The 144,179-nt window shown below is 33.5% G+C and overlaps 9 protein-coding genes across 22 annotated transcripts in view; 5 read left to right on the top strand and 4 right to left on the bottom strand.

Moving 5' to 3' along the window:
• Positions 1-1,954: 1,954 nt before the first annotated feature.
• Positions 1,955-16,050, top strand: LOC117909004 (uncharacterized protein ycf45). 3 transcript variants are annotated; one of them, XR_004650301.1, is made up of 10 exons: positions 1,955-2,416; positions 4,454-4,668; positions 6,041-6,191; positions 8,291-8,482; positions 12,292-12,454; positions 12,591-12,823; positions 13,956-14,132; positions 14,206-14,328; positions 15,311-15,675; positions 15,728-16,050. XR_004650301.1 is itself a non-coding variant. In XM_034822904.1 (9 exons), exons 1-9 carry the CDS (start codon positions 1,976-1,978, stop codon positions 15,617-15,619), a joined length of 2,004 nt encoding a protein of 667 aa, XP_034678795.1. In that variant the 5' UTR covers positions 1,955-1,975; the 3' UTR covers positions 15,620-16,050. The 3 variants fall into 3 exon arrangements, 2 of the variants coding, with proteins under 2 accessions (XP_034678795.1, XP_034678796.1); XM_034822904.1 differs by having other exon boundaries at positions 15,311-16,050; XM_034822905.1 differs by lacking the exons at positions 1,955-2,416; positions 6,041-6,191 and having other exon boundaries at positions 4,595-4,668; positions 15,311-16,050.
• A 33,878-nt stretch (positions 16,051-49,928) lies between these two features.
• LOC117909302 (transcription factor GTE4-like) lies at positions 49,929-56,832 on the top strand. Of its 2 annotated transcripts, none has more exons than XM_034823269.1 (5): positions 49,929-51,883; positions 51,979-52,024; positions 52,125-52,235; positions 52,332-52,434; positions 56,217-56,832. In XM_034823269.1, exons 1-4 carry the CDS (start codon positions 50,309-50,311, stop codon positions 52,427-52,429), a joined length of 1,830 nt encoding a protein of 609 aa, XP_034679160.1. In that variant the 5' UTR covers positions 49,929-50,308; the 3' UTR covers positions 52,430-52,434; positions 56,217-56,832. The 2 variants fall into 2 exon arrangements, with proteins under 2 accessions (XP_034679160.1, XP_034679161.1); XM_034823270.1 differs by having other exon boundaries at positions 49,930-51,883; positions 52,358-52,434.
• A 1,354-nt stretch (positions 56,833-58,186) lies between these two features.
• Positions 58,187-63,803, bottom strand: LOC117909644 (malate dehydrogenase, mitochondrial-like). The gene is made up of 7 exons (XM_034823736.1): positions 63,465-63,803; positions 63,107-63,280; positions 62,831-62,999; positions 61,465-61,526; positions 61,238-61,362; positions 60,150-60,267; positions 58,187-58,551 (listed from the first exon to the last, which is right to left on the bottom strand). Exons 1-7 carry the CDS (start codon positions 63,729-63,731, stop codon positions 58,411-58,413), a joined length of 1,056 nt encoding a protein of 351 aa, XP_034679627.1. The 5' UTR covers positions 63,732-63,803; the 3' UTR covers positions 58,187-58,410.
• A 1,401-nt stretch (positions 63,804-65,204) lies between these two features.
• LOC117909417 (tRNA dimethylallyltransferase 9) lies at positions 65,205-85,223 on the bottom strand. Its single transcript, XM_034823464.1, has 11 exons — positions 84,977-85,223; positions 82,653-82,706; positions 81,958-82,000; positions 78,475-78,583; positions 76,935-77,133; positions 76,367-76,586; positions 69,194-69,288; positions 66,975-67,069; positions 66,534-66,609; positions 65,870-66,009; positions 65,205-65,780 (listed from the first exon to the last, which is right to left on the bottom strand). Exons 1-11 carry the CDS (start codon positions 85,178-85,180, stop codon positions 65,717-65,719), a joined length of 1,299 nt encoding a protein of 432 aa, XP_034679355.1. The 5' UTR covers positions 85,181-85,223; the 3' UTR covers positions 65,205-65,716.
• A 7,367-nt stretch (positions 85,224-92,590) lies between these two features.
• On the top strand, positions 92,591-101,475 carry LOC117909051 (putative calcium-transporting ATPase 13, plasma membrane-type). The gene is made up of 3 exons (XM_034822955.1): positions 92,591-93,304; positions 93,365-93,405; positions 98,565-101,475. The coding sequence occupies exons 1-3, from the start codon at positions 92,591-92,593 to the stop codon at positions 101,473-101,475; spliced, it is 3,666 nt and encodes a 1,221-aa protein (XP_034678846.1).
• A 3,708-nt stretch (positions 101,476-105,183) lies between these two features.
• LOC117908977 (protein trichome birefringence-like 31) lies at positions 105,184-107,369 on the top strand. The gene is made up of 5 exons (XM_034822854.1): positions 105,184-105,604; positions 106,066-106,237; positions 106,331-106,530; positions 106,619-106,765; positions 106,856-107,369. Exons 1-5 carry the CDS (start codon positions 105,225-105,227, stop codon positions 107,217-107,219), a joined length of 1,263 nt encoding a protein of 420 aa, XP_034678745.1. The 5' UTR covers positions 105,184-105,224; the 3' UTR covers positions 107,220-107,369.
• Positions 107,370-107,472: 103 nt separating this feature from the next.
• On the bottom strand, positions 107,473-116,016 carry LOC117908976. Of its 4 annotated transcripts, XM_034822853.1 has the most exons (9): positions 115,910-116,016; positions 114,546-114,634; positions 113,609-113,804; positions 113,157-113,334; positions 112,795-112,994; positions 110,267-112,631; positions 110,070-110,183; positions 108,269-108,420; positions 107,473-107,920 (listed from the first exon to the last, which is right to left on the bottom strand). In XM_034822853.1, exons 3-9 carry the CDS (start codon positions 113,708-113,710, stop codon positions 107,723-107,725), a joined length of 3,309 nt encoding a protein of 1,102 aa, XP_034678744.1. In that variant the 5' UTR covers positions 113,711-113,804; positions 114,546-114,634; positions 115,910-116,016; the 3' UTR covers positions 107,473-107,722. The 4 variants fall into 4 exon arrangements, with proteins under 4 accessions (XP_034678744.1, XP_034678741.1, XP_034678742.1 ...); XM_034822850.1 differs by having other exon boundaries at positions 112,795-113,334; XM_034822851.1 differs by having other exon boundaries at positions 108,269-108,417; positions 112,795-113,334.
• An 8,473-nt stretch (positions 116,017-124,489) lies between these two features.
• On the bottom strand, positions 124,490-129,904 carry LOC117909373 (UBP1-associated protein 2C). 2 transcript variants are annotated; one of them, XM_034823392.1, is made up of 2 exons: positions 128,474-129,904; positions 124,490-124,814 (listed from the first exon to the last, which is right to left on the bottom strand). In XM_034823392.1, the coding sequence occupies exon 1, from the start codon at positions 129,822-129,824 to the stop codon at positions 128,475-128,477; it is 1,350 nt and encodes a 449-aa protein (XP_034679283.1). In that variant the 5' UTR covers positions 129,825-129,904; the 3' UTR covers positions 124,490-124,814; position 128,474. The 2 variants fall into 2 exon arrangements, with proteins under 2 accessions (XP_034679283.1, XP_034679284.1); XM_034823393.1 differs by having other exon boundaries at positions 124,490-124,803.
• A 13,586-nt stretch (positions 129,905-143,490) lies between these two features.
• The window catches only part of LOC117909640 (inner centromere protein), a 5,229-nt gene continuing 4,540 nt past the window's right edge, over positions 143,491-144,179 (top strand). For 4 of the 7 annotated variants that reach the window (XR_004650416.1, XM_034823729.1, XM_034823727.1 and 1 more), the window contains exon 1: positions 143,616-144,179. This exon is cut by the window's right edge and continues 47 nt beyond it. Coding sequence is in view for 5 of the 7 variants with exons in the window: in XM_034823729.1 (XP_034679620.1) it covers positions 144,087-144,179 (93 nt within the window). In the remaining 2 variants the exon portion in view is untranslated. The other 3 variants (XM_034823728.1, XM_034823730.1, XM_034823732.1) reach the window with 3 other exon arrangements.

Raw genomic sequence — 144,179 nt, 5'->3', positions numbered from 1 at the left:
TTACTGATTACCATTATTTAATCTCATTTAGATACGTGTAAAAAGGTTAAAGAAAATGTTATTAGGAGTATGAAAAATATGACCAAATTATAAAAAATTGATTAGGGTATTTACAAAAAATAAAATAAAAAAAACGAAAAGAAAAAGGCAATCAAGATATGGATCACTTTTGAACAATATCTTTTTGGTAGTATTTTCTTAAAGAAAATTAACACCTTATTTTTATTTTTATTTTTTTTTTCATTTTTCATTTTTCATAATATTAAGATATAATTTTTCTTTAACTTAAAAAAATAAAATAATAAATAAAATTAGATATTATAACAAACCCAAGTCAAACAAAAACCAATATTCAAAATCCCACATGGGAAATTTTATTAAAAATTCCAAACCTCTCAACCATGGAATAACTTACTTCAAAATCCTATCCATTGTCTTTGGAACCAATAAAAAACTAGCACCCCATATTCTCTCATCTCATTTTTAACAATTTCAGAGGTAGCTTGACTATTAAAAATGACTTGTGAAGACAAATCAACTATAGTAAAACCAAGAAAATCTTTCTTTACTTCATCTATGTTCACCTCTCTCGAATCAAGAACAATTTTATATGGGCACCCACATGCCATAAGCACACATGATTATAACGCTAAAAAACTATATAATTAATTAAGAATTTATATAGCATGCTTTCCTAAAAATTGGGAAGACTTTACCAATAATGTTTTCTTTTTGGAAACAATGAAAGAAAATTATATATATATATATATATATATATATTTTAAATTAAGAATATTTTTATATTTTTATATTTTTATATATGTAAATTCTCGCAATGGGAATTCATAACTTTGTTTTATCATTAGATGTCATGGGCCTAAAGTAACATTGGAAATCTAGAAGGGCCATCCTAGGCCCAACTTTGGGTTTGTTATTAGATGGAGGTCCAAGACCAAGCCCAAGCACATACCCTGGATATTTACAATGGGCCTAGTGCAGACCATTTTATAAGCCCACAACCCATTTTTGTGAGATAGGATACTATAAAATTATATTAAGTTACAAATTTGTCCAAAATTTTCAATATTGGCTAATAAACCAATGATATATATTAAGTTGACTTGAGTTAAAGTCTTAATTTTTTTTTTTAAATTTTGGAATTTACAAGTATTTTTGATGATTTATTTTTAATTTGATTAATAATTTACTTTTAAAATAATCATCATATTTTCTTGACCCAAATTTATATATTTTAAAATTTTATTTTAGAAGTTAAAAATAGTAATTTCTATATTTTTCTAAATTCTCCCAAAAAAAAAATTAAATTATTGTACTCATAGAGATGATTCAACAATTGGTGTAACTCTTCTTTCTTCAAATTTCAATCTATTCCAACAATTACTAATAATTTCCTATTTGATTTTCACTTATAAATTTGAGAACAAAAAGATACATATACCCATTTTCCATATTTCTCTTCTCCCTTCTTTATTTTTTATTACATAATTTTCACAAAGAAAATTCAATAAATTTTAATATCTATATAATTTACGTCTATAAAATTTGAAAATCAGTTATAAAATTTTAGTATATTATTTGATTTTCTTATAAAGTTTTGTACACTATCACCAATTTCATATCTTAATGACAATTTTCATATTTTTTTATTATTTTTTCGTATTTTAATTATATTTTTGAATTAAATTAGAACATTTGTCATTGATAAGAAATAATAGCTCTTTGAAAAATAATTTTGATTTGGTACGTAAATATGATTCACTATTAGTGATTTTTGATACTAATTATCTTGTCAAGAATTTTTTAGAATTTCATGAGTTTATTTTATTTTTTAATTTTAAAATTTTCAGAAATTTATTTATTTTTGTTTGAATTTCTAATTATATTTTTCTCCTTCAAGTTTATTTTTGAGGTGAAGAAAGAGTTGGAGGCTTGGAGCTCTCAGCCGCCAAAACACATGCTCATATTTCCTCTACTTCGCTTCTCTCCTCCTCCTCTGTGGTTGCAGCGGCTCCCATGTCAACCCCTAACCCCATTTTCAAAATTTTCCCCAAAACTCCCCTACCCAACTATCCACTCCTCGCCATTTTCATCTCCTCTTCGCATTCTCCCCGCAAAATTTTCTGGGTATCCCAGAAAATTTCCGAATTCTCTATTATCGAGTTATTTGGCTTCCGCTTCAGCCGGGGAGGATGAGTTCGAAGTTGAATTGGACCGCCTATTGGCTCTGTTGCCGGAGGAGATGCGTCGGAGAGTAAGCGAGCACGCGGAGCTCCACCAGTTGATTGAAGTTGTCATGGATTTGGGTCGGAAGCCGCTGGCCCGGTTTCCCTCCGGCGACTTTGTTTTGTCGGATTGTCCGATCACTGTTCAGGATATTGAGTTTGCTACTTCTCAGGTGAGCTTGTTTTTTTATTTTAGTTTATTTTTTTGCCTTCTACATGTTTGATTAAATGTTCTAGATTGTAATTTGGCAATTTAACAACCATGAGTAAACTTTTTGGTCAATTGGTAGCTTAAGAGAGGCTTTTAGAAACCATGAGAAATTTAGTGGCTGTGTGAATTTGAAAATGGAAGGGGAAAGTGATGGTTGCCATTATTATATGTGGTGGATTGTGTGTAATTGTGGTTCTTGGAAAGGAGTCATTTCTGTAAGAAACAGATTGTAGTCAGGTTTAAGATGACGTAGAATCTTGTTGAAATTCATGGTGGGGGAGTTTTATTTGATATTTGTATGGGTGAATTCAACTTGAAATTTAAATTGGGAGAGTTCAATTTGAAATTTGTCTAGGGTGAGTTTAACTTTGAAATTTGTTATAAGATTTGGATGCTGGACTTTCATCTTGGCAACAAGATCAGTTCATGGGAAAGTTTTCTTGGCTAAAGTGAGTCAAGTGCACATTTTTGGAAAAGTTAGCACTGATTCATCTTGAGGGTGTTTGGCAAATCGACTTAATGACTTAAAGTGACTTAATAACTTAATTAAAGTTATTAACTAGATTAAGCATGTTTAATAAAATAACTAAATATTACAACTTAAAGTTAAAAACGACTTTAAGTAATAAGTCAAAATAGTTGACTTATTTTTAATCTCAATTTTTTTTTATCTTATTTGCCCACATCTAATGAGAATATATTTAACAATCACGACTTTGCATTCATAGGTCATTTTTTATGGTAATTTATTGCTTAAAATTAGTAAAAATAAATATTAGTTAAATTTTTTAATAATAAGTATTAATTATAACTAATGAGGGTAAATATGTCAATTTAATGACTTAAAATATATTTGATCAAACAACCTTAATAGTTAAAGTAAAAAATAAGTAATAAATTTTAAATTACGACTGAAGAACAATTTAACTTAAAGTTAACTTAAATCATTAAGTAATAAGTATTAAGTTTTACGAAGCACCCACTTGGTCTAGATTCCCTTATAGTGTGACCCATACCACGCGATCTTGAAAATTTGCATTGACTGATTCAACTGTGCAGTAATGTGGTAATCCTAAGTCTTATTCTATGAAGTGCATATGAATCCCTTTGGCTGCATTTTGAAGGTATTTAAAAATATTGAGTGAAGGAAGTTATCAAAGGTTATTTTTGTGCAATAGTTACATGTTCTTATGAGTCCATCATTAGGAGTATATAAGGTCTTGGATATTGGTATGGGAGGTTGAGGTAAATGGAAGAAATGTTATAATTTGAGGCAATAAGTTATTCAATTGACTTCATCGCCTAGTTTGATCAGTTCACTAAACAACCCAACTTATTGAAGAACAAATGCAAAAATCTCCCACCCTGCCAAATCTGAAGCTTTCATTTGGTTGAGTGCTCATTACTGAGAATTGTGGACAGAGCTCTTCTCTTTATAACTGAAGTGCCAGTTGGCTTAGTTGCAACACAGAACGCAACTTGGAAGGTACCATCCCTCATGCCACTTTGTGCTGTCATTATCATGTTGGCTCACCTTTTGCTGTTAATGATAGGCATATTTGGCTCTACTGGAACAATCATGTGTCTCATTGTATAAAAATCTCTGATTTCTACCATCTCGGCCCTATTCCTAGGCCCTTACCACTTATATAGATGTTGAAAAAATTAAGATCACAGTCACCCCTTGGAAACCTTGGAAAGACCTCTATTAGAGGTTTTCAAATTGACAAGGAAAATGTCCATATGGTTTTGTATGGAAGTTGGGAGAAAGTGCAAGATTTATTGCTAAACTTTGGGATCTTCTTGAAGGTTTAGACCTTATCAGACAGAAAGGCCCAGTAGTCACTATTTACAACTTATTATTTGATAGTTTCCAATCCTTGTTATTATTATAGTTGAATTACTGTCATCTCAATTTTCTTGGAAATAAGTTATCCTTTTTGAAGAAAGTGGTGAAAGAGACCAAGTGCTTTCAACTTACTAGAACCTTGTATTACAGGTTGGTGACTTTGCCATTGATAACCGGGCAGGTATCAGCCGGACGTTACACCGCATAAGTGCTATAAGGAATCGGAAGGGTGCAATTATTGGTTTAACTTGTCGTGTTGGTCGGGCAATATCAGGAAGTGCCAACTTGTTGCAAGATTTGGTTAAAGATGGGGCTTCTTTGTTGCTCATTGGGCCTCCAGGAGTAGGAAAAACTACAATTATCAGGTTTGTTACTTTGATTTCTGATGGTTGCAATCTTGATGACAAGATTAACACTTGTTTTCCCCTTGTGTTTTAAGTAAAGTAAATTATCTATGTCCCCAATGATGATACTTTCTTCATTCCTACACAAATGTTAAAAAGGTCTATATTTCTATTTTGCTGTTCTAATTTCCTTTTTTTTTTTTCCCTCCTGAATTGTCAAGGTGCAGTTTCATTATTATTATATTTGTTTGATAGTAAAATTGCATTCATCATGATTTTACTAGGATGTTGAAAGGACTGGGTTAGATTTCTGTTGTCACATTCTATTTTCACTTTTCTTAATTTGCATTGTCAGAGTTCTATTGCTATAACATCTGCTTGATGATTGGGTCCTTGTTACAACTTTTTCTATTTTTGACCAATGCTTGCTACCATGGAGATGTTTTTGTGAAACTACATACAGTTTATTTGTTCTTTTTGTTCATTGGGGCTAAATCTTTTAACTGCAGACATATCTCTCCATAATCTCATGTAAAGAGTTTCTCTAATTTAAATTCTAGAATCTTATTTTACATTCATATTTTTCATTGATTACAAAAATTGATGCCATATGACATGGCTGAAGTGTCTTTGATTGACATTCTGATTCAGTTAATGCTCTTTCCATGTGACATCAACAGGATGAATGCTTCATGATGATGAAAATAGTATGGTCTATGTTGGCCAATGGATCCGTAGGACAAGGATCCTAGTGGTCTTTTGGGGAATAAATTATAGTTAATGCCTTTTTGTAAGTGGGTTAGCAAATAGAAGGAACCTTTGCTGCTTATGCAAACAGAAGAAAGAAATAACCAATCCCATCCTTATCATTATGAATGGACTAGTAGGTTGTGGTCTTTACTTTGCTCCCCTTTAGAAGTGAGTTGGGTCTGTCCTGGAATGGTCAAAGAGCTTTTGCTTGGTTGGCGTGGTAGCTCCCTGGGCAAGAAGCACAAAAAGATGTAGAGGGTGGCTCCTTTTATTCTAGTGTATATGGAAAGAGAGAATAGAAAGGAAGACCTTGAATATTCAAATTTGGCCCCTAAAGACCACTTCCTCAAAATATTTTTCTTTTGGTCTAGGGAAGTGTGTGAATATCACTCTTCTTTTCTAGACCTCATTGATTGCTTGGGAATGGGTTAGGCTCTATTTGGGCATTGTAATTTTTCTTGTTCCTTTTCTTGTTTTCTGTGCTGTGTTATTGCGTGCCCCCTTTTTTTATCAGGCATTTTTTAAATAACATTTCAAATTGCAAAAAAAAATAAAAAATAAAAAAATCATGTAACACTGGGTAGAGTATCATAGGTTGTACTTAGCTATTGTTTAAGATAACCTGCATTTCCCAACTTTGTAGGGAAATAGCTAGGATGCTTGCAAATGATTACAAGAAACGTGTGATGATTGTTGATACCTCAAATGAGATTGGTGGGGATGGTGATATACCTCATGCAGGAATAGGTAATGCTCGTCGGATGCAAGTTCCCAACTCTGATATGCAACATAAGGTATGAGCTGTGCTTTGCTAACAGTGTCCTTAATATGCTTAGGTTGAGATTCCTTGATAATGGCTTTGATTATCAACTGAATATTACCCTAGTGGATGATTATGTGCAATGCTTGTTGTCTCTGAAATACTATCCAAACAGATGAGGGTAAGTGACTATTATTGAAACCAAGTAATAAGAAATATTGGGAGTTTGCTATTGTGATTTTGGAAGTTGGATATGGCCTATACATATCCTATTAATATGAATAAGTATAGAATTCAGATAGTTATATCAGTGATTTAAATGGGACTGATATATAGAGTATTGGTATAGTATCTTTGTTTTTACTTGATTATTCAGCAGTAAATGAGCAAATGGTTAGATGAAGATGAATTTTCATGGTTTTTCCTTCTGATTATGTGGATTTTGTTATGACTAATGTTTGTAGATTATTGTATGTGTAAATACAAACTGCAAGCACCATTCAATTTATATGTTGTTCTATCCTAGCAATATCATAAATTCTACTAACAATATCATAAATTCAACACCTTTTCATTACACTTGATCGGAATGTGCCAACTATGTAGGAATTTTGAATATTAAAATGGTCTGAGATAGGGGATTTTCATTGTATTTAGTTCTGCATAGGATACATTATGTTTATATCCGATCATCTTTACTGATATTCTCTTATGATTGTTGCTTTTTCAACTAAAGGCAATGTGATCCATTGGACTTATTCTTATTTGTTTTGTTACATTTGATTTGAAACCTCTTACTTTTATTTCTTGCTAAGCATTTCTTGATTAGCCTCAAAAAATAAATCAATATCTTTGATTTCTTCTATAGAAAGTTTAACAATTCAGTCTTTTCTATAGAGACCAAAGCATCATGAATGTGGTCACTTTCCATAAGATTTTGCTCCTATCACCCAAAACCGAGCAAAACCAACCATCTGTGGGAATACCAAATAAGAAGATAATTCGAAGTTGGATAATGTTAAGAAGTCCCTTCTGGACTACATAAATTTGACACAATAACCAAAGCAACATTTTCTTTGGACACTCTGCTTTTGTATTTATTGCAGTGTGTTAGGAGCAAGATGAATCTGATAATTTCATTCTAACATTTTCTTCTTGTGAAACAAGTTCTGTTTTGATTTTTTTTCCCTAGTCTCCATGAGATGTCAAGGTTAATATTTCTTACTGTACTTCGTTCATGAGAATTCTTATCAGTGCTTATTATGTGGGTATTGAAGATGTACTGCATCTTTCTCTCATTTTCTAGAATAATTTATGTCTTCTATTTATGAGAATCCTATTAAATTCAGTTTTAATTGGTAACTCTTGGAAATTTGTCCTTCAACAGGGTAACATTATCTTTAAAAATTCTGAAGGCCTTGCTGGTTGGTGGCAAGTTAGACATAATAAGGCTCAGGGCTTTAACGTTGAACTATGAATTGTTGAAACCTAGTATTAAGAATCAACTTTGCAATTTGTTAATTTGTCTCTGATAAAAGGAAGGCTCATTAGAGGCTAAGTCCAATATTTTTAAAATTTCACTAGTGGTAAACATGGTATGATTATTTTAGAGGCTTTGATAAGCCTTTGGTTTTTATTTTTTGTTTTTCCCATTAATTTCCTCAATCATTCTTTTGTTTCTCCTTTACTTTTCATTTCCTTCCTCAAAAATGCTTTGCCATTTCCTAGCTAAAAGTTTAGGATCAATCCATCTAAATTGGTCAGGTGTTCAAATTGTACCCTATAATTTGTGTGTTGAGCAGACAAAGTTTGATTGTTAGAACCATTTCCCTACCTCATATTAGAGTTTTTTCATTGATAATTTCCTATGTATAGACACACTGACACATTTAATAGTTGAGGTAATAATTTGAATAGACCATGACTTTGTTACAGTAGTAGGTAACATAATACTTAATATCGTTTTGAATTTCCACTTGATTTTTAGTTTTATGCTACTTGGAACATGTGCATCTGTTGAAGAATGGTTGTTCTTGATAAAAATGTGAGAACTATGTTTCATTATATATATTTTGTACTCCATTGTCTACAAATTGGTATAGGATGCTCATGTTTTTAGTTCTACATTATCAGGTACTAATAGAAGCTGTTGAAAATCATATGCCTCAAGTGATTGTAATTGATGAAATTGGCACGAAGCTTGAAGCCATGGCTGCTAGCACAATTGCACAACGTGGGATTCAGCTGGTTGCCACTGCTCATGGAGTAACCATAGAGAATTTGATAATGAATCCTTCTTTAGAGATGCTTGTTGGAGGAATCCAGGTGAAATAGTATGGGATTTGAATTTTTTTGTTTTTTTTTATTTTTGCTTGTTTTGTTTTGTTTTTTTTTTTTCTTTCTGTTTGTTGAATCTAAAACATATGGGGAACCTGTTTTTCTTGTTATAATGTGGACATTGCCACAAGTATTGTTGTCTACTTACAAGCTTTTCACCATGCAACCTCAAAATAGTATTAATGGCCACTTGGGTGCTGTTGACAAAAAGGGTGAGTGATGCGCATGGATCATTGTGATAGACATGGGAAAAATTGCTATGCTAGGTTTTTTAAATACTAGAGGCATTGTTGTTGATTACTTGGTAGTTTCAGATAAGAATCACATTTTAACATGTTAGCAACCTCTTAGTTGTCTTACAAGTCAAACAACATAGATCTATTGATACAGGGATTATTGATACAGTATTTCAAGACTGTCTTCAGCAATGAGAAGACTTTCAGAGATCATTGAGGATTTGGAATTAAGGGATCTCCCTTTGCAGGGGGGGTCTTTCACGTGGAGGGGTGGGTTGAACAACCAGATTTAGTCAAGGTTGGATAGATTTATAGTTTCAGAGGATTGGGAGTGTTATTTCAGTGGGGCAATTCAAAGTCTTTTACCTAGAATTGTTTTTGACCACTGCCCAATTTTGTTGGACTGTAGAGAAACAAGGAAGGGGCCTTCTCCCTTCAAGTTTGAGAACATGTGGCTGAAGGAAGAAGGTTTTAAGGATTTGCTAAGGAATTGGTGGGTGGGCTTCCAATTTAGAGGTTCCTTCAGTTTCACGCTGTCTGAAAAGCTGAAAGCGCTTAAGGCCTGCTTGAAGATTTGGAATAGAGAAGTGTTTGGTAATGTGACTGCTAGAAAAGAATCAGCTTTAAAGCGGATGATGTTTTGGGATTCAATAGAAGGGGATAGGATAGGGTGTTGACTGCTGAAGAGCAAACTCTCAAAAAGCAGGCTTTGGAGGAGTATAAGAAGTGAGTGATAATGGAAGAGACATCATGGAGGCAAAAGTCTAGAGAGTTATGGCTGAGGGAGGGTTACAAAAACACTGGCTATTTTCATAAAATGGCCAATGCTCATAAGAGGGTCAACTCCCTGGTGAAGATCAAGATAAATGGGGCGTGGGTATTAGAAGAATGTGACATCAAGGAGGGTGTGGTTCAGGCTTTCCACTCTCTGTTGTCGGAAACAGATGAGTGGAGGCCCAGATGCAATGGGCTGCAGGTTGGGGTTTTGGAAGGGGAACTGCAGCTTTGTTAGAGGCTCTTTTTTCTGAGGAAGAGGTGTTTGGTGCTCTTTCGGATCTCAATGGGGATAAAGCTCCTGGTCCTGATGGTTTTTCAATGGCGTTTTGGCAATTTAGTTGGAGCTTTCTGAAGGAGGAAGTTATGGGGTTCTTCAAGGACTTTCATGATCAGGGCAAGTTCGTCAAGAGCATTAATGCCTCTTTTATGGTTTTAATTCCTAAGAAAGGAGGAGCTGAAGACCTCAAGGACTTTAGGCCTATAAGCTTGGTGGGAAGTCTTTATAAGTTGTTAGCGAAGGTGTTAGCTAATAAGCTTAAAAAGGTGATGGGTAAGTTAGTGTCCAAGTCCCAAAATGCATTTGTGGAGGGAAGACAAATCCTGGATGCCTTGTTGATTGCGAATGAGGCGATACATTCGATGCAGAAAAGTGGGGGAGGTGGCATCCTTTGTAAGCTGGATATTGAGAAGGCATATGACCATGTGAATTGGAGTTTTCTTCTTTGGTTGATGGAAATGATGGGTTTTGGAGCCAAGTGGATTAGCTGGATTCAGTGGTGTATTGGGACTGTCAGTTTCTTCGTCCTTATTAATGGAACTTCCTCAGGATTCTTTCCAAAGTTCTAGGGGTTTGAGACAGAGGGATCCCTTATCCTCCTATCTGTTCGTGATTGTCATGGAGGGGGGGGGGGGGGGGGTGGGGTTTGCCGGGATGATAGCTCAGTGGTAGAGGATGTGTGGGAGTGGAGATTGCTCATTTGCTGTTCGCGGATGACACTTTAGTTTTTTGTGAGCCTTCCATTGATCAGGTGTCCTACTTGAGTTGGCTTCTTATGTGGTTCAAAGCCATGTCAGGATTGAAGGTGAACTTGGACAAAAGTGAGATCATCGCGGTGGGAAGAGTGGAGAATGTAGAGGAAGTGGCCCTTGAGTTTGGTTGCAAGGTTAGCAAGCTCCCTTATTCTTATTTGGGTCTTCCTTTGGGGGCTCGTTTCAAGGAGGGGGCAACTTGGGACGGAGTAGAGGAAAGGTTGAGGAAGAGGCTTTCTCTTTGGAAAAGGCAGTATATCTCCAAGGGGGGCAGAATGACCTTGATTCGGAGCACTCTGTCCAGCATGTCTATCTACTGTTTGTCCCTATTTCAGATGCCAAGAAACGTGAGTTTGAGATTGGAGTGGATCCAAAGGGACTTTCTTTGGGGTGGTGGGGCCCTGGAAAGGAAGCCTCATTTAGTGGAATGGTCTATTGTTGCTTAGATAAACGAAAGGGTGGATTGGGTGTGAGGAACTTGGCGTTGTTAAATAAGGCTCTCCTATGTAAGTGGAGTTGGCGTTTTGTGGTGGAAGGGGAAGCTTTATGGAGGCAAGTTATAAGTGCAAAGTATGGGGAAGAAGAGGGTGGTTGGAGGTCCTGTGTTGTGAAAGGCAGTTATGGGGTTGGTTTGTGGAAAGCAATTAGGAGAAGTTGGGATGTGTTAGGTGACAATTTGGTTTATTTTGTGGGAAATGGTAGGAGGGTTAGATTTTGGAAGAATAAGTGGTGTGGAGATGATCCGTTGTGTACTTCTTTTCCTTCCTTATTTGCTATATCCTTGGATAAGGAGGCTTGGGTGGGGGATGTGTGGAGCCATTCTGGAGGGGGAGTGTGGGCTCCTAGGTGCTCTAGGCGGATTAATGATTGGGAAGTGATTGAGGTGGAGTGCCTTCTTTTAAGGTTGCAAGGGGGGAGGGTTTATAGTGATGTGGAAGATCAAGTAAATTGGACTAAGGCAAAAGACGGAAGATTTTTAGTTAAGTCTCTTTGCAAGGCGTTGGAACTGGAAAGACGTGAAGAATTTCCTGCACGCGTTATTTGGAATTCTTTGGTGCCTCCGAGGATGAGTTTTTTTGCTTGGGAGGCTACGTGGAAAAAGGCCTTAACCTTGGATCGTATTCAGAAAAGAGGGTTCTCCTTGGCTAATAGATGTTATTTGTGTATGGCAGAGGAAGAGTCTATTGATCACATTCTCCTGCATTGTGCGTTGGCCAGAAGTATATGGAGCTTACTTTTTTCCCTCTTTGGGGTTTCGTGGGTGCTCCCCTCTTCAATTAGAGAGGCGTTATTGGGGTGGTTAGGGCCTTGTGTGGGAAAGGAAATGAAGAAAGTGTGGCTTTCAGCTCCCTTGTGCCTTTTTTGGATTGTTTGGAAGGAAAGAAACAGTAGGGCGTTTGAAAATGAAGAGCAATCGATTCATGGGTGTAAATTGGTTTTACTTTGTAATCTGTGGGCGTGGACCAGAGGGTTTTCTAGTTCTGGTCCCCCCTCCATTGTAGATTTTGTTGATTGGTTAGGCCCTGGTTAAAGGTTTTTTCCCTCTCTTTTGTATACCTCCTGTATACACTGGGGTGTTTCCTTGAAGTGCCTCTTTTTTCTTAATATATTTCTCTTTATTCATAAAAAAAAAAGGGATTATTTTTACTTCATTCCAATTCTTTAAATTTTTAGAAACCCTTTGTCAACTGTGTTATGGGGAAGAATTTGTGCACGTTTATTCTGAATAATTGCACGAATGCCTGCATTTTTCAGAGTGTAACACTAGGGGATGAAGAGGCAAGCCGAAGGGGGGTACAGAAGACAGTGCTTGAGAGGAAAGGTCCCTCAACATTTAGTTGTGGTGTGGAGATAATTTCAAAAACTGAGTTGCAAGTTCATCCTAGCTTAGAAGCTACTGTGGATGCTATCCTTTCAGGTGTTTTCTTCTTGTTTAAGGGAAAAAGAAACACCAAAAAAAGAAAAATCCTTCCTATTTTGTTCATATTCCAAATCAAAAATTTGTTGAATCTGTCCTTATGGTTTGATTTGCTATTACTGTTCTGTTTTTACAGGTCGATTCCCACATTTTGAAGTGAGGAAGATAAACTCTCAGGGAGTAGAAAACAAAGTACAAAGTGAAGCTTTTGTTCACAATTCATCTGATGAGAAAAATGAGGTGGTTGAAGATGGTCTGGAGATGAATGAGGAAAGCAGTACCCTTGATGAACTCATTTCTGAACCTCCTCCAGACATGGGGGGGAGTTCAGCGCAAGATACGTCACCTGTCCGAGTATTTGCTTATGGGGTAAAATATTTTGATCTTGCAAGTCTGAAAAATTAATGCAATCTAGATTTTCATTATACTTCAAAGTTCATTTATCAGTTTCTGTGTTATCTGAAGGGGGAGCATGGAGATTACTGGTTCTGCTTCTCTCCCTAATTTTGCTTGACCTTCATAAATGTTAACCATTTGACCAAAAAGCTTAAACTGAATGGGCCAACTCTGCATATTAAATTGACTCAGGCTAAAGCCCTAACACCCTGCCTCACCAGCAACTTTCTTTGAATTTGCATACGGGCTCAGTAAATGGGAAAAAGTAAACATTGGTGAGGTTTGAACTCATCTTGTAAACCAAGACTGGTACCATGTTAAGCTACCAATTTGACCAAAGAACTTAAGATGTTATATAATGAGCTTCTTCTATACATATCAAACTAACTTGGGCTAAAGCTCTAACAGTACGACTCCTTCTGAGCCAAAGTCTTCTAGATAGTCCACCTATGCTCACTAATATCACTACTTGGAAAACTATATAGGATATTGGCCAAGAAAGACATAATGAAGTACACTTCAGTTTCCAGAACAGAAAATTTGAAATTGTTCCACTGTTCATGTTTGAAGTTGAGTGACAATGTTTATGCATGGATACAAAGATTTGCAAGGATGATCATATTGGGGCTAAGAGTAGGAAACCGTCTTTTTCTTGGACTAAAGATACATACATGAAGACAGGAGTCCTTCCTTCCAATTTCTTGTTAGTATGCTCGGTCTTACCTACATTAGATTGTTTTACTTTTCATAAAATGCTAGCTTTAATGAGATTTCAGTATTTGTGAAGCCGTTTCACCTACATGGCATGCATAGACCTTTATGTTTTTATCAACTTATGCAGTCGAGCTGAAATATGCTGACAGGAATGGAAATGTAAATGAACATTAACTGCTCCTGAATAATCCCTCTCTTTTGAATGCCTTTTCTGCTGATACTGTATTTGAAAATCTTTTCCTGCCAAAAGTTTAAATTTTGAATGTATTAAATCTAATCTTGTTTCAACTTCCTGGTTAAAATGAGTAAATCCTGAGTTTTAGAACTTAGTTGCTAATGCATAATAAGAAACTGTTGGATTTGGAACTTATAAGGTGAATAGTTTTTCTAGATCCTGGAGACAAGCGTGATTCAAGGGATTAAACAGTTGAAAATGAATGATAAAGTTGATTTAACTGATAATATCAGCGAAGCAGATGCTCTACTTGCCTTGCAGTCCAAACTCAAGAAGAATTCACGGATTCAAGCTGCTGCTAAGTCTCACGACATACCCATCTATGTGACAAAGGTAATTAATTGCTCTTTGCCTCAACAATCATTTTCACTTATTTTCATTGTGTAATTCCTTTCTTCTCTTGTAGACATGCTCATTAGTGCAGATAACAAAGGCTGTTAGAGCAATACTGAACGGTCATGCGGATGATTTAAAGGATTTTGGATCAGAAGACAAAATAAATTTGTCAGAGAGGATTGATGCCCTGGAGGTGAAAATGGATTTTCATTTTGGCTTGCATTTTTCTAGATTTTTTTTCTTTTTCCTAAATGGAATGCTTTTAGAAGGGTACAACTTGCATTTTCTTTTTCTTTAGACTTTTCTAACAGGAATATCTTTAGAAGGCTATTGACTCCTATCGCGTTTAATGCCTTGCCCTATATCCTCTAGGGCATCTAACAAGCCAAACATAGCAAACCTTTTCCAGGCTCTGCTAGGTACTCTTAACTCTAATTTTGAACAGGCTTGGGTTTGTTCTTGCTCTTCATGAGGCTCATTTTCAGCATGTTCATCAGTCATTTTGGGCTACGTTGGCCTTAGCCCAACTGTGTAGTCGAGTCAAAACTGGCCAATTACCTTAATGCCATGTGCTCAAACCTCCAACCAGAAAATAAGTTCACAGTTATAAAATATGGTTTCAGCAAAGAACAGAGACCTCCCAAGTTATGGTTTAGCCTGTTAAGCTAAACAAACTTGCACTGGAACTCTAGCCCCAGTCAGGAGCCTTAAAATTTAACTCTGGCATGCATTCTTTAGGGCCAGGGACCTGACTTGGCTTGTTCTCAACTCTAATCCTTCAAATTTTGTCTGGAAAGTCTAATGAGCACAGAATAGGTTTAGGAACATCAAATATGGCTCTCAGAATATGTTTAAAATCATAGATAGTGTCCATGCTAGAATATGTAAAATAGGACTAGATCACGAAAAAATTCTGAAGTAAAACCACTACTCAGGACAGGGAAGGGTGTTGATAACCAGGATATCTCCTATAGCAGCCATTTTCACTATGCCAGCTTAATCGTTTGTGAGGAAGAGATGAAATTATGCGTGTCTATAGCAGAGATGTAGTTCTCTCTATAAACCAGTAGCAAAATCAATTACCTTTTTTGTCTCCAAAGGGTTAGTGAACTTTAAAATATAGTTGTTCATTAAACTGGCATATGATTCAACTCTAGTTGTTCTCCATTTTACAGGAGGCTAGATTGGCAATTGAACAGGTAGTGATCCCCGAAGGGGAACCTGTGGAGCTACTCCCAAGGCCATCCCATATTATGCTTCTTCAGAGGGACCTTATCCGGAAATATAAGCTACAGTCAGAGAAAATTGGTACAGAGCCAGATGTGAGACTACGCATACTTCCATTTCAAACTAGGACGGATGAAGATAGACACACCAGTGAATCAGATGTCCTAGATAGCGGGCTTGATGACTTCATCTGCAGCAAAAATGGCACAATTGGTACACCCAATACTGTTGATAGATTACCTCTCCTACCTGAATAGTCATTAGAATTTGTCTCGGTACATTATCTTGCTTGTAGTTGACATACCTGTCTTACAAAGCTCTTGCTATGCCTGGTTTTGTGTACTGCTGGGGCATTAGACTCTTGTAAATAGGCTTTCTCAAATTCATGAAACATTCACAAGCCTGTAGGGGCTAAATTGGAAGACCCACCTACCAAATTGGTGTCGCATTTTACACTCTTTGTTGCAAAAGTTTTAAGCTCTACATCTGCTGTTGTTTGATTGGCAAGAGAGTGCCCTGCCAAGGATAAAACAGCCAGAGGGAGAAAACTTCACCAGGATACCCACTTTGTATTGTGTTTGTCTTGCCTTTTCAGTCTCTCATCAAAGGCTACCTTGTAAGATTGTGAAACTATCAAATTCTCCCAGTTGTTAAAGTTGTTAATGTTATCACTTGATCCATCTTCTATCGACTCATTTTGGTACCGCTTTAGCTGAAATTTTCCAAGCATGATATTGATATCATAAAAGTTTCATTCCATAATTTTTTGCATAAATTAAATTAAAGTTTCAATAAAAGGGAATATTTCCCTCAATTTTGTAATTGGTTTTTTTTTCTAACCTTTTTAGTAAAATTATCTTAGCAGGTATTGAAGCTCATATCGAACTAAAAAAAGAATCTTTGGTTTTAAACTAAATAGAGAAGTCAAGAGGTTTTTTTCTAATCTCAACTAGAACTTCTAAATTAGATAATTTTATTAGATGGTTTTTAGCTTGAAAAAAAATCTTAATATAGAAATTTAAAAATTGTTATTACTAGTAAAATCCTTAATCATTTCTTCTAAATTATAATTTTTAAATTCAACTTCTTATTAAAATAAATTATTTTAAGAAGTTCATATTAATGGCCTTTCATTTCATTTCATACTATAGTTTTAGATAAAGTCTAGTTTAATGTGCTTATGGTTAAGACATAACCACTTCCTAATTATAGGGTTTGCTTGTCAAGACATATGTCTTATTGAAGAGGCATGTTGTGTTGACTTTATTTTTTCTTTTTAAATATTTCTATCCTTGGTATTTTTAATTGTCCATTGAAATTTTTATAATTTCATTATTATTTTTATTTAATATTTTTTTTAAACGTTTGAAATCTTAAATTTTTTATTGATTAAATAATATTTTAAATTATATTTTATAAAATTGATATACATCCCAAACCATATTTCACTTTACTCATACGTTAGGTGCAACACAAAGTTGCATAGTGTTATTTCATATAAATTTGCTTTTGAAAAAGTAATAGAAATATTTTTGGGGATTTTTTGTAAATTTATTTTTGTAAATCGTAATAGATTAATTTAAAAATAAATTAATAAAGGATGCAATATCTTTTACTTTATTCTCAGTACAATTATCCTTCCTTTAATACTCAAAACACTATCCACCCAAAAAAAGTGCTTCTCAGTAATGCTTATTAAATATGGAAATCTAAGTACTCTAAAGCCAATATTCATATGAAAAAGCAAATTTCTATTAATTGGAGAAAAGTATAATTTCTTTAATCACAAATGTACATTTGACAGATAGATTATGGAGAATCCACTAAATGCTTCCCTTTCCAATTTTTTTCTCTTAATTAATTCAAAATGCCACCCTAAAAGCAAGATGCATATTGGATATGGTTTTTTAATACATATTGACCAACAATAGGAAATTGAATCGACCCATTTTTAATTTTATGATAATCATAAGATTAGTGGCTAAAAACCGTGTTTAATCACTAACAAATCAGGGGTGCTTAGAAATTAATTAATGAAAATCTTAAGATGTCCAAGTGCTTATCTTAAAAGCACTTCCTTAGAACTAAGATAAAAAATAATGAAGTCAAAACCTTAATATATATAGTAAGCATTCTGCTAACCCACACAGCTGAGTCACTGATGCACTCATGGTTGACCACACTTCATAGTTTCAAAGAGTATAAAAAAGAAATCATCATAATAATTTATCTTTAAAAAATTAATTAAAATCCAAAATAAGTAGGTGTTGGGACGTCATTTGTATTTTTGGCCCTGGTGCCTAGGCTAGAGCCTGCGCGGCGCCCAGAGTAGCCTCCTCAGGATTCGAACCTGTGACCTTAGGGTCCATGCGGTTGCCATCCTGGTACCATCCCTAAGGTCACAGGTTCGAATCCTGAGGAGGCTACTCTGGGCGCCGCGCAGGCTCTAGCCTAGGCACCAGGGCCAAAAAATACAAATGACGTCCAACAAAAACGTCGGCCTTTTGTGCTCTGGTGCCGGGGTTCACCACTAGGGTGGGCCGGACAGTGCAGAGTCTTATGGGGCCATTTGTTTATTTGGCCTTGGGGTGACGTCCCAGGATTCGAACCTGTGACCTTAGGGTCCATGCGGTTGCCATCCTGGTAGCCAAGATGGTACCAGGATGGCAACCGCATGGACCCTAAGGTCACAGGTTCGAATCCTGGGGAGGCTACTCTGGGCGCCGCGCAGACTCTAGCCTAGGCACCAGGGCCAAAAAATACAAATGACGTCCCAACAGTAGGTTTAGATATAGAAAAGAACATAATAGAAAATTATATTAATGAAATGAATTTATGTTATATGTATATATATATATATATATATATATATATATATATATATATATATATATATATATATATATGATGAGAAGTAATGCTTATCTAGTTGCACAACCATTAGTCTATAAAATATAATAGTTCTTGGTTTGGTTTATCCATTTTCTTGATGTCATGCTTCGCATAATTGAATCTTTGAAATAGGTCATGATATTGTTTTGTATCTAAAATTGATATTTTTCATTTAATCGTTATTTTTGTCCAACTTAATTGAAATCTTACTTGCAAATGAATAAAGTGTTAAATATGGTATCAAAACTTGATTTGATGGGAGGTTGTAGATTTGATGGGAGCTCATGGGTCTACTTATAATTTGCATGTTCGTTTCCCCATTTATGGCTCATCTCTCTCTAATTTGCAGTTTTTTGTTTAATTTAGTATAGTATCAAAACTTGATTTGGTAGGAAGTTGTGAGTTTGAACCATCTTTTTGTAATTTGCATGTTTATTTTCCGATTTAGTATCTTCTCTCAATTTACAATTTTATGACATCTCTCCATGGGAGATCCTATACATTATCCATTGACGCCTAGTATGGGACCACATGTCAAGAAAGGTGTTAGGGAGAGCATCATTGATGTATTGAACCTTAATCCTATAAGCTTAAATTTTTAGGAAAATACGTAGTTTAATATAAACCATCATTATCATTATCCATGTGGTACCATTTGTCTTTGTTTTATTAATAATTTTGTTGTGATTATCCTCAACTTTTTGGATAATGATGAAGATTAACAATAAGCATTGGTAATGCTTAGTTGGTTGAGGAAAAACTAATTGGATCCATGTGAAAAAAGTTATGGATGTCACTATTGTTCTACTTCCTACCTACAACCAATTAAAGGTCAAGAAAAGATAAACTAAAATCTGGTTGCACTTTGAGAATTGGGTGGTTTGGACGGTTAAAAAGATAACCGAAATCTAGTTAGACTTTGGGAATTTTTTCAATCTGTACTTCTTAAATAAGGCCCTAATTCCTTAGCACATTCATAGAGTGAAAAACAAATGAATTTAGATGGCTTTTAGAATTGGAGGGACGCCTCTAATTTTAAATCTTAAGTTACAATAGTGGTAATTATTCTTCTTTGAACACCCATGAAAAATGATAGAAAAATGAGGGGATAAGGTTTATGATTAAACTAATAGATTATCCTGCATTATTGACCTTCTATTATTTATTGATTTAAACTTTTGTATCAAATTATTAACTTAATATAGTATTAGAGGTTTGGCTTTTAGAATCATGTACAAACCTAAAGAAAGTTATTCGAAATGATTGGGTGTCAAAATTGTTGTAAGCTCATGACGACAGGGTAACTAAAGAACGGGAGTAGTTGAAAATGGAAGGAGAAGATCCTATTATAAATCAACACATATCTTGAAAATGGAAGGAGAAATTCCAATTATATTTATTGAAAATGATTTAAAAAAACGAATGAACTTTGTTGGAGGTATATGATTAGGCTAATAGATTATTAACTTGTGATACTAACCTACTATTATTGATTGATTTAGAATTTGTTTGATAATGCTTTTAGAAAATACTTCTAACTTAAAAAAAATTCTTTAAATAAAAGTAAAACATTTAACAAATTTTAAAAAGCATTTTTAAAAATTTGAAAAATCATCTATAGTGCTTCATAGGAAAGTACTCAATAAATGATTCTTTTAAAAGCACTTCTAAATAAAGTTCTTTCAACTAAAACATTTTTGATAAAAATATCATCAATCGACACTCTTAATTTTTTTTTAATTTAAACTGAATTTATTAATAGATTAACATGGTATTAGAGGCTTGATTTTCAGCACCATATGCAAACCGAAAGAAAATTACCCGAAGTGGCCGGTGCAAGGCCGAGTTAATTTAAATAAACTTATGCACTAACCCGGGGTCATGACTACACATGGTGGTTAGAGAAATTGGATTAGTTGGGAATGGAGGGAGAAGCTCCTATTACAAATCAACACATAGTATGACACAATGGTGGGAACATTATCTTGGTGAGAAAGCGAAAATGGCGGCGAAAAGAGCCACGGTTAGCATTAAGAAAAATATGGAAAAGGGCATTGGGACGCATGCGTCGACATTGAATCTTTTAGACAGTTTTTGTGGTCAGATTTGCATTACATAAAAGGTATGTCATTCCCATCTTGGCCCTACCATAATTCATCTTGTCAACCTCCAAAAATCCCCAAGGATCTTCATGGAATCTTCAACCTTTTTTTTTTTTTTTTTTCTTTGAAAGTTCAATTATCATTTTAGTTCACACTTAGAAGCAAAAACCCTAATGATATGTACAAAAAAAGTAGAGGAAAAAAGAGGAAGATGGCTATGAAATATTTCATGAGAAAAACATGGGGCAAAACTTGATCCTTGATCTTTGATCTTGAATGCATACATTCATGAACCAAAGTTGATTTATAATCTAAGTGCGGAACCTCCCACTACTATATAGGCCTGTCCCATATTGATCGACTCCATTTTTATATATTTGTTAAGACTATGCTCTCTCTCTCTCTATATATTACTATCCTTGGTTTGAATGTACACACTACACTCTCTGCACACTAAGTATGGCTAGTTCAAGATTCTTCTTCTTCTTCTTCTTCTTCATCATGGTGATCCTAGTTTTGTTTTGGCTTTCGAGTTCAGAGGCTCGGGTTTTAGGCGTAAACTCGAGCAAGATGAATATGAACACTAGCTTAAGTGAAAGTGCTAAAGAAGTATTCAAGGCGGGTATGCCAACCGGCCAGTGGCATTATGATCAGTCAAAGAGACTGAGCCCTGGGGGCCCTGACCCCCAACATCACTAGTTCATCAATGGGAGCTGTGAATGCATCTTCAGCGTTGAAGGTGGGCATTGATTGGGGCCATGGAGGAGAAATTGCAGAAGAAGTATAATCTGGCTCTGTTTTTGGATCCATGTATGCTTGTTTGTTTGTGGATCTTATGTAGTGTAAACCATTGATGAACAATGGATGATGTTTTAGCATGTTTTTTTTTATAGTTATGGAGCAAATTAAAAGAGTATTTTTTAGGAGAAAAGTGTTTAATTTTGTGTGGTAGGACTTAGAAGAGCTCATATATGCTTATGAGTATATCAATATAATGGCTTATCCTCCTAAGACTTTAAAGCAATCCCATCAACTTGAAGTGGGACTCCATGAGGACCCTGCATGTGTAGATAACTATAAAGATTAAAGAGAATAAGATATATATTTAAAATTGTTAACTTCAAGTTTAAAGCTGAAAAATAAAATGCCCTTTTGATTAATGAATCATGGAGATGCAGTAAGGTTTTTGGCAGAAAGAAAATTTAGTCAGCATGAGGAGCTCCATCCACACCATGTGGTGGCAACCACCATCATGGGAACTCCATCCAAAATTTTTCAAAATGGTAGGACATGGAGTTTCATGTCCAACCTTATCCTCATCTATTCTGTCACCAACTATAGCCTCTCTCTCTCTCTCTCTCTCTCTCTCTCTCTATATATATATATATATATATATATATATGAAACTCAAAAATTAACAATAATTAAAGTTAAACTCTTTTCACAATAGGATGGTAACAATTTTTTTGAAAATAATTAAAGATAAACCTATCAAATACATTTGAGTTAGAGGTATAGTATCTTGTATGCATATGTAGGGCTCTATAATAGTATGTATTTCACTTTAGATATCGTCCATTTTGTTGTTCTATCTTTCTTTCAAATCCTTGATATAGATAAAACATTTTTGTTTTGATTCATGGATAATTAAATTATGTATATTTTTTTCACTAGGGATTAGCTGTAATATCATATCTATGATGACCCATTTAAATATATATTGTCTGACCTAGTCTTTTTGTTTATTAATACTGTTAAAATATTGATGAACTTGGATAATATTTATATAAATTATCTAAATAAATTCTTTATTATTTTTTATATTGTTGAAAGTTAGTTATCACAACAAACCCCACTAGCAATGTCACAGTTTTGCCGTACCATTGTCTTTGAAGGAATCTAAGTATGAATTCTATTTTCAAATTAAATTTATTTACAATTGCACTTGGGATTAGTGGCTTGGTTAAATTGATTAATAAATTATAAAACCTCTCAATTAAAGAGGACTTTGGCTATTTCCAAGTGGCTTATTGGATTAATACAGGCCATTAGCAAAGCAAGGAAAGGGTCCTTTGCTAGTAACCATGACAGATATTCATAGGTATGGGCAAATTAGTTCATTTATAAGTCATCTCAAAGAGATCGGGAGTTCAACCAATCTAGTATTGGTAAATGCACAAGAATATATTAATATCTTAGAATCCAAAAATATAAGGTGTTAATTTATGGCGCTTTAAGTATATTAGTCAAGTTTTGCAACATTTGTTATCACACTCGAAATCTATATCCTAAATTTAAGACAAATATAGGATTATTAGGAGGAGAGTATGAGAGTAAATATTCTAAAAGGCCAAAAAAGGGATGCCTATGGCATCTAGGGTGAGTTTGATATATAGGAGTAGAGAATGAGAATTAAAAAAATTATTTTATTTTTTATTCATTATTATATTTCAATTACATATTACAAAGGGAATAAAATTAAAAAATCAATATAATGAAAATTAAAACCTGCCCATTTTTTTAGGGATTTTGATTCATATCTTTTATATGATGTTTTAATTCATCTTTATTTTTATTTTTATTATTTTTACCATTTGTACTATTTTAATGTACCAATGCACCCTCTAAGAGGTCTCTCTCATCCAATCACCCCATATAACCCCACATCATAATTGGGTGTCCTCTCTAAAGTTCTAAACCAGCTAGCATGATTGTTGGCTTTTGGATAAAAAAGATCAATGATGGGAAACAAGACACCTTGAAATCATCCTTTAAAAAGTCCAAAAGTAGATGTGCATGTCCAAAGTGAATATGCTGCACCCCCACATTTTCATTTGCAATTAACATGTCCTACGTGAATGAGACTTATGCTTAGTTCTTCGACAGCATCCAAGGCTGCGAATCACCTAATTAAGGCTAGGGTTAAGAGTTACGAGTATTTACATGCCCAAAATAAATGTGTAACACAATTTTCTCCTTTTTAAATCATCACCGAGTAGGTCCATGGTTAAGCTTGTCCCTCTTTCTCAATGGTGCTAGGTACAATGTATCATTCTGTTCCCATGACGCAAATGTTGGAGTGATGCACACATGCATGTTGTACGATAACTACTACAAACATGGTGGTGATGGCTCGTCCCCTACAACACCACACTAGGATGAATGATTATGGGCTCGATGGCTACGCCACCCTAGCTATCTTTTGGTACCAAAAAATAAAGCATGCTCGATTAACTTGCATCATGAGTGTTTTGTGTTAGCTTTGATCTCATTATTTTGTATCTTGATCCTATTGTTTGTAAATGATTTCATTATTTTTGTATCTTTGTTTTATTATTTCTACCTTCATTCAAATGCATAGATTGTTTTTAATGATTAAGATGTAAATTTTGATACCTATACAATCGATGCTTTAGTTTTTTCCTAGAATTATATATAAATAACTTTACATGGTAGGTGAATGATTACTATTATAGACGATAATGGTACAAATAGGTTTTGGGTCCCACTTAATGTTCCCATTATAGAATGAATTTCAAAAAAACCTAAACAGGTTTGCATTAGGGGCATAAATAACTTTAGATGGTAGGTGAATGATTACTATTGCGGATGACAATGGTACAAATAGGTTTTGGGTTTCCACTTCACGTTCCCATGATAGAATGAATTTAAAAAAAACCTTCACGAGTTTGCATTAGGAGTAGGTCCTTTTTTTTTTTTTTTTTTCCCTTTTTTCATTAAGTTTAATGAAAGTTTATATAACTATTTTATTCAAAGAGTATATGATTTAAAAAAATGCTTAATATGAAAGTCTAATTTAATAAAAATTTTATAATATTGATCTTGTGCTTTAAAAAGTGACTTTGATTTCAAGTTTAATTTTTAATTAAAGCTAAAAACAGGAAATTATTTCTAACAAGGTCTATATATATAATTAAATAAAACAATTTACTTACTTTTTTATATTTCTTTTTTAACACGATAAAAAATTAATTTTTCATACAAATAAATAATTTTTTTATAATATTTATTAATTAATAAATTATATTTATTTTGATATAATTTAAACTTAAAAAAAAAAAAAAACAAATATGGAAAATTCCTAACCTATCTTGACTTGTAAGGATGAGAATGAGTCATGTTTTGTCATATTGAGGTAACAAATAGTAAAATTTACTTAACTTGAACACAATTCATTTAATAATTGCATCAAAATGCCTTGATATAAGTACAATATGTTTATTATATAAATAACATGACATGATCTGTTTAACCTATTTAATAAATGAACTAAATTGAGTCATACATGAAATTGACAAATAACTCATTAAAGCAACTCTAATCCAAACTTGACTAAATAAACGATCATTTTGACATAACTAAGGAAATATGTTATTTTAGCATAAATGTGTAAACGAGTTATATGGGTTGAATAGTCAAACCTAAAAATGATTTGTTTATTAAACACATTATTTGAATTGATGTTATTATGATAAGAATACAATTTATATTTAACCTAAACTCCCTATCATTTTCGGGTCTTAAAATTGCTACCTCTATTAACTCATCTTGCCTCATTTAAGGTTTTTTTAGATGGGGATGAGATTAATGATCTAAACAATAAGATGGATTCAAGGAGTGTGACTCATCCCACCGCCATTCCTACCTATTATGATCTCTTGTCTTTTGAGATCAGCACTTATTGACATTCATGTTAGGAAGTTCCTAACTCTTAAAAAGAATAATTTGATATCTTTTATATATTTGTATAGAAACTTATATAGACAAGTTTTATGGTATTAAAGCTAATTTTAGTTAAAAAAAATATATAATTCAATCATTTATAAACTTAATGAATTGTGATGGATGAGGACATTATGTTTATCTATATGAAAGGATAATGTATTATGACTCATTTAATATATATAAACACATTCTAAAGACGTAAGAACAAACAAATTCAACACAAACAATATCTATATTTTAAAAACACATTTTTGATGCACATAGGTTGCATCTATTCATTTTAAACAAGGTTACTCTAAAAGAAAAGGAGGGTAAACCTAATTTTGGAGCCATTAAGTTTATATAGGGTGGCTTTTGCTTGTTTCGGATCAATATTTGACAACTATTATTCTAGGCCTATAGATATCATTGGTTCAAGCAACATCATGAGAACTATTAGTTGATGTCTACCAATGCTATTACTTCACATACGTTGCATTCTTGCAATCTTCGACGACACATCCTCCTTTAATTAGAAAAAGGAGATTGATAACCTATTAGATTCATTAAATGGCTCATGAAAGTAGTTTGCTTCTAGACAACCATTCCTTAGCACCCCCTAATGTTGTCATTGATGTTCAAAATATTTGAAATAATATGATACATATATAATATGGTCTCATTGTTTTGTATCTTGATATAATTTTTTTTATATGTTAATCTTATCATCGGTTTTATATACCTATATCATCATTATTATTTAACTACTTAAATTTTGTTTTACATTTTCAGTTATGGAGATTGTAAGTTCAATAATTACCTAAAATTTAATTGATTGATATAATGATAGCATGATACATGCATATCATTTAGACAAGACATCTTCTTTTAGGAGAAGACATGCAAAGCTTAAACTTAATTAGATGACTAGTATAAAGTACTGATGCTTGACAATTGGAATGTACAATGGCAGAGAAAGAAATTTATTTTAGTCATCAGGGCAAAAGATATAAGAAATATATTTAAAGATAAGAAATATTTTCATGGTCCGGACAGGTTATGTGGCTTGCCACTGACTACATGATGCCCTATCATTTAATTATGTTCCTGTTGCGGCACAAACTGCATTATATAATATTCCTTGAGAAAGGCTAGCCAATTGAGAAAAAAATTGAACTTGGAGAGACATGAACCTTAAGACTATGTTTGGTTCTCAGAAAATTTGAGGGAAAATGTAAGAGAAAAAAAATACAAAGGAAAAATAGAAAGAAATAAAAAATGAAGGAAAATAAAAAATGGATTAAAAGTTGATAAGTTATTTTTATTTTTTACTTCAAACTCATTTTATTTATTTTAATAGAAATATGTAATCACTACTGCTTAAGAATTTTCTTCTACCTAGCCCTAGTTTTGCTTTCATTTTCAAGCTTTGAAACCAATTTTTAGCCCAATTTTCAAGAACCACGTATATATTTAGTGATGGAGCTAGGTATTGAATAGCAATAATAAAGAGGAAGAGATTAATTTCAAGAGAGAAATATCGAACTAAAAAAAAACACTTTATCTTAATAATTGTCTTGTTTTACTATTAACTATAGGGCATCACGGTTGAGTCCCTTTATCTTTAATTGTTTTATTTCCATTCTTTAGGGCACATGCATGTATTTGTGATTATATTCATAGAATGTGAACCATTGATGAATAGTTAATGTTTTAAAATATTTCTTTACAAAATCATAGGGACAACAAAAGAGTACTTTTAAAGGAAAAGAGTGTTGAATTTTGTGTTTAATATGAGCCCATATGCGTATGAGAATTCAATATAGTAGCACCCATCATTTTTTAGAAACCCCATATCAGGAAGTGGTGCTCCATGCTACATGCATAGACAAAGCATAATAAAATATATTTTCCTGGTTTTTTCTCTTTTTATGAACCATGATGTACTAGTGAATCTGAAAAGGGGAAGAGAACATGGACTTAGCTATTGATTCATTGTTCCAATGCCAGACTATAGTCATGGTGTGATATTTTAAATTGATTAAGGGGAGAAGTTTCTATCATTAATATTATATATGTAATGAACTTTTTTTAATTAGATAGACGTGTTTTTAAATTATGAGGATCATTAAGTCGAAAATGTATAATATTTACATGAGTGAGAGTGGATTATTACAAAATATATAGTAATAATTATTGACCTTGACATGCATGTGACTCTATCTATCTAAGGGGTTTGCTTGTTCTACATCGGTTAGGGAAGAAGTTTGTGTTATTATATAAGTAATATATTTCTTTTAATTGGATAGATAATTTTTAAAATTGTGACTCATTGAGTTCAAAATGGATAATATTCATATGAAAGGGAACGGGTTTGTTACTATTGTAATTATTCCAAATTAACAAAGTAAAATTGATTTGACATATGTGACTTTTTATTTTCACTCCAAAAATGCTACCAAAAACAACTAAACTAACGTCATGGAATAGAAAAAGCCGCCTCAAATTACTAAATGCTACCCACTTGTCAATTAAAATAATGCATAAGAATATATCAATCCACAAAGGGTGGCACTGAAATTCCTCCACATGTCATATATAGCATATGCAGAAATGGATGATGCTGACTACGCATGAGCAATATTTACCAAATCCAGATCGACGTGGACACCAAATAATCGAAGTTCATAGAACATTCATATGGATAAGATATGACCATAAAGGATTAAGTCTCGAATCGTCCATATACAAATTCGAAAGAACTGGATGAAGTCATTTTTTATTATTCCTATCTAAATCTTGCAAATTTTCAACGCACAAGTGATGAGAGTTTGACCTCATCAATCTCTCCATGTCATTTGTATTTATCCTGTTCTAAATTTCTCTTTAATTCTATTGTCATTCCTCTCTTTATCACTATCTAAATTCACACAAATTTTCGATCATTTTAAACAGAAAGCCCCAAGCAACATCAAATTAATGAACAAGAAAAATAAGTTGGGTACATAAAATTTAGTATATAAGGATTTTTTTTTTCTTTTTTAACTAATATAAAAAGAGACTTCTCAAATTCCTATATTGACTAGGGATGATAATAAGATAGGACACCTCATCCCAACCCATTTCGTTTATTTATATTTATTTTCGTACCAATAAAATAAAATAAAATAAAATAAAATGGGATAGGATGGGTTAGGAAATTCTCATATGACTCACACTAACCTTATTAATTTTCTTTTACTTTTAAAATTTTAAATTGAATTAAAAATAAATATACTTTATAAATTAATAAATATTATAAATATTTATAATCTATTTTTAGGAAAAGTAATATGGTATAATCAAATAAAATAATTTTTATTTAATATTATATATAATTGGAACCCGATGAATTTCCCGAACTTATTTATATTTATTTTAAAATCATCCTATTAGAAACAAGATGAGACATATACTCGAAAAATTCATACTGTTACCATCCCTCGTGTTGGCTAAACTCTTTTGAGATATAATACTTTTATGTAGATTAAAGGGCCTATTTCGTCCTTACGTGTTCTTCTGATGATTTCATGTTGGAACGGAAACAAAAGGTGACTAGATAATGAACTAAAAACCGCCGCCCATCCAACTGATCTTGAGAGAAAGGGAGAAGCACCAAATTATGGTACAGACAATATGGACAGAAAGGGACAGAAAAATTATTGTATCTAAGGTAATGGAGATGACAAAAAAGGCGAAAAGCTCCAAATTAATTAGCTAGGGATAAGACAAGCATATGTTGCATCAAAGTTATCTGCTTATACGGTTTTCCAACATCGATCTATCTTTAGAATTGCACTAAAACCTTGTGAGACGACGCCCTTTTGTGGCCGTCCCACTGAAAGTATGAGTATATATAAGAGGGCTCTAGTTATACTCCAAGGTGCTCATACTTCAACTTGGTAAGCTTCTTATATATACATTCTATAATTGTTGTCATCTTTGGCCTTTTTCTCAACTATGGCTAGTGCATTTCGAGCATGTTTGTTCATTGTCGTTTTATCGATGTTGGGACCAAGTTTGGAGTCGCGTCTATACCATGTGCCTTCAATGGCGCAAAAAGGGATTGATAGTCACCTTATCTTACGTGAAATGGGGTTCGACACACCAAAGATGGAGTACTATAGGAAAAGGTCTTTACTCGATGCTGAAACAACAAGGCTCTCGCCCGGGGGACCTGATCCTGAACATCATCGTAAACCAACTGCATTGCCATAGATAGAAGCCAATCATACCATGCAGTACTTTGAGGGTATGCTTGGTAGCTGTTTCCAAGTTGTGAGAACTTTCGTTCAACTGTTTGTTTTGATCATTTTCTTTTTCTTGCTGAAAGGTTTGGGAAGGGCTATGTTGTAAGGAGGGAAACCTTGTTTATGGAAATGAATGGATCTCCCTTTTTAGCTGTCAGGTGGCTCTAGCTTGCTAGCTATCGATGTGGCGTAATTCAAATATAGTGGTATTGTGCATTAGTAATAATTTGGCAGACTCTGCTGCCTGAGGCAGATGGAGCCACTATAACCATCCATGTAATTTTGTAAGTAGTTTATTATAGAATTAATTAAATGCAACATTGAGCTTAAAAATGTTGTTGCGAGATGTGGCGAGTCATTATAGGATGGAACCTAGAAGATGGATTATAAGGTAGTGGAGGAATCATGATTCAAAGTATTGCTTGAGTTGTACTCATCTCAGTAATGGTTGTGACGAGTCTATATCTGAGTTGGTATAGTGCGATTCGATAATAACTCAATTTTAATTCAAATATGAATCACTTGACTCACTCAGGATACAACTCAAAATTATAATATAAAAAATTCATTTTTAAAATGATTACTTTTACTGATCACCTTTATCATTTTTATTTTTCTTTTTAAGATTATACCATTATTAAAAATTTTTTAAATAAATATGATAGTGTTTTAAATTTTATAATTAGTAACATTATGTAAACTAATTCTAAGACATGTTTTTACAATTATTTAGATCATGTTAAATGTTATAACTTTTTTAGTTCATCTAGTTATAATTATTTATCTAAAATTTTTATTACTCTTTTAGAAATTTTTTAATTAATATATTATGTGTATCATTCGATATTGATCCGATATACTGAGATTGATACAACTTGGGGTTCACCGAGAGAGCATGTGATATTGAGACTTTGAAACATGGTAGGAATAGAGGTTGAATGCAATTTACTTAAAAGACTCGGCTTTAACTTGGAGGTAGCTGCAGTTGGTGTTGAAATTGGTGGGCACGTCATGTAGAGGCAGCAACAAATATGCAAGGCTTAGATTTAGATTCTAATTTATACATGTGTGGTAATTGGTTTTAGCTATGGGTAGTAGAGGACACGTAGAGGTTTTGAGCTTTAGGTCGTTGGGAATCCATGAGAATAATTTCTTGAATGAGAATGAGGATAGGTAATATATGCGATGAGTTTGAATGAAAATTAACCTTTTATATGTGAATTTTTTTTGTTTACTTAATTATTATTATTACTATTATTTTTGTACTTATTTGTTTTATTTATTTTTTAAATTTAGATGTAGGGATAATAATGTAGTTATTTAAAATAGACACTTCTTCTCAAAGTATCATTTCTTATGTTATTATTGTAATAAACTTCTTTCATCTGGATAAAAATTGTCCATATAGAAATTGTTCACTTTAAGTTTTGGGCTTAAAGGGGTTCTCTCAATACAGACATAACGTCCTCATTGTATCCCACGAAATTGAAGGGTTAAATAGACAGACAATCCTCATGCATGAACGAAACAAATCCTTAAACCGAGGTTGGGTTTCAACTCTAATACTATTGGTAATGACCTGCTCTCAAGTCTTCATGGTTTTAACACTCATTTATAATGTTTAAAGAAAATTATACTTATATAACATTAAGAACTTTCTTTCATATATAATGTGAGATATCACAATTACAATTTTTATTTTTATCTTTTCAAATAAACACTTTACTTTTATTCATTTAAAAGAGAAATTGATTCCAATTAAAAGATAAAATTTTATTTTTATTCATTTAGCATTAGGAACTTACACTTTTATTTTTATTATTTATCTTTTCTCCCATATAATTTATCTATTCTATTTTTTATCTATTATCAAAAAGTATAAGATTGCACAAAGCTTAGTGAAGAATAAAGTTTGTCAACTTCTTTATACTTGATCCACGAGATAAAACTAAAGAAATGGGAGATAAGTTAATTATATAGTATTTTGCTTTAGAGTCTCTTCTTCTTACAATTATAAATCTTCCAAAATTCTATCTCATCTTGAGTTCTTCTATTGTTTTCATTTACTTTTCACTATTTATAAATTCTATATATATTGTTTTTGCAAATGGTGTGTTATTCGAACAATCTAAAGATAGAAAATTTGAGTTGATTGAAAATGATAGAAGTCACTAAAAACACCCATGAAAAGTTTGATGTAAAGCATTTTAAAAGATGACCATAGAAGATGTTATGTTACTTGCTAGCTCATCTTCTTAATGAGGACCCTTTTTTTCAAGATGGTGATAAAGCAAATAAAGACAGTTATGATAATAGAAGAATGGAAACATTTTATGACTTCTCGTGCCGTATTTATATTTCAATACATTGGAGAATTCTTTACGCAATGTTTACTTGTAAGTTTTCAATACTGTAAAAGGTTTATGGATTTGATTTAACAAAAAATACAAAACAAAGGATAGTCGCACAAAGAAATTTGTCATTGGTAAATTCCTTGACTTTAAATACCACACACAAAGTTCATTATAATGGTATATGATGATAAGTGAGTCTTTTCAAATTGTAGCTATTATTGAAAAATTGTCACCAAAGTGAAAAGACTTCAAGATCAAGTTATCTTGAACATAAATAAAAGGAGATAAATATGAAGGATTTTCTTATAAGAATGATAATTTGAGGAAGATAGTTTTCTCCATGGAATGTAGCAAATATTGTTGAGGAGAACAAGTCCAAATTCTATTGTACAATTGCCACAAATACAATTATGATGGGAGCAAATCTCATGGTCTGGGAAAATTATAAAGAGAGTCTAAGGAAAATTGAAACCTAGACATGATGCAAAGAATTGTTTTCATTGCAAAGGTCAAGATTCTTTAAAGTCCCACTACAATAAATCCAATCAAGATCATGTGACTTGAGTCTAAAAACCTTTTAGTAGTGATCTCAAAAGCAAACATGGTGAGTAATTCAAGTCAATAGTGGTTAGGTATACAAGTTCCACTAGGCACATTTGTACAAATCAAAATATGTCTACATCTTTCAACAAATTGCAGAATGAAGGAAGACCGTTCATGGGCAATTCATTTGCATCAACTATTGAAGGTCAATGAAGAGTACTTCTCAAATTCACTTCAACAAAGGAACTCACCTTGATTGATGTATAGAAATCTTGTATCCGGGTCACTCTTAAGTTAAAAAGGGTTCAAGTTAGTCTTGGGATTGAACAAATTTTGTTCTTATATATCAAAGGAGCACATACTCTTTGTTGGGAAAGGGTGTGTGATGTTCAAATTGAATATAATTGCTAACTCTATAGATTTGGAAATGTTAATATTATAGATCTTTACATAGAATCATCAATCCAGATTGTGGCCTTAGTAAAATTTTCTAGGAAATCATTTAATTTTATAAAAAAGAATCCAATAAATTTCTAGAATTAATTCACAATTTTGAACATCAACCTAATAAAAAGACAAAACTTTAAGAATAAAAGAGGAAAATACGAGTCAAATTCATCGAGCCAATTTTGTGAATCTAGTAGATAATTCACCTTACAAAAGTCATTCTTAGCAAATACTTAGTTTAGTAGTTTACAACATTTCTTAGAGTTTGTTTCTTAAAAAACTCAATCTTAATTTTACATTGCTTTTAGATATACTTAACTATGTATTAACACCAATACATTGCTTTTAGACTTAAGTACTTTAATAAACCAAATTTCTCTCATATGTTTAAGAACTTGTGTCATAACCTAATCAACAAAGTTTCACATACCCAACATCAGTAATCAAATTCCAAGATGCCCCAAATCCTTATTGGAAATTTTGTCAAACACTATACACACTTTTCATCAATGACCCCACTACAGCCATATCTGCATGATACATGCGAATCAATATTGGGTTGCCCACATGCATTATTCCATCAACTCCATTTTTAATAGTCTGCCCCATCACACTTCCATCCCATTCATAGCTTGTCAAAACCAACTTATTATATATGCTCAATACCTTATGGCTTATGGCTTATGACTGTACAGTACTGGACACAAATATATATATGCTTCTGAAGGACTTGGCATGCAAAGCATACTAGACATGGCCCTTTGCTCAGATTGGAGAGAGGCTTCCAATTTTAAATCTTGGTACATACCTTAAGGCATATGGTTGGAACATTAAGGAAATAAAGTGAAAACAGTGGCAAGAGAGAGAGCCACAACTATATATAGCACATTAAGGAAAAAAGTTGAGAAGACCTTTGTGACCCATATGTTGACATTGTATCTTTTGCACTATTAGTTTTTTTGGTCAGATTAGCATTACAATATTGTGGGTTAGTGATTCCATGTTGCCCCCACCAATTTAATTTGTCAACAAAGACAAAACAAAAAAAAAAAAATATCCCATAACTTTTCATACCAAAGGGAGAGGGAGAAAGAAAAAATGAAGTAAAATAGAAAATAAACTTAAATTCAATATATTATTTTAAACTCATTTTACCTATTTAAAATTTTAATATAAAAATTAAATAATTTTAAAATATATAATTTTTTTAATGTTAATTATATTTGACTTTCTTTTGTATTTTCTATAATATAATCAAATATAAGAAAATAATTTTTCTTAATTTTTTTATCCTTAATACTTTTTGAGACTAAACGTAATCTAAATAAATTCATTGTAAGGCGTTGTTTTCTTGAGAGATTTTTTTTTGGAAAAAAAAGAAAAGAAAAAAGGAAAATAAAAAAAATAAAAGTTTGAACAAATTTACAAAGAAATCCTGGTATATAACAAGACAAAAACAGAATTGAAAAGGAAGAGAACTAGTAAATATTTCAATCAAGTATGTTTCAGTGTACTTGAGGTTGAAGGCATACATGCACCATGTTGATCATAATCAAAGTGGCAGCTCGATCCCACTAATAGCTGTCCCATATTGACATTTTGCGTTTTAAATGGACTAGAAATAGTGGTAGCAATGGTGGTCTCAAGGCTATATATATCCAACCATCCATACTAAGAAAAACTACACTGTCCAGACTTAAACTTTTGAGTCCCGTGTATTAGAGCAGCAATATGGCTAGCTTCAGATCAGTTATATTGTTCTTCTTCCTAACCCTAGTTTTGCTTTCATTTTCAAGCTCAGAAGCTCGGTCTGTAGGCCTGCACTCAAGCAAGATGAAGCCTACATTGACTGATCAAAGAGCTCAAGAAGCACCCAAAGCAAATATCCAACAAGAAGACAAAACTGGGAGGCGTTATGAGCCCACCAGGCAAAGCCCTGGAGGCCCCAACCCTCAACATCACTAGGCCATTCATGAAAGCTCCGGTATCGATCCTTCCATCAATCGATCACCATTGATTCAGGCCAAGAAGAGATCAGTTTACTCTGTCGTAGTTGCTTATGTCTTGTCATCAATAAAATTAATGTCTGACATCATATGGAATGTAGACCATTGGTGAATGGTGGATGTTTACAGTTATGGGCCAACAAAAGAGTACTTCTAAAGAGAAAGGGTTTTATGTTTATGTGTGATATGGGCTCATTTGCTTATGAGAATTCAATATAAAATAGCTTATCCTAATTAACATTTTTAAGCAACCCATCAACCTGAAGTGGTGCTCCATGAACATACTGCACCATACTTATATTCATGAAGGATAAAATATAGCTTCTTTTCTCTTTTGTTCTTTATCTTTTGTCCTCAATCAGACATCACTGCAGCTAGTTTTATTGTTTAATTTTGATATATATGAAGATGCGGATGGAAGAGAAAGGACTTGGTAATTGGTTTCAATGTGAAACCCATAGACTTATATAGGCATTGTGGGACACTAGATGGCCACTAAATGAATAAAATTTGACTAGGAGAAGCACTCTGAATTCAACTTAATTATCTAGGTCAAAGGGCCATTTCCCCTATGCACAGGTCCATCCATATTATTTTTCTTGAGTTGTTCATTTACAATAATGGGGTCTTTTTATTTATTTAATCTTTAGTACTCCCATGATTTTTTTATAAATGAAATTGTTTTCCATTTTTCTGCAAAATGCCACAAAGATATAATTAAGTTGCAGGCAATTTATAGGTGAGCTACAAGCACTTGGTAGTAAAAGCCAACATATGTGGCATGAACCCATCTATTGAAATGCTGTTTTACATTCTGCTTTATACATGTTTTGTTTTAGAAGGCCCCTTTCCTATCAACCATCTTGGTAGAATCTTAATAAATTAATTGTCTTGATAAAATAATGTGTTTTGTCAATCCCAACAACTGGGTCAATATACTAAATTAATAATTTGAAAAATTTATAAAATAATTCATTATTAGGAAAATGTAGTTTCATACGGGACCTACGTACTACATAAATTAATAATTTCCTAATTTACATATATATGAATGTGTTTTGTTTTAGAAGACCCCATTCCTATCGGTCATCTAGGTAGAATCTCGATAAATTGATGGTCTTTATAAAATAATGTGTTTTGTAGTTTCATAGGGAACCTATTTACTACATAAATTAATAATTTCCTAATATATAACTAAATTTATATGATTTTCTATAAGACCTTTATGAAATATGTGTCTGATATTATTTATTTCTTCTTGAAATTAATGTTGACTTAGATTTCATCTTAACTTTTTATACTGTGGAAAGGTCTGGTGCAACATTTTCATATTATAACAAGAAATTATTCAATATCATTATTACTTTGAGTGTTTCTAGTTTTTAAGTGAGAGGAGCTCCATAGTAGAATTATTCAAAATGTTTAGTCAATAAAGAATACTTTGGTAAATTAATAATTTATAATTAATTAATTAATTATTAATTTATTGATTAATTAATATTCATTTAATTAATTGTTTTTTTTATCCCAAGATCATTATTTGTTGAGGCTTAATTGCACTTGGATTCTCATCACAACATCTTTAAGGAAAAAAGAGAGAGAGAGAGGTTCCAAGCCATTCAAGCCTAAAATAAACTATCAAAAGAAAGTAGGAATTGATAGAATAAAGATAAGAAAAAAAGTTATTTGAAATGATTACAGTGAACAATTCATTAGGAGCAAGGAGTGAAGATAAAAAAGGAGTTTCAATAACTCTTTATTATTTAATTTTCCTTCTTGTTGGAAAGAAAATTTAGAAATTTAGAATTAAAGGCTCCACTCATACATATTGAGTTGGCATCTTTCATAATGCACTCTATCCAAAATTCTCTAAATGGTAGGACAGAGTTTCCACATATTGACCTTATCCATATGTATTATATGGCCAACTAAAGCTTAGATATATTTATATATATAAATACTACCACAAATTAATTTTTTATTTTGTACAATTGACCAAATTCCTTCACTTTTTGGGTGTGGGGAATTTTAATTCCCAAAGCATCTTACATTATATCCCACTGGCACAGCCACTTTCAAAGGCAAGGAAATTAAAAAATTAACTTGAACTATTTTTCAGCAAAATTACAACATATAGCCGAAAAAATATTAAAGAACAAAGTAGTTGAACTTAAAATCATTTTTAACCTTTTCTTTTTTTTCTCCAAAACTTATATACTCAATTAACTAAGACTAATTTACAAGTAAACTAGATTTAGATTTGATAATTTGGTTCTAAATATTACTAGATTAACTCTACATATATACTTTATTGAGAATTTCTTGGTCATTGAAAAGTCAAGCTCATGAATTCATGGAGTAGTTGATATATAAGTAAACATCTAAAAGCAATATTTAGTAAGTTTAATGATAAGTCAAAAGGTATGAAGCCATGGGACATTTAATTTTGAAAAGTCTGATCAAAAGATTCAAAACAAGCTTAGCATGAGAATATGGCATAGAGCGCTCAAGTGTCTAGGACGCTCAGCACTTGAGGTGAATTTTGTTTTATTTGTTGTTTTTTAAATTTAAGAAAATTTGGGTATTTTGAAAAGCAGTGGTTTGACCAACCCCACTAAGGCCTTTATCTTATACGTATGCCTTCATGTGTTGAAATTTTGTATGTGCCTTAACATGTAATGGTCATTATTTTACCAAATATTCTCAAAACTTTCAAGAGCCGATTTAACATTCAAGGCAGATTGTGGTAGTTGATGGTAGGTAGGAGTTAAGGTATCCCCTAACGAGAGCAAAGTGCAGCTTTACAAACATTAAAGCAAATTATAGGTGTTAGCTAATATAAATCTATCACGAGAAGGCGGTTTGTGGATCCAATTAAGTAAAAAAGTGTTTTATTTTTATATTTTCAGCTTTTCTGTGAGCCTCTATAAGTGATTTTCCATGTATATCTTTTATTTTATAGTATGATCGAATTTATACTTATATTCATGGATACTTTGAAGTGATAAAGAAAATCACAAGTTGTATAAAAGTAAAACTTTGGGCTTTAGAATTAGGACAACCTATCTAATCCCCCACCCAATCTTAATAGTTTCATGAATCAAGTTAAAAAGACTTTCAATTAGTATTGAGGAGGCTAAATGTTAAAAAAAGGTAAAAAAATAAAATTATTCCCCCTATTTTTATTGATGCATAGAACTATAATTAGTGAGATTATCAATTTATAGCTCACGATACTTTGATGGAAATATTTATCTTCATTGGAAAGCCCATATGGAGTTTGTCTTAAAATGTAAAATCAGAAATTTGTTGGATTAGATGGGAACCTCCTTTAAAGTTATAGATGGGACTAGAAGATCAAATGGTAAACTTACACCCAAGGATGAGTGAAACAAACTTGATAGCCATAATAGTAAAGAGAATGCTAGCTAGAGCTGCTTATATCATGTTTTTAATGGTGTAAGTCTTAATAAATTTTAGAGGATGATAACTTGTAAATATGCTAAAGAAACCTAAGATATCTTATCTATTACAAGTGAGGACACTTCAATTATGAAGTTGTTCAAAATTCAAATCTTAACTGTTAAGTTTGAAAAAACATAAGAATACAAGAAAATGAAAACCTCTCTTATTTCTATTTATGCAAACTTGAGTGACATTGTTAACTTTGATTTCAATTTGGGTGAGAAATCCCCAAATCTAAGATGTTTAAAAAATAAATCCTTAAATCTCTTCATGGGGGAGTTTGACCTAAGGTAACCGCTATAAAAGGCAAAAACATTGATTTTATAAGAGTTAATGAACTTTTTAGGTCTTTACAAACCTATGAGATGTTCCTATCTAATTCAAGAAAGTTTAAGGAGTAACCTTAAAAGCTTTTACTAATAAAGATAATGAGTTTGAACTAAAAAAAATGATCAATATTGTTTGAAAAATTTTATAGGTTTTTTTATTTGCAAGAAAATTTAAGAAAATAATGAAAACTCATACAAAATTTCTTACAAAATTAGTCTGAAAGAAGGAAAAAAAAATCTTAAACCAAGGAAAGAGAAAAAGAATTAAGGGTCATCTAAACATAAGAAAATTGAATAGGATAAGACATACAATATTTGATTGCTCAAGTTCTAAAATTAGTTAGAAAGCAATAAAGGCAACTTGAAATAATACCAAGTCCAATGAATGTACATGAGTTAGATGACTCTTGTAAAATTAAAGATGATTTTAATCTAGCTGCTTTTGTTCCTTCTATCGCTAAATCTATCTATTAGACTTTGAATGAAATAAATCAAAACGATGAAAAAGAATTTGGCTTTCATAATATACATGTTGACTATATACGATGCCCTATATGAAGAAAGTTTACAAATTAATACTAAAAATTTTAAAATGAATACGAAAGCTTTGAAAATTAAATAACTTTATAATGCATTAAAAAGTAAAATGCTAACCTACTAAATGAAATTGACACCTCAAAATCTCAAAAAGAAAATTTGCTTAATAAGGTCAAATTCTTATAGAGTACGTAGAATGTGGCACTTGATAAGAATAATACTTTAAAACTTGAACTAGATGATATAACTAAGGACATAGATATGATTAAAGAAATGTTTCATAGGATCTAAAATCTTGAATGGCATAATTAGGTAATTAATTAGTTAAAAAAAAAATAGTTGATAACAAACATGGGCTTGCTTATATTGGTAAGGATGAGACCCTCACTAGTGGAAAATGACCGAAAATTCTCTATTATACCAAAATACTTAGCCTTTTTACGTAGTAACTCTGATCAAGAAAAACTAGAGAAAGAGTCACTACGGCTTTTGTAGTATTCCGGGTATCGTTCTCAAGGACTGGCTTATGAAAATTGTCAATACTAGAATAAATGAATTGTTTTTGTTTAAATCCTTAAGTGAAAAATAATATGTGAATAATGTGAAACCAAGTAAAAGAAATTCAATTAATAAGAGAAAATGAATATTGATTTTAAATTCAATTGATTCAAGTTTGGGGTTTTCCACAATCCAACCTAGGGTATAGAAATTATAGAAAACAAGGGTATTTTAAGTAATATGATCTTAGGGTTTTGGGATCCTTGGCCACTTGCGATCAAGTTGGGTTCTATAACTCAAAATTGCATCCGAAACCTAATTTTTCCTTTTTCAAACAGATTCCTAAAACCATCAAATGAATGAGATTGATTATCAATTTAAGATTTGGCTTTTTAACCCTTCCTACTCCTTATAACTTTGTTTAGGGGTAAATAACAGTAGGTAAGGCGAGGATAACTAGTGATCAAGAATTACCAAGAATCACTAGTATCAAGTAATAACCTACCGTATCATTCCCTAAACGAACTCACAAGGATAGGATAAAAAAATAATAATAAATTGTCACCCAACCGATAATTAATCTCATTGTTATAGTAATTTACCCATTGTCCCTATAGGTTTCCTAGCCCTTAGGTTTTCATACTTCAAGCCCCAAGTTGGCTCTTAGCCTCTCATGGGGGTGATGTCACATTCACAATCCATAATAGGGTAAAAATCCATAATTTGAATCAAAAGAAACTAAAAACAATATATTCAATAAAAAAAAAAAAAAAAAAAAAAAAAAACAAACCAAAGTTCTCGTCTTCTTCCACCTTCAATGTCAAACTCTTCAGAAAAAAAATCCAAGATCCATAAAACCTAGAATTGAGAGAGTTTATATAATATCATCAATTACCTAACATGTGGCACACTCTCATTGGCCACTTATTACAAAATAATTTCCTAAAAATGATTGAAAAATAATAAAATGGTGATTTCTAGTCATGTGGGCTCCACCTAGGGCGGATGGAGTGCTTTAGATGCAATTCCCGAGGTAGAGAATGCGGAACATCAAAGTGGCAGTGGGTGAATTCAAAATTGGTGTCATTTCGAAGTGGATTTCGAATTCATAAGTTGAATTTCGAAATCATAAGTTGAATTTCGAAATCATTTCGAAATGACCCTCCAGCTTGGTGCAGTTGTCTTCAAATGGCCATAACTTCTTCATTTCAGCTCCGATTTGCAAACCGTTTGAAGCGTTGGACTCCTGACTTCCCGAGCTTCGAAACGATATATAGTATGTATATAATGGACTCCAGAAAGTACTCCAAATTTGTCCTCAAAGTCAAAGTATATAATACCATCAGATTTTTGAGTTCTAAATTTCCATGCAGCTCAATCTTGCTTTATGCCTCATTTCCCATTCTTTCTTGCCTTCTTTCTTACTCCATAATGGTCATTTATCATCCTCCAACCTCATGATATCCTTGTTTTGCATTTCCTTACATTCAATGAGTCTTGACTCACTTATTTCCTCATTTAGCCCTTTCTTGATATTTCAAAATCTAAAGTCATTCAATTTACACAATTTTCTTCCCTTGAACCTGAGATAAATCTCCAAAGTATAGATTAAACTCATGGCTAGGGCCTTAGCATTGATTTAGGTCAAGTTGGGTGATTTGAATGTCCTTTGGTGCACAAATCATATCGAATATGTGCCATTAGAGCACATATTTTGGCTCCAATCAGAAAACAACTTTTGTAAAGGCCAAGAAGGCTGCTCCATCTATGGAAACATTCAATACTACTTCTTTTGCACTATTTTCAATAAGTCCATATATGAACAAAATAGATATTATATATAGCACCTTCTTCTAGATTTCAATCTCATGTAAATGAGCTAGTGAACGAGTTTAACTCTCTAAACAACTAAATTCTAAATATAAAGAGGAGTAAAAGATCTCTAAGAATGGGAAGAGTGAAGTAAGCATACCTTTGAAAGTTAAGCAAGTTTAGGTTAAGAAAAGGTGATATTAGTTGTAATGTAGTGTTCACTTTACTTAGGGGCTAGAATACTTGGTGGTTAGTACTTCAATAGTAGTTGTTCTAAGAATTGAGGATAAGCCATTTTTTACTACCTTCAAGGAGTTCAATGATGGTAATGTGATTTTTGGTGATGAAAGATTGCCTATATTAGAAGAGATTCTATTTACACACTAGGTTGTCCTAACCTTAACAAGATCCTTTATATTGAAAGATGGGAGGTGAATTTGATTAGTATTAGTTAAATATGCATGCGACAATAATTTCAATGTTAATTAGATTCCCAAAATAGATATGATGTTTTGGATGACAATGGGGAAGTATATTTACACTAGATATAGGATGGATTATTGCTATACAATTAATCGTAGTCCTAGATTTTATGTAGTATTTGGAAGTGTTAAAGTATACTCAATGGAGTTATGGCACAAGATTTTAGGATACATAAACTTTAGGGATATGGTCAAAATTGACAATAGAAATCAAGTTAGAGATGTACCTAAGTGGATGCCCCTAGCTAGCAACTTAATCTATGGTGGATGTTTAAAGGGAAAGCAATAAGAAGATCACATAATTGAGGACATTGGTACTTCTAGGTTACCTATTACACATGGATCTTATAGGTCTTACGCACATCCTTTGCATAGGTGGTAAAAAGAATGTCCTACTTATAGCCGATAACTTCTCTAAATACACCTTTGTTGTATTCCTTAGAGAAAAGTCAAAAGTTATAGAACACCTTAATGCTATTTCAATAGAGCATCAAATGAGATAAGGATACCCATTATAAGGATTAAGATTGGTAAGGGAAGAGAATTTGAGAATATTAAGTTTGAACATTATCCCAAGAATAAAGGTCTTAAACATGGATTTTCAACCCCTATTACATTTTAACAAAATAGGGTAGTTGAAAGAAAGAACCAAATCCCTTAAGAGATCGGTTGTGGTGTGCTTCATATCATGATTTTCCCACTCACTTCTAGGGATGAAGCTAATTAACACTATTTGTTGCAATACTAATACTTTTTTCTTTGGGACAATGATAGTGAAGTGGGTTCATGACTGTTTGAAAGTCAAACTCATGGTCATGGTGACTGCATGTGTGACACAGCTTAATCCAATGAAGAGTAAGACTTGACTAGGGAAAGCACTTTCAATTGAACTTATCTACATGAAATGGCACAGGTGTATCATTCCTTTTGCTCAGGCCATTTACTTGGATTCTGCTTGTCACCTCATCCCCAAAAGTGCGTCTCTAGTGAAGAGAACTTCAGAAAATAAACTTCCAAAAAAAGCTGTGAATTGAAAGACTAGATGGCACAAAAGAGTTAGCTAGCTTAAGTGACTGATTTATAAGCGAAGGAGATGAGGGTGGATTTTGTTAATTGACCCTAGAAAAGGCCAATTTCTCAAACTAGAACATTATATGTAAGAACAGATATTAATAAGCCACTGCTTTGCTATGGGGCATTTTAATTTAATTGTAGCTTTCTTCCATTAAATTCATTTATAGTTGTCTTAATTGTTGTTTATATATTGGCCTATATCATGATGTAATAATACAACTCTTAAGCATGGAGATGAATCATTTAAATAATGATTATTATAAAACAAATACGAGATTTGTGACATTGAAAGTTATAAAAAGCTTGAATTCATCTCATTGAATACCAATTAATTTTTACATAAGATGGTTAGAACCCAATCCAAAAATTAATATCAATGTCACTAAAATTAATGCCACTTTAATAGTCTTGGGAACATCTTAATTAGTCCAAGGTCATTATCATTGGACATAGGAACCCCTCCATGTACATTCATATTCACTTATGCACGTTTTAATGGAAGTAATTGGAAGTTGCAGTTAAGTTGCTTCAAGTTTGGCTCATTTGCTAGTGATTAATTCTATCATATGGGTGAATGTTACGGTTTTTGTCAAGTTCAGTTTGATGTGTTTCTAGTTTGGCTCATTTGTTAGTGATTCTATCATATGGGTAAACGTTACAACTTTCGCCAAATTCAATTGATTTGATATATTTTGAGTTTGGTTTATTTGTTAGTGATTTTATCATATGGGTGAATGTTACAATTCTCGACAAATTCAATTGGTTTGATGCATTTTGATAGTCCATCACTCAACAACTTAAACATTTTGAATCAAATTGATAGCTTAACATACATACATAGCATCAAAATCTCGATCTATGGAAGGTTAAAAGTATGAATTTCATTGACGTTTGTTTCCCTCGTTTATTGAACCCATGTGCCTGATTGTGAGAGAGTGTACATGCAAACCCTAATAAAAGAAAAGTCGACCGTGAGTAAGGTTTCACTTTCTAATTCATTTGGCTCCTACTGGAGCTACTATCATCTAGCTATCTCAAACAGACCATACCTACAATGGCTCCATCCATTCTAAAAGTTTACTTGGAAAAATTGTCATGGAAAGTCCAACTTCCACACTCTTTAGTCAGGGATGCTAATGCTAATGCTATCAACTTATAATGGAAAAAGTAATAATTCAGGTACCATGTTAAGCAATCTTGGTGACAACATATTGGCATTTTCCTAATCCCAATCCACGTGGATGCCAAATCCAAATTGACAGAAGAGTCATATATGGATAAGATATGTTCATGAAAGTATGATTAGACTCCAAATTTGACAAATATTTACAAATTGGCAACAACTAGACAAAGAAAATTCTGACTTGTACTCAGATATATGCTACATACTTTCTATGAAGAAGTGATGACATTTTGACCTCAATCCCCTCCCATTAATTTTCATCTGTCTTTATCCTCTTAATTTCTCTTCAATTCTATTGCCATTAATTTCCCTATAGAAGAAGTTGGACATATAGAAAAACCTGCCATCTCCCTATAGAAGAAGTTGGACATGTAGAAAAACCACTTAATTAAGGCTTCAATATATGTACAATTTTTTCTTGGATTCATGACATAGGACAATTCTCAAAATCCCCATGTGGGCTAAACCCTTTCTTTTGATATAAACCTTTCATGTAGAACAAAGGTTATCATGCCTTAATGCGATTTTCTCGGGTTAATCATGAGTTAGTTTAAGAGTGGATCCACTTGATTCTATTTAAAGTAATGGTGATGACTTAAAAATTAAGGCAGAAAACTCCAATCTAGAGAGAAGACAAACATCTGCTAGATACATCAAAGTTATCTGCTGATACGATTCTCCAATACCGATCTTTCCTATAGGGCCCTCCCACTGAAACTGCACGTATATATAAGAGGGCAGCTCTTGTTAATTGTTACAGTACTGCAAACTGCTTCTACTTCAATTTTGCTATAAGCTTCTTACATATAAAAATATCTACAATTTTTATCATTTTCAACCTTAGGACAATGGCTAGGGCATTTCGAATGAATTTTCCACTGCTGTTTGTAGTCATTTTACTGACAGTAATAGTGAGTTTGGAGGCGGGTCGAAACCATGGCCCTTCAATGGTGCAGAAGAGGGTTGAGAGTCAATTTATTTTACGCCAAATGGGGTTGGATGCAGCAAAGTTGGAGTATCACCGGAAAAGGTCGATGATGGATGCAGAAACAACTAGGGCTTCGCCTGGAGGACCTGATCCTCAACATCATTATGAACTAACTGCATTGCCCTAGATACCTTGTATGCCTTTTGAGGGTGGTCCAAACTCCCTTCTTGTCATTTTGATTTATTAGCAGGTTGTGATTTGTTACTGAAATCACATCCATGGTTGCAAAAAGCACTTGATTAGTACTTGTCCGAGTGTTTTGAGAACTTAAGTTCTACTGTTAGGATTTGATTTTCTCTTTCTTTTTTTTCCTTTTTTTCTTTTCCTTGAATTAGGGTTTGAGAAGTGCTTTCTCAATTGTAAGCCGGGAAGTTTTGTTTTTGGAATAAAATGCTTCTTTGTTTGTGTGTCAAGTAGCTCTACTTAGCTATTTGCATGTAGGAGTAGAAGTAGGTGGGCCCCAAGCTCATCGTAGAATTGGGCTCGACCCAAATATTGTTGTGGGCTCAATTGATACGGCCTAGTCCTTTTGTGTTGGGCTAGGCCAAGTTCACGACACGAGCGCTTGACACTTGATGACATGGCATGTCAAGCGACTACTTTTTCAATTTTTCTTCTTTGAATGTATTGAAAAGTAAAAAATATCACGAACTATATAACAACTAATTTGAAAGCAATCGCTTAAATGACTATAACATACTAAAATTAGACACTTCATAATATATTAAGAATAGGGAAAAAAAAAAAGCAAAAACAAGTGTACCTATTGAGAATGTGAATTATTATGACTTGTATTTAAGAATAATTTTTTTTTTTCTAACAAGTTCTTTCTTTCATTTTTCCCCTTTGTTTTTTTATTACCTTTTTTTTTTTATTTCCTTTTCAAGATTCAAATAGAGTTAAAGAGTTTTAAAAAATTTAGTAATTGTATCACAGATAACCTTCCAAAGAGGTAGGTTAAGCCAATGACCCCATAAAAAAAATGATTATCTTAGTAAGTTGTTTTACCTGGTTCTTCAAATGAGCCACTTAATGAGGGTGAGTGTTAACAATAATAATGGTACATGAATAACCAAATTTTTTATCATGGTTAGAGTTCAAAAAATTTAAGGCCTTGATTACTCAAAATTCAATTCTTAAATGTTTTCTTTCCTTTCAAAAGTGGATGTCCCAAGTGCGTATGTCTCAAGTTTAAGTAGTAGGATTAACCAATACATATAATTCTCAAGAAAAGTATCTATGTTCTTAGCCAAACCTTCTCATATTAATTGATATCCTTTTTCATTGATGACAAATATAACACATGCCTAAGTTGAAAGCAACATTGACATATCTTGATATTAACCTCTAGAACATCCAACACATGCCTAAAAAGGAAGGGTATTGCAAATATCCTCACACCTTGAGTCACAACATATCCAAATTGATTGATCACACTTTGGTATGCATGACTCACACCCTTCTCTCGCCTTAGGACTAAAAGAAGGCAATCTAAGATATTGACTTGTCACATGCCAACTATAAGCATAGAACTCATAAATCATCCCATGTAACACTGATCTAAGGCTAAGAACATCTTCCTCTCACTTTAGGATATAAAAGTTGGAGTAATAAGTAAACATTAAATGACTCATAAAGAGCAAATATTCACAATCAAGGACATCCTTCTCTTACATAAGGATAAGGATTAAGCAACTTTAAATCTTGACTTATGACATGTCAAATATAAACATGGTTGTCTCAAATCATCCTCCAAGGCTAAAGTTACCTTCCTTTTAAGTCAAGGTATGATATTTCTTCTCTTACCTTAGTATATGAAAGTTAGACTAATATACACATTAATGACTTATAAAAAGTGCAAACCCAAATAAAAGAGAAACTAGGTTATGAAGTAACCCTTTCTACAAATAAAGTCGTGATTACTCTTAAAAAAGACATACCAAAAGCGAACACCATTCACCTTAAGATTGCCCTTGAAACATATAAAGTCGATAACACATCCAAATATTTATCCTCCAAAATATTCAAGCTGGAGACCTCCTCTTACCTCAACGTATGTTATTCCTCTTCTCATCTCAAGATACAAAAGTTAGAGTAATATGCACACAAAGGACTAAGTAAATGACTTACGGGAGCTATTGTCATCATTTACACCACAACCAACTACCTCAATTTAAAAATGCAATATTTGTCAAGGGACCTACAAATCTCTAGTCATGACATGCCAAAAAAAAGAATATCACATGTCTAAGAATTATCCTAAAGAATAACCAAAATGATATCATCATTTTCTAACCTAAGGATGAGGATAAGGCATATTCAAATCTCAACTCATAATATGTTAAATATGAACATGATACTCTGAAATCATCTTCAAGGACGTTCGAGATTGAGACTACCTTTTTCTTACCTTAAGGCATGGCATTTCTTCTCTCACCTCAAATACAAAAATTGAACTAGTTAGTATGCATGCATTAAATGACCTACGAGGTATAATTGTTGCCTACCACCCAACAACCCACTACTTCAAAGTAAAGGTATACGATGATTATCATTGTCCTCTCAAGTTGACTCATCATGACATATAAAAAATGATCATGGTGCTTTCATATATATCATCCTCGATAACATTTAAGGCTAAGGTTATTATTTTCTTACCTTAAAATATAATATCCATTCTCCCACCTTAGACAAAATGGTCAAACTAATATAAATCCATTAAGTGACTTGTAAAAAGAAACTATTACTTATTTCCTACACATAAGAATCCATAACCTTTAATGTAAACACATGATAGTTATCACCTTTCACTCAAAAACCCTTACCTCAAATCCATTACCTTAATGTAAACACATGATAGTTTTTCACTTGAAAACCCTTACCTCAAGCTACTTATCTCACCTGAGGAAGGATTAGTAGATTAATATAAACATATCAAACAACTTAAAAAGGGCAACTATTGCTTGCCAGCGAACAATTACTATTGATGCCTACTCATATCATCAATAAAAGTAAATCACACTATGACTTTAAACAAAACATCTACTCTACAAGGGAAAAAATGCTCAACACTATGGAACACATTGAATGACTTGTAAAGGATTATTGTTGTTTATTGATTTGACAACCCTTATTTAATGGTTAACACTTAAAGAATATTATTATTGATGCATGTAAACTACATCTATTTCATTTTAGACAAAACACATCCTTTAGGAGAAAAGAAGACTCAATCTTAAGAGTATTGTTAAATACATCTGCAAAAATATCTTTACACTATATTTATTTATTTATCATTTTTTATTATTTTTAAATGAAACTTAAATGTGAAAGGGTAAAAATGTATTCTTCTTCACTATGATACCCAAATCCCAAAACCCTAAAGGAAATTATTTTTATACATCCACTTAAAAATAATAATGTTATTAATATATCCACTTACATTTTTAAAAATACCTACAAGACCTTTCTCATTCATCTCTTTCACCCCATCTACTTCTTCCTTCTTTTTTTTTAAGAGAAAATCATTTTCTCTAATGTTCATTTGATAACAAAAGAGTATTCGAAAGACATTCATAGTCAATTCTAATTTTTTATATATATAGACATTTTATTTGAATTCATATAACATACCACATGAATATCTTTTAGGGTTTATTTTTTATGTAATTTTTTTATGAAAAACAATTAGAAAGAATTTTAGAAATGATATAAAAATGAGAAATCAAGAAAAAGCACAATAAGAAAAAACTCATTTTGTGGTTTCCGAACCTAAAAGACCAAACACCTTGGAAAGATTTGAACTTGAAAGTCTAGAAACTAAAAAAAATATCTAATTGGAAGATCAGATACACTAGAAATGTTAGAATGTATAAAGTCAGACAAAGGTCAGTTGTTTGACAGATAAAGTATCCAAAGGTATAGTTCTTGACACCTATAAGAGTGCCTGATATATAATTTTAAACATTCTAAGTATATTTGAAAGCACAGTGTCAAATATTTATAAAACGGCTGACTCTGCAACATCAAACACCATTCATGATGTCTCATTCTTCCAGCTCCAAAAATACGGAAAAAAAAAAAAAAAAAAAACACATTATAAAAGACATTTACACTTATACCATCATTGGAAATAATTATTGTTTATAAATGAGTGAAAAATACAACTTTCTTAATAAATTTTGTTATAGTACTTATAGAAAGACTAGAAGAAAAGAAGTAAAATGAAAATGATGGCTTAGGAATTTTATCAAGAGATATTTTTATCCTAGAAAAATCCTTAAAAGAGTGGATGTCAAGATCAAGGATGCAAATATAATATCCTAAACTCTAACTTAACTTTCATTTACTTTTCCATTTTCGTCTTTCATATTTTTTTCCTTATTTCCTTCCCTTCTCTTCCCCACCATCTTCCTTCTCAAATGCTTCCGCACAATCATTGCACCAATGGCATCAATGCATGTAAAACACAACCATATTATTTCAAACAAAAATTACTCAACACATTAAATTAATCTTCTTGTCTTCCTTTCTACTTGGTAACACCCATGAGACTTTAGTGATTTTTGGTTGGAAATTTTGGTAATATTTAATCCCAATTTAAATATGTCCATGTGAAAAAAAAAAAAAAAAAAATTCCTCCAAGTAAAAACTTGAAAGTTTTTGGAAAAATTATAAAAGAATTTTTCTAAATACACCTTTTTTTCCTTATAACTTTTCTTAATAAAAACTATCCCTTTATTGCAAAAGATTTTTCTACAAAATAAAAATAAAAATAAAAATTGATTTCTGTTTTTTTCTTCAGTTTCTCGTCAACCAAACACAGTCGTTTGCAAACTCGTTGCACCCGGCGTTTCATTCCTTAAATAATCCAATAACCCCCACCCGCAATTACAACGCGTGGGGCAAGGCTCAATGCTCAACATGGCGCGTGTAATCAAAATCTCAGTACCTCGAGTGAACTTAGCCTGAAAGCTAGAGAGAGAGCAGTTCGGATCAACTCTGTGTTTTGCCTTGCTGTCGCTTTCTAGGGTTTCACTGCCAAATTTGAAACCCTAACCCTAGATTCCAGAAGCCGTAGTGCCGTACACCTCCAACGCAGGTTTTCGAAGAATACACGCTAGTGTTTTTCTGTCTTTTTGGGGTATCTGGGAAGCGTTGATTCGATTCAAAACCCTGGTTTTTTAGGAGATCTAGCTAGGGTTTTTGATCGGTACATGTATGGCTTCAGAGCCATTAGGCGGTGGGGGCGGCGATTCGAGAGAGAAGCAGAAGTGGGCAGAGAGCGGCAAAGTCTATAAGCGCAAAAACCATAACAAAGGCATCAAAATCAACAACGAGAGCAGCATCATTAACAACAACGTGGCTCAACAATCCTCACAAACCCTAGCGACTACCACCGAAGACGCGAACTCATTGCAGCCGCAGGCTCTATCGCGGTTCGATGCGGCGTCGGACGACTCGTCGAGCCACACCCCTCCTGTGGAAAACGGGCGGGAGAATATGAACGGGAACGGAGTGAAACCGGAGGATCCTAATGTTGAAAAAATCAGGTTTCGTTCGATTTCGATGAGATCGAAAGTGGAGAAAAGGGATTTGAGGAGGAAACTTTTGGGTGAGCTTGATCAAGTAAGAAGTTTGGCGAAGAAACTAGACACAAACGACGGTCAGCTTAGTGGGTATGCGCATTCGCAGGTGTCGGGTAACGATGGGCTTGATAGAGGTGGAGGTGCATTGAGGGTGAATTCGGAGGTGGGTTCTGTGGGGGTTCAAGATTCACGGCCGTTTCGAGGGCTCAGTGTCTCAGTGATGGGGAACAGTCATGGGATTGGTGAATTTGTGGAGAAGGAGAAGAGGACACCCAAGGCCAATAAGTATTATCAGAATCCAGATTTTGTCCTTGGGAAAGACAAATTCCCACCTCCGGAGAGTAACAAGAAGCCCAAATCCAACGGGGTAGGAATCGACAAGTATGTGGCTCAAGCATTCAAGAATTGTGGTAATTTGCTTGCAAAGTTGATGCTGCACAAGCATGGTTGGGTGTTTAACAATCCGGTTGACGTGAAGGGGCTCGGATTACATGATTATTATTCAATTATAAAACAACCGATGGATTTTGGTACAGTGAAGAGTAGGTTAAGCAAAAATTGGTATAAGTCCCCAAAGGAATTTGCCGAGGATGTCAGACTCACATTGCAAAATGCCATGACTTATAACCCCAAAGGACAGGATGTTCACTGCATGGCAGAGCAGTTGCTGAAAATATTTGAGGAGAAGTGGGCGGCTATTGAGGCCGACCGTTACTGGAGGTTTGGGATGGGCCATGATGCTGGAACACCCACGCCCACTTCAAGGAAGGCTCCTTATCTTCATCATCATCATTCTCCAGAAATGAGGACTGTGGATAGGTCTGGGTCTATGGCAATGCCTATTGATTCCAATTTGAAACCTGGAAATTTTGCTCATATGAGGATGCCAGTCCCAAAGAAACCCAAAGCAAAGGATCCCCATAAGAGGGATATGACATATGAGGAGAAGCAGAAGCTTAGCTCAAACCTCCAAAGCTTGCCATCAGAAAAGCTGGATCATATTGTTCAGATTATCAAGAAGAGGAATTCAGCTGTTAGTCAACAAGATGATGAGATTGAAGTGGACATAGACAGTGTTGATGCTGAAACACTTTGGGAACTTGATAGGTATGTAACTAATTATAAGAAGAGTTTGAGCAAGAACAAGAGAAAAGCTGAACTTGCTTTCCAGGCAAGAGCAAATAGTGACCACAATATCCGGGAAATGGTGAGTCATTGAACTGTTATTTTTCTGAGTTTTTGCGATTCATTCCCACTTGGATGGTGTTGGCTAACACAGGATTTGGCTTCTTGTCTTTACAGTACTCGTCCTCAGCCACAGCAAGAGCACCAAAAGGAACTAAATCAGGTAAGTGGGGGGTTGATGGCATTTTTGGTTTATATCCTCTTGATCAGTATGAAACTGAATGGTAACTTAATCATTCCCATTGATTTTCTTTGTCAAGCAGATGGAGAACATGTTTCCGCTTCTCCCATTCAAGCAGAAAAGCAAGGTGATAATGCAGGGGGAGGATCAAGTAGTTCGAGTTCAAGCAGTGATTCTGGATCTTCTTCAAGTGGTAATTTGACTTGTTTTTTTGTTAACTATTATGGTTTGGTTGCAATGCATTATTTTTTTTAGATTATTGCAGTGCATCGAAATGCCCTCATTGAAGTGGACATAAATATACTCTATATGCAGATTCTGACAGTGAAAGTTCTTCTGCATATGGATCGGATGCAGGTCATTCACCTAAGAATTGATCAGACTTAATTTAGGTAGGAAGCCTTATCTATCTCTTGTTTTTGACATGCCTTGCTTTAATATCGTCATCCAATCTTTGAATATTTTGACTATTACCTCCCAAGCTTCAAATTTGTGCACCTCTGTTGTTGAGTTCTTTGAACTGCACTTACGAAGCTTAGAAGGTAACATGACATCATATGCTACATTCTAGCATGCAGTTTATTGAGTTTCATGATGACTTAATTGAAACTTCATTAAGTTAGGGACAATTTTTGTGCACTTGTCATAGAGTAAGTAGATGTAGTTTATTTAACTTGGAATGGACTTATTTTATGCAGATTGACTGACGGTATTAAGTAATATATTAGTTACTATGCATCTTACCAACCTAAAGACAAAATTGACATTTATCTTTTAGGGAAAAAAATTGAAGAGAAACGATGAAAAGAAAAATAAAAAACTCACATGTAACAAGAAGATCAAATTTACCCAAGTGAAGCATAATATTTTCTTTTAGTAAATCTACAGGTTTTTTTTTTTCCAAAAAGGCCAATTTTTTTCTTAGTTATTGGGATATTTCCCAAGAATTAATTTTAGGAATGTGACAGAATACCCATCTTCTCTCTCAAGTGAAGGAGAATTAGAAAGCAACCACCAAAGATCTTTTGTTATCATTTATTCTTAGCCTAATTTGATTTGTGATGTTAATACTTACTTCTTGATATTTTTTTGATACGTACTAATACTTACCTCTTGATCGACCCTTGTCTAACCAAATTGAACTTTATGGCATTCATTGCATGATTTGAAGTGTCATCTGGATATGAGACTGCTACCCAATGTGTACAGGGCTATTGGGGTCCTATCCGAATTTATGTTTAATACGCAAACTAAGTAAACATCAATATTTTGGGTAAATTTTCTCTATTATCTGATTCTTTGTATTTCATAATAGCAAGCTCTTATTTACTTATGGTTCTTTCTATGTTATAACTGGCAATTCAATAATTAGTGGGAGATACTTACAATGCAAAAGTGATATTTTGGTTACTTTTGGTTTAGAATACGCTTCCTAGTTTTAATTTTCTATTTACTTTCTCTTTCTAAAAACAGCTTTCATTTCCTATTTTTTCTTTCTTGAAAAAAAAAGTGAAAACTGTTTTTAAAAAACAAAATCTGTAAAATCTTATTTGATGTTGAGTTTGTTCTGATATGAAAATGTTAAAAGTATATAATATATTATGGGTTATATTACTATACAGGATGATATTACTACCCTCTCATTAAAAGAAAAATGTTATTATCTTCTCTTTTTATGCATACATGGTGTATTATATTTAATATATCATAGGGAAAATTACACAAACACCCCTTAAGGTCACTAACAATTACACTACCAGTACCTCAGTTCTCTGAAATCCCATTGATATCCCTTGTCAGAGTTTGTCCCCTAACCGTGGTCAACTGAGATAAAATTGCAAAAGTACCCTCACGGGTTCAAAGACAAAACATTATCATTTAGCAAGTCTATTTTAATCAAAAAGCCATTCAAAGACTAAACCTAATTAATTATCATTAAAGCATCATTGTTTCTTTATTTTCTTTTTTTTTTTTTGTCCTTTTTTTCCTTCCTTAATTTTCTTTCCTTTTTCTTCTTTGTATTGTTTATCATCTTCTTTTTTTTTTTTTTGTAGTTTTCTCAAATCCTCCATTATTCATCTTCTTCAGCCTCAGTCAAAAAAGAAAAAAAAAATCTGTTTTTTTCTAGTCAAAAAAATTTTATATTGTTTTCTCAAAATCCAAAGTGTTTTTTGTAAGATCCCAGTTACTCTGTTTCTTCACAATCCCAGTCCATAACCCTGTCTAGTTTCTAAGAAATTAGACAAGAATATCTAACAAAACCATATAACTTTAAATTCTGTTCAAACACTAAAAAAAATATAAAATCCATCAGATCAACAATCCAAATCTCTTTTCTCCCTAAACCCAACTTATTCCCATATTTTATCCTCGAGATACCAGATGGAAAAATACACAAAGCACATAATTTGAGCTTTTTCAAACACAAACAAGAAAACATAAAACTCCACCAACCCTAGACTTCCCTTTTAACATCTGCGAGAAATCATAGAGAAAACTACTCAAACAAGGAGTGTTTCAATCCAAATTTCATAGTCATTTATTACATGCTATATATTACTATATGTTGTGTATAATTTTTCTGGGCCTTATTTTTGCCCGTTATTTCCTCTTTTAATGATGTATATTTTTCTACTAATAAACAATTACTGTCTACATCTTATGCAAGAATGTAATAAACTGACATAAGTTGAAGGTTTTTACCATGTTATATATAGCAATTGACCTAGTACATTTACTGTTGCAACTTGTGTTTCCTGATGTCAAAATATATTAATCGATGCTGAGTTCAATCGGTTTCAGTTGTACTTTGACATGCAGATACTTAAAATGTTCGTGGTTGTGATTCTTCCCTTTTCCCTTGTATCTCTAGTTTCCTTTTTTCATTTTTTTTTTTATAATCAAACCTTTAGGATATACTTTTATTGACTGTTTGCCTCCTATCTCTATCTGGTGATATTGTGTAAGACATTATATGAAGTTTGAGAATGCCCTTTGAGGCCTGGTTCAAGTGGTAAAGGATTGGGGTGGGTTTGTGGGTACTTACTGGTTATATGTTCAAGTCCCAATGGGGACCAAAAAAAAACAGTAATTTAAAAAAAATTATATGAAGCTTGAGTTTGATAATTCCCTTTGCTCACTGATCATCTTATAAAACTAGCAGTATTAGTGACCTGCCACGCTGAGGTCCAAGGCAGTAATTATGTACTAGATTGTTGAAGTACATAAAAAAATAATGAATAAATAAGTGAATATGAATATAAATAAAAATTACTGGTATTAACAAAATGCCATACAGTATGCCATGGAAGACAACAAATTAGTCTGAATTACATTCAACAAGGAAAAGGATGACGGATGACTTTGCCTCTCTAAATTATGCCATGACTGTAGTTAGCTAGAAGTCGTGCAGTTGGTCAGAACTGTGACAAAATTGAGAGCTAGAATGTAGTTAAAGCTTGAGTAGTTCCACTTGTCTGCATTAATTCTTGCCTATCATACACAGAGAGCACATGGCCATCTGAAGATGTGAAAGTTTCTCTTTGTTAGTCTCAGTTTTATTGTGGTTGTAAGATGTTGCTTAAAAGCACCATTGATGCTATGCTTAAGGTTGTGTTATCTTTAAGCCACATGATATATGTTGGAGTGCTTACTGAAATGTTAATATGATGATTTTGTCTCAGTATTGTAATGTTTACATAATGGTTATATCTTAGTCTAGGATTGGATGAGACTGTAAAACTGACTACATGGGCACGCACATCATTCCCCACTACAGACCTGGTGAAGGAAGAATTCTACTGTCCAACATTTGTCAGACAAGCAATGACCTAAATCAACTAAGGATCTGCATTACATTGATACTAATACTAGGGTGCATTTCTTCTCATTAAAAGCATCTACTCTTATTAATGAATCACCTGCAGTTTCCAAATTCCATGCATCTTTCTTGTTCACCATTTGTCATCCAACTCTAAGAGCAGTGTATTCGGCTGCCTTCCTTGATTCCACTGCATGACCTTCAATCTTCTCATCAACTGCTCTGGTTGTGGTTTTCCTACAGTTATAACACAAAGTGAAATTCCACTCAAAATTTCCCTTCTTTTCCTGTTTAACCTTTGCATTGATGGTTCTTTTATATAAAAGCTAACTTGTGCTGTTTGCTCTTTTCTAGGGCGTCCTGAACCTCAAATTTCTGGGGCACGTTTGGACGAGGGCTGGAGTATTGATAAGCTTCTTCAAATGGCAGCATATCATATCTACACGACACCAGTTAAAAGTTGAACTACAAATGTTGATGGCAGGAAGATATATATGTGCTGACTGGTAAATGCCTCCGCATTCTAAGGGGTGGTTGTCAGAAACCATCTGATGGGGCTCACCTTTCGGTAAGGACTGTGGAATGTAGTATACCATCTTTCCATGGTTACTCTGAAAGATGTACAAACTGCAACCCTAATTCTCAGCGATATAGGAACTAGTTAGATCTTAGTTAAAAGGTGGTTTGCTTTTTATTGAAACAAGCTTTAAGTTTGTAGTGTAAATGGTTAGAAATGGTGGTGGTGGTGGTGTGGGGGATAATGTTTCTTTTGTGCAGCAAATGTTTATGACGGAACTGCGGCCCTTCTAACTTATTAGGTCATATTTAAAGGTGGGTTAGCCTTTTATTTGAACTTCTAAGTTTGTAGTGTAAATGGTTAGAAATGGGTTTGGTGGGGATGATGTACTCTTTTTTGCAGCAAATGTTTATTATCAAATTGCCATTGTCTCATTGGTAACCTTGCAAACAATAGTATGCTATCTTATTCTCAATTTATTTGCCAAATGGGTATATTTTTCATCTTGAAAAGGTCTAGTCCATAAAAGGGTATAGAAGGGTGTTTGGTAAATTAATTTAATGATTTATTATGATTTAATAATTTAAATTAAATAATTAAGTAGATTAAATATATTTAATAAAATAACTTAATATTATAATTTAAAGTTATTTTTAACTTTAAATATTAAGTTAAAATAATTAATATTTTTATTTGTTTATCATGTTAATAAAAATATATTTTAGAATGTTGATTCTATATTCAAGATTTACCTTTTTATAATAAATATTTTATAGTTATTTTATATGTTTATGATGCCTTAAATATGAATGTTTTATAAACAAATTTATTATTTGAAATTAATGCAAATAAATATGAGTTTAAATTAATAAGATAAATATTAGTTAAAATTATTAGGATAAATGTGTTAATTTGATAATTTAGAGTAAATTTTTAATTAATTTTACGAAACAACTTTATAACTTAAAAGCAAAAAAGAAAAAAAAAAGTAAAAAATTACAAACTAACAACTTAGAAATTTTAAATTTTAAATCTACTTAACCTATTAAGTAATAAGTATTAAATTTAATAAGTTATTAAATAATAAATATTAAATTTTATTTAACACCTACACCCACTGAATATATATGTTATGCATTTGGCCGCTCTTTCCTGTTTCTGTTGCAACGGTTTGGTTTTTGGCATCTACAAAGACTATTTCTCGGTTTCATTTTTAATGCTCCGTCTCTTAAGTTCAGCCATCTTTGGTCCAATTTGGAAGTATAAAGTAGAGGCCCTTGCACAGTTGCATAGCGTGTATCAGAAGAGGTCAATAATGGCATCCGCGGAAACAGGAATCTGTTGATTACTTTGCCTGCAGCTGCGGCATTGGAATGATAAGACCATCCTCTAAATGGAACCAAGAAGTAAGACATCCAGACAGATACTAACCCCATTTGGAGGGGTGGGTTTGTTGCGGGCGAAGCTTGGGAATTCTCTAATCTTGGTAGGGGAGACTCTGCCATTATATGCAAGCCTCCATACAAGAGGCAAGACTCCTGGAACACTCAAATAAGGTTAACGAGACAAAGCCAAAGTTGGAAGGTCGAATGCCCCTGCCACAATATTGTAGGCTTCGGTCGATCCGGCTTGAGGCCCAAAATTTTGGTGCAGGGCACAGCCGGAGGTAGCTGCCTCCAAACGAATGTTTTTCAGGTAAATCTTTCAGACGGGCTCAAATGAAACCGCAGAAGGGAATAGGCAAAACAACTCACCTGCAATATGGAGCAGTACCAGTACCAGTAGCAGTAGCAGTAGAAAGTGATGATACTTCAATTACAAAAAAAATATGTATATAAACTAACCCCTTTCTTTATCGGAGGCAAAGAATGAGTATCATCATGCCACCACAAATTATTTTTATTTCTGCAAAATGTGTTTATCTAAATCAAAAGCCCTACTCTCCATGAGAAAAAAAAACGAGGAAGCTACTGTGGTTTTGATGCTGAAAAATAAATAAATAAAATCTGCAAATTGTGATGTATTTTCTGATTAACTTTGGGCAGCAAACTTGATTCCCTTCTCAATAGAGGCTTTGAGTTCTGGCTTGAGCTTTTCCAAACCTTCCTTTTCATAGTCAGAGAGCGGCCCCAATCCCAACACTTCCTCCACGCCATTCTTCCCAAGTCTTACCTGCAGTTCATATACATGCAGCAGCAAGCAAACATTTTAGAAAAATTACCTACTGACAACATACCACTGTATGCCATAACTACGGTTGTGCCACAAATAAAAATCAAGTGTGGACATAGTGATGGTTTAGTGGAATACAAAAATCGGAAATTATGACACCAAGAATCTAGACAAGGATAGCATAATCTTCATACTACAAATTTAGTATGTGGATAATCCTACTCGAGTAACCACCTATCTGAAGATTGAACAAAATATGGCCTGCCTTTTGACAAGAGCAAAAAAAATTTCTCCATGGTTTTAGTTGTAACCCAAATAGGACCTTAAATCAGATGGCATAAAAATGGGTCATGCATTCAGAAAATTGGCCAGAACATGGGAAAAATCATTTAAATATTGTTTTATTAGGCATACAAAAATGACATTTAGAAACAACTAAAAATACTGACACCACTTAACCTATAAAAGAAAATGAGCTGTCTAAAGCCATCTTAAATTGGAAAAAGAAAAAGGGAAAATGGTTTATCCAAAATTGATTTGGATCTAAACATTGATCTATCCAAAATTTGATGCTATAGTTCAAAAAACAAAAAGCTAAATCATCCGCACAAGAAATTTTGTGAATTTTAATAATGAACATCCCAAGCTTATTATAAGTTCAATCTTATGTAGTCTCAGCGAGGATAAAATAGGAAAGAGAAGTCAAAAATAAGGAAAGGCAGATGCAATCAAAGAAGAAAGCAAACACAAGAGTGATGTCAGAAACATTTAAAATAATCCCATATATACCAAGGCAACTTTCACATAAGAGTGAATTCTAGTAACATAACATGTCTGGAAAATCCGGTGCATTGTGGTTGTGAGAGTGGATTACTCTTTAAGGTTGGGACGGAAGGCAGCCAAGAATGGCAACTTCTCAAGCTGGGGTGGTGTTTCCTTTGCAAACACAATGAGGAATTAGCCAATCATGTTATCCTTCATAGAAGAGTGGCTTACAGTTTCTGAACCTGGGTGTCTCCCTAGTTTCGCCCATTGTGGATGCTCCCTTATACATTGAACAAATTGCTAGGTTCAGATAGGAGTTTTATGAGTTAAGGGCAGCTTTAGAGTATCATTCCACTTTGCCTTGAAGGAAAGAATATAGAAATAGTTTTGAGGATGTGGATGTGAAATCAACATTAATACCTTGTTCTCTTGATCATATATTTCAGATTGTAACTTTGGCTTGATTTCTGATTCTTCAATTGTTAAAGGGGCTAAGGTGTTTTTTTTAATTCTCACTTTTGGCACTTTTTTTATACATCCTGTGGTTACGCTTCCTTTTTGTTAAGGGCTCTTTTAATAAAATTTCAGTTGCTTAAAAAAAGAGCATGGTCGTTATGGTAGTTCTAAGCATATGGATTGTATTCGCAAAAATTCAGTCAGAGAGTATGCAGTAGAATTCACAAATAACAATGCCAAACAGATAAAATAAATCAAAACATTACAATATAAAGAAGATAAAGGAGATTTTTCCTAACAACCTACAACAATCAACATAAATAAATTGGGCATATCCCTTGCAAAAATATTCTCACAATAAAGATAAGATCAATCACCTTAGAAGAAAAGAAGGGTAGTTCAGTGATGCTTGATTGCACATATGAACATTCCACAACCTCTGGAACCCCATTGAGTCCCTTCAGGCAAGCATCAGCAAAAATGGCTCCTGCATAGCTGTAGTGCGAAAGAAACATGGCAGAGTAATCAGGAACCATTTTTATAGTTCTATACTGGATACCTTCTAGTGATGAAACAAACTCAGGTAACACAAGGGAGTTGAAGAGAATGGAAGACAGAAAAGGTATGAACAGACAAAAAAAAACACAGGAAAACTCGCTTGCAGGAATATTTATTCACAGAAAATAAGGAAGGCGCCACTGAATGTTTGGTGAGCACTTGACACAATATATCTCAATAGAAATAGTAAGTGTTCAACAAAAATTTTACACGATTGTTAATTATCATGAATCCCATCCAACAAATGAGACATGCATAGCCCAAGATTACTCATTTTATTGTAAAAAATAACATCCTTTGGCAACATTAGATGGGGTAAGATTCCAACAGGGAAAAAAAATATAATTGTTGGATGCAAGAAACAGGAAAAAAAAAAAGGCCTACGTGCACTCAAAACAACTACCTAACATCTATGATATAGTAGAATCAAAGATTCCAACCATCTTCTGCTCTTTGATCATAATCAGAAAGAGATCCATGGGCAACACATGGGAGGGTTAATCATAGCAAGAGCCATGGAAGGGGAAGGAGAGGCAGATTTATAGCAGTCAACTGTGGGTGGTCAAGTGCAGTTGCTAAAATATGTATATATACATATTTTAGCAGGGCACATTACACATTCAACATCCTAAAAATTTGTAAGTGGAAATCGAAGAGAAGACCAAAAGGTGCCTCACTTGATAATATCATAATATGTTATTTCACTCTCCAATCTATCCAAGCATGCACCATTTTTTCAGGAAGAAAAATCCAGAAAATAGGAACTACAGCACAAGAATATTTGTTTAACTTCTATAAGGTTCCAGTTTTTTCTACAAAGAAACAAAATCTACATATTTATACATCAGTCAACTTAAGAAAGTTTATGTAAGAAACCATGGGCAATGAAGCATCTTTACAGACTTACGCCATTGATAAAGTTGCAGAGCCCTTTCCAGCCTTTGCTTCCACAACTTCTGTCCCCCCATCTTGCGTTCGCTTTGTAAGAGCTTGAATATCTTCATCCGACAAATTATTGGATTTTGGAGTGGTCTATTAATATATTCAAAACAGAAATTGGCAACCATGCAAAATGTAACAAAAGGAACATCAAAGTAAGATATCTAATTCAATATTAGACACAAAAGGAAATACTTGAGAAAATAGAGGCAGAATGGTTATGCCAGCATGGCCGCCAACAACGGGTACATTAACCTCTGTAAACAAAAGAAGAAAATTCAAGTCAATAATGTGACTTCATAAATAAATAAATAAATATACACACACGCGTGTGTGTGTGTATCATGCCCCTTTAGCTGCTGGGAAAAGAAATGAGGACAGATGTGCTATGCATGTGGCATAAAATGCATCATGCAGGATGTACATGAAAAAAAAAAAAATCTATCTACAACATCTCTACCACCAATGTAAAAAGGAAATAATGTAGCATTCATTATTTCACCGTCATTTTCTTTCCTGTCATGAAGACAGTACTCACAAACAGCTCTGGCTTTTCCTTCAAAAGTCTAAAAACACTAATGCCAATAGCAATTTTAGTTTAAAACTGAAAACATTATCCCCTTAGCCTTTTTAAGCATTTTGTATAAAAGCCTAAAAAAGCTAATAAAAATAACAATTTCAATTTTACACTAAAACCACTACTCTCAATATTTTTTTTGGCTCTTAAAATGCCTTCAAAACCTAAAGGTGGTAGTATCTTCCAGGTAAAACAAAAAATGTTATCCTCATTGTTCATAATCATTTTTCCAGTGCAGAAAAAGAAATAGATATCCACCTAAGTGCTTCAAACAAAGTGGACACTTTTCTAGGCATGCAGCCTTTTTTCAGAGATATTAATAGTGCTTAGGCATGAAGCTTTTTATGCAGCATACATGCCACATTTATCCTGAACTCTGAAAGACAATGAAATTTAAAACAAAAACTTAATGTTTTCCATCATTTAGGATTTAGAAAAAATGGAGAATAACATCGGATTATCAAGTCCATGATAAGGAGCCATGGACTCATGAGATGAAAGTCATAATAGCATAGAGCCTAGAGTTAAGCAGAGCCACCTAACCAGAGTCCTTTAATAAAGCCAGTCAAACCATTTCAGAAATCTATGAATCCTTGTAACAAACCCAAGTCTATGAATCATTTGATGAAAAAGAGAGGAAGAAGAAGAAATTCCTCCCAATGAAGCTCAATACCAAAATACAGTTTACTTGAGGGAGTTTCATTTTTTCAGAATCCTATGAGAAAGAAAAAAAATAAGATTCAAAATTCAGCAATGCTATACAAACTAACAATGTTTACTAAAATTCCATGGCAAAGACTTAGGAATGGCACATAATGTTGTATGGAATTAGTAAAAATGGTTAGTAAAGAGAAGCATGTTACTTCAAAATTTTATTTTCCTCTATTCTCACAGTTCTCCCAGAAACCAGATGGAGCATCCAGAAGAAGATTTATATATATATATATATATATATATATATTCCTACATAAGTGGAAGGAATACCTGAAACTGGTACTTTTGCCTTTGCAGCATAGAAAGTCTTAGCCCTAACCACATCAAGTGTGGTCACACCAAAAAGTTTCTTCTCATCAAAAGTCCCTGCTTTCTTAAAAACTTCAGCAGCAATTGGCACCGTTGAGTTCACGGGATTGCTTATCACGTTAACAAGAGCCTGATTGAATAAATCATTTCCAAATAAAATAATCAGACGAAACATTATCGAAATTTCAAAAATAAACTAAATAGAGTCACAATTTAAATGCTTAGAAGCACACTCACATTCGGGCAATACTTGGCGATAGCAATGCAAAGAGATTTAACAATGCCGGCATTGATGTTAAAGAGATCATCACGAGTCATACCCGGCTTTCTCGGGACACCAGCCGGAATTATGACCACGTCCGATCCCTCTAGAGCTTTTCCTAGCTGATCTTCACCCATGAATCCAGCAACCTAAAAGTAGGTAGGGAGAACAAAACCAACTAATCAACCAATCACAATGAACATAGAAAATAAAACGGCAAGAAAAGGCAATTGAACTGATAAACCTGAAGAGAGAAACACAAGCAACATTTTTCAATCAAGAGAAGACGGATCATAACACTAAAAAAACCTAGATAGAGAAAGAGGATCGGACCTGAGATATGGTGTTGACGTGGCTGACGTCGGCGGCGACACCGGGAGTTCCAGCGATATCGTAGAGTGCGAGATTGGAGACCAGAGGGTTGATCTTCATAAGCAGTGCAAGAGGCTGGCCGATTCCGCCGGCGGCACCGAGAATGGCTACCTTTCGTTCAGGAACTGACTCTGAGCAGTAGCAACGGCGAAGGAAATGAGAAGGCGAAGAAGAAGAGCCACTCCTCAACGCCGATCGTACGGATCTCATCGCCATTGATGCCTTCATTTTTTTCTAGAGAGAAAATGGCAATGGAAAAAAAAGGCGTTTGGGAGGTTAGAAACGCAAGGATGGTTTGTTGGAGGGTTTTATAGAGATGGTGATGGGAGAGAGAACGAGTGTTTGACTAAAACTGGGGTTTAAGGAACCATCTAGATTCTGAATACAAAAAATCAAAAATAAAATCTACCAAGACCACGTGGATGCCTACATGGCCTCAATTTTTGCCAAGTAGATTATAAAGAAAAAAATATCTTTAAATTACTCCTCATTTCAAGACGAACTCAACAAATTGATTTGATTTTTAAAAAAATAAACTAGAAATATTTCCATGAAAATAAATTTAATTTTTTTCTTAATTATTATAGGCCAAAAATTTTAATTTTAGGCAATTCAATTAATATGATAAACTTATCCTTACAAAATAAAATTGATCTTAATCTTCTAATGATAAAAAATAAAATAATAATAATTAAAAAAAACTAAATTAAATTAAGATTATATCTGTAAATTTTTTGTTCCCTAAAATATTATTTCATATATTAAAAATTCTTATTATATCTTATTCTCTCAATATTTTATTTCCATATTTCTTTATTATTTAATACATATATATTACTTTTTACAAAAAAATATTAAATAATTTATTTATTTGCTTATTTTTCTATTTCTATTTAAATAATTTATTCACTAAACCTTGCTTTTTCATATTCTTTATTTTTTTAATATATATTTTCATAACATTTATATAAAAAAAATTATATATTTACTAAAAATTCTTTATATGTGCAATGCATTCTTTCTCCATATTTACTTTATTATTAAAAAATTTTAAATAATTTATTTATTAAAAATTCTTAACATTATCTTTACCATTCTCTTAACGTTTTTTTTTTATATATAGTTTAATATATATTATTATTTTTAATATATATATATATATATATATATATAACATGTTAATATATATTTTTATAAATTTTTTATAAAAAATAAATAGTAAAAAATTCCTAATATAATATGTTCCATGTGTACTTTTTAAACCTGGGGATGAGTCAAATCCTAGAGATAAGGTGTGTTTGAGAATGGTCAAAACCCTACTATGATGGTTAGGTCCCGTTATACCGAAGTCGTACTCGAGGTTAAAGTGATATTTGTTTTTTTGGCTTTTTATTAAAATCAATTTATTTTCAAAATTTAAATTGTTTGTTTTTCTACTTTTTCATGACTTATAATAAACTTTTTACTAAATAAAAAAAATAAAAATATATAATTTTTTCTAAATAGAAAAAATGACATATTAATTTTTCTTTACTTTTTAATATTTAATAAAAATAAAATACTATACAAATAAACAACCTAATATTTAACACTATTAAGCATTAAGATTCTATTTAGAATTAAGTAAAAAAACAAACACCACCTAAGCCCTGAAATGACTCCTTGAGCATGAATATGACATCGGAACTTCCTACTAATAAATAGCTTCGACAAGAAGACCATATCTAAAGTTTATTTCTGTCAGTATCATGTATGCTACAGTAATTGAGCCAATACTCTCGTTTCTGAAGTGCCCAGAGAATGAGATTAATAAGAAAGCATGTTTACATGTTGCAAAGTAATCCTTCAAATCTAAACTAAAGACACCCAATCTTCAGCTAGACCTCAAAACCATGCCTTTTTTCCAAAATCTTTCCTAGTTTAGTCTTAATCTCTCTCTCAACCGAGACTAAAATCCCGCATAAATACACTAATTTCATAAGCAAAATCCTGTTATTGCAGTGAGTAATCAAACAAGGCTTCAGATAACGAGCTTAACGAATGATTAACACCAGATGCAGTGAGTCTCGCTGCAGACATGTATTGGTGTGACCTCAGTTTGTAGCTGACCGACGCAACGACCTTAGACCTTTGAATCTATCTGTCTAAGGAGATGTGCCAGTTCTGCAAGGTTGAAACTTAGCCCAGTAAAATTGATGAACTTATCAATCTGTTCACTGTTGTGTTCTCCATATCCAGTCTAGAATATCAGAGCAATCTTCACGGTTGATGAAATGCCTTCAAATGTATTTAAAAAAAAAAATTCATTTAGCAATTGGCAATTAAAAGAAAAAAAATAAAGCCATAAAGTATTTCCTAAATTGTACCTATTTTTAGTGCGGTAAGCTTTAAGTTCTTTAATTTCACGGTTGTTTGACATATCTTTCTTCATGCTAAGAGATTTAGGCACGACCAATTTTCCAGTTTGGTCGTGGTATGCATCGTGTATGAAATTAAGCACCATTTCCTGCAAAATTTGTTATTTTCAAAGATGAGCAGAAAGGGAAGAGGCTGCATCAGGAAATGAAATAAAGAGCTTCCATGAACTTATCCAAAGCATGCCAATTTTGTTAATGAGTAATGAAAAGGCCTACTTTCAATGCTTTTGCATTGCTGGTTCCAAGCCCAGACAGAGATCATGTTAGGTTCACAAGCCACAAACCACATAAAACCGTCATGCAGACTATCGGTCCTTCCCCTGGTACTGTTAGTAAGGAGTTTGAATTATTTACTTAAAAAAAATGAGAATGCTGGAACCCCAGAGAGAGAGAGAGATGCTCACATCCATCCTAACATCTAGATGGCAAAACTATCACATATCCAATTCTATGGACATAAGCACCGATAGACTTTGGGAAAGCAATTGTTAAAGGATCAATTCCCTCGGGTGAAATGAAAATTTTCCAGTTGGATGATATTTACCCAGTAAAGGCACACTCATAGACAACATAAATTTAGCAACCTAAAGAGAAAAAGGTGCAAAAGACATACCAGGGGTCTAGAAGCATCAAGCCAGTGATAAATAAGCTCATTACGGAACCATGTCATTTGCCTTTTTGCAAAGTTTCTGCACAAAAATTAAGCAATATCTGGATAAGAATTTAACCGAGAGCATCACAACTCCATGGAATTAAAAAGGGAGAAAATTCACACTCCAATGTAAACGAACTGCATATGTGACCCACAAGTAACATAATGAATTCAATGGTCATCACTGAGAAAACCAATCCTGTAAAGAGATAGATGTAGGAACTAAGAGAAATGAAGCACGGTATTTCACAGGTGATTGTTTCTTAAAACCATCCCTGTGCTATGCATTTGACAATAAAACTTGGAAGTACATAAATATTAAACACAACATAGCCTATCACGACAAACTTGATTCTGGCAATATAGACCATATAAATATTATTAGAACAGAAAATGCCTTACCTAGATGCTTTTTGAAATTCAGATAAAAAGGCATAAAATTCTTGGGGTGAACTCCTACCCCCTTGCTCTCTGCACGTTACAAGGTACTCCATAGCCTGAGAGTAAGAAATTGTAAGTACCAAGTCAACCTTACCTTTCACACCTAAAATTTGAATATCACATTTAGACCAAGAGAGGGCAAAAGTATATCAAATCAAGTAAGAGAGAGAAAGAGAGAGAGAGAGAGATGAAACAACCGGGACAAAATCAACATGAAGCAACATTAGTAGATTTCCTGCAAAAGATAATGACCCGCACAAGGGATGCAACTTTCATTACCCCACTTTGACCATTTTTACATTACTATAATGTTCTCCAAAGCACCAAATTATAGGATTGAAAAGTGTAACAGCATTTATGCTTGAACAGACCCATGGAGCGACAGATTTCTAGAGGGTGAAAAACAACTTGAAGAACAAGAAATTTACCTTAAAATATGCTATGAGAAAACTTGGTCCAATGGGATCTCAGAACAGGTTTTTCCAAAAAGACTAGAACAATTGACTATAATGAGCACTATATCCAGAAAGCCTTAATCCAAATATTTGGGAAAGAAAAGATCCCTCCATTCAGATTTCCCCTTTTTCAATAGGCAAACAGAAGATATATTAATCATCATCAAACAAAAGTGTTGCACCCTATGTACACAGGTTGTACACAACAGGCACCAAGATAAGAAGGGAAAAGATCATTTAGACTAGATTTAATGAAGATCTCCTTCAATCTTTAATCAGGCAGCTCCTCCTTATTGAAAATTCTTTTATTGTGCTCTTTCCATATGCATCAAAACAGGACCTAAATGGCAGGAGTTAAATGTCATTCCTTTTTACTTTTGATAAGCAACACTTCTTTTTCTACCAGGAATCAAACCTTGAATCTTTCACATTACCACCCCCATCCTCTGTCACTTGGCAATGCCTTAAGGACTAAGCAATCCAAAATTTTACATTTTTGAAATGTGAATAGCAGAGAAAAGCAAACTCGTACTTTTTTTCACAATAAATTCTTATTTCACAACAAGTGACAGTCTTAATCTTTATGACAGACCTTCTAAGTGGTAGCTTTTTAGATTGCCCCTCCACTCATATTGCCACTAAGTGTTGTTTGGACATATTGGACTTTCCCTGTCTTTTTCTGGTTCATGTAGTTCCTTTTATAAAAAGGTTTAGACCATTTCTTTATTTCTGCTGTCATCCTTTGGCAAGGCAATACAAGTCTACTCTATATCATCCAAAAATATCAAATATCACTGAATAAGATTCAAGAAAACCATCATAATGAAAGGGTTCCATTTCCAGAAAAAAAAAACAGGGGATATCCAATCAGATTCCCATTTTATTGTGCCATCCAAAATCAGTTGTTCCTACTTTCAGCAGTAAATTCAAAAGATTTAACTTTAACTGCTATAATTGTCCTCTTGAATCTTTTCATAGTTATCAGAAACTCCAAGAGTTGAGTAAGGTAATTATGCAAAACAATAGTTGTGTTATATTTTTCATTCTTATTTGTAGAATAACAGTCTCCCTATTCAGACACATATGCTCAAATTTCCAAGCAAATATGTCAGGATAGCTTCAAGAAGTTTTCCAATAGATATTGGTCTCGTTGAGTCTAAGGTCAAAATGGGCTCTTTGGCAGCAAAAAATTATATCCTATAGGTTCTTCCCAAACCGTTATTCACTATGGACCTTTTCAGCCACGCTAACATTAAAATTTTTTTGAACTTTTTAAAACTTAAGTTCTAGCAGCACCTTCATCCTATAGCTTTAGTGTTTTGCTTACCCCAAAAGAGTCATAGTCAATTTGAGAAGAAGCCTATACTGCCCATTATTTTGCCCAACTTCGCCTCCTTGGGTGCCAAGAAGTAAAAATGGCATTTGTCTCTTTCTTTTTTTCACCCCCTTCTTTCCCTAAAGCTCTTCATAAACCTTACAGGTTCGTCAAACAGTTTTTCATCATAACTAATAAGGGAATACCTGAGAATAACTAATGTAGTACAATCACATTTTACAACCTAGCATAAGGGGGTAATGTAATTAGATGGTGGAAAGTGGAGATTAATAGAGATAACTGTGTCACAGGACAAGGTTAAACAAAATAAAAAGACAATTAAAGTTTGTAAATATATGCAATAAATAGATGTAGAACAGAAAGAATGGATCAGGAAAATATCCAACTACCTGTCTGTAACCAATTGCTCGAGTTGCAGAATTTGAATTTGGAAGAAGACCATTATCGAGAAGCCATCTGGCCTCAGACAGAATCCCATCACTTCCTACACTAAAGAACACATATCAGAAAATGCACATACCACACTTTGAACTAGTTGACCCAAAATCAAACAAAAATTTGTGAATGTGATAATACATATAGAACTTTGTTTCATAGGCCACTCTGAGTGAGTATTATTGCCCAGCATCTTGTTTTAACTCATCCAATAAACATGTGGATTAGGAATTAGACACTTGATGGTTCTAAACAAAGCTTTACTCAGCATAGTTTTGGAGGCTTGCTAGGGTATTTGGAAGTAAAGAAATGGGTGCCTGTTTGAGTTAGAGTTGTCCTTGTTAAATTTAGACTCTTTCTGAAGTTTTGGTTTTTCTTCATCCAGGGCACCTTTAGGGTGATGTTGGTTTGTCTGCATTTGACTTTATTGCTAGTTTAAGGATCACTTGAGGAGTTAGCCTCAGTACTCTAATTTTTGTGGAAGTTCTTCCATCTTTTTATTCTGTGTTCCTTGTGTGCTTTCTTTCTTTTATTGCTCATTAATATACTATCTCATTATTTATAAAATTTTTTTTTTTTTTTGATAAGCAACAGCAGAAAATATATTAAGAAGGCCAAAGGGCCGCACCGCATACAGGAAGTATACAAAGCAACCACAAGGCCAAAAAGCCAAAAAACACAAACACCTCACCAGCCCTTAAGGGGTCGCAACCCACTCCAAAAAGCCTATAAGCGAAGAGGACTCCTCTCCCCTATACAACTTAGCCCAACTCCACAGACTACTTACAAAAGACCTCTTGAGAGTCTGGATGGCCAAGAAACCCCCTCTAAAGGCTAGCCTATTTCTTTCTTTCCAAACTGTCCAAAATATACATAGCGGAATGGTCTTCCAAATCTTCTTCCTCTTTTTGCCCACAAAAGAGCCCCGCCAACAGAACAACGCCTCTCTAACCTTCTCTGGAAACACCCACTGAACCCCAAAAAGGGCAAAGACAATATCCCAAAGGTTCCTACTCACTGTACAGTGTAAAAGAATGTGATTTACATTTTCCTCTTCACACCCACACAAAAAACAACAATTTGGGAGCTGCCACCCACGCCTTTGCAGCCTATCCAAAGTAAGAATTTTTTCCCAAGTAGCCTCCCATGCGAAGAAAGCCACTTTGGTTGGGACCTTCTCCACCCAAACATTTTTTCCCGGAAAAACGCAAGAACTAGGGGCTGCCAGCAAATTGTAAGCTTCCCGAACCCTAAATCTGGTAGCAACCCCACCTTTCCAAAGCACGCAGTCCTCCTCTAAACTTACTCTGATGTCCCTTAGCAAAAGGAACAAATCTTCAATAAGCACCAGCTCCCAGTCATTAGAGTCTCTAATCAGCCTGATATTCCATCCCCCTTGGCCCAGCCTTGAGTCCCACACATCATGCACCAGCACATTACTGCCCACTGCCAACTCAAAGATCAGGGGGAATGCATTGGACAGCGCGCCGGTACCGCACCAATGATCAGTCCAGAACCTGATCTTGTTCCCCCTACCCACCTTGAACTTCATGTTATTCCAGCACCAGCTCTTCTCCTTTAAGATCTCCTTCCAAACTCCCACTCCAAAGGGCCCCCGGGCATCCTTAGAAATCCAGCCACACCCCTCTATCCCATGCTTCACCCCGATTACCTTCTTCCACAAAACATCCTTCTCAACGGCAAATCTCCACACCCACTTGCCCAATAAGGCCCTATTCAAAAGCCCCAACCTTCTAATACCAAGGCCCCCCTTCTCCTTTTGAGTACACACCACCTTCCAATTTATTAAGTGAATCTTTCCACCCGAATTTCCCCCTCCCCACAAAAAATCTCTTTGCATTTTCTCAAGCCTTTTAGCCACTGACTTAGGCATTCTAAAGATGGACATTTGATAAATGGGAATGCTTGCAAGGGTACTCTTAATCAGGGTTATTCTCCCACCTTTGGACAGATATTGTCTCTTCCACCGGGCAAGTCTTCTTCTCATTCTCTCCTCCACCCCATCCCACGTGGACAAGGTTTTGTGCCGGGCCCCAAGGGGCAGTCCCAAGTATTTGACCGGGAAGCTGCCAATTTTGCAACCTAACTCCACCGCCATTTCCTCCAAATTATCAATCTCCCCTACTGGTATCAGCTCGCTCTTGGCCAAGTTGATCCTAAGCCCAGAGGCCGCTTCGAACCACGCCAAAATCCATCCAAGATGCGTTAGTTGGTCCTTGTTGGCCTCACAGAAGATAATAGTGTCATCTGCAAAGAGCAGATGTGACACCATAATCTCCTCTTCTCCCCTACCTCTCAGCCTACACCCGGATAAGAAATTTCCTTGCACTGCCCGCCTAATAAGTGCACTCAGCACTTCCATGCCCAAAATAAAGAGGTAGGGAGAAATTGGGTCTCCTTGCCGTAAACCCTTAGAGTTGGCAAAGAAGCCTTCAGGGACCCCGTTGATAAGGACAGAGAATTTTGCCGTTGAAAAGCACCACCACATCCACTCCATCCAGCGCGACCCGAATCCCATCTTATTCAGGACCCTCATAAGGAAGCTCCAGCTGACACTGTCGTAGGCTTTCTCGATATCCAGCTTACACACCAGCCCCTTAATATTCCTCTTCTGCCAATAGTCAACCACCTCATTGGCTATGAGAGAGGCGTCCAAAATTTGTCTTCCCTTTACAAACGCGTTTTGATCAGCCGAGACCACCCTAACCAGCACCAATTTCAGCCTATTGGCCAACACCTTGGCCATAAGCTTGTACAGCCCCCCAAGCAAACTGATAGGCCGGAAGTCCCCAAGGTCCTCAGCACCTCCTTTTTTTGGGATGATGACCAGAAACGTGGCGTTCAAGCTTTTGGCAAAGGACTTCTGATCGTAGAGCTCCTTGAACAGCCCAATTATCTCCTCCTTAGCAAACTCCCAACACGCTTGCCAAAAGGCCACAGTGAACCCATCCGGGCCTGGGGCCTTATCACCATTCATATCCATCAGGGCAGAGAAGATTTCTTCTTCAGTAAAGGGAACCTCCAAAGCTTCAGCCTCACTAGGGTCAAGCCTATTAAGAGAAAGCCCCTCTATGTCGGCTCTCCACTCTGCATCTTCCCTTAACTGGTGCTGAAAGGCCTTGACAATCCCCTCCCTCACCTCCTGCTCCTCCACCAAATCCACCCCATTAATTTTAATTCTGTCCAGAAAACTGTTCCTCCAGTGGGCACTAGCCATCTTATGGAAAAACCCAGTGTTCTTATCCCCTTCTCTAAGCCAAAGCTCCCTAGACGCTTGCCTCCAATGGGTTTCCTCCAATAGGACCCATTTCTTAAAATTCTCTTTAGCTTCATTTTTCAGGTCCATTTCCCTATCCGAGAGGTTTCTGCCGCTTTCCACCCTGTCCCAAAACTCAATTTGCCGGAGGGCCGAGCTTTTGTTCACTTCCACTCTGCCAAAAACTTCCTTATTCCATATTTTAATTTTCTCCTTCATCTCCTTCATTTTAGCAGCCAATCTAAGGCTAGCTCTTCCTGCTCTTTCTACTCTTTCCCCTCCTTGCCACCACTCACGAAGCAGCTCCTTAAACCCTTCCACCTTGAGCCACATATTTTCAAACCTGAATGGGGAAGGACCCCGCCTCATCCCGCCCCCCTTCAACAGAATAGGGAAATGGTCAGAGGTAGGCCTAGGGAGCCTACACTGAACAGCCCCCCTGAAGGTATCAAGCCACCCCTGAGACACCAGGAAACGATCCAGCCTTGCCCAATTCTGATTACCCCTCCCTCCACTCCAAGAAAACACACCCCCCTGCAAGGGGAGGTCAATGAGGGCAAGGTCATCCATCACCTGGGCAAACCTACGCATTGCACCATTAAGGCTCCCCTGCCTGCTCCTATCTCTTTGGGATAAAGTGACATTAAAGTCCCCTCCTAAGCACCATGGGTCTTCCCAAATTCCCCTAATCGCACCTAACTCCTCCCACATCTCCTCCCTCTCCTTCCTATTACACGGCCCATAAACTCCCGTAAAAATCCAAACCCCTCCATCTTCAACATTTTTCAATCTACAAGATATAGAAAAATTGCCCACCTCCATCTCCAGCAACTCCAAGGATCTCTTATCCCAGCAAACCAAAATTCCCCCCGCTGAGCCTTGAGCTCCCATAGCCCCCCAATCAATGAACCTTCCAGAGCCCAGACTCCTCGCCACCCCCTCAGTCATAGTCTGAATTTTCGTCTCCTGAATGCAAACTAAGTCCGCCCTTTGACTCCTAATCAACGCCTTGATCACTTTCCTTTTAGAGCTGTCATTAGCTCCCCGAACATTCCAACTGACCAGTTTTAACTTCATGATACAACTGAAGTCTGCCCCCCTCTTCCTTGACCAATTCCTATCTGCTTCCTTCCCCCATCGTAATTGATGGAGCATTCAAGCCTCTTCAATTCCCTCTCAAATTTTGAGTTATCTAAGAGAGCCTTACTGTGCACTTTTTCCCTTCTTCTTCTTATTTTGACCATAAAGTCCAAGATGTCCTTCTCTATACCCACTGTAGAGAACCCCAGAAACTGGCTGAATCTTGCCAGCTCACTCTCCTCCCAGTTGCCCTCCCTCCAATTTCTATTTTCTGGCGCCATCACACCAACCGGACAAAGATCCTTCCCACTGGATTCCATCTCGTCATTATTATTTCCCAAAAATTGCCAGCACTCCACGTTCTGCAGAACTGCAGGCGTTTTTTCAATCCCCCTCCGGTCCGAATGTTCCCACTGAGAAACATTCAAAGCCACCCCAGAACGGTCGTAATACTCCCCCAAAGGAGTCCGACCAGAAAAAGAAGAAGGGGGAGAAGGAGACACACACACCAAAGGCCCAAAGAAGTTATGGACATTCCCGTACCTCGAAGCCTCTTCCAGCAGAGCATCAGCCATCTTCGAATTCCCTTCCTCTCTGTTCTCCTCCTCTCTGTTCTCCTCTGGCCTCCACAATCCCTTCATCACTAAAGACCAAGACTGATCAAGGCCTCTCACAGGGTTTGGATCAGCCCCTAAATATGGACGGACCACCATCGACTGGGCTTCATCCACCTTAGGAGCATCTGGGCTTCGAATACCCAGTCCATCCCCTCTAATCAGATTCAGGGCCCGCCCTACATCAGAAGACGGCCCAAGAACGGCCGGCCCAAGCTCACTAGGGAAGAAGGGCCCAGCATCTTCAAAAGGCCCAAGAGCCCTCTGCATCGCCAGCCCGCCTGCTTCATGGAGCCCATCCACCTTCAAGCCCGACACCAAAACCGCCTCCGAACCCGACCCGGAGGTCTGCCCCCTCGTCCCATCGTCAGTCTGCAGCCTTACCTCGAGACTTGGGCCACCTACCAACCCCCTCACGCGCCCCCTCGCGCGTGCAGGGACTTCACCCCCGTCCTCGCCTTCTGCCACAAGGAGACCTTTCCCCTTTCCTTCCCTCGTCGTCCTCACAGTGGGTCTGAGTTCCCACCAGAGTGTAAGCTCATAGCAGACCTCCTCTGTCCGCACTTCCACGACGTTGGGGGGCCTCTCCGTGTTGAGCTTTACCAAAATCCTTGCCCATTGCATGTCTTCCGGCGACTCCGTCTGTGGGTCGATATCTAGGAATCCCCCGCATGCATCCCCTATTCTCTTCAGGGAATCGCGATCCCAGAGCGAGGCTGGCAGCCCCAGAACACGCACCCAAGCCTTGCGCCTCTGTTCCCCTTCCAACGTACATCCACTCTCAGGCCTCCAGATTTCCAGGCTGAGAAAGGATCCCTCGCATGAGAAACCCCCAAAACTTAGGGCTTTCTCTGCTTCGTCCCGTTCCTCAAACTCTAAGAGGACTTTCCCCCTTTCCAATATCGCGATTCCTAAATTACCCTTCAGTTTCCAAAACTTCGCCAGTTTCGTCCCCCAGCCTCTCAAGTCGACCTCATCCCCTGAGCTAGGGTCCCAACTTCCTACCAGACAGTGGGCCAATTTCCCCAAAGCTCGGCTCATTCCCCTCTGCCGGAGATCCACCCTTGCCGCTACAGACTTCATCTCCTTTGGTTGCATCACAGCTTCCACATAGGATTTCTCCATTGATGCCCTTAGAAGCGCCGCACCCTTTTTCTGAGAGTTCTCATCGCCGACGTTACACCCCAGCCGGCGCAGCATCTCTGCCATTAGAACCCAGCCATCCTTATCCCCGTTACCCTTCGGGATAAAGATACTGAACCTTTTGTTTCCCACCTCTGTAACCCCTACCCGAATGAATAGCCCTCCCTTATTTATGTCGCGCACCATAAGGAAGGACCTTCCACTGTCCTTCCACCTCTTCTCCCAAAAACCGTTCCCTGCCTTCTCGATACAGGCCTCCAGACCTTCGATGAAACACCCAATGCTGTTCGGTCCCATCCTGATCCACGAGGAGACTCCCCCTTTCCTTTCGACAATCAAGGCTTGCACCTTGCCTTTCTTTCCCTTTACCTCTACGTCGAACCATTTCGACTCCACGCCGAAGCTTCCCTTCTTAGCCCTGCTTCTAACCCCCACGAAGCCATCGCCATCTGCTTCATCCCTTAAGTCTCCCTCTAAACCTTCTGTGACGCGCCGCTCGCCTCGCTCCCTCCCATCGCTTTCACCCTCACTCACACCGGCCCGCTCTCTCGCTCTCTCGCTCATTATTTATAAAATAAAAGTAAAAAATAGTAAATAAAGGGCCAATGAATCAAATCTTCATCTGTACATAATGTCCTAACTTGGATTCCAAACAAAAATAAATAAATATTCAGCTTGGAGAGGAGGATTCTGCACAATAAATAAATAAATAAGCAAAAAGAAGTGGTAAATCAAAGCTTTGTACAAAAAAATATCACTTAGATAACATAAAAGGTTTGCCATGGAGTTCAAATTCAAAATGATTGAAGAGAACATTTTCGCCGAACATTGCATAACTTATATCATTACCTAGGATAAAGGAAACCTGAAGTAATATCATGGTTCACAAGTAAATGATCACCTAAAAGTAAAACCAAGTACTCTAGCTAAAGACAAAAGGGAATGTTTAATTCAAGCAATGAGATCTTTAATAGAGAAATAAAATCATGCCGATGTCCAATGACATGGCTTACCTAAAAGCATATCTTCACACCGGAGATCAATCGATCTATAGAGGTCAAGTCTTTGGCTGGAAAGGAAAAAACAAATGAACTCAAACTCCAACTCCTTTGATTTAGTTTCTTTGGATCCATCAGAAGAGGAGTTGACATCATGAGAGTGATCTAGACTTGAGGACTGTTCCCTGAAAGAATCATATGGCACATGAAAGGCAGATGGAGGTGACCCACTAGACTGCCATCAGGCCAAAAGACACATCCATAAGCAATGAATTTAACAACTTACGTATATTTCCTATCTTTACAATTTAGAGAAAGCAAACAGTTAGAACACTGATAAAGGTCACAAATATTCTCTTACCATCAATCAGATAGTGAGCCACTAAGACTCTAATGGAGAAGAACTTTAAATTAAGCATCTCCCAAAAAAAAGCAAACAATGCCAGGGCAATTTATCATTAGCCTTTCAAATTTAAATTCATTGCGAGTTAATGTGCCACCAATGACAACAACACCCCCCAACAACCCAAGGCACAGATGGGTTTTCCAAAATCCATTAAAGCTACAGAACTCAGAAATTAACCTTAATAATCTCAAGGCTGCGACGTAAACGATACCAATCGTTGGCAGCCAAAGATTGGGCCTTGGAGTCACCTGCTTTGACCACCAATTGCACAGCTGCATCCCAGTCCCCGTTTCTCTGTAAATCCATGAGCTCCGAATATACTTCAGATGTGATATCTCGAGAAGCTTTTGGAACATCTGGTTTTCCATATATGAACCTGATATTTTCCAGAAAATCAATAAGTTCTTAGAAAGATTGCACCTTTTGTCATTGCTCAAATGTGTTCCCATATGCACATTGTGCCACTATGCCACATGGACTTGACTGCAGCACTAGTCCAGATGCTCAATCTTTCCCTAAATTTTAGTATATTGGACTCAACTAGAAAGCATCTAAATAGCAAGTACAGGAAATTTTCTTTGTTTTATTTTACAATCCCTATTTTCAAAAACTCATAGCACAATAGTATAACTATGTGTTATTTGAACCCAGTAAAAGATTGATGTGATTAAGTTTTTTTTATTTGTCATTTCTTAATTTATAAACTTAATTAGGTATTTAAATTGAGTAAAAAACAGAGAGTAGAGAGAAAATCAGGTGTCTACTTTCTTTTCAAATAGATGGTAGGTGTTTCCTTAGCTAATTTGGTGACATATGACTTCAAATTCAATCTAAGCTTAATGAGAACTGCAACATCCAAAATACTATAGTGAAGATAATTATATTTTTATTTTTCTTTCTTGTGCATTTAATGCATGCATGTTTGTATATATATGTGGGCCTGTGTGTGTGCATGCTACCAAATAGTCAATAGCTAGATCATAAAATTAAGGAGGGGAAAATCACAAAATTACGGGGGAAAACCCCTAGATTCAAATTTTAATATCATAATCCTCTCAAAATGTAAACTCATCTATAGATCAATTAGATAAAAATAACATGGACTATTGTTTTACAAAAAAATAAAAAATAAACGAACTATTGAAAATTAGACTGCTAAAAGGAACAAAGAAGTTATAATATTGGAAAAGATAATAAGAGAGTATGAAATATAATAGAAATATTATATTATAAAATTCTTTATGTAACAACAGTTAAAAAAATTATCAAAATATCAAATATAAACCCATTTTGTAAACTATATAAATGTGTACGTGTGAGCGCACACAAAATATAAAGCATTACATTGCTTATTCTCTACATTAATTACACAAAATCCTAGTAGAGATTGAAACTACTAATGAGGCTGTAATCCTTTCAACTTCTGTAAATTAATATATGACAGACTCCTCTATGCTTTGGATTAACCACAGTGAATCCAAAAGATGCGCTCTTCAGAAATTTTTTAATATCCATTTGAACAAGTTATTCTCATGGGTGCTAAGACAGTGAATGAACTTCCAAAATTTTGCCCGGCTATTAGGCAATAACATGCAATTGTTGCACTCAGAAGAGGTTGTGCATGTGCAGTTTTTTCCCCCTATTTCTGAGGGGGAAAAATAAAGTAAAGCGTGAACAAATGAAACTATTTTATGCAAAAGGATATGTAGGAACATACCACCGCAAGTACAATCCAGTCCCTCCAGCAACTATTGGGACACGTCCACTGCTAAGAATGTCTCTTGTCTTTTCTCGTGCATCCTCAAAAAATTGTCCAACAGAATAATCTACAGGAAATTAATGTTTTTTTTTTAAATAATAATAATAAGCATCCTAAAAATGTTACAATTTGAGATTGATAGAAAGTAAAGTAATTCGAAGGCATAGTATCCTAAAATAGCCTGAAGCCAAAATCAAATATGCAACCAGAAGAAGTGGAAAAAAATATGTAGGCACCAAGCAAGGAAGAGAAAAAAAAAGGAAACCACTTTTCAATTGATCTTAGCAACTTGCATAATTTCATCAAAAAACCCTTGTCCTATATTCTTAACTGAAATTTGCCACACAAATGGACATCTTTTCTTTCTTGCTTTTTTTTCATCTACTCTTTCTTCTCTAATGTGTAAACATTTTCTTACAAACAGAGCTCCAAATTAAGTAGAAATAACACAAGAGCTACCTTTTTGGTGTAAACTTTTGCACATTGAACTGGTTAGAGATTGGGCTGAGTTGAGAGATTGCTAAAATTCACCAGAACTTTTCCCCCCCTTGTTGACATTTCTATCCTCCCCTAACTTACAAGTTCATCACTCACTGCTATCTGCTCTCAGCTAATGTGCCCCTTTCTTAAAAAAAAGCTAGCGTTTATGCAAGTTTCTAAGAAATTGGGCTTCAAAAGAAATTTCTTGCTTCTTTTATTTTTAACATCAGCCAAGGTAACTTGAAGATCGATCAACTCAATCCTACAAATGACACCCAAAGGAGCTTGCACAAAGTGCTCAGGTATCAGGCTTGAGCTAAGCAAGCTCCATTATTTTAGCAATTGTGTTGAGTTTTTACTAGTGTCTACCCCAATTAGCTCAGTCTAACTTATGCCCCTACTTACCAATACTCTGAATATAAACTAAAAATAATTATAATTATGTGCACGTGTGAAAATATATGAATGGGTATAATAACAACATGAAAATGGAAGAGAGAGAGAGAGAGAGAAAGAAGAAAGAGGAAACAAGGCAGTTCTTTAACAGCAGAAGTGCACAAATAAATGAGATTCAATGTGGGATATATTTATACCTACACCACTACCCTCTTGAAAATGGGGATATACAGACACACCACTACATCAAGAAATATGTTGCTTGTCAAAGAGTTGGGAAACATTGGAGAAAAGGTCCAGAATTTTTTGCAACTTCAGTAAAAGGGACAACGAGGTACAAGTTTACACATAAAATAAATTCAGGTGTTGCCCAAAAAGAACACATATAAGAAATATGTAAAAAAGAAAACATTTAAATTTTGATAGACACAGTTTTAGTTTGCCTATCAAAAAATTGAGAACATTTAAATTTTGAGGAATATTACAACAAGAATAATTACATTGAGGAGAGATCCAAATACCACAAAAAGCCCTATGGACAAATAAAAATATAGGTATGGAAGCCACGGATTGTCAAAAATTAGAAGACACATTAAAAATTTAGAAAGAGCACCCAAGATATAATTCAAACATCAAAAAAAGAAAAACATAATAAGAGTTATAGTATAGACATTAAGCTTTTTTGGTAAATATATAAATGTTAACCTTAGTGGCGAAGCCAGAAATTTTGGTTGGGGGGCAAGTAAAAAAATTTTAGATTGTAATAAACATGGATAAATTTTCATATTTTAGAGATAGTGCTCACACTATCATTCAATAAAGTGAGCAATTATTGAATGATGTGTATATATATATATATATAATGTATCAAATTAAACAAAAAAAAAACAAAAATTCATGTATCAAATTAAACAACAAAAATTCATTAACAAAAAGGTTTTATATTTTATTAAAAATTTATCAAAAATTTTCAAAAAAATTCAAAGAATATTTTCAAAATCATTTTAAAAAATAGTAAAAAATCTCACTACAAATTTTTTAAATATTTTATAAATTCTTTGCTACTAAATTTTTAGAAAAATTCAATAGTTTCAATAATAAACTTTTTGGATTTTTTCAAATAACTAAATATAGATCACTTGAGAGTGATAAAATTTTTATTTAAGGGGTCATCTATAATATGCTGATATAAATGTTGCACCATTGATAGAGATTTGGTGAAGTCATAAGTCTCCTCAAATAAAACATAAATGGTAATTAAAAATCAAGTTATTGTTTGTAATTCAAAGTAACCTACTTTTAAGCTATATAATCTCCTATAATTAAAACTAAACACAAACTCCAAATGAATCATTAAATAAAATTATATTTGATCAATAATTAGATAAGATATAATTTAAATAATTAAGTAGTCATTATAAAATAATAACTACTTCATTAAACCTAAAAAATCTAATCTAAACATTTTAAAAATCTCAAAATCAAACTGAAGACCACTAAAAAATATTTAATAATATCAAATATAAAGTTATAAAAAAGGTCAATTTATTAGAATTTATTTTGTGATGTATATTAGGATTTAAATAAAATTAATAATTTATAAAATTAAAAATAAAAACAAACAAATATTTTATAAACTCTTATTCAATATTCATTCTTATCTATTTTTTCTTTTTTTATTCTTTCTCACACAAAATTATTTTCTTTTGGGGGGATGGTTGGGGAAACTTGCATTTTTGCTTTTTAAAATTCTTAATTAAATAAGACCCTAGATTGTATCGTGGGACGCATAATTAAGACCATGGAACACATTGCTCACCAGAAAAGCACCTAAGATGCAATGGTAACCCAAAACTCTTTAAAGCATCATGAAATGAGAACTCAACCTATTAAAAAATAAAATAAAATAAAAATTGAGCACTCTACCTGTGCTCATGTTTTATTAGTAAGACCTATTTTCCATTAAAGTATGACAGCAATCAGAAATAAGATGGGCCATGTTACATGCACGATCACAATTAAAACCATTTTTACTGAGACTCGCTTAAGATTCCTTGATGTGTAAACCATTCATGCATTTCTAGGTGTCCTTTCTTTTTTTGGACTGAAATATAAAGAAACCAGAAAAAATAAAGGACCAACATATCTTCAAAAACCAGTACAATCCCATATCTTTAAACAATGCAGAAGGTTGTAGCAAAATTAACATCATGGCCACAAACGGTAGCTAATTGTCTTGGATTTAAATTGAAACGAGGTTTGCACTCCCTTTTTTTACATTCATATATTGCATACTTCCTAGAAAACAAAGCTTACAGTAAAGTACAAAAAACCAGTTAAAGTATGTCAAGCAACAATTTGGCAAGTACAAGCTGAAGCCAAAAAGTACAGATGCAGATACCCTTATCATAATCTGGACATCTAGCACTTGTGCATGGTCAGAATATTAAATAAATAATTTATTTTGAAAGAAGCATGATTTAGCATAATCCCACCTAATTTGATGAAAAGAACCGATTATAATACTCATGCTTTCAACATGTTTTGGTCTGGCAGGTAATATACCTTTGGATGGATGCAGTATATCAACCAAATGATGTGGCACTTCCTGCAAAAAGATCAAAAGAGGAAAAGATGAAATAGTTATCTCAAGTTTATGCATGAATTAGACAAACTACATTTTTGTCAAAGTAATTTTTTTAAGGGTCAAGTTTGAGTTACAGAATCAAGCAAGATAAGATGGGCAACAAAAGAGCTCAGTTCAATCAGAATCGGCTTATTTTACTGGTACTGCTATATTTAAATAATAATCCATATGCTTTTCTGTTAAAAATATTGTTGAGCTGAACAAGAAAATATAAACAGCCATACCAAAATTTTCACTAGACACTTTCAATCACAGGGGGTTTATTTCGCTGAGACTGCTTTATTAATGTTACCTCTGACAAGTTTCACGTCTTAGTTAAAATGATTCAATTTGTTCAATCATTCCCATGAATATCTACAACATATATAAGTAACAAAGTTTCATCAAAGATTTTATATCTCCCAAAGCCAAATTATCTGATAGAAAATTGAAATTAATACCTTCACAGTGGCCATTCAATTACAACTGATACAAGAAACACCATGCTATCATGAAATATATTATGATACCTAGTACCATTCATTGGATTAATAAAAAGCTATACAATCATGTTTGTAAGCAAATGATGAGAAACAAAATCTCAAAATGCACAAAGACAGCAGATTATAATCACCTTACGATCCATCAGTGAAGGCTTTGCAGATCCCACATCAAGACCCTGATATACCTGTGAACAAGCCATGTTGAATCAGTCAACAGAAAAAAAGTGTGAACATTCATTATAAGTATCGATGGAGGAAATTACAATTAGGCAATGATATGTAGCTTTCAATGACAATGTAGATAAAAGCCAAGCTAAATTAATAACAATCTTATAACTATATTAAAGACCTTCATTTCAGCATGATGCTGAAGCACAGGGAGAACATAAACTCACTTCATCCTGTTCTTGGAGTTCTTTTTTGTTTCTATGTTGATTATAATTTTTTTTTTTCCCAGAAATTGGGTTCTTAATGAGTTTCTAAACTAAAGATATAAAAGGTCTTCCTAAGCCCTTGTTAGTCCTTGTTTTCAATTAAGCTAGTTCTTGAGTAGCAAAAAATTTTGGTTATGGACCCTTATTGATTGGATGCAGACAATAGCTAATAATTAATTGAAGGCTTTATTTTCTAGTCCAACAAAAAAGAGATCATAAGCATATCTTAATGATAACTTATTTCCTTTTTTTCTGTTTTTTTTTTAAAAAAAATAAAAATTCTAGGCATACCTTAATGATACCTCCATACCATCCATACCTTTCTAAGGGAGACTTACCTTGATAAAAGCACATTATTAAGCCTTCCAATTTATATATCCTATTTGTCATTTCAAGAAAGGTCAGTTCAAGACTCAGGAAGATCCAAAGAAACTTTTTATGGGGAGGAGGTGCACTAGAGAAAAGACCTCATTTGATTGATTACACTACAGTCTGCTTGGGAAGGAAGGAAGGGGGTCTTGGTATTCACATTCTTTCAACCTATAACAAGGCCTTGCTTGGTGAATAGGATTGAAGATTTGTTACTGGCAAGGAGTCCTTGTCAAAACAAATCATAATAGGAAAGTTTGGAGAAGAGGAAGCAGGTGGTGTTCAAGAAGGATGAGAGAAGGATATGGAATGGGGGTGTGGAGAACCACAAAAAATGAGTGGGAAGGAATAAAAAGCAAGTCTTCCCGAACTTATTCTCTATTGCATCCAACATAGATGGATGGGTAGCAGAGGAGTGGGACCAGGTTGGGAAAGAGGGTGGATGGAGCCACCACTTTTCAAGACAGTCTAATGATTGAGAGCTTGACAAAGTGGAGATTTTCTAATTGAATTTGCAATCCTTGTCAATTAAAAAGGAAAAGGTGGCCGAATTGAGATGAAATGAGTCAAAGAGCAGCAATTTTTCGATTAGACCCCTTTATTCTTCTTTGGCCAAGGGAGATAGAGAGCTTTCCCAGCAGGTGTAGTGTGGAGCACATGGGCACCAAAAGGATAGTAGGGACTCTGCTTAATAAGTTTATTTATGCAAATGCAAGGAAGAAACGACAGATTACTTGCTTCTCTACTGTGCCAAAGCAAGTATGTTTGGTAGTTGATCCTTTTCTCTTTGGAGTGGTTTTGGGGATGTGTTTTTCAGTAGAAGAATCCTTTTGGGTTTACATGGCTCTTCCATGGGGAAGAAATGAAAAAAAAGCTGGAGGACCATACCCTTGTGCTTATTTTCTACTCTTTGGAAGAAAAAAAAGGAGAGCTTTTAATGAAGCTAAGCAGTCAAACCAAGCAATCAAATCCGACTTTATATATACTTTGTAAATTGGGTTAGAATGTACATGGAGGACCACGCAATGTCTATGATAGACTTTGTAGATTGAATAAGTTTCGAGTAAGGAGAGGATTTTTTTTTTTGTTTATCTTCTTCTTGACTAAACTATCTGACTACTGTATACATCATGTGTAAGTTGTCGCAGCTCCTTTTAGGAGCTTTTAAATATTTTCTCATTTGCCTATCACCAAAAAATAAAATGCAGATTGTCATTTATCCCCTTAAAATCACCTTTTTGAGTAACTAACCAACAAAATACTTGGGAGAAATTGTTGCTAAAGGTTTAGTCCCTAGAGTAACTTTGCCTGAAGTTTTGAACTTTCTGTATAGATTATCTACTTTTCTCCAACATTATCATATCTCCATGAGCCTCTCGTCACAATTTTCATAAACATTAGCTTCCTACCGAAAACACAGAAGCATAGAACATTCTGAAGAAGACTAAATCCTGTATTTTCTCAGCAACCAAACAAATGAAAGAGAAAAAAAAAAAAACAAACAAACAAACAAGCAAACAAAAAACAAAACCTAAACACCCAAATCAACAACACAAGACATAATTCCCTTCCCATTGTCCTTCCCTTTCTTTCTCGGCAACCAAACAGAGGGCAATGCAAGAGGAAAACGGAAAAAGAACTCGGTGCCTTACCTGGACCGAGTCCGCACTGATAATTTCTCCATTGAGGCGCTTCGCCAGCTCCAATGCAAGCCTACTCTTTCCGGCGCCGGTGGGACCGGATATCACTATCACCTTCTCCTTGTTCTTCTTCTTAGTGCCCGAAACGGAGCACGTGGTACCGAACGGTCGGCGGCTTCGAACAAAGAAGAACGGAGATGATCGGAGAAGAGGCATCTCCGGCGCGTACAGACTCCGGAGCGAACACACTCCCCAACTCATCTACTCTTTGGCGGTGAGGGTGCAGAGAATAGATAGATAGGCGCCTTCTAATAGATTTATTTTGTATTTTATTTATTTTTATTTTTTATTTTCAGATATTTCATATTTGTGTCTTTGGAACCTTCAACATTAAATATTTTAATATTTTAAGGATAAAATTATTTTTAGATATCGGAGTAAAATTATCAAGGTTTAAGAAAAACTGAAATAAGATGTATATAATCAAGAAAAATAGCCCAGAGAAAAAAATTATATAATTTTTCTTATTTTATTATAAAAAAATTAAATTATTTTAAATATATTTTTTCAACTTGTTTTTTTTTTTCAAAATTTGAGATTTTGTAGATAACTCGTTAATAAAAAGAAATTTAATTTCAATCTTAAATAAAACCAAACTCTAATGTTAGTATTTTGTTTTATATATATAAAATATAAACTTTAATAATTTTTATGACTAAGTAAAAACTTTGTTACTCGAATAAATAGTTATTTTTTTTTAGCATCGATTGAATAACATACAATTATATTAATTTATGGAATAATTTTTTCGTTTTTTATTTTTTAAAACAACTCATGGCACACCCTTATTTTTAGTTTTTAGTTGAGTTCCTGACATCTATACATGAAATATTTTTATTTTTAAATTAAATAAAATAAAAATATAATTAGCTGCACAATATATATTTGGATGTTGCAGTTCTCTACTCTATGTTTTTTACTCAATTCAAATACCTAATTAATTTAATAAATTAAAAAATGAATCTTTCACTAGGTTCAAATAACACATAGTTATGCTCTTGTGCTATGGGTTAGGGATGGTAAAATAAAGGGTTATTTAATTAAAAGGGCTTCTCAAAACCCAATTTTTAAAATTTAATCTTCGACCTTTTTTTAATATCATTTGAAGAAAAATACCCTCATTATATTATTGTAAAAATAATTATTTCTTTTAAAACCTATATGTAAATAATTGAAATAAAAAAAGGGCATTTTATGTCAAAAGTGGTAAACTTTTCAAAAAAAAAAAATGGGATGGATTAGATTTTTTATTTGAAGATTATTTCATCATTTTTAACAAAATATTTCTAAAATAAAATAAAGAAAAGTTAAATAAATTCTTAAATAAAACTCAAAAATATTTTAATTTCTCACAATTTATTATTACTCATTTTTTATTTTTTTATTTTTTTATTTTTTATTTAATAAACTTTGATTTCTAAATTTTTAAGAAATTTATACAATAAAGCTGACTCAAAATTAAACTCCTCCAATTGATCATTAAAATTATTCAAATTTCAATAATCCAAAATTGAGAATGTGAGTGTGATTCTATTTAGTTTATTTTTGGAATTTCGATAATGTGTTGTCTGATTATTTTATTTGGGAAATGATTTCTGGGATCCCCTGAATTCAAGGGTGCCAATTGCTGCTGAAGCTTCCAAGAAAGCTGAGACCTTCGAGAAACCTTTATCTAGTCTATGTTCCGCCTGGTTCAACTTGTTTTGTTTTAGATTTATTGGATTCATGGGTGAAGATTAGCTAGGAAAAGCTCTAGAGGACTTTCAATTCCCCAAGGCTAATTTTCCATCCTTTTTTTTTACTTTCAGACCTCCAAAATCTTCATTTTCAAAGTTTAATCCCTCAAAATTCTTTTCTTAAATTTGATTTTTACGGTTCCCATCTTCGAATAACTTATGAACTCTCAATTTCTAAGAGTTAATTTTCCACATTCCAATCTTTACATTCTTTCATTTAATCTTCATCATTTTTGTCATTGTTATTATTTTATTTATTCATTTATTTACTTTTCCAACTTCCATCTCCGAACAATTCTTCAAAATTTCGATTTCAAAATTTAATTTCTCATCTAAAAAAAATGTCACTATTCACATCTATTCATTTAAATATTATTTCCGTTATCATTGTTATCATTCTATATTTATTCATTTACTCCTTTTAAAATTTCTAGTCATTGAAATTCAATTTTTCAAAGATCTAACTTCCAATATTAAAAATTCTACTATTCACATTCATTTGTTTCGTGATTATTTTTTTTATTATTACTACTCCATTTGTTTACTTATTCACTTATTCATATATTTAAAATCCTATCTCTAAATAATCTTTCAAATTCCCAATCTCTAAATTCAATCTCTAATCTCTAAAATTCTAACTTTTTCAATCATTAATCTAATCGTTATTATTTTCGTTATCCTATTCATTTATTTATTCATTTGTTCGTTTATTTAAAACTCCACCTCTAAAGAATTCTTTAAATTCCCAAATTTAATTTACAATTTCCAAAATTCCAATTTTTGAATTTATTTGTTTAATCGTTGTTATTCTCTTTATTATTATTATTTTATTTATTTATTTATTTTTAAAATTCCGTCTTTAAATAATTCTTCAAAATTTCGATTCAAAAATTTTAGTTCTATGAAACTCTAATTTTCCAATTCCCGAACTTAATTACTAGTTTCTAATACTCTAATTCTCGTATTTATTCCGTTACTTATTTATTATTAACATTTTATTCATTCATGCTTAAAAATTTTGACTCCGAATGGCTTTCAAGATTTCCAATTTTTATAATTAGATTTTTCACAATTTCTACTTCTCAAATGATTTTCAATTCTGGTTTCCTTCAAAATTTAATTTCCAAAGTCCTAATTTAAGTAACTTATTTATTTATTTATTCATTTATTTATCTTTTTAAAATCCCGGACTCTCAAATAATTTTCAAGATTTCAATCTCTTTCAAATTTAATTTCTAAAATTCTCATTCTTACATTTAATTTCTAAAAATCCAATTTTCAAATAATCTCTAAGAATCCAATTTTCAAATAAACTTCCAAAATTCAGTTTTCCCTCGAACAGTTTTAATTTTTGTTTGGTGATATGTGTGATATGTTTTGTGCTCTTTGTTGTACACTGACCTCATTTTTATGATAGCACATTACTCGTTCGTGGCCTAGGTACGCATCTACTCTCTTTCTGGTCGTTCTCTATGCGTGTTTTGGTTCCCATATGTGCATGATCGATTTGAGTATCCCTTGATTTTCCTATTAATTACCACATCTGCTTCATTTTATTAGTAGAGATCCGACTTTAGGGACTTAAAAGGGTGGTACAGTCTTTACCGTACCTTCCCGATAAGTAACCTGACCCCCGAGCCCGATCCGGTTTTTCACAGACCACCTTTTCCAAAATAATAAGTCACACTTAGGGTTTTCTTTCTTATTTTATTTATCCTCTTAAAAATAAAACAAAAATAAGTGGCGACTCCAAATCATTTTTTAATAAATAAAATCATTTTCAAACAAAAAAAAAATCGAGCTTGCCATCGAGTGGAAGCGCATAAGCTGAAATGCGGGGTCCATAGTATTGTATTATTTTTTATTAACATCATGAATTATTTTGTATTAATGCACCAATCTAGTATATTGGTGAAGAATAATTTAATAAATTTGTCATTTTTTCATTACTCATTTGCTTATGTAGAGTTAAAAGAAAAAAGATAATATGTATATAATCAAGAAAAATGGCCCCAAGAAAAAAATTATATAATTTTTCTTATTTTATTATAAAAATTAAATTATTTGAAATATATTTTTTCAACTTTTTTTTTTCAAAAAGTTGAGAATTTTGTAGAGAACTCATTAAAAAAAAAAAAAATTTAATTTTCAATATTTCTTGAATAAAACCAAACTCTGAGGTTACTAACTTACTACATTGTTTTATACAAATAAAATATAAACTTTAATAATTCTTATTACTAAGTAAAAACTTTGTTACCCGAATGATTAGTTATTTTTCCTTAGCACTCATCGATTGAGTAACATACTACTATTCACTTGGTAGTATAGCATATGAAAAAATAAAAAAAATAAAAATTAGGTTTTGTCATAATATATCATAATATCAATATATTTGTATAACAAGTATAATACATTTATAACATACCTATATTTTATGAAAAATTAATAATTTTAGAAATGCATATTTATACAAAAAAATAGTTTTAAAAAATAATTTATCCAAATATATATATATATATTTTTGCTTTTTATTATTTAAAACAACTTATTACATACCCTTATTTTTATAACACGCCAAAGAACCGTCTACTGTGTTTTTTTTTAACTTAAAATAAAATTTTAAAAACAAGCATAAAAAATTATATTAGTGTGAGATTTAATAGAAAAAATTATTCATATTAGAGTTATACGATGGTAAAAGGATTTGGGGTTATAATAGTGACACTCTACACAAGCAAAATAAAATTAAAAAAAATAAAAATATAATTAGCTTCACCATAGATTTTTGGATGTTGCAGTTCTCTTGAAAATAAAAATAAAATAATTTCTTGAAAATATCAGGTTCATATATGGGATATCAGGTGTTCCAAAAGCTTATCGAGAAATCACATGTTTAACTAATGGGTGGAGGAATATTGAAAATGTGCACTCATGGAAGAAGCCTCCTGGAGACAGAAAAGGGAGATTTGGTTAAAGGAGGATAGTAAAAATACTATATTCTTCCACAAAACTACTGTAATAGAAGCAATATTTTGACAAAGATTGAAGTTAATGGGATTGACTAACCTATGATAGTAATAATATAGAGGAAAGGCTGGTCGGCAGACTATCTAATCTAGGGGATTGGAGACCTACCTGAAGGAGAAAAGTTGGAGATGTTCTCAAAGGAAAAAGTGCTCAATACTTTGTCAGACTTAAAGATCGAAGTCTAGATGGATTTTTTATGGTCTTTTGACAGTTCAATGAGATTATGTGAAGAATAAGATGATGGGTTTTTTCATATAGCTTCATAAACAAGTTTGAAAGAAGCCCAACACTAAGTTTTTGGTGTTAATCCCAAAGAAAGAGGGTCCAAAAAGTCTTGAAAGACTTTAGACTAATAAGCTTGATGGGACTCAACTTACATAAGTTTCCCGTCAACGTTTAAGGAAAATAAATTTTAAATGTAGCACTTATAGCTAATGAGGCCACCAATTTCATGTTGAAAAATGAAGCCTATGGATTGATGTGTTATTAATTCATATTAGTTGAGCATTTTGTTATTAATTCTAAAAAAAATGAACTTTGATTAGAAATGGATTAGAAGTATTGAGCGATGCATTTCTATGATAAGGTTTTCTATGACACTCCTCTTATTCTTTCTCCTCATTTAGTACTGATAACAATGCTTTACGAGGAACAAAAGGAGTGTATGCCCAATACTTGAAAAATAAAAATTTTTAATTGTTATAAATATTAAAATTGTTTCTTAGAATCACTATCAAACGAATTCTAAGAAGCATATAAATTCACAATAATTCCACCAATAAACACAGCAATTTCTCTTTAATTAAATCATCATAAATATTAAAGAAAATTCACAATAATTCATATATCATCAAACATAATCTATACCCTAATCATATAAAATTTATTTATTCCTGATATGCTTAATAATAATTTTATTGTCCACGAGTTTGTTCTATGATCCCTTCTATGTCCTTTTCTCATTTTCTCTTTTTTTGTTCTCTCTATAGGGCCATTATAAGTTACTTGCACGCCATATTTTGACCAATTTTATTACATTATTATTATTTTTTCTATTTCACTTCATTAAATAAATTCTTAAATAAAACTAAAAAATATTTTAATTTCTCACAATTTATTATTACTCATTTTATATTATTTAATTATTATTATTATTATTATTATTTTATAAACTTTGATTTCTAAATTTTTAAGAAATTTTATACGACTCGAAATTAAACTCCTCCAATTGATCATTAAAATTATTCAAATTTCAATAATTCAAATTTGAGAATGTGAGTGTGATTCTATTTAGTTTATTTTTGGAATTTCGATAATGTGTTGTCTGATTATTTTATTTGGAAATGATTTCTGGCATCCCGTGAACTCGATTTTGCCGCTGAAGCGTCCAAAAGAAAGGACCATGAGAAGACTATAAAAACAAAGGCACAGGTCAACCAAACGTTGTCTCGACATCTTCATGATGCACGTTAAAAGAAATTTAATTTACATTAAAAATATATTTTCAAGAGATATATTTTATTATTTTATAATTTTATAAAATCAAATTTATATTAAAAATATCTCTCAATTTCACATTTTTCATATCGGTTGTGTAATATAAAAATTAAATTTATACTAAAGATGTCTCGTTAAGAAACACTTTCTACAATTTCACAAAATTAAATTGTGTCTCTTCAAGAATGATCATATTAGTCATCCATTGAAATAATTGAATTTATACTAAATATATATTTTCAAAAGACACTTTCTATAATTTCAAAAAATTAAATTTATTTTCAAAGGTTTTCTTCAAAGACACTTTTAATATAAATTTATTTTTTTTATAGATGACTAAAATAAAAATTATAGAAAGTGTTTCTTGAGTCACATTCAATATAAATTTAATTTTATGAAATTGTAAAGACATTTTCAATGTAAATTCAATTTTTTTTTATCGTGTGGTTAATATGAAAATTATGGAAGACGTCTCTTGAAGAGACGCCTTAAGTATAAATTTGATTTTATGGTATTGTGAAAATGATATTTCTTTAGTATAAATTCTTTTTTTTAACGTATATGATTAATGAAAAAAATTATGAAAAAATGTTTTTGAAGAGATACTTTTAATATAAATTCAATTTTATGAAATTATGAAAAGTGTTTTTTGAAGAAACATATTTATTTTAAATTCATTTTTTTTAACATGTATAGTTGATATATGAACAATATGGAAGGTGTCTCTCCAATAAATATTTTTCAAAGTGGTAATAAATTTATTAATAGTTGTGTAATTGCCATATTCTAAGATTTTTTTTCCAAATTGGCATATTTTAATAATTTTGTTTTGGAATTACCATTTTTTAAGAATTATTTTTTAAACTAGGTGTAGAAGTTAAAAAAGCCCAGGATGGAGCTGACCAAATTTCTTTCCACCAAAAGGGAAAAAAAAACAAATAACAAACAAAACCTAACTTCTAGATCTTCATGAGATTGCTTTCTCCATAAGTTACAAAAACGTAATATTGACTTTTGACATATTAATTAATCATAAGCACTTTTAGTGAAAATTTTCAATTTCACCTAGAAAATTTTCTTAATGCTAACCTCTCCCGTTTTTTCTCCGTCTTACGAAACCTCTCTCTTTTTCCTTTTCCCACTACTTTGTCAATTAATCCAAATGCTCTAACCACCCTTGCATATTGATCCGAAGGAAAGAGGCCGCGCTCTATATAATGAGGAAGCCGATAGCTCCAAATCCCGTTCATCGTTTTGTCTTTCAGATTTTCTCCATACCTTTTTCTTTTCTCTGTGACAAAGCATGTCCGATATTTTGCTTACCAACATAAATTCCGTAGAGCCCATGTTCGATGAGCCAACCACCGTTAGCAAACCCAGCAAGAGATGGCGCCTGGCCTCAGCTACTACTCCTTCCTTTGTTGTCCTCAATGTTCAGCCCGATGCCTTCTCAGGCATTGATCAGACAAGTCTCAATGCAATGGTGAGGAAGAAAAAGGTAGACCAGCTTCTTGAAGCCCATGAAGTTCTCTTTGATGTGCTGAGCTTATTGTGGCTGACTTTGATCCTGGACACGTTATGTGCTATAGCTCTTGCTACACAGCAGCCCACCAAGGATCTCAAGGAGGGGCCACCTGTGAGCCAGACTCAGCCACTCATTACCAACATAATGTGGAGGAATATATTATCCCAAGCAGTATATCAGATAGCCGTTGGCTTGACCCTAAACTTCAAAGGAGAATCAATCTTCCATGTTAACGAGAAGGTAAAGAACACCTTGATACTCAATATCTCTGCATTATGCCAGGTTTTCAATCTGGTCAATGCAAAGAAGCTGGAGAAAAAGAACAAGTTGTTTTGGGGGACCACTGGGATAGCCATAGTCCTTGAGGTCGTTGCGGTAGAATTTTTTAAGAAATTTGGGGATACGGAGAGGTTGAGCTGGGGACAATGGGCTGCATGTATCGGGGTCGCAGCCGTATCTTGGCCGATCGGATTCCTCGTCAAGTACATTCCTGTTTGAGACCCACCATTCCTTGCTATGTCTAAATTATCTAAATTGCTAATGTTTGGAAAGTTCTGGAGTTGCGGTACAGCTGAAGAAGTACTTCTTGGCTGGTATCTGCACACGTCAACTTATCTTGACGTGGGCTAAAGGTCGGCTTCGACAAGCCATTGGATGTCTATGTTGAATTAATAACTGTTGTTAATTATTAGAATGAATGTATGCTTTGTGTTGTTTTGTGTGAATGAATTAAAATATGTCCAATTTAGAATCTATCAGCCCTTTTTAAATTGGTTTGAGAGCAGTTATCTGTTTACTAAAAACGTAAAAATATATAAATATGGGCTTTGAAAATGGGTTAAAAAGGGTTTAGGATCCCGGCCTTTAGGGATGGACCTTGGGCTTTGAAAAGGGGTTAAGGGTTGGAAATGGGCCTTGGGCTTCATCTTCATCCTAACTTCCCCCCTATCTCCCTTTTTTTTTTCTTCCCACTCCTTTCATTCCCAAACCTCACCTACTTTCTACATTCCGTCTAATCTAGCCGCCCCCATCAACCTAATTCCCGGGGTGGTCAAAAGAGTAATCATGATAGCAAAATAAAAATGGCCCAAAAAAAACCCCTCCTTCCCCGGGAGGGGGTCTACACAACATGAATTATTTTGTATTAATGCACCAATCTAGTATATTAGTGAAGAATAATTTAATAAATTTGTCATTTTTTCATTACTTATTTGCTTACACGGAGTTAAAAGAAAAAATATAATATGTATATAATCAAGAAAAATGGCCCAGAGAAAAAAATTAAATTATTTGAAATATATTTTTTCAACTTTTTTTTTTTCCAAAAAGTTGAGAATTTTGTAGAGAACTCATTTAAAGAAAAAAGAAATTTAATTTTCAATATTTCTTGAATAAAACCAAATTCTAAGGTTACTACGTTGTTTTATACAAATAAAATATAAACTTTAACGAATCTTATTACTAAGTAGAAACTTTGTTATATTGATTGAGTAACACACGACTATTCGCTCGGTAGTATAGCATATGAAAAAAAATTTTAAAAATAAAATTAGGTTTTGTCATAATATAAAATATTAAATTAAAAAAAAGTAGAAGAGAAAATAGATTTGAAATATTTTCATGGAAAAATAAAATAAAAAGAACATTGATTAGATGGTACTATTTACGCAAGATTTGTAAATTATAATGAAATAAATAAGTTTTAAAAAATTAGTATTATTTTTAAATAATTTTTATTTTAATGTTATATTTGAAGATAATTTTATCTTCATTTTGAGACTAATGTTTGTCTTATATTCCACTTAAATTTTATTTTATTTAATTCTTTTGGTATTTAATATTATTAAAAAAATTAATTATAATAATTTAAAAAATTATTTCCAACTCGTAAAATCCAACAAGTTATTTTTTAAAAAGACAATTTTTGAATATTAAATTATTGAAAGAAATAGGTTTCTGAATATTTTTTACAATTTTTTATTAAAAAAATCAATATAAATATCAAAATTCCCAAAAGTCCAAGCCCCATCAAGATTAAAAGCTATAGCCAAAAACTTTGACCAAGCCTCATCATAATTTTCATCCTTGAATACGAATATCTTTAAAGCTATAGCCAAAAACTTTGACCAAGCCTCATTTCAATTAGTGGTCCCACCTTTGAAAATTAAGAGATTTAAATATTTGATGTTGTCATCTTGAAAAGGCCTTGTCCAATTAATTAGATGACTAGTTTTTTTTTTTAATTAAAGAATAAAAATAGCCCAAAAAATATTTTAAAAATTTTAATAATTGGGTTTTAATTGGTCTGCACACATTTTTTTTATTAAGCATATAAATTAATGATTTTCTTTTTTTTTTAATGAATGTGGGTGTCAACCAAAACCCACAAGGCAAATATTTGGTTCTTCCCTTAAAAATTGAGATCACACCAAGTGTTTCAATATCAATGGTGGGGATGGGGGGCCAAAAGACCAAATCTAAAAGCATGCCCAAATCTTATCTAACTCTAGTTTAACTAAGGGAGAATTATGTTTTGGGGGTAGATGGCCCCCAAAATTAACAAAAGATCCATGTAACTCTTCAAATTGAGCCCAAGACCCAATGAAAGTATGGAAATTGATTTGAAGGATAACATCCTTCAGTATTTCCAAAAATGCCCTTTGTTGATTTTGAGAAAAAAAATTAATATTTTTAAAAAATACTTTTATTTAATTTAATATTTTTTATTTAATTTAATATTTTTAAAAAATACTTTTGTGTAATTTAATATTTTTTAAAATACTTTTATTTAATTTAATATTTTTCAAAAATAAATTTATTTAATTTAATATTTTAAAAAAATTAATTTAATATTTTTGAAAAAAAAATTAATTTAATATTTTTGAAAACTACTTTTATTTAATTTAGTATTTTTGAAAAAAAAATATTGAAAAAAAATTATTTAACTTAATTTTATAAAATATTTTATATGTGTTCTTAAAGGGTATATTTGTCCGTTACTATTTCATATCCTTCAACTCAATTTAAAAAGTTATATGGACCTTTTGTTAATTTAGGGTACATCTACCCCAAAAGATAATTCTTCCTTTAACTGGAGCATGGGCCTTAATCTTTGAAAAAAAATCCCAATGAAAATGACCCACGAACCAATAAAAATTCAAAAAGAAAAAGAAAAAGAATGAAAAAGAGGGAGGATCTACTAGGTTTTTATTTTTTATTTCTCTCTCCCAATTTGGTAAGAATGACGGAATTGATTGAATGTTTCTCAATTAACCACACCTTGATGGGATGTTTCTAATTGTTTATTAAATGGGTTGGTGGTGACCCAATTGTTTGATTCATCAACATCTAAATTTTTCTAAATTTTGAAATAAAATCATATATTTGAAAATGGATCTTTAAGAACAATAAATATAACATTTTTATTCTAATATTTGGATAAAAGCAATTTTATGTTCTCATCAAGTTTTATTCTCATATTGCTATTTATTTATTTTATTTAATTCTAAATAAAAATTTAATGTTTAATAGTGTTAAGTAATAAATTATTTATTTTTTAATATTTTATTTTTATTACACATTAAAATGTAAAGAAAAGTCAATATGTTACTTGATTGGATGTTTCTAATTGTTTATTAAATGGGTTGGTGGTGACCCAATTGTTTGATTCATCAACATCTAAATTTTTCTAAATTTTGAAATAAAATCATATATTTGAAAATGGATCTTTAAGAACAATCAATATAACATTTTTATTCTAATATTTGGATAAAAGCAATTTTATGTTCTCATCAAGTTTTATTCTCATAGTGCTATTTATTTATTTTATTTAATTCTAAATAAAAATTTAATGTTTAATAGTGTTAAGTAATAAATTATTTATTTTTTAATATTTTATTTTTATTACACATTAAAATGTAAAGAAAAGTCAATATGTTACTTGATTGGATGTTTCTAATTGTTTATTAAATAGGTTGGTGGTGACCCAATTGTTTGATTCATCAACATCTAAATTTTTCTAAATTTTGAAATAAAATCATATATTTGAAAATGGATCTTTAAGAACAATAAATATAACATTTTTATTCTAATATTTGGATAAAAGCAATTTTATGTTCTCATCAAGTTTTATTCTCATAGTGCTATTTATTTATTTTATTTAATTCTAAATAAAAATTTAATGTTTAATAGTGTTAAGTAATAAATTATTTATTTTTTAATATTTTATTTCTATTACACATTAAAATATAAAGAAAAGTCAATATGTTACTTTTTTTCATTTAGAAAAAATAATAAATTATTTAATTTTTTTTTGTAAAAAGTAATATATATGTAATAAATAATAAAGAAATATGGAAAGAAAATATGGAGAGAATAAGACATAATAAGAATTTTTAATATATGAAAACATATTTGCTCAATAATTTTAACGACAAACACAACAATTTCTCTTTAATTAAATCACCACAAATATTACAATAATTCATATATCATCAAAACATAGTCTACACCCTAATCATATCAAATTTGTTTATTTCCAATACAACAATTTTTCTTCCATTAAACCAATACAAACATATAAAAATAATAATAAATTATCTATAAATCATAAAATAAAAAAATAAAAAACCTTTAACAATAATCATATTTCAAATAACATAAAGAAAATATAAATGATACATATTTATATCTCCAAACAATAAAATCTATAATTTTTTTTAAAGAATATTAAATAAAAATTACCACATATTTTCTCTGACGGTCAACATTCCAAAGCTAACTGACGGTCTCACACGTCCAGAGTTTGTTCTGCGATCCCTCCTCTGATCCTTTCTCTTTCCCCTTTTTTTTTCTGTCTTCTCTGTAGGGCCATTAGTGGCTTGCACGCCACTTATTCTTATTTTTACCATTTCACTTCGTTAAATAAATTCTTAAATAAAACTCAAAAATATTTTAATTTCTCACAATTTATTATTACTCATTTTATATTATTTAATTTTTTTATTTTTTATTTAATAAACTTTGATTTCTAAATTTTTAAGAAATTTTATACAATAAAGCTGACTCGAAATTAAACTCCTCCAATTGATCATTAAAATTATTCAAATTTCAATAATCCAAATTTGAGAATGTGAGTGTGATTCTATTTAGTTCATTTTTGGAATTTCGATAATGTGTTGTCTGATTATTTTATTTGGACTGAAGCCTCCAGGAAAGGGCCAGTGAAGGTACTATCGGCTTGAAACAGTTTTTGGAAAGATCAAACTGTCATCGAAAGACTCTATAAAAACATACGGCACAAGTCAACCAAACACTTTCTCTTGAAAAGACATCTAACACGCCACTGACTTTACTAAAGGCACAGGCCAACCAAGCATATTGTAAAAGACATCTTCCCCGTTATTTTTATATTAATGATACAAGATAAAAAAAAAAAGATTCTCAAAACATTGTCAAACAGAGGCAAATTTATCAAAATTTGTAAGTCGGTTGAGGAACCTCAAATTCACGTTCTATTCCATTTCCCAATCAAAAAGTAGGCATTTGCATAAAGTAGGTGAAACAGTACTTTGACATTTCCAAATAGCTAGGCATTAATACACAGCGCCTTCCTTCTCCTAGTTCACTTCAGTCTTCACCACCCTTGCATGTGGATCCGAGAGCCCTATATAATGAGTAAGCCGGTAGCTTACCGTTCATGGTTTTGTCTCTGAGATTTTCTCCATACCTTGTTCTTTTCTCTGTGACAAAGCATGTCCGATATTTTCCTTACCAACACAAATTCCGTAGAGCCCATGCTCGATGAGCCAACCACCGTTAGCAAACCCAGCAAGAGGCGCTTGGCCTCAGCTACTACTCCTTCCTTTGTTGTCCTCAATGTTCAGCCCGATGCCTTCTCAGGCATTGATCAGACAAGTCTCAATGCAATGGTGAGGGAGAAAAACGTAGACCAGCTTCTTGTAGCTGGGGGAGTAGTAGGTGTGGCTGGTGCTTTAAAAACAGACATAAAAAATGGAATCGGTGGTGCTGTTGACGATGTTGCTCTCAGACAGGCAGCTTTCGGTTCAAACACATACCAGAGGCAGCCTGCTAAAAGCCTAATCCACTTCGCGGTGGAAGCTTGTAAGGATCTCACCATTCTCGTACTTCTACTTTGTGCAACACTCTCTCTCGGTTTTGGAATTAAAGAGCAGGGGCTGAAGGAAGGGTGGTACGATAGTGCAAGCATATTTGTTGCCGTCCTTCTAGTCATTTCTGTGTCTACTGTGAGTAACTTCTGGCAGAACAGACAGTTCCAAAGGTTGTCTAAAGTCAGCAACAACATCAAAGTTGATGTCGTCCGAAATGGGCGCAGTGATCAGCAGACCTCTATATTTGACATAGTAGTTGGAGATGTCGTTTGCGTAAAGAGTGGTGACCAAGTTCCCGCCGATGGCTTGTTCTTGAACGGGCATTCACTGCAAGTGGATGAATCCAGCATGACCGGAAAGGGTGGCTGCGTGGAAGTTAATAGCGACAAGAATCCATTTTTGTTGTCTGGAACCAAAGTGGCTGATGGATATGCTCGAATGCTTGTGACGTCGGTTGGTATGAACACAACATGGGGCCAGACGATGAGCACAATCAGCGGCGACACTAATGAGCATACACCCTTACAAGCCAGGCTTCATAAACTTACCTCATCAATAGGTAAGGTTGGTTTGGCGGTTGCTTTTCTAGTGCTTGTAGTGTTGCTGGTTCGCTATTTTACCGGGAATACAGAAGATGAGAATGGAAATCAGGAGTTCATTGGCAGCAAGACAAAGGTTGTTGATATGGTGAATTCCGTGGTAAGAATCATTGAGGCCGCAGTTACCATTGTGATTGCGGCAATCCCAGAAGGCTTATCGTTGGCTGTCACACTCATTCTTGCCTCTTCAATGGAGGGAATGATGGCTGACCAGGCTATGGTTCGGAAGCTCTCTGCCTGTGAGACCATGGGCTCTGCCACCACCATTTGTACTGACAAAACAGGCATTCTCACTCTGAACCAGATGGAGGTGACAAAGTTTTGGCTTGGCCAAGATCCTGTTGAAGTTTCCTCTTCAATTTCTACAAATCTTCTCAACCTCATCCACCAAGGAGTTGCTCTGAACACATTTGGTAGCGTTTACAGGGCTATTTCAGGATCTAAGTTCGAGTTCTCTGGTAGCCCAATAGAAAAAGCAATTCTTTCATGGGCTGTACGGAAACTTGATATGGACATGGAGACAACGAAGCTGAGTTGTACCATTCTCCATGTTGAACCCTTTAATTCGGAGAAGAAAAGAAGTGGGGTTTCAATGAGGAGCAACGCTGATAACACAATCCACGTGCACTGGAAAGGAGCTGCAGAGATGATACTAGCAATGTGTTCGAGTTACTATGACGCTTCTGGAAGCATGAAAGATCTGGATGATGGTGAACGGATGAAATTTGAGCAAATAATTGAAGGCATGGCCTCTAGAAGCCTCCGCTGCATTGCTTTTGCACATAAACAAATTCCAGAGGAAGACCATGGAATTGGGGTAGGCCTGAAAAAGCTGAAAGAAGACAACCTGACCCTTATAGGACTGGTGGGGATAGAGGACCCATGTAGACCAGGAGTGAGAGAGGCTGTGGAAACTTGCAGATGCGCTGGAGTGGACGTCAAAATGATAACCGGTGATAATATATTCATTGCAAGAGCCATAGCCACTGATTGTGGAATACTAAGACCTGATCAAGGCACGACCAGTGAAGTAGTGGTCGAAGGTGAGGTATTTCGGAAGTACACCCCAGAGGAGAGAATGGAGAAAGTTGGTAAAATTCGTGTGATGGCTAGATCCTCTCCCTTTGATAAACATCTTATGGTACAGTGCTTGAAACAGAAAGGTCATGTGGTTGCAGTGACAGGCGACTGCACATATGATGCACCAGCATTAATGGAAGCCGACATAGGACTTTGTATGGGCATACAGGGCACTCAAGTTGCAAAGGAGAGCTCAGATATCATCATATTGGATGATAATTTTGATTCTATTGCCAGGGTTTTCATGTGGGGAAGGTTTGTTCATTACAATGTCCAGAAATTCATCCAGCTCCAACTCACGGCGACTCTTGCAGCCCTTGTAATCAATGTTGTGGCAGTAGTTTCAGCCCATGAAGTTCTCTTTGATGTGCTGAGCTTATTGTGGCTGACTTTGATCCTGGACACGTTATGTGCTATAGCTCTTGCTACACAGCAGCCCACCAAGGATCTCAAGGAGGGGCCACCTGTGAGCCAGACTCAGCCACTCATTACCAACATAATGTGGAGGAATATATTATCCCAAGCAGTATATCAGATAGCCGTTGGCTTGACCCTAAACTTCAAAGGAGAATCAATCTTCCATGTTAACGAGAAGGTAAAGAACACCTTGATATTCAATATCTCTGCATTATGCCAGGTTTTCAATCTGGTCAATGCAAAGAAGCTGGAGAAAAAGAACAAGTTGTTTTGGGGGACCATTGGGATAGCCATAGTCCTTGAGGTCGTTGCGGTAGAATTTTTGAAGAAATTTGGGGATACGGAGAGGTTGAGCTGGGGACAATGGGCTGCATGTATCGGGGTCGCAGCCGTATCTTGGCCGATCGGATTCCTCGTCAACTACATTCCTGTTTGAGACCCACCATTCCTCGCTATGTCTAAATTATCTAAATTGCTAATGTTTGGAAAGTTCTGGAGTTGCGGTACAGCTGAAGAAGTACTTATTGGCTGGTATCTGCACACGTCAACTTATCTTGACGTGGGCTAAAGGTCTTGTTCTGCAGCACATAGAGGCTGAGACAAGCCATTGGATGTCTATGTTGAATTAATAACTGTTGTTAATTATTATAATGAATGTATGCTTTGTGTTGTTTTGTGTGAATGAATTAAAATATGTCCAATTTAGAATCTATCAGCCCTTTTTAAATTGGTTTGAGAGCAGTTATCTGTTTACTAAAAACGTAAAAATATATAAATATTTACATTCCAGGACTCAGTGTGAGTAAAACGAGGTAATATTCCGACACGTTTGCTTTCCTATTGGAGATCAGTTTAATAAAAAAGTCTTATTTCTGAAAAGGACTTGTCTGGCGGCCACAGGACAGAGGATCTGGAGGCTGTACCTGAATTTTCCCCGTTTTCACATTTCAAGTGACATGCTTTTTTTTGTTGGGGATGGTGGTCCCTTTTCTGGCCAAAATATCGGTAATCACGATATTTTAATTTTATAGATATATCGAGGATATTTTAACATAAAATATTGATAAATATAAAATTGAATAAAACTTATAAAAATATAAAATAAAACTTTTAAAAATAAAATTAAAAATATAATAAACATTTTAAAGTTATTTTATTAAATATATATATATATATATATATATAAGACCCCTCAAGATTTCCAGAAAATCCTTGAAGAAGGAAGCTCAAGCTTTTCCCAAGAGAATTCTAATGCAGAATCTGATGATTCAACAAGATACCTTCCAGACAATGGTGATGACTGTGAAGGAATCCTTCCTCCAATTAGAGGATTTAAGCCTTAAGAATATTTCAAGCTTTGCAGTTTCTGCACCAAAAGCAGCAAGCATGTGTTCACACAGTTTAAAGATGCCTGACAGCCGTCATTTCAGCCGAAAGCACGTTTCCGGTTCAAGAGTAAATATATATATATATATATATATATATATATATATATATATATTATATGTGTCAATAAAAAATATAAATTTGATAAGTGTATATTGATTATTAAATTATATTAAATATTATTTAATGATTATATTATAATATTTGATTATAATATATTTCGGTGGATATTTTGACACAAAATATCCATATTGATAAAAACATAAAATAAAACTCTTAGAAATAAAATTAAAAGCATAATACACATTTTAAAGTTATTTTTCTTTAATAAATTGATATATATATATAGTACATGTTAATAAAAAATATAAATTTGATAAGTGTACATTCATTATTAAATTATATAAAATATTATCGTCATAATACTGTGATATGTGATTATAATATGTTTAATTTTAAAATCTATTTAATATTAAAATTATGATATATTATAAAATAAATGATGATAAATATATAAATTTTTAATATATTAATAATATTAAAAACACTATGAATAAAATTATGATATATTTTTACTAATCAATTAAATGAAAAATGTTCATTCAATTATAAAATAGTTATAATTAATTTGTTATTTAAAGTATTTTTTTAATATTTTATTTATATCCTAACTTTTAATATATTTCTTTAGTGCATGTTATATGTTAATGGCCAAATTTGCACTAATAGAGTTGGGATGCATATTGAACCTTTTGTTGGGAGTTGTTATATATTTCTTTAATGTATTATCTTTTATCGGAGGTTGTAGATTAGAACCATCTTTTCATAATTTGTATATTTATTTCTTTTCATAATTTGTATATTTATTTCTCTATTTGGTATTTCCTTATTCGTAGTTCTTGGAAAATCTCTAATAATTTGACTTTGTAATTGGGTGGGGGTGCAGGAGGCCCTTGTGCCACCCTGGCTCATGAGGAGCGTGACCACGAGGGAGAGAGGCACAGCCACGGCACATGGGAAGCATGGTCAGAGTCACGTGAGGGCAAAGGAGAGAATTGGGTGAGAGAAAAGAACGTGGGGCACATGTGAAATATGGAGAAGTTTTGGAGCTGGCCATGTTTTCTAAATTTATTTTTAAAAATTGTTTTTATGCTAAAAAATAAAAATAAAAAAATTTAATGTTTTACAAAAAATTTTTTTTTTTTGATAAATTGTTTTAAAAAATGAATTTTTTGCTTTGGTTTTATAAAAAAACATTACAAATTCAATTTATATAATATAAGTTAAATTTAATTGAAGTTTTTTTTAATAAAAAAATAAAACTACTTTTGTAATTACAAATAAATTAAAAATAAATATTTTTTTTAGTAAAACATGAATAATAATATTATAATAAAATCAGAAAATCTATTTTTTAAAATATATATATATACTATTTTAATATATGTTAAAAATATAAAAATATTAATATCTTTGTAAATTTTTTTATTAATAATGAATAAAATTTACCTTTTTAAACATGTAAATGAGTCCAGTCTTTCATTTCATATACATATTTAGTATTGAAATATGAATATAATATTGGAAAATATTTTGATTTGTTGTGCAATTAATTACATCAGTTTTATGAATTCAAAATTATTCTTAAATATTAAAAATTCATTACAAATTTAAATTATTAATTATGACTTACTTAATTTGTAATTTATTTAACTCAAAAAATATATTTATGTGTATAGAAGAAACAATAAAGTCATAACTCATAATATATCATTTTTTTTAATAATTAGGTCTTTTTTTTAGTTTTATATTATTTTTTAAAATTATTAAACTCATTAATAAATTTAATATAAAGTGTCACTTGATTTGAAGTTCATTTTTATAGTGAGAAAATCTATATGCAAGGAAAAAAAAAAAAAGGCATTATAAACTAATTTTTATTCATAAATTTCTGATATTAAATAGTTTGTTATTTGAGTTTTAAAGATTAATAAAGTTGTTAATGAATCCAATACATTGAGTCTTGTTTAATTTAAAACTTATTTTTTTGGTTAAATTTAAAAATAATAATAATAATTCTATATATATATATATATATATAAACAATAGACTCATTTTATACCAATTTTTATTCATAAATTTTTTGTATTGATTAGATCATTATTTAAGTTTTAAGTTATTTTTATTAAAAAATAGTAGACTCATTAAACGAATCTAATGCATTAAGTTTTAAGTTATATTACTTTAAACTTATTTTACTTATTTTAACTTGTCTATATAATGATTAAATAATTTTAAAATATATAAATTTATAACTAATTTAAATTATATTTGATTTTTTTATATAATAAAATTAAACATAAATAAATCATTTTTCTTAACTTTTTTTTTCTTCCTGAGTAATTTCCTTGCAACCAAACACTGGAGGAAAAAAGAAGGAACTTCTTTGTTCCTTGTCTGTAGTAGCTTTGAAAAGAAAAGAAACTTTCATTTGCAGACAAGAGTCAACATATCCTTAATTTTTCACAAAAGTCTGCATGCCATCAAGCCAGACAGAAAGGCAAATCAAAGCATAGAGAATGGAATATCAGGTATAGATTTCAACAGACAGTTAACCATCAAGACCATACTTAAAACTCAATCTATAACATGGCACCTAACTTCACCTATCACCAACTGGTGGGTGCAGCGAGACCACTCCCCTCCTCATATGCTTAGGACTCAAGACTAGTCCTCTCAAAACAAAGCACACACATGCCAATCTTTCATCTTCTTCTTCATCCCCAGCTGCAGCCCTAAATGATCATGACACTACCCTCCATCGATCGTCGGATCCAGTCCCTCTTTCCTGTGGCACTGGCCTCTTTTCTCATCCTAGGGACCGCGCAGCTGGTCCTTGATGCCATGAAGAACAACCACAGCCAAATTCAGCAGCTGTTTTACTCAGTTGGGAGGGAAGAGCACAGGAGGCTGCCTGTTGTTCTTTCTAAGGAAGATAGGATGGATGAAGGGTGCAATGTGTTTGAAGGGCAATGGGTGTGGGACAATAAGTCATATCCCCTCTATACAGAGGAGAGCTGCCCTTACTTGGTGAAGCAGGTGACTTGCCAGAGGAACGGAAGGCCTGATTCTTTGTATAAGAATTGGAGGTGGCAGCCTAGAGCTTGTAAACTCCCAAGGTATACACTTGCATTTCAACATTGCATTGCATGGAATTTCAAATCTCAAAGATACAAATGATGGATTTGTTTAATCACCTTGTGTGTCTAACCGATTTGATTTTAGTAAACTTTAGGGTTAAATCGAAGATAGTTTAACAAAGTATCATGCCTTAATTTAAGAGCATAAACTTAAGTCTCGTGCATACATGAAGTTTAGACTTCAAGGTTTTGGCTTAATCGGTTTGATTTGTATTATTAATTCATTATCTTATAACTTAAGCAATTCTGATATCTTGTAAAGTATAACATTTTTGGAGATATCAAATAAGGTTATATTCAAAGCATTCAGATTGCGGGATTATCTCATCACTTTAACAAAACATTCCATTAGAAAAATGAAAAGATTGTTTCAAGAATTTTCATGAAATGATGGCATTTTTCTGCTCGTTGTGTGATGTGAAGATCTTGAAATATTTTAGGTTCAATCCAAAGAAGTTATTGGAGATTTTGAGGGGGAAAAGGCTGATGTTTGTTGGAGACTCAATACAGAGAGGCCAGTTTGAATCACTGGTCTGTTTGGTACAGTCTGTGATTCCTGATGGAAAGAAATCACTTGAAAGAATACCTCCCATGAAGATCTTCAAAGCCAAGGTACCCAAAACTTTGCCTCTCTCCTCTATAGAGTTTTATCCAATTCTCAGCTAATTTTAGTAACTTTTCGGGTTTTACTGGGATTCATTCTAGGAATACGATGCCTCGATTGAATATTACTGGGCTCCCTTCATCACTGAGTCCATCTCCGATCACGCAACGAATCACACTGTCCTAAAGCGGCTGGTCAGGCTAGACTCCATAGCAAAACACGGCGAAGAATGGAAGAAAGCTGATATTTTGGTGTTTGAGAGCTACGTATGGTGGATGTACAAGCCTACCATCAATGCGACGTAAGTAGAGTTCCTCATTTTGTACCATTTTGACCTGTTCGAAGATGCAGTTCAACAGAACTCGCCATGTTTTGGCTTTTTGTTCTAGGTATGGATCAAATGCCAATGTCAAAGAATACAATGTGACAACTGCATACAGAATGGCATTGGAAACTTGGGCAAATTGGATAGACTCCAACATCAACCCTCTGACTCAGAAAGTACTTTTCATGAGCATGTCTCCTACACATCTATGGTGAGTTTCACCCAAAATTGCTATGAACAAACCCGTCAAAACAGCAAAAGATATGAAACCCTAGAACATGATATATGTTTTCAATTGTAGGAGCTGGGAATGGAAGCCTGGAAGCGATGAGAACTGCTTCAATGAGACGAAACCGATCCAGGGTCCATACTGGGGGACAGGTTCTAATCTTGAAATAATGAAAATAGTTGGAGATGTGTTACGAGATCTAAAGATTGACGTGAAGTTTTTGAACATTACCCAGTTGTCAGAATTCAGGAAAGATGCTCATACCTCGGTTTTTACTGAACGGAAGGGCAAGCTCCTAACGAAGGAGCAGAGATCTGATCCGAAAACTTATGCAGACTGCATCCACTGGTGCTTGCCTGGAGTTCCTGATACATGGAATGAAATTTTGTATGCATATCTATTACAAGATTACCGAAATTTTTTACCACCCCAATGACAATCAAGAGCAGAGCATGTATAAAAGCAAGAGGATCTAATGGCCATACTGCGAATTTTAGGGATCAAAACTCCCCAACATGAGCGAGTCTTCAACATGCAAATAAGAGAGGAATGGTATCATCACAACAATCAAATTTATTATCTGTAGCATCCCTTCATGAGCTTAGGCCTTTGGCATCGAGGATTCTATATCCAGGAGCAATATGAACAGATACGAAGAATAGTATATGAGGAAGAACAAGAAGCAAAAGTCTGTAACTGGGTCCATACTGATATTGCTAACTTATAAAAACATTCATGCAGGGAATTGCTTTGCAATTTAGAAAAAAATAATACCGCTCATTGTCAGTTTAACTAACTTATTATATCTACCCTAAAAAGGGACTTCAACAATAACTTATTAACATCAAGTGGCATCGTCATCAAAATGTTCATCTGCACAGGCAAGGGGCTGCAAAACCAGTAGGTTGCAAGGTTATCTACAGGTGCCTCTTGTCTTATTTACAGAAGCTCCCATTCGGAGTCACATGAATCATGGGTAGGAGGTTTCTTTATGTGCACCTGCTCGGTGGTGGAAGGTGGTAAAAGATTTTGTGTGTTTTGGCTGGACCCTCCATCCACATCTCCATACCAAATTGCTAGCTGTTCGTACTCCTTTGCTCTCCTCTTCTTTGAAGTAAAAGCATCCTGGATTCTTTTCTGGTAAAGAGAAGAGATTCACTTAGACTAGATTATCAAAATGACAAAAAAATTATACAAAAGAGTGAGGAATATAACATTCTAATGAAATGCCATTATTAATACACAAGAATTAGGTCATTTTACTTTTTTGGAACCAAACGCCATTAGCATGTATCAATTTCTCGCCATATATCCAAAAGCATTTTTTTTAGAAACATTTTTTTAATATACCTTTTCAGTAGTGCCCAAGGTAGTAGAACTTCAGGCTTCTATGATATGTTGATTGGGACAAGCCGTTACATTTACATAGCACCATCAACGGCCTTGATACAGATAGATAAATAGAGAGAGAGAGAGAGAGAGTACCCTGTATGATCTGAGCTCTCGCAGTCTGCGAGAGACAGCATAAAGTTCTTTGTTGTCCACGAAGACACATTCATCTTCAGGCCCCACCTTGTCAGATAATTCAATAGTATCCATGCCAGAAATATCATCACCAGAGTCACCTGACTGTCCTGCTACAACTTTCTTACATCAGTTTTATGCATCTAAAATGCAACATAGATATTTGTGAAAGGTCAACTATGGAGAAAACCATCTAATACCAGACAGTAGCATGCCCCACCACACACTATGGTGAATCAAGATCGCAAAGGTGCAATAACACTATTAGTACTAGATGTTTTTCCCACCTCCAGTTTTTCATTCAATCAAAGTAGCAGAACCAATGAATGAATATACTACCATCACTTCTTTGAAATGACAAGCACATTCACATGCATAAAGTGAGCTGAACAAACATTAGGCTTGCCTACTGAAGGTCACCCCAGCCCTACACAATGATATCTCAACCTTCACTTTAAGAACCATATCCTCGCCCAAATCTTCAACACAAATCCAGCATTAAGGGGCATTTAGAGTGGTAAAAACTAAGATGTAAAAAATGAATGTTTGCTTTAATAACATCTATAATATGTAGATTCTTGTAAAGTGATGCATTCCAGTTTACTAGGCATTCATAGGTTTCTGGCATGTCCAATGGGACTATCTCCACCTCTATAGCTTCCTTCCCCTTGTACAAGATTTACAAGATGGAGAATTCTATCTAGCAACCAAGGAGTCAAACCTGTCTGGTACTGTCATGCCAATTTCCTATCCTTACATTAAGCTTTGACACTTAACACTTTGGTCCCATAACTTGAATCAAGGAAAAAGCTGCTTCTTAGAAGCAACATAAAAACCATGACCTCTAGTCCAAGCTAGCTTTGGTTTCAAAAACTGCATCCAAGAATCATATTACTTCCTTAGCCTTCATGAATACACCAAAGAGTTACATGATTGAAAATTTGTTACTGCACCTAAACACATCTTAAGAAACATGACCAAGCCACAACATGGTCAAGCCACAAGTCCCCATCCACTCAAGAAGACACAAGTCCAGCAGCAAATTTTATTTAAATAATTTTTGCAATTTCTTGCTTTTAAGAGGTGAAGTGAGCATTTGGTTGCATTGCAATTTCTTTTCTTTCCAAAAACAGTAAATGATCAGTTGAATCCATTTTTTTTCTCATTTTTTAAGCAAAAGAAACATGGTTGGTAAACTATAATAATTTTTTATTTACAAAATCTAAACACAGTAAAAATGCACTTGGATAAAGTTACCAAATTCCCATTTTTTATTGGGGGAAGAGGGCTGAAGGGCAGCAATTGCAACAGTGACAGTTATGCCAGTGTCGCACAGTGGTATATGGTCATGTTTAACAATTAGCACTGCTGCAACTGCAAGACTTCAGAATAAACTTTGGAACACAAATTTCTTTTCTCCAGAAGTTTTGGAATTTTAGAGAATAATAATAAAGGTTCACCAAACACATTTTTGCAGTTAATACTTTTTTTTCAGAAAACAAAATCAGAAAATGGCAGCACAACCAAACCAGACTGGAAAACAGTTATTTTTATCCAAATACCAGCACAAGATTTAATCAAGGTGAAATAACCCATTTTTTGGAACCAAACAGCAGAAATATGGGTCTCACATTTAATCTTCTTTTCCACAGATTTCTCAACAATCAAACAGAACATAAATATGACATATAATAGTTCTAAGTAAAAAAAAGAAAATAAAGAAAGAAAAGATGAGTTCACATCATATATTTCCATCACATACCAAGTTGAAAAGAAATAAAAGCCTCTAATTGAGTAGACTCCCAGCTCTGATCACACTTATTTCCAGTAGACCCAGACTGAGGTGCTGTGTCATTAATTTTGGAGGTGTCTAAACCTGCCAAAACATAAATTAAGAAAGAAAACTATGATAGGAAGAAAAGTGAAACTGTAATTTTAGAAGATTCACATAATACCCACCATTTGATTCCACACCACAGAGGGAAGCATGTCCTGTCTCAGCCGACCCATTCAGGTAGGGTGCAATAGGGACTGAGTTGAAAGATGGAAGATTGCTGGGGACATCAGGAACACAAAGAGCATCCCCAACTGGATTACAAATTTTCTCTTCTTTAATGAGAAAGTTTGCTGGTGAAAGTTTGGACAGATCATAAGCTTCTGTTGCCAGGGAATTACTGGAGTAAACAAGTTCCATGTTGGCTATTTTGTTCTCACTAGAGTGTTCAGAGGACAAAAGAGTGCTCAAACGATCAGAAACACAATCAGTTTCATCTTCAGAATCACTACATGTTGTTCCCAATTTTTTGGAGGATTGGAACCCTCCATCATGAACTGATAAAGCAGCTGCCTTGTTTTCACAAGTTTCAACTGAAAGGACTTGTTCAGCAGATGGGAGAGGATTCAAAGGATCAGATGCACAGCCAGTTTCATCTGCAGAGTCACTACAAGTTTTTCCCAATTTTTCAGGGGATTGGAACCCCTCACCATGAACTGAACAAGCAGGTGCTTTGTTCTCATAAGTTTCAACTGGAAGGACTTGTTCAGTCAACAGGAGAGGATTCAATGGATCAGATGCAGAGTCAGTTTCATCTGCAGAGTTACTACAACTTGCTCCCAATTTTTCCAGGGGTTGGAACCCTTCACAATGAACTGAACAAGCAGGTGCTTTGTTCTCACAAGTTTCAACTGGAAGGACTTGTTCAGCAGACAGGAGAGGGTTCAAAGGATCAGATGCACAGTCAGTTTCATCTGCGGAGTTACTACAACTTGTTCCCAATTTTTGGGGAGATTGGAACCCCTCACCATGAACTGAACAAGCAGGTGTTTTGATCTCACAAGTTTCAACTAAAAGGACTTGTTCAGCATACAGGGGAGGATTCGAAGGATCAGATGCACAGTCAGTTTCATCTGCAGAGTTACTACAACTTGTTCCCAATTTTTGGGGCAATTGGAACCCTTCACCATGAACCGAACAAGCAGGTGCTTTGTTCTCACAAATTTCAACTAAAAGGACTTGTTCAGCAGACAGGAGAGGATTCAAAGGATCAGATGCACAGTCAGTTTCATCTGCAGATTTAATACAAGTTGTTCCAAATTTTTGAGGGGATTGGAACCCTTCACCATGAGCTGAACACACAAGGGCTTTGTTGCCGCAAGTTTCAACTGAAAGGACTTGTTCAGCAGATAGGAGAGGATTTGACGGATCAGATGCAGAGTCAGTTTCATCTGCAGAGTTACTACAAGTTGTTCCCAATTTTTGGGGGGATTGGAACCCTTCACCATGAACTGAACAACCAGGTGTTTTTTTCTCACAAGATTCAACTGAAAAGGCTAATTCAGAAGACCAGAGAGTACTCAAATGATCAGAAATAGACTCAGTTTCATCAGCAGAGTTACTACAAATCTTTCCCACATTTTGGAGGGATTGAAACTCTTCACCATGAACAGAACAAGTAGGCGTTTTGATCTCACAAGACTCAACTGAAGAGGCCAGTCCAGAAGACCAGACCATACTCAAATGATCAGAAATGCACTTAGTTTCATTTGTAGGGTTATCAGAAGTTGTTCCTATTTTTTGGAGGGATCGGAACCTTTCACCATAAACTGAACAAGCAGATGCTTTGTCCTCACAAGATTCAACCGAACAGGCTAGTTCAGAAGACAAGGGATCATTCAAATAGTCAGAAACAAACTCAGTTTCAACTGCACAGTTACTTCCCAATTCTTCATGTGATTTCAACCCTTCACCATGAACCGAACAAACAGGTGAAACCTCAGATAGAATCACCTGCGTATTTTCATGATTTTTGTCCACAGATTCACTGGAAAATGATGGTTCATACAAATCTTTCTCACCGCATGAGTTTAACCCCAAAACTTGATGTGAAGATGGCTTCTCCTTCTTGAAATTTTCTTCAACACCCACATCTGGGTTTTCATATTTTGGAACATCACCATTCTCTACTAAAGACAAGCTGAACTCTTCTCCGTCAATGGAATTCATAGAAAGTTCAGGCATCAGTTCAACTATAAGGTGAAGCTCACTGAAAGATAATCCATCAGCCCATGCGTTCTCCATGGGACCAATTGCATCCAGATCCACAGGTAGCTCTTTAGCATCAGTATCTACAAGATTTTCCTCAATACCTGTCAATGACTTAATATAGGTTCTGTTCTCATCATTTTGTTTCAGAGGCACTGCTTCAGCTTCATGTTCTACAGGATCCACTGAAGGAGGAAGTAACTCTTGCACAACATCAGAACAGAACTTTTTCATACTTTCACCTCCTGTCTGGACCTGGTTTTCAACATGCTTAACTGGATCCTATAAACAGAAACAATTAAAATAAAGAAGGAATTGATAGCTTCAGTGAATGAATTATATTTTCTGGAATGAACCTAAATTAACAGGTACTGCACAAACCCAGCCAAGAGCTGTCAGTGTGCATGGCATTCCAAACATCTATTAAAATGGGAAAGTAATTTACCTGTGCATTTTCATGATTTTCGTCCACATATTCACTGGACAATGATGGTTCACAAAAATCTTTCTCACCACATGAGTTTAACCCCAAAACTTGATGTGAAGATGGCTTCTCCTTCTTGAAATTTTCTTCAACATCCACATCTGGGTTTTCATATATTGGAACATCGCCATTTTCTCCTAAAGACAAGCTGAACTCTTCTCCTTCAATGGAATTCATAGAAAGTTCAGGCATCAGTTCATCTACAACAAGGTGAAGCCCACTGAAAGATAATCCATCAGCCCATACTTTCTCCATGGGACCAAATGCATCCAGACCCACAGATAACTCTTTAAAATCAATATCTACAAGATTTTCCTCAATACCTGTCAATGACTTTATATAGGTTCTGTTCTCATCATTTTGTTTCAGAGGCACTGCTTCAGCTTCATGTTCTACAGGATCCACTGAAGAAGGAAGTAACTCTTGCACAACATCAGAACAGAACTTTTTCATACTTTCACAACCTGTCTGGACCTGGTTTTCAACATACTTAACTGGATCCTGTAAATGGAAACAATTTAAATAAAGAAGGAATTGATAGCTTCAGTGAAAGAATTATATTTTCTGCAATGAACCTAAATTAACAGGTACTGCACAAACTCAGCCAAGAGCTGTCAGCATGCATGGCATTCCAAACATCTATTAAAATGGGTAAGTAATTTACCCCCACCCACACATGACACCAAATCATATCCCATGGAACTAACAGAAAATGATAAAAGAAGTAAAGCCATGATAGTGAACACTTAGAAAAATAAAAAGAAAAGAATTATACCTGACTCACTATATTATCAACCTCCTGGCATATAGCCTCAAACTTCTGATATATGTTCCCAACCCAGGCTATACCTTTAAATTTTAAATCCATGGCAGACATTTATTATATTGCTGGAATCGATGTCTTGGAAACCTCAACCTTTGCAAAATGTAAAAGAACAGCACAATTCCAAGTCTAGGATGATGCTGTAAAACTGCAGAACAAAAGTTTTGTCAAGACTCAGACAAATTAGATTTTCTGAATACCAATTATGTCATATTTTTCTTGCTAGAAAAATGTATGAAAGCTAAAATAAAAAAGAATCCCCACAAAAGATGCCATATGAACTAGATAAATAAACATTTCACAATGCTTAAAAATGCTACAAAATCCAATATTCAAAAGGAGATATCTGGATCCATCATTCCAATCTTCCCAAACGTATGAAATAAGAAAGGCAAGTGTATTTCTAATTTGTACCAACTACTTTCAAGATGGAATTTGTGGGAAGGAAACAATAGGAAGGATTTATTTATCCTCTAAAGCGCCTCTATAGCATTTCCCTTGTCAGTCTAGTGCGATAAAACTTGATAACTTGTAAAGGTGAAGAAGCAGAATTTACAGATAAAACAAGAAAATGAAGTGTGTGCAAGACACATTAAATTGGGCAAAGCCTAGGGCTTAAATGGAAAACAAAAGAAAACAAAAAAAAAAAAAAGGAAAGAAAGAAAAAAGAAAGCACCCTGAGTTGTCAAACTAAGAAGAAAAAGGACCAAACAGTGTAAACCAATATAAGTTGAGGTGGTTATAAAAGTGAACCAACAGGGCATAAGAACATAGGCTTAAAATCAATATAACTTTGACCGAAAATAAGTTTCCTGACAGAAATCAATAACAATTATCACTCAAGAATGGAGCTATCAAAGATATATTTGTTAAGCCTAGAAGACCTTACCTGTGTAACCGGAAAGTCAGAGCTGGCTGGATATGATAGTAAAACCATGGTTCAGTTAAAGCACAGAATCCAGCTTACCCCAGCAAAGTCTGACAGAGCAAGATTAATTCATCATCTTGTTGCAAATGCACAAATAAACTTATTGACTTTCAACGACATGGCAGCAAGATTCCAAAAATGATGTAAATTAATATACTGGTATAAACAGAAACATCTTGGAGGTGACGTGAGGTTCAATCCAAGAAAACAGATAAAGAACAGATCCCACAAACATCAACAACAATAGTAAAGAACAGCCACAGTGGCTTTTAAGGCCTCCAGTACTAGATTATAAGTGGTTGACATTCATGTCTTTAACTTAATAATTCATTATCACAATAAAATAGGCAATTTTAACTCTGATTTCCTAGCTAACAGAACGTGATCTTATGTCAACATACCAATTGTATTGGAACCCATCATCATACAGAGAGCCCAAGTCCACAAAATTATATACACACGAGCACAACATAGACAAAAACACACTCACAAACATTTTTCTACTCTTGAACATCAAGTTAAAATTGTAATGAACCCAAATGCTAGGCACCCAACAACATATACAATCCAAAAACTTTCATACTTTGCTTCTTCATATGATGAAAAAAAAACAGTACACAAGACTAACATATTGTATCTTTCCAATAATTGAACATTATGCATATGAGCATACAAACAAAAGATTTTCTTCAGCCTCAAATGATAAAAAGAAAATTAATAATAATAAAAAATTTTGAACTAAATGCAACCAAAATGAATTCCCGAACACATAAACCTCGTAAACATGTACAATTAAAAGATGTTATCAAACTCCATAAACCCAGAAACTCAAAAAACATCAAAATTCAAAACTTTACATCGTTTTCTCAGTCCAAATAACCAAAACCAAAAACAAGCGAGAGTACTACATTATTATCTTCCCCAATCATCACCAAACAGTACACACCCATATCCTCACAAGCGCAAATTTCCAAGTCACAATATTATGAAAAAAATAAAAATAATCTTATAAAAAAAAAAAGATATACCCGACTGTGAAAAATTTAAAAACCTGCATTGTTTTCATAGTATACCATAAGAATTATGCAAAAAGGTGCTGAATTTCACCATTCCATTTTCTTACAGTACTATATTTATGCGAATTGACAGTGGAAAAAACACAATGTTACCAAGAACTGAGTCAACACGACGGAAAAGCCTCTCCAACATTGCAAAAAAAAACAAAGAAAATTGAACCATAAACCCTACACAAACTGAACATAAAAGCCCCAAATTCAACGCAAATAAGCCGAGTAAGAAGGACGGCGAATAAGTGATGGGCTTACCAGTGACCTTAGATCGCCGTCGACGACGACGGAGACGCGATCGTCGCCGGTGAGGGCTCGACGCGAGAGGTTTTAGAAGACACAGGAGGTTTATGAGAGTGGGGCTTCAGCCATATAAGGAGTTTCAGTTATGTCATTATGTTTAGCACTATATAAAACGACGTCGTTTCGATAATCTCCAAACGGTGTCGCTTTCCGCAATCACTGTTAACCTCCCACTTGATCGGCTCTAGATGCAAATACCTAACGCTAAATTTGGGAAGGCAAGTGGGTTTTCTCTTTAATTTTTTCAAAAAAAATTATTTTTCTTAATTTGTAATTTTTTCTAAACTTAAATAAAAAAGTAAACAAATTTATCCCACAGTTATTATTTTGCTAAATTGTCCCATTATTAGGGATGTTTGGTTAGAGGGAAAGTATCAATTGGGTTAGAAATTAAAAGAGCAATATATTGATAATTGGATTGAAAAGAAGAAAATTTGAGAGAATTTTTTTGGAATAAAGTAAAGAACTTGGAATAATTCATTTAATAATTTTGTTTCCTCATATTTAAAAGATAATTTTCTTCTCATCCATTTTTTTAATTTTTTTTTTTTAAAAGTGAAGTTAATGATTAAAAAAATTAAAAAATTATTTTTCCATACTTATTTAAACCTATTTTTTTATTATTTTTCTTAGTTTAAAATTTTATAAATTACTAATTAATTTTCATTACATTTACTTTAATTAATTTATATTGTTAGTGATGATAATTTTTTTAATTAAATTTTAATGTTAAGTAATCGAAAATAAATTTCATTATTTCATAATTAATATTTTTATGATTGGATTTACACTTAATGACTATTTAGTATGTATTTTTGAAAGGCATCCAGAAAAAAGTTTATTTAGAAGGATCTCCCCATATATTAGTTAAATTTATATATAATTTTTTTTATTTTTGAAAAAATGAGATTTGATTCCCTGATATAAAAATATATGAAAAAAAAATTTTCAAACATTTTAAATTAATATTATCTTCAACTATTTAAAAATAATTTATATTACATACAACTTTTACCAAGTCATCCAAATATTCCCCAAAATACCTTTCAACTATCTTCCAATTCTAATCCTAAATATTCTATTTGGGTTTTAAATAATTTCTGTTATTTTACATATTTATATAAATATTTCTTAAAATAATCATTAAAAATCAAATTAAAACAATAAAAAATAACTACAAGAATTTCTTCAAAACACCATATTTTCTATTATTAATAAAAAAATACATTATTAAAAACAGAAAATAAAAAACAATTTTTCATCATGTGTTTTCTATACTTTTTATTGTGGAGAACAAAAAATTATTTTAAAAAAAATTCCCAAAATTGTCTAATTTTCATCCCACTCTTGTGTTGATTCATTTGTTTAACAATAACCAATGAACTAATTTTACAACTAAAATTAAAAAATATAGGCTTTGATTGCCAACTATTTTTTAAACCAGTATTTTTGTTTCACAAAAAAAAAAAACCAAAAGAATAAAAAAACAAAAAGCAAAATACATTTTACAACTTTTAGTTGTTTTTGAGAATCATTTTGAAAAATAATTATATACATGAAAAATAATCAAATTAAAAACAAAGCACCAATGGGTAAAACACATTTAAAAACATAAAAATCATGTTAAAAGGCATTTCAATTCTCAAATAGACATTGAAAATCAGTTTTCAAAAACCATTCTCAGAAACAATCAAAACTGTTTTCGAAAACACTTCTCGAAAAAGATAGTTAACATGTTTGATAGTGATTTTAGAAAGTGTTTCTATTCTTTTTAACACTTAAAATTTTTTATCTTTTAAGCATAAAAAATACTAAAAACACTTCTTAAAATCACTACCAAAAGCACTTTAAATCATTAAATTATTCATCTAATGGAAAAGAGGACCCAATTTTCTTCCAATAAAAATCTTCTACATTTTCTATTTCCCATCTCTTCCAATACGAGTCTATGGAGCCTCATGATGCTTCAATTTCAAACTAACAAAATTAAAAGGGAAAAAAGGAAAAGTGAACAATAGCTCACAAAAAATGGACTTAAATTAAAAACCAAAAAAAAAAAAAAAGTAAAGTTACATACAAAGGTTCCTCCATGTCATGGGTTTTTCCAAAATGCAGTAAAATATTATCTGCCTACACATTTCAGAAAACTCAGAACCAATTTGAACTGCAATTGCTGGGGGGACCGGATTGAATTTCTGCAAATGTTAGTATGTGAAATAATTCACATATGAACACATGTTCACATCATTGTTCTGTCATGCCCAGCGGACTCAAGAGACAAGACACCAGAGGTTTTCCGGCACAAATTTCACAGAAATTTGAACAATTGATGAGAGGAGGAACATTAACATTAATCCGAATCAACGTGAAAACACAATTACTTAAAATAAGAAGGAAACAACTAAAACTGATGATCAATGTCACATGAACCTAAAACAGTCACTTGAATGAAAAAGGTAACCCAGATTGATCCAAGAATACACAAATGGTCATAATAATAGATGCAAGGTTTGGCCTATTTGACAAGGGACTTTAAGGACAGGAAGCAGAACAGTCTCCTACAAGACATTGAGCTTCTGGCACACAAATCTTGAGTACTAGGGATACAACAGGTCATTCAATAACAAAGCCACTACATTTTGGGAATTCAACAGTTTTCATACACACTCAACTTCATAATAAATCAGAAACAAAAGTCTGGACAAGGCAACCAAAAGGGAACAGAAGTGTAGGACAGGCAATAACACCATTTCTGCACAATCCAAATTTCCCACAGAATCATCACTGGTGCAAATACAAGGTACAAACTCATGGAATCTTTTCAATGAAACAAAAACACCCACTAAAATAACTCCAAACCTCATGACCCTATGAATTTAGGCACATCTAGAAAAATGGACAAACCAGAACAGGGAGCATAATCAAATATGCATCAAGAAGCCAAAAGGAAAGCAAAACCACCAAAGACCATACCAAATATTCCACCACATCGTCCATCAACATCTATACCATTATCTTCTTTTTTTTCCTTGATAAGCACACAAACATCCATAGCATTATGAATAGTCGATTCTCATGTACCTCTCCTTGGCAGATTTCATATTAGATTTTACAAAGCAAGAAAGGTGTTTAAAACTGGATTGTATTTTAAATGGAAATTGAAAGGTAAATGAAGAAGGGCAAATAAAGGAAATTACACAAAAGGAAAGAAAATAAATACAAGGGGCATAGTTGTTAAGGACTTATTATGCACAACATAATTAATAAAATCTAGCATATCTTAACCTTAAGATACATAAATGATACATGATATGATGCATGATACAAAACAATACATACATCTTTTAACTATTTTTCAGTTCCTAAGAAAAATCATATTCAAATTTTTTTTTTTCCTTAAAAGAATCATAATTTTTTTTTTGATAGATAAACGCACAAGGATAAATTAGATAAAGGGTGCTTGAAAGGCGACCCAGAGCATACAGGGAGTATACAAGCGTCATCTAAAAACAGGAAACAAAAGGGACAAGCACTCACCAGCCCTCAACAAGAACCCAACCAGTCCACAAAGTTAAACAAAGTTAAGGGGCCCACAACTATAGAAGATTTAGCCCAAGAAAAGATATTACAAATAAAGGAATTTTTCAATCTTTGAACCAACAGGACCTCATTATAAAAAAACTATCCTATTTCTTTCCTTCCAAATCGTCCAAAATAAGCAAAGAGGAGCTGCCCGCCAAACCTTTCTATGCTTCTCGTCCTTAAAAGAATCATAATATTACTTGTTAAACAACTATACCCAAAAAGCTACATTCCTATTGTGGAGTGCAAGTGCATGAAATGTTCAAAGTGAATTTATTCTTGCAATGAACATTATAGAATTGTCATGTAAATTGTTTGAATATTAACATTGAAAAAATGGTAATTGTTGAATAAATTTTTTACTATATATATATATATCAACAATACTAAGACATATATATCAACAATACATATAAGTATACATGTGATTAATCTATGCTTTAAACTCATTTTATTAAATTAAAATCTTCCAAACTCCATTGATCAATGTTTTTAAATGGTACAGCATAATTTAACTCCTTAGATCCAATTATCTCTCTTGAAATTGATTCTATATTATTCTACACTTCATGCTTCCAATATAAATGTATTTCACCCATGTAAGCATTTATTTATTTATTTATTTTGTTTTTTGCATGAAGAACTACACGTGGATACAATATAAGATACCAAAAAAAAAAAAAAAGAGGATGTGTTTCACAAGGCAACAACTATGACAAGGAATTATCTACAACACAATAGTACGTGTGAATATAATATAATATATATTATTTGTGTGATGACATGCATAGGAGCGATGGTTTAGTTGTGCATATCAAGAAGACCCTATCCTTTTTCACACCCCCCCCCTTTCTCTCTCTCTCTCTCATATTGAGGGGGAGATTAAGAAGCACCACACTGAACAAAAGTCATGCCATTCCCTAGGCATAGGGTTTGTGAAGATATTAGCTATTTGATTATGAGGGAGACAAGGCATAGGAGAATATTTTGCAAAAGATAATGGATATGGTGTAGATCTACTTCAACATACTTGATAAACTCATGATAGAGAGTATTCAAGGCAAGGATAGTACCAATGTTGTTTGCTTAAAATGGTGTAGTTGATATAACAAGAACCTTTGGATCTTGAATAAGTTCTTGAAACCAAACATTTTCAAAACTATCTCAATACAAAATCGTACTTAGACTTCATCAATGATTCTGATAGCCAACCTTACTTCTTACACTTCCAAGATATTAAAAAGTCCTCTAAAAACATACACCAATGGTCCATGAAACATCAAGTGTCTAGGCACCTTGCCCGACAACGTAGCTGATGAGGAAAAAAGAGGAGTATGGATGCAATGAACGCTAATGAATGACACTATGGTAAGGACAAGTTGTCGAGTATGTGACACAAATAAATGAATGTTGTGGAACACCAGGTCTAGTAATGGTAACAAATATCATATATGAGATTCCTACCTAAGGCATTGGTATAACGAAAGATTAAAAATAGAAGCACCATAGTCACATTAGATTGGTCAATTGGATCAAATCTAGAGTAATGCTATTGGCTAATAATAATACCAATATTGGAATAGGACACTTCTAATACTAAAGGAATATGTACCAAGAATTTTCATACAAAAAGATGAATGAAGAAATTGTTTCAACTCTTTAATGCCTTTGCTATCACCGCCCATAATGTTTATACCATCACGTATATTAACAAAACAATGAGGTCATTTAAAGTTTTCCTTGAAATCCAATGATGAAATGAGGTTCCATTGAAATCTAATTCAGCTATAATTGATCGAATCTTAGCAATCCAGCATAAGGAGCTTGTTTCCATTCATGAAGTGATTTTTTAAGCTGGCAAACATGATTTTGTGTCATCTATGGATATTAAGGAGGAACCCCATGTAAACAATTTCTTTAAGATTGTGTTGAAGAAATGCATTCTTTACATCTATTTGGCGTGAAGAAAAATGGTTGACAGATGCTAATAGCCAAAAAGGTTCGCACATTAATACAAAAGACCCATTGAATTTTCTCTCAACAGAAAAACAAAAAATCCATTAACTCAAGTGATTGAAGAATCTAGAGGACCAACAACCAAACACCAAGCATGATTATCTTCTAACACCCAAAGTTTTGCCCCCATTGTCATACCCTAACATTCATGTACCACCTTGCTTATAGTCAATTCAAACTTGTCAAACCATGCATTGGAGTTCATTTTAATCCATAAAGATATTTTTTGATAAACATGATTATGGTTTGAAAATGGTTATCCAAGGGATTAATTCCTGTACACAATTTCTTTAAGATTGGTTCAGAGAAATGCATTCTTTACATCCATTTGGTATAAAGATAAATGGTTGACACATGCAATAGGTAAAATCGCTCACCCCATCATCATTTAGGCAACTAGTATTGAAGTCTCTTCATGGTCAATTTTGTACCCTCATTCACAATTGTGGTCCATTAATTGAGTCATACCCAAAGAGCCACTTTAACTTAAAATATCAAAATCCATGTAATCTTAATAATTGAAGAATTTGGAGGTGTAGGAACAAAACCCTTCCCAAGTATTATTACCTTGCAAGGCTTGGAATTTCACTTCCATTCAATATTCATGTTCCATTGCTTGCTTATAGTGTGTAGGAATATGAACTTTGGAGACTAATGATGTTATGGTATGGTTGCCTACAAAGGATGGTACTTTTTCTATTAAGTCCTATTTCTCTTTGGCAAATAGGAAAGCAGAGTAGCTACCTTATGGAATTGTTTGGAATTCTTGGGTGCCTCTGAGAATCAACTTTGTTGCTTGGGAAGCAACTTGAGACAAGATTCTAGATCAACTCACAAGGAGGGGCTGGAAGATTCTTAATAGATGCTTCTTGTGTAAGGAAGAAGAAGAAACAAGTGACTATATCCTCATTCATTGTTCAAAAACTTGTCTTCTGTAGCAACTGATCTTTGCACTTTTCGATATTTAATGGGTGATGCACTGTTCAGTTAGAGAGATCCTTCTGAGCTGGCATAGGTCCTTTGTTGGTAAAAAAGAGGAAAAAGACTTGGAAGGTTGTTCTATTGTATTTGTTTCAGACTTTATGGCAGGAGAGGAATAAAAGGGCTAATGACAACTATGAAAGCATAGACCACACAATTAAAAATTCTTTTTGGTATCTTTTTTTGGATTGGGTTAGATTGTATATTGACGATGGTTCTTTATCGTTGTTAAACTTTGTTGATTGGATAGATTTTTGGTAAGAGCGCGATAGCAAGTTTTTATGTCTTCACACCCTTTTTAGTCTTTTATCTATTTTGTATACATTGTGTATACTCTCCTTTTCTTAATACAAATCTTCTTTACCTATATATATATATAAATAAAGGAGTATGGACTTTCTCCAAAGAAGAAATACCATATTGTTAAGGTGAATAGTTGTATGTTGTTGGAGATCTTATTAGGAGTGTAGATTGACCAAAGTGCTTCCTAGGTTATGTATCTCAATAGGAGGTTCAAAGGTTGATGACGGATTTAAACTTTTAAGGGTCTTTAGAAATCTAGATGAGGTGTTGGTACACAAAAATTAGTAGTAGGCAAGAAAAAGAGGACTCTTGATTCCTCAATTGGAATGGAAGATGAGCCAATGAATTCATAGCTTTAAGAGTTATTGAAGAAGAGCAGCATAGCACTTGATATGAGGGATCATAACAAATAAATTGAATTTGATCTTCCACATACAAGGTTTTAAAAGAAGCAACAAAGGTATGTACAGCTGGATTGTACCTCACATAAGAACTATATAAGTGAGAGAATAACAATAAGGGAAATCACACCCAAGGAAAGAATACACAAATACAATGAACTACATGCAAGACGAGAAATCCATATGAAAAACCTATGCTAGTCATATCTAGGAGTATGATCTAGTATTTCATTGGATTAACAAGATGGCCCTATTCTAGTTCACATGGTCAATCTCAATTGGCATGAACTTGGATTCCATAAGAAAGGATAGGCAACAAAGGGATAAAATTGATTTTAGTTTAAGCAAGTGCATTCAAATTCCTTACTTTATTGGCTACAGACTACAGTGTCAACCATCAGACAATCCAACTAAACAAAACCTTTACAAATCATATATGGGCATGAAATGAAAATACTAAAGGAAGACAAAATCCAACACAACTAAAAAAGTTGAATCGTATTTTTAATAAGAAAATAAAAGTTGTATCAAGAAGGGGGAGTGGATGTTGGATATTTAGGAAGTGAATTGCGTGCACTAAAAAAAAATATATCAACAACAACAAAGACAAAGGCCCTCTTACAATCTAGCCCTGTCCCCAAGAAATTGACACACTCCCAACCAAACCCCACAACCCACCCTCTAGAAAACCCCAAGAAAGAAAAGTTAAAAAAAAAAAGGTTTAGCCCCTCAAACAATCAAACAAGACCTTTACAAAGAACTCCTTTAAAGCCTCAGCCAAGCATTCAATGTCCTCAAAAATTCTATGAGCATTAAATTCTTGACCAACAAAGGTATCACACAAGAAAACCAAAAGAAAGAGAATACAAGATGCTAAAAAATGTGACCCCTGCAATGTATGAGATAAAGGTTAGCCAAGTCCTCCTTCCACTTACACAAGCCACAATAGCAAACCAAGGACTGACAAACCCCCTCATCATTTATCACTATAGTTATTTACCTTGAGCTTTACTCCTTCCACTACTATCCATAGCATACTTACTTCTTACATTATCCATTTGTCGGTAATTTAAATTTTAGACAGATCATTTCTTATGAAAAAATGCTGACAGCCATAAGGTATACAAAATTATAAATACATATTTTACCCATATGCAACCATAGCTATAGCTCATCTCACACCAAACCACATGAGCACCACCCAAATTAAGAGAGCCAAACAAACCACCACACAGGGAAAATTGCAAGAATGTAAAAGAACAGTTTTAATATCAACCACCATACACTTAGGCAGTAAAACTTAAATCCAATACTTATAATATGAAAATTATATTATTTATAATATAAAAGCCAAAAGGCACATTGGTTTCAGATAAGAAGTACAGAAACTAGTCTAACTCAGTAACTGACTACCATCATCACTCAGAAATGATCCACATGTCAAAGGTGCAGATGAACTGAAGAAGTGGCCTTTAATGCACAGGTAATAAACTCATCAAACGAGAATTTATACGGTCTCCATTCACGCAATCACCAGAACCACTAAAAGCATCTGCGCCCAAAAAGCTGTCAAACACCTGAATCAAACATCCATTCACAATTCAATCCATCATTTCACATTCATCATGCAAAACAGAGCTCATGCTAACTTAAAGCAAATTATAAAAAAAGCAAACAACTACTGCACCTTCTTATAGAAGCAGCTGAATACATGATATACTAAATTTCTTCCCAACCAACCAATAAGTGCAAAATGATTTCATATAATTCAAGGAATTGATAATCTAATTTCTACATTTAAATCTTAAAAACAAGACCAGCATGCAAACAAGCAGCCAGATACATATGGTCCTAATTCCTATCCACTTCATGTTTATTACTCAGTCAGAAAGGGACAGCTTCTTATTCAGAATTAAAACAATAACTTTTATTAAAAAAAGTTCCAAGTCCGATTTTGAATCATAGCAATTTGAATAGAAGTTCAAAATCTAATTTCAAATTATAGTAAATAATTCAAACCAATAACAATTTTCTTTCTTTAACGCACAGAGATTAGCAGAAACCTATGACAAAAATATATTCAAGGAGAACAAAGTGGAGCAAAAAAAAATTACATAGCATACACAGGACATGTATATCAAGTTTCCTTCCTATTTTTGGTGCACCTGTTTGTGGGGTGGGAGTAGAGGGGGAAGGGGGTATGGGGGGTACTACTGAAAAGGTCATTTGAACTGCCAAGCCAACAAGCAGGACCTGGATGTCACCTCTATAAAGGCCCAAACATACAGCTCAGCAACAGCCATAGATAACTCCAGATTCCTAACCTAATATACATCTATCCTTACGTAAGCAGGCTCTGAACCAAGCAAGATCCAACCTAGATGCACCTACAGATAAAACAGCCATATAAAACAGCACTAAATACAACTGGAGCCATATACTAACATCCCAACAACAATCACTTATTAACGGGATCCAGAGGCAACAAGAAGATGCTAGCTTTAGGTTCTTGGAGTTGAGAATTGCAGGAGCAAGAGATTTCCATGAACAGGATCTATATGGGAATTCTCCCAGGCAGCCACAAATCTGAAAATATTGAGGTGGGAAACTCAAGTCCTTTGTTTTTACTCAAGTTCTGTAAATTTGTATTGAGTCCTTGATGTGGGAAACTCATATACAGTATACTAACTTAAATCTAAAAGCCTCAAGTTCATTTCATGGCTATTTTAAGTATTCTAACAAAGCTCAAAAAATGTATTGTAACTCATTCAGTACATCTAAAGCATAAACATGCAACATGATCAAGCAACATAGATAACAAGAAGCAGAGAGTAACTACAAGAAGTTTCCATGCTTAATAATACCCATGCAAAGAATTCTTAATTTAATGCAAACATTGGAATGGTAATAAATAGAAGAAACCCCAACAAAACTAATGATGTAAAATCAATACTGGATGCCAAACCCAACTGCCCCCACCCTCCTTCATTTTCCCTCTTGTTAAAGCTCATTCATAATCAGTAAGAATGCCACACTCTTCAAAAATATGTCCCCATACACCATTTTGATTTTACCTCCTTAAAAGACATTTTGCTGTGTAAAGATTCTGCTCCTTAAAGGTCAATATTTGTGTTTATTTTTATTCTGAACTTCACCATAAATATTGGCAAAGAACAAATTCTTATTCTAAGAAATAACAACAAACTTGAAGATCATCAGAACTGATTCTGGAAAAGTGAGTTCTCCACAACATTCTATTTAGTGTTCACCGCTTCCTCACAGGTGCTAAAGTGATATACAACAAAATGAGACACAAAATAAAATAAAATAAACTAAAGAGGTTATAAAAACAAGTACAGTGCCCCCAGCGCTCTCTTATAATTATTCTCTTGTTAGAATTCATTCCATGTTATGACCCTGCAAGAGTGCCAAACTCCTCAAGAGTCCCCCAAACCATATTTATTTTAACTCCCTAACAACATCTAGGTTGGAGAGATTGTGCTCCCTTAAGATAGTTGTATGCTGTATTCAACCAGAAAAAAACAAGAACAAATTAAGGCAACTAATTATCTAGTCAGCCTTCAGGAAAGACTAACTGTTTTTCAACTAATATGCAGTCCACTCTCTGCTGCCCATAGAATGAATATAAAGCACTACATAACTCATCTGTGAAGACAATTTCTTCAAACCAAATTCCTCTTTCTGAAGACAAATTCAAGTAATTTTCAATACTCAACTTCCCCATGCTGTGGGTGGCTGAGATGCCATACAACAGCCCTACCATTAATCAAGCTAGAATGGAAGCAATATCAATGGAAGATTTTTATGCACAAATGTCAAACCAAAAACAACACCAATTTCTGGAAAGGTATCATTAAAAAGAAAAAAATATATATATTACTGCTTTCTGGAAAAGAAGAGAAAAAAATGTAGTAGTGGAAACCAAGACACCAAGAAGTCCTCCCACAATGCAGTAGAAACAAAATACCTTCCCATGTAACATTTAAAAGTAATAAATCCTACAACGCATGACTAACAACTCACTCAGCTAACACTTTGGCTTTAACTTCCTAACATCTACACTACAAGCTAACCCACAATTGAAACATTGAAATAACCATACACCCGGTTAAAACCACAAACTAAGCAACAGCAAAGAATGGTTTTCCATATATACAATCTTTGTAGGGTTCCCTGAGGCCTAGCTCAGGTGGCCAAGGGTTAGGGTGAGGATGAGGAAGGTTTCAGATTTGATTCCATATTTCTTTTTTAAGAAGGAAAAAAATACCCAAAAAAAAAAAGGAACCCAACAAAAAAAATTGTACAATCCATAGTTTTCCAAACAAGTTCACCAAAAAGGATTCTTGTCTAAAACTTGTTTAGAAAAGCCAGGTTGTTAAAAGTCCAATCCCCTTTGTCATCTGCATTTACAACTCAACTATGGAATACATACACCACAGTATAATAGCTAAATTATATATCATTAAATGAAAAACCTGATAAAATTTTGGTAAGACCATATTTGAGCACCTAACCTAGTCAAATTTCAGGCAGAACTAAGTGTTCAACCCAAATTTTGTCATCCAAAAGAAACCATTAGAATGCCATGTATCAGATTAATCAAGCACTCATAACCCCCAACAAACCCACCAACACCTCCAAAGTCGCATCACTATCTGCTCTGCTCAGGTATAAAACACCCATCCTTACAAATTCAATTAATTCATGTCTAAAGATATGAAAGAGACAAAAGGAATGACAAGAATTGATGAATACCGCAAAACATACATTCCTGTACAGGAAGAAATCATCAGAAAGCAACATGCATAGCAAGTAATTTGACAATAAATTACAAGACAACAATGAAAATTGAAACAAAGCCTTGAATTGTCCCTTAGAAAGCTAGCCATATAAAACAATTATAAAAATAAGAGAAAGCAAAGGCAAAAAACACAAATCAAGCACAAATGGAAACACAGACACACGGACAAGCAATGCAAAGAAGGCACAAGGATCACCATACAAGATCCATGGAGAGGAGAAGACAAGGAAAAGAAATAATCAACTAGGACATTTACAAAGTCAGAAGAGTGGGAGGTCTTCACATATGAAGCACAAACATAGCAAGACAGTCAAACTAATCATCAAAGCACGCAAAATTCCTACTTCTCCCAAGTGACAGACAAAATCATAAAAACCAATCTGAAGCCTGAAAACATAAAAATGCAGAAACTACCTCAATAGTAAGGGGGGCCGCTTGGGTACATTCCCCCTGGTGGAACCCTAGGCACCGGAGACGTCCCTGCTGGCTGATGGATCTGGCTAGGATAGGCCGAGGAAGATGACAGGCTATAGTGCCCACTATCAGGATACCCACCTGAAGGCATTCCAACAGTACTCGGTGGCAACCTATACAATGAAGACCCACCTCCAGCAACGCCCAGTGCACCACCAGCCACTCCTAATGCCCCAGCAGCACCTCCCAATCCTCCAGCTCCGCCCAACCCGCTATAGCCTGCTGAATTGGGCCCTCCATAGTGGGCAGAACCATAAGGACCACCCAACCCAGCACCATACCCAGCACTGCCACCCAAAGATGATGGAACCTGACTTGACAACCCCGGCCCACCACCGAGCGATGATGGCAAGGATGAGTTCAAAGGATGGTGATGACCCAACGGTGGAGGGCCACCGGAAAACCCACCATACGCAGAAATCCCACCTGGCCCACCAGGATACTGCGAACCAAGAGAACCGGGCATAGACCCCTGTGGTGGCCCTCCAAGCCCGTCACCGTGTCCCGCTTCTCCAGGAACCCCAGTTGGCGCCTGAGCAGGACCTCCGGTCTTCCCCTTCTTCCCCTCTATCGCCAATTTGCAAACCAGTTGCCTCCCATCGATCATCTTCGTTGGATCGACTAAAGCGGCCTGCGCCGCCTCAGCAGTCTTGTACACAAAAAGAGCGAAGCCCCTCGACTTCCCTGTCTGCTTATCAAACCCTAACGGCCCCTCCTCAATTTCCCCATAGGACGAAAAGTGCGCCAACAGCCTATCCGCTGGCATATCCACCGGCACGTTCGCCACATAAATCTTCCGCATGGACACATCCACCGCCGACGCGTTCGAGGCCGGACCCGACAACCCGGAAGCCGCAAGCTGCGTAACCGTCATCCTCCCATCAATTTTCTTGCTGGGCTCCTTCAAAGCCAGCAAAGCCCCATCCACGTGCTTGAACGTCACAAACCCGTAACCCTTACTCTTTGCCGTGACCTTATCGAGAATCACCACGGCCTCTTCGAGCTCGCCGTAGGCAGAAAAGAGCTGGCGAAGCCCTTCAGTGGTGGTGTCCCAGCCGAGGCCGCGAATGAACAACTTGCGCTGGGTGAGGTCGCGGTCGGCGATAGATCGGATGGCGTCGAGGACGTCGAGGTGGCGGACGGCGGCGTTCTGGAGGATCTCGAGAAGTTGATCGTGACCGAAGGGCTCGATTATTTTGCGGGCGTCTTCGGGAGCAAGCTTGGTGAGGGAGTCGCCGTCGGTGGATACGAGGCCGTTTTCGTCCATCTTCCTCTTCTTGGTGGCGTCCATGGTAGTGAAAACCCTAACCCTAGAGAGATCCTCGGTTAAACCCTAACCCTAGTGGAGAACTCAGACAGCTGTTGAAGAGTAAAGACTTGGGAATGTGAGCAGCGTGTTCGGAAGGTGCCGTTTATAGGACTTGGAGTTGGGCTTGGAATTGGGCTTGGGCCGGCCAGAATTAGTCCTAATAAGTATTCAGGGTCCGTTTGATTTTCCCACCTATAATCTTTAAAGTAAAATAAAATAAAATAAAACAAAGTTATATTTTTTTAAACTGATTTGATTTGTTCTTAAAGGCCACCGAATCTTAAGATGGTTTGTTTGAGAATGTTTTTTATTTGAAAAAAATGTTTTCAAAAACAGTTTTATAATAATTTATAAAATAAAAGTCTATTTAAGAACTTTAAATGCTTTCAATTTGTTTTTTATGTTTTCAAATATTTTTTAAAAATTAATTTTATTTGTATTGAATCAATTGATTTATTTTCAATTATTTTTCATATTTATCCTATATTATCTTTTAAAATAATTAAAATTTATTCTTAGAAAACACTTTTTCTTTAATTTTAGAAATAAAAAAATTGTTTTATGTTTTCTTATTATTAGACATATATCTTTTTATTATTTTGCTCTCAAAAATTATAAATTATTATTTAAAACCATTAACAAACGAGCCCTTAGCATCAAATTGAGAATTCAAGCACATATTGTTCATAATAGAATATAAGGTTAAGGGTTTTTGACAGGTATGCTTCTAATTCTTGGAATAAAATTATATATTTAAAAAAATGTTAAGAAAAAATATTATTTATTTATTTTATTTAAAAAAAATAACAAGGAAAAAAATTAAGAAAAATTATGCATCATAGCAAAAAAAAAACTAAAAGAAAATCAAATATAATTAAAATTAAATAAAAATTTATATATTTTTAAATTATTTAATTTTTATATCAATAATTTAAAATAAGTGAAAATAAATTCGAAATTACTTATGAAAATAATTTTTTTACTTTAAATTTATTTTTTATTTTCTTTTTAAGTTTTTTTTTTCTGTTTTCTTTTTCTTATATTTTTTTAAAAAATTTATAAAAACCAAACATAACTTAATTTTTTATTTAATCATAAATCAAATTTCACCGGATGATCATAAACCAAACATAACCTAATTTTTTAATTAATCATAAATCAAATTTCACCGGATGATCATAAACCAAACATAACCTAATTTTTTAATTAATCATAAATCAAATTCCACCATGTCGGATGATGGATCATTTCGATATGAAAAATTTTTGCATTTAGATTCATTACAACAAAAACTCTATCATAAAACACATAAATTTTCATTACACCAAAACCCGTATCATTCGATATACATACGATCTTTATTACATGTAAACAAAACCCATAACTCCTTAATACACAATATTTCCCAATATTCATCGTATCTGCACTCTCCGTATCCACCCCACCACCGCCGCCGCCACCCTTGATCTCTTGATTATCTTCCACATCAGAGTCATACTCCACGTTTGCACAGCACACAAGGGCATTCTCCAGACCAGACCCACCACCTTTCTTGGCCCCTCCGGGCCCAAGCTCTACAGTAGAGCAGCATATGACTCTGGAGATAGTATCCATGAAGGTGAACCGACAGCAACCTTCACCACTTTTCTGGGTCTTGATGGGCTGGTCTTGTGGGGTGGCTCCGGCGAGGGCTGGTGGTGCGGTGTCTTCGTTTTCAGTGGTACCCATGGCTGACTGCAACAGTTGGAGGTTTTGGGAGGAGGGGATTAGAGAAGTTGACTTGAGTCACAGAGGCAAATCCCCTTATCCATACATATATATGTGGATGATATTTCTGGGCTAAGTATGTTCTAAGTATTTTAATTCTACAACAAAAAAATTTATTGCTGTTACAATAATGAGAAGGACTTTGATTTGATTGAATTGGGCTGACCAAATCATACCTTAATTCAATAATAAGAAAGTTTATGTAACTTCACAAATTTCAAGTTGATCATCTCGATTCATGCCATAATTGATTGGGTTCCAAAAAAAAAAGGTAAATTGATCACCTTGTTTGGTTATTAACACGTAGGCTTCTGATTTTTGTAATAAAATTATATTTTTAAAAAATGCTAGGAAAATTTATTTTTTCATGTTCCATTGTATCGTGAAAAATATTAAAAAAATAAATATTATTAAAATTAAGTAAAATTTTATGTATCTTTAAATTATTTAATATTTGTATCACAAGTTAAATTAAATTTAAAATAATATATAAAAATTAATTTTTTAACTTTAAATCTAATTTTTATTTTCTTTTAATTTTTCTTTCTTTCTATTCTTTCTCCCTATTTTCTTTATTTTATATGTTTATTTCTTAAAATTTTTCAATAACCAAACATAATGTAATTTTTTAATTATTAATAAATCAAATTCCAACATGTAAGAATATTGGATGATCGGCCATTCAGGTATAAAAAATTTTGCATTTAGATTCATTACAACAAAACCCCCCCGATCACAAAACACAAAAAATTTCATTTCACCAAAATCTATCATGCAATGTGCATAGGATTTTTACTCCATATACCTAAAACTTGTAACTCCTTGATACACAATATTCATAAATTTTTTTATAAAAAGAGATTATGAAAAAAATTATAAAACAAAATAACTATAAATTCAATTGAAAGATAAATCACGATAATCTTTAAAACCAATCTTTATAACATATTTAAGAAAATTTGACTTCTAAATAATCACGTAATTTATATTACAAATACCTTTCTTGACAATTTATTTGCTTCACTGGATTCATAGTATTTATAACACCCAACCAAAAAACAACATTTTTGAACACCACACAGAATGATAATTCACTATTGATAAGCAAATTAAACCACCATGATCATTCTCCTACTTCTTCTTCTTCTTCAAATCCACACTTGAGCAGCAAAAGTACACGCCATCCACCCCACCACCCTTGATCTCTCGATTATCTTCCACATCAGAGTCATACTCCACGTTTGAACAGCACACATGGGCATTCTCCAGACGAGACAGGCCACCTTTCTTGGCCTCCCCGGCCCTAAGCTCTATATGGATTTTTTATAAGAGTGCAAGAATTTTTAAAAATAATACTGTGGACCCCGCATTTCGGCTCATGCGTTTCTCACTCAATGACGAGCTCGATTTTAATTTGAAAAATGATCTTTTATTGATTAAGAAAATGACTCGGAGTCGCCATTTTGTGGACCTCGCATTTCGGCTCATGCGTTTCCCACTCGATGGCGATGTCAATTTTAATTTGAAAAATGATCTTTTATTGATTAAGAAAATGACTTGGAGTCGCCACTTACTTTTGTTTTATTTTTAAGAGAGTAAACAAAATAAGAAATAAAACCCTAAGTACGACTCCTCACTTTGGAAAAGGTGATCTACGAGAAACCGGATCCGGCTCGGGGGTCAAGTTACTTATCGGGATACGGTAAAAGACCATAGCACCCCTCTAAGTCCTCAAAATCGGGTCTCTACTAATAAAATGAAGCTGACGTAGCAATTAATGAGTAAATCAGTGAATATCCTGAATGATCATGCACACATAAAAGTCAAGACATGCATAGACAACGATTAGAGAGAAAAATGGGTACATACCTGAGCAACGAACCGCCATGCGCTATCAATAGAGAGGGTAAGTACACTATATAGAGCACAAAACATACCACATGCATCATTAAGCAAGATTAAAATTGTTCAAAGGAAAGCTGGATTTTTGAAATTCATGTATGAATCGGAATCTTAGAGATTATTTGAAAATTGGATTCTTATGAATTAAATGTAAGAATGAGAATTTTAGAAATTAAATTGGAAAGAGATTGGGATTTTGAGGGATTATTTGAAAGTTCGGGATTTTAAAGGAAAACTAAGTTACAAAAATTGGGGCTTTAGGAATTAAATTTTGAAAGAAATCAGAATTGTAAGTTATTTGAGAAGTAGAGATTATGAAAGTCGATTTATAAAAAGTTGGCAATCTTGAAAATCATTTGAAGGCAAAATTTATAGAAATAATGAATAAAATAATAGTGATAATGATAATAATAAGTAGCGGGATAAATACGGGGATTGGAGTATGGGAAACTGAAAATTAAGTTCGGAGATAGGACAATTGGAATTTTAGATAGCTAAATTTAGAAATAGGAATTTTGAAGAATTAGACTTTAATGATTGAGATTTTTAAGAAAAATAAATGGGTAAATATGGAATAATGTTATTAATTAATCAAAACAATATTTGGACGGAAGAATAGTGAATAGTAGGGTCTGTGAGATTAAAAATTAAATTGGACAATCGGATTTTGACGAAAAAATGACATTTGAACGGATGAAAGTGAATAGTGAGATTTTGAAAATTAAATTTGGAAGTCGGATCTTTGAATAATTAGACTCTAATTATTGGAATTTTTAGAAGAAAGAAATAAGCAAACATGGAATTTATAACAATGATAACAAAGATGATATTTGAATGAATAAAAGTGAATTGTGGAATTTTTGAGTCTTAGGGTTAAATTTGGAAATCCGGTTTTGAAGAATTGAATCTTAATAATTGAAATAAATAAATAAATAAACACTAATTAACAAAAATAATGTTTAAGCGAATAAAAAAAAGAATAGTGGAATTTTATTAATTGAGAATTTGAATTAGGGCGTTGGCTTTTTAAAGGATATGACTTTGAATAAATAGGTAGGTATGGGATTATGATACTAATTAACAAGAATGATATTTAGGCGAATAAAGATGGATAGTAGAATTTTTGGGATTGAAGTTTTAATTAAGGTAGGGGGTTTTCAGAAAATTGAACTTTGAATGGAATAATGATTCTAATTGATGAGGATAGAATTTAGACGAACTGTAGAATTTTTAGGATTGAAAAAATCGAGTTAAGATAAGAGATTTTTGAAGAACTAGGTTTTAAATAAATAGACGAATGTGAGATAATAATCCTAATTGACGAAAATAAGATTTAAACAAATTACTGAGAAACTAAATTAAGACAGGGGATTTTTGAAGGATTAGATTTTAAATAACTAAATAAACATGGGATAATAATTCGATTTATGAAAATATGATTAAAACAAGTATTTGAAGAATTAAATTAAAAACATGGGATTTTCTTAATGGATTAGACTTCCAACAACTAATAATACGGGATGATGATTCGATTTATGAAAATAAGATTTAAACGAGTATTTGAAGAATTGAATTAAAGCATGAGATTTTTGAAGGATTAAAATTTTAACTTTAATAAATGAGATTTTTAAAAGATGATGAATAGATATATGGGAAATAATAATAATAATTAACAAACATAATTTTTTTTAAGCGAATGAAATTGAATAGTGGAAATTTTGAGTTTGAAAATTTGAAGAATTATTTAAGAATAGGATTTTTGTTAAGAAAAATAAAAGATAATGTAAAATAAAGTGAAATAAAAATGAAGAGAAATAGATAAAGAAACAAATGGAATGACAATAATAACGTGAAAGTTGGAATTGGAAAGTATTTAGGAATTGACACTATTACAGCTAGTTAAATAATCAGGTATAATCAGGTTTTAGGGGCGCATTTAAATAGCGGGAATCAAGACAAAAACAAGAACAACGGAAGGAAAAGGAAAACAAGTGTCCAATGGGCTTGTATATCCAGATGTCCATGCTAAGTGAGATCCACTCAAAGGCAGGCCCAAGGAGAAGAAAACCTTTCGGATGATGTCCATGGGCCTTAGGCTCCTCACGTGTACACGCGGGCACGTCTCTAGCAGGCCCTGCCCTTATGCTCTCGCTTCATGGCTTTCCAACTTGAAGGGGAGGCGCATCCATCCTGAGGAAAAGGTCACTGGCGATGACGATGTTGGCGGCAAAAGCGTACACCCGGAGGTAGGAGTCGAAGGCTTCGCAGCGAACCATCCCGATATGCTCGTGGGGCTTCATCTTCCAGCTCGCCCCTCCGCTTGGAAATCACCCTCAGAGGGAGCTCCTGCCGCTGGCGGCACCATGGACCACAGCTTGTTCGGAAAAGGATGCGGTGGTGATGAAACAAGCGGCGGCGATTGAGGAAGCGGCAGGCTATCCGCGACGAGCCATCCTGATGTGCTCGCGGGGGCTTCCACGTCTGGCTGCTGTCGACGGCGACATCAGTGAGGGGGGGGGGATCATTCTTCGCTTTGGTGGCACACCGGTCGGTGGTATCCAAAAGAAGACTGGACTTCTCCGACCAAGCACAGAGGCGTGACGCCACCATGGAGCTGGCAGTTATCCGAGCTCCACTCTTCCGAGGACAATCCCGATGTCGTCTTCAGCTAATACTCTGACAGCGGACCCTCCAGCGAGACCACGTCCATCGACAACGACCTTGGGATTCTGGCTAGTGACCTCAGGGTTGAGTCGACCAGCGACGACGTGGAGACCACTGGGAACGCGTAGGCAGGAAGATGCTTGACGGGAAATGGTAGTGAGAGAAAAGGTGGTAGTGGAGGCTTGTGACGTGAAAGACCCATAAAATCCAAAGAAGGAAAATGAGGTGCACCAGGGGAGCATGAGGATGAAGGCATGTATGGAAATCGGAACAAGGAACATGAGAATGACAACGGCCATACATGTACAGAGATGGGCACCAAAGAGAAAATGAAAACGAGAACAGAGCATAGCGTGCATACAAACGGGTTCAACCCAAAACCAAACCTGTGGCCCTTGATGTCCACAGCAAACAATGAAATATCATGTATATATTATCAAATGGTGAAACAGGCATTAAGAAATGGAAACTTACCGCGCCTGAGGAAGCTTCTTCTGTCCGGTTTCCCTCCCTTTCGTAAAATCTCCTCTCCTTCCCCCAGCCGAAACCTCTCCCATTTTTCCCTCCTTCTTTTCTGCGAATGCCCTTTTTCTTGTTTTCCTGCTTTTTCTCCTTTTCTCTGCCACCACCAACTCTCTGTCTTGTGTCCCATCTCGCCGCCGCTACCCCAGCTTGATTTCGGGGTGGTGGGAAGAGTAAACATAAAAAAATGAAAAAAAAAAATCGTCCGGGGGGTCTACAAATACCTAAATTATCATGGTAAAAAAAAAATTCCAAATCTATGTTGTTTTGTCCAATGAGGAGAGAGAATAAATTTGTAAGTGAGAAATCGTCTCTGGAAGAGACGATTTTCACAACAAAAAAAAAGTGAGAAATCGTCTATTAAAGAGACGATTTCCACACAAAAAAAATAATGATTCTCACTTTAAAATAAAAAATAAAAATAAAAAATCTTACTTTAATTTTTTTTTTAAAAAAAAAACATCTAAGTGGGAAATCGTCTCTTAAAAGAGACGATTTCCCACAAAAGTCACTCTCCCCCAACAAAGCTAAAAGTGAGAAATTCTCACTTAAAAAACCAAAAACAAAACCTTTAAAAATCCTTTTTTTTTTCATTCTTTATTCTATTTATACAATAATTCGATTATTATAAATATATATTATAAAATTAAATATTTTTATTTACTAAATTTAATTTATAAATAATATACTAAATTTAATATAAGATAAACAATATACTATTTAATAAAAAAAAATCGTCTCTTTCACCCTCCCCAACAAAAGCTAAAAGCGAGAAATTCTAGCTTAAAAAAAAAACAAAACCTTTAAATTTTTTTTTTCATTTTTTATTCTATTTATTCGATTATTATAAATATATATTATAAAATTAATTAATTTTATTTACTAAATTTAATTTATAAATAATATACTAAATTTAATATAAGATAAATAATATTTATATATATGTATATATTTTTTCACTTTGGAATTAAAAAAAAAAAAAAAAAACTATTATCAATTTTATGTGAAAATTGAGTTTAAAAAAATTGTGATTAATTTATTAAATAAAAAATAAAAAAGCAAAAAGGTCAAAAATAATTTAAAAATAAAATAAAAAACTTTAAAAATCCATTTTTCTATTCCATATTATACTTATACAATAATACAATTAGATTTGGAATTTTTTTTTTTACCATGATAATTTAAGCATTATTTTTAAAAACTGTCGTACTCTTATAAAAAATCCAGCTTTATATTAGGAATAATGGGTCAAAATAGCCTTCCGCTGAAACATAATATTCAGAATGGCCTACTTTTCAAACAATTGTTCAAAATAGCCTTTTTGAGTCCACGTCAGCATACAAAGTAATTTTTTATTCTTTTTATTTTTTACTTTCCCAAACTTCAGCTGCATTTTTTCTTTCCCAATCCCAAACTTCCATCCGAGCTGCTCTCTTCCCCCGTGCTCTGCGTGTGGTTTTTTCGTTAAAAACCCTAGCCCCACCAGTGGGCCACTGAGGGAGACGTTGGAGCTACAACTTCCATCCGAGCTGCTCTCTATTCCCAGTCCGTGCTCATTTTTCCTTAAAAATCCTAGCCCCACCAGTGGGCCACTGAGGGAGACGTTGGAGGTTGAGGTTAGTGTTATTTTTTTTTTTTTTTTTCAGATCTGAGCTTTTTTTTATCATGTGTTGTTAGTATTTTTATTTTTCCCGTTGGATGCTGAGAAAAGTGGGAAACGAGAATGAAAACAAAAAGAAAAAAATTCTTGATTTTTCTCGTTTCTTAGTTTTGATTTACGGTTCTTGAAATTTAAATCCAATTGCACAACAACAAAGAGACCCCTAAAACGGATCCAGAAAACACAGAGAGCAAAAGAAAAGCAATTTTTTGTGTTTTCCTTGGGGGTTTTGCATGGATTTTCTCGGAAATCAAACGAGGATGAATTTTCTCGGAAATCGAATGGGGCATGGATTTTATTGGGAATCAAAGGGGGGTTGCAAAAAAAATAATAATAACATGATTAGATTAGTACCTACGAGGATTGAGAGTGGCAGAGTGAGAGAAGGGCTTTTTTAGGGATTCTCCCGACTGGAGGGCAACTTCAGAAAATGGGTTCTTCATGCCCGAGTGAGAGAAGTGGGTAGCCTTTTGATTTTTAGATTTAACAGAGTTAAAAAAAAAAAAAAAAAAAAAAAACAAATTATGAGAACAATTTTATCTCATCTTAATAGAATATATTATAATTTTTAATAAAATTAAAGATTAAATTAAAAAGATATTAATAAAAATAATTTTATCATATTATTATTATGAAATTTTCCTGTGGAATTATCATTATGGGTTTGCTTTGGTATTGGTACATCAGCTTATCACTTTTCCTATGGAATTAACTGAATTTACTAAATTTATATTAATATTACTAAATTTTCCTATTGATATTAAGTAAATTACTAAATTTATAAAATATTTATATATTTGAATATTTAAATGAATAAATGAATATAAGAATTAAAGTTTGAAGGTGTAGTAGAGTCATTTTTATAAATATATCATATTTAAATACTTCACTTTTAAATAAATTTTATAAAATATAGTGTTATTTATTTTTATTTTCATATTTTCAATTGCTAATTTACTTAATATCTTATTTTTGTTAAAAAATATTATTTAATTTCATAACAAGTCAACATAATACCACAGTTATGCGTTATGTTCATTAATCAATTATCAAATTTCAATTAGAAAAATTTCTCTTTATTTATCAAAAAAAAAAATTCAATTAGATAATTGTTGGCTTTTGAATAAGACAAGGGGACCCACCCTAGTAATTGTTAATTATTCAAATCAAAAGGGTAGTTGGTTGGTTTGAAATTTGAAACTTTGGAATTGGAATAGTTGTTTTATTGTTTGTTTTTTATATTGATTGGAAAAGTCAAAGTAAATACTTAATAATGGATGATAATAATATAACTATTGAAACCTTGGAACATCTTGATTCACTTGAGGTAAGCTAAGTTGCTAACTAGTCATGATTTCACTTTTTATTTATTTTTCATCCTGCTTAGAACTCTTTGACAGTGTTAAGTTCATCAAGAAACTTATTGTATCATCATGATCATTATGAATCATTCAAAAGATGAAAATACGTACTTTCATTGACATTAAATTTCATTTGTGATTTGGTTGGTGATCTTTTGAATGTTGTGATTACATTTTGTGTGTAATTGATTGCTTGATATTTGACAACACTAGGATGGTTTTCTATAATCAAATAGGCGGACTAGGACTTCAATCTTTTGAGATTTAAGGAGAAGAAAGATAAAATTATAATAGTAGGGAAAAAAAAAATAAAAAAAAAAAAGAAAAAAAAAAATAAAGAAGCAATCTTACAAACTTACATAGGCCCTAGGAGTCTCACTTAGAAGTAAAATAATCAAGTCCTACCATGAAAATTGCAAAATTTGCACCCATAAAAAAATAAAAATAAAAATCTTTGGATCATCAATCATCATCCCCTTTTACATCCATTAGCCTTATTTATAAAGTTTTAGAACCCTTAAAACTAAAAAAAATTATGGAAAGCAAACCTAACCTATGTAGCAACTTGTTAGGACTATTGTTCATTTTTGAGAACTCCTAAATCTTTGAAAAATAAAAAAAAATAAAAAAAAAAACAAACAAAAACTACCTTTTTAGAATTAACATCCTACTTTATAGAAACACCTTCGAATAAAATTTCTAATAACAAAGACTTCAAAATTCTGAAGACTCAAACTAGAAACTTAAGAGAAAAGAGATTAATTTATAAAAATAGAAAGTTTAGAAATATTGACACTTCTTTTAAGAAGAAAGTTTCAATAAAAAAACTTTTCAAATTATGAATACAATTCAAGTACCAATTTTTTACTAATAACATTAAAAAACGCCAAATCTGCAAAATTACCTAAATGCACTTTATAGAGTAATTTAGGATTTCATTTAATTCCCTTCTTTAGCAGGTATTGTCAATTCATCCACGTCACTGTTTCACTTTCTTTGTATTATTTCTTATCCTCAACCTAAATTTCAGAATATTTGTATCTTCATCTTAGGTAGTTCTCGTATTGGTTGATTTTTTTTCTTATTACACATTTGATTTTGTGGGGATCCTAATCTATGGTTGATTGTGTGGTTAGGAGGTACTAGAGTTCACTATTCAAAATCTGTATATTCTAAAAATTATTCCTTAGCTTGTGAACTAGGGTGGATTTCTTGCAATTACTAAAATCTCATTTTTTATTTAAAATAACATATTTAACATATATTTATTTTAAAAAATATATTTAACAGATAATTTTGAGTTGTAAAAGAATTAACATAATTAACACATATTTATTTTAAAATTTAATTTTTAATATAAAAATATTAATTTCATTTTATCAAAAAAATATTAAAAGTTAATCTCATCCTAATTATGAAATTATAAAAATAAATTAAACGTGTTTGTAACCCAAACACATGTAAAACATTTTATTGGACCACAAAAATAATATTAATTCATAATATCATCCTACTCTTTACTTATACACTTATTTGCTTATACATTGCTTTCAGTTGAGTTGAACTTGGTATTTAGACATGAAGCTTTGTTACATTCCAATATTTATTAGCTTTATTATTGTATTTTATGAATCATTGACCATAAAGTATTATTTTTTACTTAAATAAATATAATTTTTTTTTTATGTAATAACCTTTTGTTATTATTTATGTGAAGGCGATTATGACTGATTCCACCACCACCTCTATTTCCAGCTCTAGCCCCATCACAGACAGATGTTCTTCATGTGTCATATGCAGTACCTGCTACAATTAGAGAGGGGCGTCCAAAAAGGAAGAGAGTATCAGTTACACATAGGTTTTCTCCTTGTGGAGGCATGTGAGATTATATATGTTTTTTATTTTCCACTATATTAATGTTTAATGGATATTTTTTGTGACTTTAATTAAACTATTAAAAATTACATTTTGTAGTAGACTTTTTTGTAATTAATTTCATTAACTAATTTTGTAAAAAAATCTATATATGACAACTACGACTTAAGAGTATGTTATTATTTTGTTAAAGATAAATTTGTCATAATACAAATAAATTAATATATTAAAAATTAACAAATTAAATATCTTAAATTAATAAATTATACAATTTTATATATTATTTATATGTTATATAAATTTATTATTTTAAGATTATTAATTTATTAATAAATCAAATATTCATTTATAATATCTTCTATTTATCAATTTATGTTTATTGAAATAATACTAGATTTTTAAGTTTAAATATAAATAATTTTTTATTTAAGTATATTTTTAAAATTTCAATCATAAATTGTCATTTAATAGTTTTTAATTAAATTTGAAAGTAAAAAAAATATTATAATTGAAATCTCAGTTATTAACTACTATACTATTATTTCGATAAAGATAAATTTATCATAATATAAATAAATTAATATCTTAAAAATTAACAAATTAAATATCTTAAATTAATAAATTATACAATTTTATATATTATTTATATGTTATATAAATTTATTATTTTAAGATTATTAATTTATTAATAAATAAAACATTCATTTATAATATCTTCTATTTATCAATTTATGTTTGTTGAAGTAATACTAGAATTTTAAATTTAAATATAAATAATTTATTATTTAAGTATATTTTTAAATTTTATTCATAAATTGTAATTTAATAATTTTTTAATTAAATTTTAAATTTAAATAAAAATGAACTAAAGCCGCGTTTGCCAACTGCGGTTTTAGTACAAAAATGAAGCCGCGTTTCCCAACTGCGGCTCTCACTATAATGACGAAAAAAAAATATTTTTTAATGATGTGGCGCCTACGTGGCATCAAAGAGGCCATTTTGAACAATAGTTTCAAAATGTGCCCGTTTTCAACATTAAGTTTCAAAAATGAGTCATTTTGACCCAAAACTCCTATATTAGAGCAGCATATGACTCTGGAGACAGCATGCATGAAGGCGAACCGACGGCAACCTCCACCTCTTTTCTGGGTCTTGATGGGCTGGTCTTGTGGGTGGCTCTGGCGAAGGTTGGTGGTGCGGTGTCTTCCTTTTCAGTGGCACCCATGGCTGACTGCAACAGATGGAGGTTTTGGGAGGAGAGGATGAGAGAGGTTGACTTGAGGCTCAGAGGCAAATCCCCTAATCTACACGTATATATGGATGATCTTACTCGTTGGCTGAGTATGTTCGAAGTATTTTAATTCTATAGGGAAAAAAAAAAAATCTTGTTAAAAAAATGGGGAGTACTTTGAATTTTGATGATTTTCTTCCACGAAACTTCAACTGATTGAGATTGGATTCAATATTAGAGTTGAACTTGAATTAAGTTTTTTTATTTTTTTATTTTTTGATTCTGAATGCAACTTGAATTGAGTTGAAGTCGAGGGGTTAAGCCATATAGACTAACTCAAATGTTATTTAATTTTTTTTTTTTTAAATTTATATTGTGTATGTAATATTTTAAATTTTACATATTTTTAAATAAGTAAAAAATATTAAAATTATAATTACATTTTAGTGAAAGATAAATAATTTTTTTTTTATGCTATCATCTTTTGATTTTTTATTTTATTTTAATATAAATATATAAAAATAAAAATACTTCAAAGTCAACTCCACCCAACTGAATTATATATGTAATGTTTTATTTTTTATTTTAAAACACGAATATATATATATATATATATATATATTTTATTTTTTTTTTAAATGATTCATGGGTTTGGATTTCTTTGGAAACTTTTTCTTACCCTGAAAACGTCTGGCCCTTGTAAAATCCCTCTCCCCCTCTGTTTGTTTGCAGAAGAAGAGAATCCACGACTCATCATCCTCTCTGAAATGCCATTCTTTCATTTGTAAGTTCCTCCTTTTCTCTCTCCCGGGGTTGCTCAGTAGAGTTTACCCATTTACAGAAATGGGTTTCCCTGCAATTTCTACTCTCTCTTCTCTAGTGAACTTTCTGTTTGGGTGCTTAGAAAATTCGAGGAAAAGAAGTTTTCTTTTTTGTGTTTTTTATTGTTTTGGGTCCTCACATAATGGATAAAGAAAACGTGGGTCGGGAATATTACCAAGCACCTGGCCTTATCTTATCCTGTTTGGGAGTAAATGGATTGAGTTTATGCATCGATTGAGAAAAAATTGTGGAAATTTAGTACCAATAGTTGGAAAATTTTGGATGAAAACTTTGGAAAATGTATATGGGTGTTCATAACCATAGATATTGGACATAGATTTATCGCATGGATGCTTTGATGGATAGGTAAATATATTTTGGATGCTAGTTTGAATGCTGAAAAAAATTGGCTTCAGCAAGTGGTTAGCTCCATTATTCCTATGAGAAGGTTGTTTCTAATCATAAATTTGGGTTTTTATCAGGAGCTTGTCTGTTCCGGAATGTGTATATTGTGGATAATAGTTAGAATGCTG

The sequence above is a fragment of the Vitis riparia genome, chromosome 19 (genome assembly GCF_004353265.1).
Source record: "Vitis riparia cultivar Riparia Gloire de Montpellier isolate 1030 chromosome 19, EGFV_Vit.rip_1.0, whole genome shotgun sequence".
Taxonomy (NCBI): Eukaryota; Viridiplantae; Streptophyta; class Magnoliopsida; order Vitales; family Vitaceae; genus Vitis; species Vitis riparia.
The sequence above is the reverse complement of the archived record's forward strand: the minus strand, read 5'-3'. Positions and strand labels throughout refer to the sequence as shown.

Bases quoted from the DNA above. Each gene is read 5' to 3' on its own strand.
- LOC117909004 (XM_034822904.1), top strand. From the start codon at position 1,976: ATGCTCATATTTCCTCTACTTCGCTTCTCTCCTCCTCCTCTGTGGTTG. The intron at 12,455-12,590 runs GTGTTTTCTTCT...CTGTTTTTACAG, and splicing joins TGTGGATGCTATCCTTTCAG to GTCGATTCCCACATTTTGAA. The intron at 14,329-15,310 runs GTGAAAATGGAT...TCCATTTTACAG, and splicing joins AGAGGATTGATGCCCTGGAG to GAGGCTAGATTGGCAATTGA.
- LOC117909302 (XM_034823269.1), top strand. From the start codon at position 50,309: ATGGCTTCAGAGCCATTAGGCGGTGGGGGCGGCGATTCGAGAGAGAAG. The intron at 51,884-51,978 runs GTGAGTCATTGA...TTGTCTTTACAG, and splicing joins ACCACAATATCCGGGAAATG to TACTCGTCCTCAGCCACAGC. The intron at 52,025-52,124 runs GTAAGTGGGGGG...TTTGTCAAGCAG, and splicing joins ACCAAAAGGAACTAAATCAG to ATGGAGAACATGTTTCCGCT.
- LOC117909644 (XM_034823736.1), bottom strand. From the start codon at position 63,731: ATGAAGGCATCAATGGCGATGAGATCCGTACGATCGGCGTTGAGGAGT. The intron at 61,527-62,830 runs GTATTCCTTCCA...TTTTGTTTACAG, and splicing joins GGCAAAAGTACCAGTTTCAG to AGGTTAATGTACCCGTTGTT. The intron at 60,268-61,237 runs GTAAGTCTGTAA...TTCGCACTACAG, and splicing joins TCTGCAACTTTATCAATGGC to CTATGCAGGAGCCATTTTTG.
- LOC117909417 (XM_034823464.1), bottom strand. From the start codon at position 85,180: ATGCCTCTTCTCCGATCATCTCCGTTCTTCTTTGTTCGAAGCCGCCGA. The intron at 82,707-84,976 runs GTAAGGCACCGA...GCTTGTTCACAG, and splicing joins TCAGTGCGGACTCGGTCCAG to GTATATCAGGGTCTTGATGT. The intron at 76,587-76,934 runs GTTAATTTCTGA...GCCTGATGGCAG, and splicing joins GCAGCCTTGAGATTATTAAG to TCTAGTGGGTCACCTCCATC.
- LOC117909051 (XM_034822955.1), top strand. From the start codon at position 92,591: ATGTCCGATATTTTGCTTACCAACATAAATTCCGTAGAGCCCATGTTC. The intron at 93,305-93,364 runs GTTTGAGACCCA...ATGTTTGGAAAG, and splicing joins TCCTCGTCAAGTACATTCCT to TTCTGGAGTTGCGGTACAGC. The intron at 93,406-98,564 runs GTATCTGCACAC...TCTGTGACAAAG, and splicing joins GAAGAAGTACTTCTTGGCTG to CATGTCCGATATTTTCCTTA.
- LOC117908977 (XM_034822854.1), top strand. From the start codon at position 105,225: ATGATCATGACACTACCCTCCATCGATCGTCGGATCCAGTCCCTCTTT. The intron at 105,605-106,065 runs GTATACACTTGC...GAAATATTTTAG, and splicing joins AGAGCTTGTAAACTCCCAAG to GTTCAATCCAAAGAAGTTAT. The intron at 106,531-106,618 runs GTAAGTAGAGTT...TTTTTGTTCTAG, and splicing joins AAGCCTACCATCAATGCGAC to GTATGGATCAAATGCCAATG.
- LOC117908976 (XM_034822850.1), bottom strand. From the start codon at position 113,710: ATGTCTGCCATGGATTTAAAATTTAAAGGTATAGCCTGGGTTGGGAAC. The intron at 110,184-110,266 runs GTGGGTATTATG...ATGTTTTGGCAG, and splicing joins CTGTGGTGTGGAATCAAATG to GTTTAGACACCTCCAAAATT. The intron at 107,921-108,268 runs GTACTCTCTCTC...TCTCTTTACCAG, and splicing joins GAGAGCTCAGATCATACAGG to AAAAGAATCCAGGATGCTTT.
- LOC117909373 (XM_034823392.1), bottom strand. From the start codon at position 129,824: ATGGACGCCACCAAGAAGAGGAAGATGGACGAAAACGGCCTCGTATCC.